Source organism: Thermobia domestica, chromosome 11 (genome assembly GCF_964235325.1).
Source record: "Thermobia domestica chromosome 11, izTheDome1.hap1.1, whole genome shotgun sequence".
Classification (NCBI taxonomy): domain Eukaryota; kingdom Metazoa; phylum Arthropoda; class Insecta; order Zygentoma; family Lepismatidae; genus Thermobia; species Thermobia domestica.
The window spans coordinates 212,171,280-212,315,458 of NC_137464.1; the positions used below are offsets into that span (position 1 = coordinate 212,171,280).

Consider the following 144,179-nt stretch of genomic DNA (forward strand, 5'->3'; position numbering starts at 1 on the left):
CATCATATCGGCATTATTCTCTTATAGTTCTTTGCACTCTCAGAATTACATTTGACTGTTGTTTTGCCGTAAAATGTTTCGTACTAGTTATACAGGGTGTCTATTAAAATTTCAAAATCAAATTTTGTGAATTTTCGTGTTTTTTTTTTTTTTTTTTGTGTGTTTTTTTTTAACCAATTCGGCGAATTAGGCCGAATTTTCATACATGCGATAGAAGCATACTTTGGTTGCGATTTGGTAGCGTCTAAAGCCAACCATAGACATTTTTGGTGGTGAATTTTGACGTTTTATAGAACAAAATTTTCCGGTTTGCACTTATATTTGTAGAAAAAAAATCGTGACCCAAAAGCTAAATTTCGTGACTTTTTCTTGACTTTCATGACCGTTTTCTGATTTCGTGACTTTTTCGTGACTTTCGTGACCAATAGATACCCTGTTATACTACTGTACATCTTTCAGTACATTGCCTCTTTAACAGTTTTCAATTACATCAAACAGAAAAGTTAACAATAAATAACACAATGCTGCATATTATTTCAAATTTCTAGGATTTTTATTTGTACATACATTTCGTCATATCTTAGAGAATAAAGCATTAAAAAGTACTGTTCTTAAATATTCAACGTATTTTTAAATGTATATGCACCGTAATTTTTCTATTGTTTCGAAATACTCCGTTTTCCATACAGATGTCTTTCGTTTGTAACCACATTGTTTATTACATATATATGACAACAAACTGTTCTAAGAAATAGCTTAATATTTATAAAATATTACATTAGATTTTAAAAACAGCTAAACTAACTAAACAACAAAACAAATTTACATACAGAACTTAAGCTAACAAAGAAATAAGTGGGGCTTATTTTTGGTATAAAACACATATAAATTAAACAAAAGGATTCTCATAATATATTAAAGTATCATTATACGAAAATATATCAACAATAGAGAAACATAATTACAAAAGTTGGGAAATCAGCTCATTACATTTGAGACTGGATATAATGAAAACGTTGGTACTTTAATTTTAGGAAAGTTAATACAAACAATGCTGGAACGTACAAGTAGGATCTCCACTAGCTGAGTGGATAGATTCGAATTGTTAGCGTGGTTCTGTGTATTGGCCTGGGTTCGATCTCTGGTGGTTAATATGTAGTTGGGTACAATGATAAACTTGAGATTAAAATCTTATACAGTTTCGGTGTTGAAAAACTTTCCCCGCAAGTAACTAATCAATTTTAAAAAATGCATACTAAAAATAAGAATGGTTCAAAAAATGGAAGTAATTTTTCTTTTTTGTTAACGCTGAATACTTCAATAATAACTTCTGCTAAGAATAGCTGTCATTCCTTTACTCAATGTGATTTTAATTCTTAAATATATATATATTTAGCTCTACAACTCAGTTGCCTACCGAATTGTTAGCGTTCGCACCTTTCATGATGCAAGGTACCCATGTTCAATTTCTGATACCAAGTAATATGGTTCGGATCCAAAGGTAAATTATAGGAAAACATTTCAGACAGCTAAAAAAGCGATGTTAAATCTAAACTATCTAATAACTTCTGTTACCTGTATGAAAACATATTACTTTGTGTATACAAGGTAATCAAAAAATACGGTGAATGTAATTGCACGGTGCCATCTATCGATGTTGCATCCATTTCAACTCGTGAGCCCGGTAGCCTAAACCTCTAGTACAGTCAATATCGAGTTTGAACAAGTTGTGACATGTTAGTTGGCTTCCAGAGGCAGAAGAGTGAGGACGAGTTAAGAGTGTCTGTCGCGCGCCAACATTAAGTTTTGTTCTTAGCTGCAAAAAAGTGGCAAAGAAGCTCACGAAATGTCGAAATCAGTGTATGGCGATGAAGCGGTGGTATTGAGACTATTTACAAGTGGTATGAGCAATTCAAAAGCGGCAAGGAGTCGGTTGAAAACGAGTAACGATCGACAGGTCCTTCGACGTCAAAAACAGATGAAAACGTGCAAAAAGTGGCACAAATGATTTGTTCAAACAGGTGAATGACTATTCGAGAGTTTTCCGGGGAACTAAACTTCTCGTATGGGTCCGTGAAAAGCCACCACAAAAACGTGCCGTGCTACACCTTACTTTCCATCTGCGAGTTTTTGAAAAAAAAAATATTTCTGTCTGTCCACATTCGCTGTAGTCTCCAGATACGAGCGTATAGCACTATACAACTTCTGGCTCTTCTTAAAAATTAAAACAGTGCTTACAGGAAACCTTTTCGACTCCATTCCTGATATTGAGAGGGCCACGACAGAGCAGCCGAACGCCCTTTCGAAAGAAGTTTTCCAGAAATGCTTCCAGTCATGGATTCAACGTTCGGATAAGTGCATCGCTAGCCAAGGACAGCATTTTGAAGGAGATTAAATCAAATTCCATGTAAACTTATTACTTTGTTTCTAATAATGATCCACCGTACTTTTCGATTACCCCTCGTAGTTTAGTAAAGACGCATATCGTAGAACCAAAATTTCACTATCGACCTGTCCAATGCTGGATTGATCGTATATTATAGAACAGACCATGCTGCTTACGTAACTTTAATATTTAATAGTTTTTACGGTCACTTTTGATTCCATTTACTTTACTTATGCTTCATATATGATATGATCTATAAAGATCATGCTATTAACGTGTTCAGTGCGCAAGGGAATCAAGTCCACTTTTTGGTCATTATGAACTCCTTTCAGAGCATAAAAAACAGGTCTTAACATTTCCATGTACTCAAGCGTACCGTACAAACTCGCTTTCCTCACAACTTTGATGATTGGATTTAATTCCTTTGTGCTCTGAACGCTCCAATTACTGTCGGCCAATTTAGTGCAAACTATTTTTCTACTCCAAATCAACAATAAGTAACATTTCAACAATGAAACTAACATTCATTTCTTGCCTTCACTTCACAGTATTCGGTTTGTAATTCACAGTATCTGAAGTCAAGATGACCATCTCTGAAGCCCGTCTGGGTCTGAGTCCTAATGGCTTTGCGAACAATTATAGTTTCCGCAAATAACCATGCTTAACTGTTTAAAACTACTATTAAAATAATGATAATAATAAAAAATCCTATTTACACTTAACCTGATTTTCTGGCATACACATAATCTTCGACTTCGTCTTTTGAATCTCTACTGGTGATACTAAACTAACGAGTTGAATTTGGATACTTATTCGAATAACACAAAATTGCCTAAAATTAATTAATACTTTCTAGTAGCTCAGATGGCACACAAAAAATTCCTTTGCATCTATCTCTCCGCTAGACAAACATATTTTCAATGCTTTATCAGCTTTCAAATGATACTACTATTATTAATAGTACAATAAAACAGAATATTACAAAATGTTATATTACCGACATACTTATTGCTCATATCTATCGGATTATGGGAGACAATGTATGGACGGAATGTGTGGACGGACGTAATCACAGGGTCATGTGTTGCTCATTAGTACACATACTTTGGTTTCTCGTTTCCCGAACTATTCGTAGAGAAATGGTTCTTACTTAAAGTGACCATATGAAATTACATGAATTTTACACATAACATAGTTAAATCGAATACATCATTTCATTTACACTAAATGGGAAACATAAATAAACCTATTTATGCAAATTATTTTCTCAGATTTTGAAAAATCTTTTGAGACATTAATACAATTTCTACCAAAATCTGAATCAAATAGTAAGCATCAATAGATTATGTCTCCCATAATTCGCTTGACGTGTTGAAAATGTATACAGCTAATGCAAAATTTCGTAGTGAAATGTCTTTCATTCTATCGCTCTTAAATTAATAGTCGAACTTTGTTTTGAAAATTAACTCATTTCTGTTGTAATTTTCTAAATGTTATTGCATATCAATGGAGTTCGGTTGTATCAGAATCTTACAATAAAAGAAACAAGTACACTAAAAATATAGTGACTGCAGCTAGGCTCTTTTAGCAGGGAAACAAATGAACATCTTTCTTGATATCTGCAGAATACATTTGTTACTTACTATATTTTTGAAGACAGCAAATACTGTATTATGGAACAAATTATCACCGGAGCATATGATATGGCAACTCTGACAGAATATAATGCCATACTTAGTTTTAAAAAATTGTAAATACATGTATGTACATAATTCCATTTTCTAGTGGATTTTGAATTAACAATGATAGTGTGCAATCACAACTTCGTAATCTACAGAAATATTTGTAAGATAGAATCTATCAAATTTACAACAGATGGAAACACGCTAACATACAGCAGGAGGACTGCATATTCTAAGCTCGAAGATTTTTTGATCAAGATGAAGGCAACAGCAGTTGTCGAAACCGTTAACTGATTACTATAACATAAGCCTGCGAAGATTTTACGGCATGAAATATGTTAAGACGCACAAATCAAATCTAATGCTCTTATTACAAAACCATTAGATGTTTCGTCCTATCACATACAGACTTTGTACAATCGATGTATTTATTATAGAACGTAGCTGTATTAGAAATACTGCTTTCTTCGGAATTTGTTAGAACGATATTTTAAATGCTTAAACATTTCATATTGTACTTTTCCTGTAAGATAGTTCTTTATGAAAGAGTATCTCTACCTCTTCGACCATTCAGATCGAGACCTTGAAAACTATTGCGTTATCTGCTTCATAACGTATCAAAGACAAGAGATGGTGCGTACGCCTACTTGAGTGTGCATTCTGTTGCTGTGACTTTATGAACATGTCAAGCTTCACTAATATCAGAAGATGGTTGCACTACCCATTAATTACCCCTCAGAATGTCCCGTTATCACTCTTACATATTAACTTAGGAATAACAAAGCAAACTGTCGAAGTAGTAATAAAGATGGCCTTTGTTTTCACTATCTAATTCAAGCATTTCTCTTATTTGTCCAATGCAAAGATTAAGGATTAATTTTTGATGATCCCATGTTTCGCAAGCTCACGAAAGATTCTGCGTTCAAAAAATACCGTAAGAGATCTGGAGCTTCAGGCATGGGACTTGTTTATCGATGTTGTCAACAACTTTTGGGGAATGTCACACATGATCGATAGAACAGCTTGTGAAAGTTATACTCCAAGGAAATCCCTGGAGAAGAATGTCATGAGTTTGAAATTACACTTCCTCCGCTCTTGCCTTGACTATTATCCATAAAACTTAGATACACTGACTGAAGAACAGGGAAGACGTTTTACCAAAATATTAAAGAGACGAAACAAAGTACGGGACGCGTCCGTGATGGCGTATTACTCTTGACGCCTAATACGAGCTAACCAGCGTGAAGACCACAAACGCAAACCGACACGTTTATAGCTAAACAACGGAGCAGATAATTTGTATTTGATGAGTTTCACACAATTTCAAGCTTCTTTGAATGTTTTATACCTGTTTCATTTTGTTATTGATAGTCAGTATTGCACATGATAATGTCAGATACTGAATATTTTTTTTAGAATTCAGTAAGTCATTAAATATTTCGTCTGCACATTTCAGAAAATCGTTACATGATATGCAAAACATGGTTGGTATATTTGAAGACATCCACTGGCGCGCAAATCCCGGGGGAAGGGGGGATGAGGGGGAAACGTTCCCTTCAATCTTGGAACTGAGGGACTGTCCTTCCAATAATCTGGTTTTATTTATTTATTTTTTTTTTTGGGGGGGGGGGAGAAGAAATGTGATGATTTCTGTCCGATTGCCACAGAGAAAAGTGAGATGAAATTGATGTCCCTTGCTGTATAATATACAACAGGTTCACCTCAAAAATCAGATTCATTTATCGTAATATGAGTATCATATCCCCTCCCCCCTCAGAATAAGCCTCAAATCTGCCCTCTTTCCAATGTTGAAGACAACTTTGATCCTCTCATTCTCCTCAGCATTGATTTTTTAACTTTGTCAATATTTTGAACATCGCTTAAAATAATTATGGGAACGGTCGTACGCCCCCCCCCCCCTCTCTAATGTTGAAGACCGATTTGCGCCGTTGAAATCAGCACACCGAAATTAGATAAAGACGCCTGTTTTACGTTATGCCGTACAACAAACGTTTCAATTCGCAGGCCTGTGTAACTAGACGAATTAGGTAAGTTAAACCTTTCCCTTATTTTAATGTTATTAAAAATGCGTCAATTGCACATTTTCTCTCATACGCATTTCTCTATCATTTGTCGATATTCCTTAACAATAATAATATAAATAAAATATAGCACCTATGAGACAATACAAATATTGTATAAAATGTAATTGATATATTATTCAAACAGCATAACTTTATTGTTTTCGCTACTCATGATATAAATACAAGATAATATTATGTGAAATTTCAAACAAAAGTAATACATTTACATCCAAAATATGTTAGAGATATTAAAATGTACAAATTAATGGGTTTATATGCGATATTATAACTAGAACTACACAATACTGAATGAAATTTGAGATCATAGTTATTAACCTTTTTTTTCTTCTTGTTTTTTAAATAAAGTTCTTTGTCTTGTCACAAACTATATGCGATTCCATCTCGTTCCAAGAGAACATCGTCATTATACTTCTTTCAAGATTGTATAACAAAATATTTTTTATATATACGCAATATATATATTTAAGCATAACAAAATTAAAGTGTGTGTGGACGGATGTAATCACAGGGTCATGTGTTACTCATTAGTACACGTACTTTGGTTTCTCGTTTCCCGAACTATTCGTCGACAAATGGTCCTTACTTAAGGTGTTCATATGAAATTACATAAATTTTTCGCATAACACGTATCATAGTTAAATCGAATACATGATTTCATTTACACTAAAACTACGATTTGAAAGTACTGTACTCAATTACAGCAAATACCCCAAATACTGGAAAATAGAACAAATTTTACACAAGCATTTAACAAAATAACTATTAAGCATCCATTAAAAAAAAAAAAAAAAAAAATCCATACTTACGATTAAGCGGTAGAGAGCACACTGAATACTCAGATTTATTGTTTATACTTTATATATGCGTATTGCTCTCGTAATCTACTATATATACAAAAATACCAGGCAAAATTCTATTCATATATTGAAGTACAACACTGAAAAATATTTAAAGTGAATAGAGAAATCAACTTGAATTAACAATGACATGGGTTGTGCAAAACCTGATAAATATTGCTACAAGGTACATATAGTCAAGTAAAAGTTTATACAGAGTGAGTGAACTTTAAAAGTTCATAGTTCCACTACTATAGGACCGCTCGTAGTCCGGTCAAGACATCACTGAGGAACTAGTATGTGAACTATCCAAATATCCATCTTTCAGCACCTCCGGTACTTGCACAATCATTTTTAGAGAGGGTGTTAGGGAGTACTTAATAACTCTCCACCTACCTTTCTCAAAATTGGTGAGCAAATACTGGAGCATTCTTAAACATGGATATTTGGATAGTTTACATGCCAGTTCCTCAGTGATGTCTTGACCTGATTACGATAGGTCTCATAGTAGTGGAGCTAGAACTTTTGAAGTTCACATATTTCACGTTTTCGGTACCTATAACTCCGAAACTACTTACTTTTGAGTACAGGTCCATACGATTTTTTTTTTTTTCTTATTTTGATGTCTATCCCCAAAATACTGTGGCTCATTTTTGTAACACCCCCTATAATTTGTATAGAAATAGGTATCAACATTTCATTTTACATGAAGATTTAAAATGGCACTTAAAGTTTCTGCAATGTATTCTTTATTGTATGAACATTATCAGATATTAATTATAGTTGAAATTATGGCAGAATGCTTAACTTTATTAATTTAGAAACTACATGTTCGAACAGCAATACAAACAGTCCTGTTTGTTCAAAAAATAAAAAAATAAAAAAAAATATGGCTGCCTGCCGCACTTCGAAAAGCCCTCTACTTACATCCACACAGAAATTTGTACCGAACCAAGGCATATTTTCTTGATCTCTTTTAAATCTTTATTGTAGGTCTCATTAATAAAATATCGTTACCACGATTCTGAGTAGACAGTCGTTAGAAATGAGGCGAGTAGCCAGGTATAAAAAAAAAAATAAAATAAAATAAAATTAAAAAAGTTACCTCTTATAATAATCCCCATTAATGTTTTGGAGATATTACACAACTGTCTTGTCTTCCTCGAACTTACGTGTGAAAGTAGTTACTACAATATTTTAGGAAGTATGTTACGACCCGCTCTTTTTGTAAGTTTTTTCTTTCTTTTTGTATTGTATATGTTTCCTTGTTGAGTTTTCTTTCATAGCAGCCATTTTTCTAAGTTAATATGTTTAGATTTTCAAAATTACAAATGAAGACAGCAGGAAGACTATCACAAACAAGTGTATAATATTTAAAAAATGTTAACGGAAATCCTAAGATACGTACTGTTGACATTCATTCTATGCTTTTAATAAGAAATTAGGGAATTATTTTCAAATGTCGCTTCCTGTCCAAATATTGGATACTTTGTTATCATCACTATCCTGGATAAAACTGCCTGAATTTTTAATATACTGTACAAATAAATAACGGCGTTCTATCTCTCTCGGGGACGTCGCACTTTTCCATACTTGTGAAGGTTTTGAAAAAGTTTCACAGCTCGCACATTGCTTGCCACAAGTGATACATCGTTTTGAAGGTATTGTAATGTTCTTTTAGTATACAGAAGATTATTGTTGCCAGAGGACGACAAAAAAACACGTAATCCTCTTAAACCACGTTAAATTTCAAGTTTCAAGTTTCTTGTCCAAATAATTTGTGCGAAAAATATGTTTCTGTACTGCTCTAATTTAAAAAAAAAAAAAATCATTAAAAAACCACGTCATTAAATTCAGACTAAGATAAGTATGAGTGCAATAAGAATCGTAACATACTTTTCACTTCCTTTCCTATCAATACATACATTTATCACTTTTTGTTTTTCATTAAAATTTTTACAATATATCAATATACTATAACATGAGTCTCCAGAGGTTAATTACGATGATACATATGGAATATATCTTACGAATTATAAGAATCTCTTATGAACTATAATGAAAAAAAAAAGGGGGGAAACAGATGTTTATTCTACAGTCCCTGTAAGCTTACTTAACGAGGCAGTTGCCCCTTCATCCTATCTTTGAGTGCCGCTGATCATGAGTATGATACCTAATCCACAACCTAATTACCTATGAAGATACTTGTTTGTATCTTTTACAACACTGCCTTGTCAAACATACTAAATTACGAAAGAGAGTTTAAAACACAAAATATCTAGTTAATTCTTTGTGTTAAGCTGCAAAATATTTTGATCTGAATTTTTATAAAACTCTAACCTCTGTAAGGTCTGATTAATTGCATTATCATGAATTATATATAAAGTTAATGGCACTTCGGCGATAATCTTCCCGAATATATTACGAGTGGACGGATTAAATTGTAAAAGTTAAAAATAAAATATAATAATTTGCCATCATTATTTTTTTTTTATGTGAAAATGAACATAAAAGTATATCTACACTGAAAAGAAAGGAAAAAAAAAAAAAAAAAACTATAAGACATTTAAAGATCAGTCTCTATACACATACACATTAAAATTGATATGCATTGTGTAACGCAAAATATGCAACACATCAAATGAATAGAAAATAAAATCGGTGTACATCAACAATGTGCTGGTAGTACACTTTTAGTTTATTGTACTATTAAACTATTGAACACAAAAATATATTATACTACGTTTATATTATACTGGAAAAGCTCGTCCATTCATATGCGATGTGGGATATGTATTTTCCTCAGGCACCTCCTCAGCTATCTCCTCACCACTTTCCTCTTCAGCCTCATCTTTGTTAGCTTCATTACCCGTCGCACTGTTCCCTCTAGCGCTTCGGATGATGGGAAGATCGAGAGCCTTCGACACTGCTTCTATCGTTGACATATTAATGAAATACGCGAGATTTACGTTGGGAATTCGAGTCTTCATCTCTTCCATTAGTTGATAAGCAACTTTGTAGTTCTTCTGGCGGACAAAATGTTCCACCATAAACCCGTACACATCTCCTTGTCTCACAGCACTCTCCAGATTCTTCGTCTCTAAAAGCTGTCGTAACTGACTAATTGCTTCTTCTGGACTACTGTCGTACAGGCTGGAGAATACAGAAAAGCAAATTAGTTATATGAGAAGTAGAGAAATCTACAAATTTATCTTTGCATTACATCATTTGTTCAAGGAAAATTTCGAAAAACTGAAAATTACGACTGGATCGAGAATCGCACACGATTCTCCAATCACTGTATCGGTGCGCTAACAATATTCAACAAAGTCCCCTCCAGAGATCTAATCTAGACACTGCTGTTCAAGCAGAACGGAAGTTGTAGTACAGTCTACATGCTATGAATGGCTGAACATCAAACTCAAGAATAGAAATGTGCTCTGGTCAAATAGTGGGTTTGTTAGTAGTGGTTACAGCATCGGCACGGTTCACCGGAGAACCGGATTTCATATCCCTTCCAGTCACACTTTTTCACAGCTTGGATTTTCATTACTGTAAATTACTTTAAAAAAAAAAAAAAAAAAGTAATACAAGTATATATAGGGTGTCTAACCTCTTAGGTCAAATTTATACAGATGTTAGATGAGTCCACTATAAATATTTTGAAACAGGGAACTTAAGGTCTGATACGCCTATTTCAAGCGCCATGCCATCTTGAATAAGTAAGAAGTTGTAGTAATTATTATGTTATCGTGTTTTATTTTGTATAACATTATCGATATTGTTTGTTAGATTCCTTACATTCGATTGCTCATAACGCACGACGGGCTGCGTAATTTTTCATATTAGAAACAACCGTATCTCAACGATCAGTGTTAGGAGGCGAAACAATACACAATCGAATTCTGTTTGAACAGTGATTCTTATTTAGCGTGTTAAGTGTGTTCCTGGTGATCGAAAATGAAGAATTACACTTCACACGAACTTGAAGACATGCATTTAATGTATGATGTAATAGCTTGTAGTGCTCGATGAACAGACGACCGCTCGATGAGAGTGCGGTTGTAGTACAGACAAAAGTTTCCGAATATGCGTGAACCGAATTGGAAGACATTTTTCAATAGATAGGAACTTAAGAGAGAATAAGTCTTCCAAGCCTACAAGAGGTGCCCAGGGTACTAGACGAAGAACTGTTGGCATACCAGAGTTTGGAGATGGTACTGAATAATGCTGAAGTTTCTCCACCAACAAGCACCCACAAAATTACCCGTTACATGGGCACTTTGAAAGAGTGTATAGCGCGTACTGAGAGACCCCTCCTCCTTATCACACACAACGAATGCAAGAAATGGAACCAAATGATTTCGCACCCACAGTTGAGTTATGTTAATGATTTATCCAGCAATGTGATATTGTACCAAACTTTCTCATGAATAAGAAATTTTCAATAGCCCATGATGGCATTTTCAATAGCTGTAATAGCCTTCTGTGAAGCAATGAACATCAAATGCCATCCGCTTGTCTAGTCATCAGTAACGATTCTGTATCAACTTGTGGGATGGGATTGTACATGATCAACAAACAGGACTAATTTCTTGCCGCCCAACATGAATATACTGCTCAATTTGATGGAGAAGTATCACTGGATTTCTGCGAGAGGATGTAGGTGCAACATGACGGCGCAACTGCCCACTTCAATGTTGCTCTTCGCCATCACTTAGATACTAACTTCGCTAATCGATTGGATGGAAGAAGAGGTCCTATCCGTGGCCAGTGCGCATCTCCTCTCATTTTGTATTTCTTCTTTAGGGACACATCAAGTCTCTAGTATATGAAACGCCAATAGAATCTGAGGAGGATCTACCTGTCTACTTGGTTGCGTAACAGACACCGGGGATGTTTGAGAGAGTGCAGTGTTGTGCTACATTTATCGAAGTTGATGTTCGTTACTTTCAACAGTTACTGTGAGTTGTTTGTATGGACAGTGAAGCATTGTTTTATTTGTAATAAAAATTAAACCATCACATCTAACGTTTTGCAAAATAAAGCAAGTTACATCGACACGATAAACAAAATAACTGCAGCAACTTCTTATTTGTTCCAAATAAGTGTCATTTGCAATGGGCGTTTCCAACCTTATGTTCCCCATCTCAAAATCTTTATAGTGAATCTCTCTATCAGCTGGGTACATTTGACTCAAGAGGTTAGGGACACCATGTTTAGATCAGCTTCAGAAATACCTAACACTTACACTTTCAGAAACTTGAATCTAGATCTCATGACATTTACCCGACAAGCTGAAGATTGGATTTAGCGTTCCCACCTGTCTCTTACCTTTACCTTTTATTAATGGAGAAAGTAACACCAATGTAGAACATATAAAAAGAGTGTTATGGTGGAAAGGGAATAAGAATTGGAAGCTTATGTGAAACAGCATCAGAATTACGGTCCGAATCAGATTAAGACACACTAAATTTTGTTAAGATATTCCTGATATTATATCTCTGCACTGCTGTAATTATGTAATTCTTCAAATAATTTAATAACCACCTTCTAAAATTGACTTTTCTTTCCTTCTTACTACGATAGTCATATATAGTAAGAATATACTAAAATTACAAAAAAAAAAAAAAAAAAAAAAAAAAACGAAATTGACATGAGAAACACTTCAAAACAATTTCAAACAACTGATTGTAGTAAGAAAGCTTGAACACTTCAAACTATAATAGCGTACTGATTTACTGAAAATGCATTATACCTTTTCCGTGGAACTTTCGGATATCGTCTCTGCAGACAACGAAAAATAGTTAGCTTGATGATCATTACATTGAAAGCTGCTAAGTGTTTTGTTTTGCATGTTTTACCCATGCTCATACACGAGTTTTACTCCTCAGACTTATGACAACAAAAACCTTGCAAACAAGATGATTTAATTTAATTTTGAGTTTAGTGGTCCTTTTAGCAACGAAGCTATATGAGACGTTGACTACAGCTTAACCTATGAGCTTTCGCAGGTATCGAACCCGGGTTTCCCATACCAAAGGCGTGTACGCTAACCGTTTAGCCACGAGGGAGCTTATCTTGCAACAACAGGATGTTGTAAATTCAAATTAAATTCATGACATTGAGAAAAATTAGGAAAACTTAAACAAAGGAAAAAGCAAAGGAAAGTAGGAAAGGCAAAATAGTTATCAAGCAACAAAATGTTCCTTAAAATTAACAAGCGATATTATCTAAACATAGTCGTTCTTCCATTTCTCATCTCTTGTCGCTGGTTGAAAGGAGTATTTGTCGCAAATAACATCTGTGTTTTAAATCAAAACCCACCAGCTTTTTATTTCTTTTGTTCCCCAACCTACTTTCTGTGAGCACCTTGAAACAGACGCTTGTAATGCGATATGCGATGTAACTCAGTACTTCCCAAGTTTGTACTGAAAGATAGATGACAAGATGCCAGATGTAAGCTAACTATACAGAGATAAGAGAGAATATATAGCAGAACAACTATACACGCAGAATATCGAATATTTGGATCTAAAGTATGTACCTTCGAAGGTCAACAAATTGTTTCACAAGCTGCAATCGATTGTTGAGATTCTCCAATTTCTGCTGATGATCATTGGCACCTTTTCCTGCTAATCGCGACAAACAGCGATTCGCTTCCATCAAGGCACCGAGTGCCTTCTCATAATTCTGGAATTCATCAATTTCCACCTGAAAAAGATATAAAATCAATGTCAATTCAAATATTTAATGATCTATCCTGATAGTAATTTAAATTAACTATATGAATCAAAACTACGCAGTTATTCAATGGATGGACAGATTTCATTTTTCCCAATACCACAAGATGATACAATTTGCAATGTATTTAAATTTTACTATCCAAAACAAAAGAAAAAAAAGATCTTCATACTAGCTTTATTCTATAGTGCTTCTAGATTTACGTATTCAAATTTGTTATTTATTTACTTCTCTGTCCAATACATTAGGAATGATGTTTTAGGTTTTACGCAGACGTGCCCATGACATAAAAAAATCAGTTTAGGAATTCTCTTTTGATATAAATTCTAATCGTAGTCCAGTTTTTGTTGTGATTGGTTAAATCATAATTGATGTACGAAGTGAAACAGTACACATTCACTGAAATCAATCCCCAATCGTCTTCGTTTGTATGTGATGGTGCAATTCCAATTTTGAACATGAGAATATACGAAAGCGTATCTTATTTTTCGTTCATATTTCGTTTTATTTTATTCTACCAATCAGTAAAGCAGCGACAGCGCAATGACGCTTCACGAGTATGTTTCATCCAGACCACGAATAACATGAAAGCTGCGTGATTTGTTCCTTCTTTTAAACTCCACACGTAACAACAAGAGTGCAGCTGCCATAATATTATACCTGAATCGAGGCTTACTTTTAACCTGTCATGATATTTTCTCCAATCTTTTGCTTACCGAGCCTATTCCACAAGGTAAGGCAGTTGGTAACGAGCCAATATTTTCTTTTTTAATTAGAAAAATGCAGATTTCATGTAATTATTTAAATTGTTCTTAGCTTTCAGGTCTTAATTGCCCTAGACACGTAAAAAAAAGAAGAAAAAAAAGCAATACACAATGATTTGGAAAATGTCTTGACATACGCACATTGAAACAAACGGCGGGAAAGGCGAGGGTAGGATTGCCCTCCAAGTATTCTCTATTTTTTCTTGGTCCGCCCTGGGTTATAATTTAACCATCACTGCTTTAAAGGCTACAATCCTAGCTACACATTCTACAGTTCAATTATGCACTCAATGCTAATTTGAATAGAATCAGTCTTCATGTAAATCACACCGTACAATGATAACAACTGCATATAATACATGAATTAATGGTTATTTATTTCAGTGCTAGATGTCTCAGCCTTCACTATAGTTAGGATGTGAAGAATTTATTTTCACCGGAGTAGATGGCGATATTTCCATTATTTCGCAGATTAATGAATTTTAAACACAATAACTTATATTGACGTACTAATGAACTATAACAACAAACTGTACAAGGTAATTCCTCACATCAAATTTAAAAAAAAAAAAAAAGTGTTCATATGGACCTGTAGGGAAAAGTGAATAGTTTCAGAGCTAGGGCTGTCCAAAGGTGCAAATGCGACATTGTAACAAGCGCTATTTTGAACACGAGAAACCGTGAAGTGGTGGTCTATATTAGCGTAAAGGAAGTCACACATACCGTCAATAAAAACGTCATATTTCAGCAAAGTGCAAAGTTGTGTACAAGGAATTTCCTACATACTTCACAGACATGCTCTGTACATAATTCTCAGATATGCTCTGAACTAAAGATACGTCCAAAATAGGTAAAAGGTAAGCCTTGAAGCAGTGAATACGTAATGCGTCGGTGGGAATTCAGAAGTGTTAGGTGAACCGCCAATACCACAGTTCCTTGTGTTCGGAATAACGCGCGCCGCGATGCATCGTTTCACGGTATACTTTTTTTTTTAATTACATGTATAAACGTGAAATAATACATTGCAGCATGCGTTATTCTGAACACAATAAACCATAGAGCTGGCGGTTCCTAACACTTCCAACTTCCTGCAACCGCATTATGTATTCACTGCTGTCAAGGCTTACCTTTTTGCCTACTTTGGACCCATTTTCAATTCAAAGCATATGTGAGAATCCTGTAGGAAGCAGGTCTAGGAGTTATGTTCTGTGGGGAATCCTTTGTGCACACATTGAACATTGCCGAAACATGCATTTTTAAATGGGTATGTTGATTTCCCTTACACTGATATGGACCGTCACTCTACGGTTTCTTCAGTTCGAAATAACGCTTGTTGCAATGTAGTAGCTGCTCGCTTTTTTACTGAAACCATACACTTTTCCCCACAGGCCCATATGAACATTTTATTTTATTTTTATTTTCATTTGAGGTATCAGTTCTTACAGTATGTCGGTATAGTTCAGTAACACCCTATATATATTGGAATGTAATTTTCAAAAACACATCAATGTATATTAAAATAAAGTAAGGAGAGAGTGAAGTAGTAACGAATGACTTTTAAGAAGCACTTGGTTTATTTTTTGTTTCTTTACCAGAAGAGGGAATATAATGTAATTTTCAAAAACATATCAATGTATATTAAAAATCTTCTGTAATTAAAAATAAAACAAACAGGCTGTTTCTTTATTTCTAATTACAAAAGGTTTTTAATGTATACATTGATGTGTTTTTGAAAATTACATTACAATATATAAATATATATATATATATATATATATATATATATATAGAGAGAGAGAGAGAGAGAGAGAGAGAGAGAGAGAGTTCTAAAAATGGCGCTATATATATTTGCATACCTTTCGGGTCCTCGTCTGGAGACCCGAATTGTACTATGTGGCAACGTCGCAAGAACCATAGAGTAAATCTACCAATCAAATAGTTACATCGATCCTTCCCAGATGGCAGTTAAAGTCGATATAGATAGATACTAGCATCAACTATTAGTGTAGCAATCGATTTAACTACATGATGTACTCGAAAAGCAATGCTAATGGTTCCAAGTTAATCTGCAACGTTGCCACATTGTGAAATTTTGATTCTCCATAGCGGCTGAAGAATGCCCTAAAGGGCATAACACCAAATAACATTTTTGCTTTACATTAGGTAGAATGATTCTTATTTTTCGACTTCCGAGTTCTTTTGAGTCTCACCTCTAAAATGGTTCCATATCAGTCCAAAGTAAGCCCATGAGAAAAACTGCTCAATTGAATAATATTAAAGGTGCCCTAAGCGGCCTTAACTTTTGAATGCATTTACAGTATACAATATGACGCAAAGGTACCTTGTAAATATGGAATGGTTAAAGGGAGTGACGCCATATCTTCGACAGAAATAATGGAGGTAGAACCACATCTATTACTGTATAGTACTATCATGGAATCCTGGATTCAGTTTTTTTAAATAATAATAATAATAATAATAATAATAATAATAATAATAATAATAATAATAATAATAATAATAATAATAATAATAATAATATTATTATGAACGGGGGTTATCTGTCATACTATTTTGGGGCAGTTTTCACAAAAACACACATCTGACCTATTGCTTACTCATCTCTAATCATTTAATAATTATTACCTTCATAATATATGTTTATTCACTTACAATTGTATTTCCAAACTTGCCTCATATTGTATATTGTAAATTGATTCAAGACTTAAGATCGCTTGCTCTGATGTGGAAACATTGTAGAAGATGAGACTCAAAAAACTCGAAAATCAAGGGACACTTCTCAATGGTACACCCATATGGAAATTTACGGCAAAAGTGTACCATCCAGAAGTGTCCCTTACTGTGCAATATACATAAATTGTAAATATATGTATAAATAACAAGCCATCTATGAGCCAAATGAAGTAAATAACAACATCATTACATTATCTTCAGTTTTGTATATTTAAAACCTAACGAATACGTCATACGTATTGTTGAAATTCCACGCAAATTTGTAGGACAAAGAAATTAAATTTTGATATGCACAAACACCGAAATGGTTTCATCCTTAAGTAAGATACACCTACTCACAATGAAAATTGGTGTACAAACTAAAACTTATCACAAACATATTCATGCTAAATCTGGGCAAAACTCAAGACTGCAATTTCTGTTCTTCTTCAGTATGTTTCTAAAATGATATAAAATGAAGACGAAATAGTTCTGTTTAATGATCTCTTGTTTAATTATATAGTTTATTTATAAAATCTAGTTCTATCTTTGTCAAGAAATATTTTAATAACTAAAAGGACAGAAAAACTCTTTTATTATAAAAAAATCTAATCACTCAATAATTGGGATAAAAGTAGTATCCATCCATCTTAAGCAAATATTTGAAGATCAACTTGTTCCTTCACAAATGACGTCTGATGGCAGTACTTTCTGACAAATCAGAAGATAAAGAAAAAGTCAAAACAACAGTGAAGTTTCCAACATTGCGAACAAGAAAATAAATTAAATATCTAAGAACGATAATTTAAATAGAAAGTGAGGAAGTACTTGCAAAACTTATTTAAATTCAATAAAACATGTTCAATAAATACTGAGTAAATATAAAATATTAGAACTACCTACTGAATTACGTAGGGATACCAACAGTAACCTACAAATTATACAGACTACATTCTTACCTGTGCACAAGCCTCATAGAAACCAGCTAACAAGTCCCTCGCCTGACCCTTACTATAGAATGAAATTATATTCTTCATTACTTCAGGATTGTTTCTCCAATCTAAGGACTGTAGATAGTTGCCTGCCAAAATGTAGATCTCTCGCTGTCTTGATACAGTAGCAAATCTAACTATCTTCTCGGTATCTCCAGATTTAAGCAAAGCTTTCATTGCATTAATCTATAGGGAAAAAAAATTTAATTGTAATAAAGTTCATTCGAAGAAAGAGAAAACCTGCAAAGTGTGAATGTTCTTATACTTTAAAGAGTGGCTCCAGAAGCTAAGCAAAATAAAATTACTCGAGAAAGAATTACATCTTTCCCTTTCCAAACTTTAAAACCAATTTAATATTAGCGCTTTTGTTAACACTGTGAGAGAATAGTCACCGGTACGATCAGGACATAAAGGTTTAATTTTTCACGTTCATACTGTAATACGAGGGCTAGCTAGAAAGAACTCACGTTCTGGAATAAGAAGACAAGTGAAAATATACATTTTTTTTATTATATACGTTTTTAAGCAATACTCTTACACTACTTTGCAACATAGTCGCCGTAGAAGTTTAGGCACTTATAGCGAGGAACACGCTTAAAATTCACTGTCATGAAAAGTTTCCGCCTGTGACTTCAACCATTCCTGTACGCCAGCCTGAGGGTCCGCGTCATCATCAAAGCGCTGCGTTGCTAACCAGGTCTTCATGTGGGGAAACAAGTGGTGGTCACTTAATGCAATATTGGGCTATATGGTGTATAGTCGAAAACCTCCCAGTGAAAGGCCTATCAGAGTTCCTGAGTTCGCTTGGCCGAGTGCAGGCGGGGGTTGTTATGAAACAGCTAGATTTTTGCACTCGATTTTCCTCGGCGTTTGTTTTGAATTGCTCTTTGCAACTTCTGTAATGTTTCACAATATTTTTCAAACAGAAATTGTTGCACTACATTCCAAAAAGTCGACTAGCACTATATCTTTCCTATACCAAAACTAGTAGACATTGATTACAAGCATTTTTTTTTTCTTCACTCAACGGACTGTTTTCCGCTTCACAATTAGTGTACTCAACAGAAGTATCGTCCCCAGTAATGAAATGATCAATAAAGGAATCGCTGTCTTTGTTATAGGCCTCAAGGAATATCAAGGCGACTGCCATCCGCTGAGTTTTGTGTACCTCTGTCAAATTTTTTGAAACCCATCTTCCACAAAGCTTATGGTGGCCTAACTTTTGGGTCACAACTTCAAGCAATAAGCTCCGTAAAATTTGCAGAAACTTAAACACGAGCTCTGTTATGGTAAAACGGCGATCTTTACAAATTTTGTCATTGACTTCTACAACCAGTTCATCTGTCACAATGCTCGGTCGCCCACTTTGGACTTGACTTCATCGTGAACGTTTCCGGGGACATCTTTAAATATGAGGCACCAACTTCTCATTCCACTTTCACTCATTGCATCTTTACCGTAAACTTCACACAGTTGTCGATGAATGTCAATCGATTTAGTGCTTTTCGGCAACAAATGTTGTATGACAACACAACTTCACTTCACAAGTGGTGGGATTTTCAATCGGAGCACTCATGATAACGATTTATTACAGGATAACTTTTTCGTGACCTTTTCTTTACCAAACCATAAAATTTCACATTCTCAAGAGAAAATGTGGGTGAGAATTAGGCCGCATTTTCATGTGATAGAAGCTTGCTTTGCTTGCGATTTGGTAGCATCTAAAGCCGACCATACACATTTTTGGTGATGAATTTTGACGTTTTACAGAACAAAATTTTCCAGTCTATGCTTATGTTTGTACAGATTAAAAAATAAAAAAATAAAAAAAATAAAAAAATAAAATAAAAAAAAATAAATTTTGTGACTTTTCTTGAATTTCATGACCGTTTTCTGATTTCGTGACTTTTTCATGACTTTCGTGACCGATAGACACTCTGTATTATGAACAAAGCAGAAGTAGTTCACATTTGGATGCGCACTGCAGGTGGAAGTCCCTCCACAAAATGGCGGCGCTCGCCCCTCTAGCGGCAACCCGCCGAAACATGACTTTTTGGATAGCCTTATATTTTTATTTACAGTACATTTATGTACACATTTACACATAATGAACACGGAAAACGAAAAATTTTAGTCATGTTTCAGCGCTCAGTTTACGCTCATTTATGCAAATCATAAATTATTAAACTTTATGTATTATTACTGATTGCATATCTATATTTCTCGGCCATGTAACCGACATGAAAACGTTTTTCTTCTATACAGTGACACTCAGGCTCAGTGGTAAAGAGTGTTCACTTCTGGAACGAAGAGTACCTAGTTCGATTCCATGCCATGAGTTTATGGTAGACAGCATGTGTTTGTGAGTTTTCGCAAGTTTCTTTCGTTTCCTTCCACATTCTCATTTCCCAAATTATTTCATTACCTTCATTAATTATCCGTCTCCTTTAGTCTACAGAGCTTAACCGTGGGAAGTGAAATTGAAAGAATTCATTCCACTTTTCGTTTATGTTTTCTTAAACACTTGTTCGTGAATAACCAATTGAATTATTCTTATATATTTTATATTGTATGTGCCAGACTGAAAATTTAAACAGTGAATACAATGCTACAATGTTTGTTGTACACAAACCACTTGCGATATATAACAACTTACCTTATTTCCTGCCTGTGTGTATTTGATTGTAGCTAGCTGATAATTCCCTTGAGCAAATGCACACTCCGCCACCTTCTCAAGCACTCGGATTCTTGCTGCATCATCACCCTCTCCTTTTGGAATTGTTAATCGCTCAGCTAATTCTTCAGTTATAGGAATGTTGTGCTCCACGCATAAGTCCAAAGCTTCAAAGTACTGAAATTCAGTGTATTAAAAAGCACGAATTACATATCAATTAAAAATTAAGAGGATTTTTTATGCATGAACATGCATTTATATACGCTTATTTTAAAAAAAAAAAAAAAAAAAAAAGAGAGAGAGAGAGAGAAACAGCACAGTTGTCGTAACTTTCCGATTTACGTAGACCATCTAAAGAAAGACGAAAATGAACTAATACATCACTTACACAATATGCAAGCATACTTTCAGTAGAGAAGATTACTCTTCTTTCTTTCTTTCCTTTAATTTACATCAACTTTACACTATAGATATAAATATAAATATAGACGTAGAAATACAGCGTAAAGTGTAAACAACATTTTAATATTAATTGTTAAACGAAATGTAAGGTATCTTCTTTCTTGAGAGAAACTTACTTCTGGGTTTTCAGTCTATCAAGCCAGTGAATGGCTGAGTGCCAACCTCAAAAATGGAAGTGTGTCACTACTCAGAAAACAGACAAGGCAGCGTAGTAGTTGGCATGGTAAGCCGAACACCTGAGTTCGACCCTGGTTCATTCCCACTTTTCACATTTTGAATGATTATTGTAATAATAGTTGCAAACACTGAATATCTAACCGCCTCATCCAATCTAAGTGATCAAGATCGACGATTAACAATTGAAATATTGAAGAATTTAAATTTAGTCACACACAGAAAATATAAAGAGATAAGATTGTTTTATTGTTTTCCACATCCTTAATACGCATAACAAAGACCTGGTTATATCAAATTTGCTCTGCATCTCAGGAATCTTTAATCATGATGCTGTTATCAAATGACGAATACAAAACTTGAGAGAGAAAGAGAGAAAATTGGAACAATGAATCATGAAATGAAAATTGAAAATAGAGAAAACATACCAAGGTAATTACACAGACAGACAGACATATATAAAAAAGAACGCTATACGAGTTTTTGCTAAAGTTTAATCAAGGGAAGAAAAGAAGCAGAAAGAAAAGTTAAATTACAGAATTACGAAAAGTAACTGTGAGGTCCCCAGTTGAAGGTAAAGAGAGTTTAGTGATCGAAGATAGAACTAAGGGGGCGGGTGGGTTTGTAAAAATACAGAAAAGGGAAGAAATCCTCTTCTGCACTCTTACTGACCCATCCGGCCAATTTGTTTTATTTTTCGCTAGTTAACTTTCTCTACCTTGAGCCTGGCTCACGTGACCTGCATTCCAAGATGGCGCCACCCATTTGGATGCTTCACTGATCTGATATTTATTCTACTATTTAATCTTTCTTTTTACTTTTCCTCTCCGTATCTGATAAAGCATTTGAAGTATACTTTTCTTTAATGTGTGTGATAACCCGTTTATAATGTACTTTTTAGTGAGTATAATTATATATATATGAATCTCGTACCTTCTTTCCAACAGCTAAAAGATCTACTGCCTTATCATATTGTTGGTTCTCCATGAAGAATTTAGCACATCGATGAGCTAACGCTGGATCTGATTTGGAGTCTAAATCAACTGCTATGTATTGCAGTGCATTATACTGTTGAGTCCTACGAAAAATAACAAGATACGAAATATGTTATATTAATGTGGACACAAATATTTTATCAATATAGATTTAAAATTGTTTTAAAAAGTTTCTAATTCCTACATAATACACATCATCGCACTGAATTTAGTAACAACAGCACTGTCGTGTTATCTTCAGGCAGATACAAGGGTTGGATTTTTAGTAATGGCAACACTGCTATACATATACTCGGGAACAAAGCAATCCATTATAATTCATACCAGTGGTAGGTTAGATGCCGACCCTCCCTTAAAGCACATGAACTCGCCTGTCCTCCCCTCGATACGCGTGCAGCACCAGCAGTTAGAAGGCAGTTCTGAGTGTGTGCTCGTGGACTACAGTCATGCTGCGTGAGTGCTCGCGGAATACAGTCATGTTTACGAACCAAGATCAGAGGAGCTGGTTGAAAATTGAATGCGCTAGAGGTAGGAATGCAAAACAGTGCTACGAAGTACTGCAAGATGTTTGCGGTGCAAGTGCATTACCATACCGTACAGTAGCAAGGTGGGCCAAAGCCTTTAATGACGGACGACAAAATGTCACAGACATGCCTCGCTCCGGCCATCCTCCTGTAAGTGAAGAAGATGTGCAAAACATGAACGCGTTAGTGCTAGCGGATCTGAACGCCACGATTCGTCAATTGGCCAACGACATAGGACTAGTGCATTCGACTGTGCTGAAAATTCTGAAGAAGAGCCTGGAATTGCGTAAAATCACCTCAAGGTGGGTTTCACATGATCTGACTGAACAGCACAAGTGGCTGCGATATGATGCAGCTCGAATACACTTGCAGCGATATCAACGTGAGGGTGAGGCCTTCTTACGGCGGATCATTGCTTTTGATGAGACCTGGGCCAGAGCGTATGAACCACAGCTGAAACGGCAATCAAAATGGCGGCGTCATCCTGAGTCACCGAGAAAATCAACAGTTCGGAATACCCCAACCAATGTGAAAGTTATGCTCATCATTGCATACTACTGGGATGGTGTAATCATAAACAATACCGTCCCCCAAGGACCAGGGTTTGCCCAAGTGGGCCCAGTACGAAAAACCCGGTGGTTTTTTTCGGGTTGGACCCACTTGAAAAAACCCACTTTAAAACCCACCTGGGTTTTTGACCTATTTGTTAGTATATTATTGGTACAACTAAGGTGATCACATTGTAAGTGATTTTTATCAGATTTTAGACTTTCCGTGGGCGAATTAGATGCTTTCACGTTAAGGTATACAACAACATTTAACATAAGACCTTTATACAGTTCTGAATGCACTAAATGAATTTAAAAAAAAAAAAAAACTTACCTTAGCTTGAGATAGATATGGAACAAATTAATGTATGGATTATGCTTATAGCCTTTTGAAGTAAAATAAGCAATTTTGTACTTTAGAAAATATTTTCCGTGAATAGTGTGCCCGTCGACTCGGCGACACCGACGGACGTTATCACTCATACGTTTGACGGGTTTACGGTCATAGGTGCCGGTACTAATAGTACATATGTAAATACATTAGTAAAACTATTAGTATTATTTATTACCTTTGATGTAAAACACAAGTTTTTTCAACTAAAATTTGGTTGAACAATAACAGTTTAGTTCAGTCATTTGTTGCTACTCTTCAAATAAGCATTCTGTAGAATCAACACCAGCAATAGCGTAAAAATTCTTGTCAAATTTAACAAGCTTAATGCTCGGGGTTCCGAAGACTATGTAACGCTTACTATTTCAAGTGCTGAGTTCAAATTTTCGTACTAGTGGAAGTTTTGATGTACACGCCGTGAAAGAAGTGCTCGGGAAATTCCCGAATTAAGCGCAGAAGGATCGGAAATGAATACTTCAACAACAAAACTTTATTTTACGCTTAAGCCTGCTATACGTCTTGTTTTTGGGCCTCGAGTGTCCCGTATTTTAACTCCGTTCCATTTCTGCTATCAATATTAGCTTATTCGAAAAATGAAAAACAAAAAAATTCTGACATTGGCTGGGAATCCTGTAATTAGTGAACGAACAGAACGCTGTTGTGTAACAGTCTCGAGGAAGTTATTACACCACCCTGTTCAACTTGATAGCGAGCGAAATTTGCAATGCTACTTTTTCCATTGAACTTGATGGAAACTCGGATACTCTCTGGATGATGATGATGATGATGTAGTAAGACATTTTGAAACACTTTTTAATTTCATACAACATGAATTGTATCTTTGTTTTAAATTAATAGACCCCTTTTGGTATTTATATTTGGCGAACGTCAGTAGGTTCCGTCTCATATAGCCTCGCTGCTGAAAGGGACGTTAAACACAAAATCAACTTGACTCGTTTGTTTGCCTCTACCACACACACTACAGGGTACAACTTTCGGCCTTTTAAGTTAAAATTTTCAGAGTACAAGCACGAGACACTCTAAATTTCCTGTATAGATTTTGGCGGCATACCAACGTAAAATATCAAAATGGCGGCCATTTTGTCAAAACAGCGAGTATCTACGCTACGAAGCGCTATTTTCAGTCTTTTAAGTTGAAATTTTGACGGTGGAAGTACAAGATATGCTAAATTTGCTGTGTAGATTTTCTCGGCGGTCGAATGTAAAATTTCAAAATGGCGGCCATTTTCTCAAAACGGCAGTGAGTAGAAACTTGTTGCAAGTTGTGACAATGACAATATTGAAATATAAGTCACAAATATAAATCACATTTTAACACTTTTACACCAAAGGCATTGAAATATTTCGAAAAAACCCGAAAAAACCCAATTAAACCTGAAAATACCCGAAAAAACCCATATGGGCCCAGGTGGGTTGGGCTTTTTCAAAAAAGCTCGGGTTTTTTCAAACCCTGCCAAGGACACACTGTTAGTGCAGAGTACTACTGCAATTTTTTGCAAAACAATCTGCGAGCAGCTGTATGACGAAAACGACGCCATTTCCTGAAGAACCCACCCATCATTCTGCATGACAATGCAAGGGCACATTCAGCAGGTGCGGTCACTGATTTATTGCATCGTTGGGGCTGGGAAGTGCTGTATCACCCTCCCTATTCATCAGATTTAAGTCCCTGTGACTACGACCTCTTCCCGAAGATGAAGGAATTACTTCGTGGAACACGCTTCCGACAGCTGATGATCTCCTCCGGGCGACCGATCGCTTCATCCGCACTATCCAGAGATTAGACATTGCCAACAGCATCCAGCGGCTTCTACATCGCTAGGAACGCGTGATTCACATTGCTGGTGATTGTAAAACTTCGAACCTTTAAGTACTCTACTTCTTAAGATATGCCGTTGTTGCCATTACTAACTATCCAACCATTGTATATTCAGACTAATGTCTTCAATATACACGGTGTTTCAAAAAGAATGACCTGATTTTAAAAGTTCATATGTATTGATAAAAACATATTTCAAAAATCGGATAAATTGCAAAATACTCACAAAATCTTTAAGTTTTAGCTATGCTATTACGAATGCTCTATATGTCCATCAGCAGCAGCACGAACAACAACAATAGCCGAACTGTTTCCACTATTTCATCGGTGGTGGAAGGCCGACCTGGACTCTTACCTTTGCACAAGTATCCTGTCTCCTCAAATTGACAATACCAACGACTAATGAATTGGATGCAGGCGGATCAATACCAAAACGCCAACGAAAAGCACGCTGGACCGAAATCACTGACTCAGTCTTTGTAAACTGCAGTACACAAAACGCCCTCTTTTGAGCAGACGCCATCTTACATCTGGTTGACTACAAACTGAGAAGACGCATTGACTGACATCTAACGGCGATTTTTTAAACTCTAGGCCATGCACATTCAAAAAACACTCATTTCCTTGCTGGCATATCCCATGTTTCGTAATTATTACCGTCCAAATTCAGGTCATTCTTTTTGAAACATGATGTACTAAGATATTCACATAATTGGAAGCCAAAATTTTCGATGGAATCTAGTTATTTATTCCTCTATTATTCTACAGTTTTTAACAACAACTTTACACGCGACAACACTAAGAATTCATAAATAACATATGGCGGCACACTAAGGATGATTTCAATGGTTCTGCTCTTTATAATTTTTTCATTATATTACAGTCCCTTTCCTTTATTTAATGTAGTTCAAGATAAAAATTGGAAAATTTTGTAAATATAGACGCAACTTGCAGAATGTATAATAAAAAACAGTCAAGATATAATTCTGAATATACCTTCCCGGCAAAGCCTCCAGTAACATGGAAAGGAAACAAAGTATTGTATTGTATTACAACTAATACAAGCCAAATTATTTTATTATTCGAATAGTTAACTGTTGCTGCCAAAATAAGGTTGTTGCATGAATGATACGATAAAATCATTTTAAAAAAATAAAATAAAATACAAAAACAAACCTGAACGCCAAATCTAGAGCTTTATGTAACATTCCAGCCCGATGATACAGAATGACAGCTTTGTCTGGAGATGGATTATCTCCAAGTTCAAAATACCGTGCGGCTTCAAGTTGCTCTTGTGACCCAGCTAATAGAGCTAAGTTCCATAATTGTTCATCCAAACCGTGTTCCTACAAATTGAAAGTAAGAGTATGATAATTATTCAGAAAACATACCTAGATTCTTATAAGCCGTCATATTATTTAAGTCTTATTTTAAGATGCAAAGGATCAGAAAAAAAAGTTTTTCTACGATTTCTGTGCATTGAATTCTTTTGTTTCTTTTCCAAAGTATCAATTTAAATTAAGAACTAACACGAAAAAATTTAATTACTATAGTCTGAAGAAATAAATAAAAAAGTATTGCATTTTCAAAAATCAAGAATTAGAGGACACAAAGAAATGTTAGTGATTGTTAATATTAATAATAAAATCAGTCATTCCTAAGGAAAGAATAATAGGCAACGGACCACCGCACTAAACTTTCTCGCTCCAATTTCTTAAACTAAACCATGATATGCTGCAGCATTTATTTATGAAATAAAAACAAAATTATGTTTCCGGAAAACTTCGAAGAAAACGCACCCCAAGAATAAACTACTCATTTGTATTTTTTTCAGATTATGAATGTACGAATGAAATATTTATTTATGAAAAGTGAACAATATCGCTTTAGCTTTTTTTATTTTTATTTATTTATTTATTTTATTATTATGAAAATTGACAGAAAACAACTCACCTCTAAGAATAAGCTATACCTTGCGATTTTTTTTCAGGACAAATGAGTTATGCTATAATTTCACGTTAATTTTATGAAATACGAACAAAATCGCCTAAATCATTTTAGAGTAAATTGCCCAAAAACCTTAAATTGACATAGTGTTTTCTTCAGAGAACTGTATACCTTAAATTCTGTCATTTTTAAAATACATATTTTTGTTTTATTGAAAGATGATTGACTTTGGTCGTGGTATATAGAAGGTCGTTTATGATAACGAACTCGATAGCTAAGTAGCAGCACGCATGAGCACTCCAGAGAAGTTAATGAGGGTAGTTCGAAAGTGTTGTGTGTTGTCTTTCAAGAACGACGGCTGTTGTGTGGGATCCGAATATTACGGCTTTTTGGCAGGGCTATATTTCTGCCCTTTCCAAAATTATTTATAATTACAGCTGAATAAATGAACAGTGCATAACAAAAGGATTCTGTGTGTCAAAGAAAGAGATCAACGCTGTGTTGAATCGCAGTAAATTGCTGTTGCTGGGCCCTCCAATATTGGGCATCGTAGATATCAAAGGCCCTGGCGTCCCCACAATATGGTGCAAAAAGTCTGTTCCTTGGTGCTACGTAAGAACCTACCGTCTCAGAAAACAAAAGGAAGAGTAGTACAAAGTTTCGCCGCGATAGTAAATTGCATAAATCCATAGGATTTACACATGGTAAAGAAGAACATAAAAGTCGATTTTATATACTCCGTATCTCACATTTCATGGAGAGGAAGACGAACAGTAAAAGTTATGCGTACTTCATCTTGTAAGAGACAGGTGCACGTTTGTAGTGACTCTCAACGAGGCATGAATGAAAAATGAAATGAAATCTTTTGAGTTTTACGTCCCACGGTTATGCCGGTTAGGCTAAAGGAGACAGTGATGATGAGAAATGAAGGAAAATGGTGGAATGAAGAAAGTGGGAGGAAACGGGAGAACCCCGAGGAAACCCACGCACACGGTGTTTGTCCACCACAAAGTTCACTTGGCGGTGACTGGGATCGAACCCGGAACCCCAAGCACCAGAGGTGAACGCTCTACCACTGAGCCACCGCGGCCCCTTCTATTGGACGAGGCCTTAGTGTATCTATCGGAATGTGATATAAAAGAAGCCATCTTCTACCGTCCCCGTGATTCCAGAGCTCGTTCTGACAGGGTACGTGAATGTGAGAAAAGTTTTCCAAGCAGTTGGTTGTAACTGGTATAATGATAAACTTACACTGTACAAAGAGGAAAGAAGACTAAAATCAATGCATCTTATTGCAGATGAACATTTTGGATGCACTACAACGCCATGATATTCCATCCCTACATGGCAAGTACACATTTCGCGTTGTCGTTTACCACGCCAAGGCACACAATAATACGGCGAAATCAATAGTGACATACATGAAGCGAATAGCACGTGAATAGGAAATAAGAATAGGATACTCCACTGATGTATCCCCCATGGATTTTTGTGAGTTTCCATTGTTGAAACAAGACACTGTCGGCAGCCGGTCGTTGGAAAATTTATCAAGAGGAACAGAACAGATTTGATCAAACTATGCTTCAACTCAAGTCTCCTTCATTTTCTACAGTGTACACTGAGATTCAGGACGAGGGCTAATGATAGGTCTTGCACATCAAGCACAATTGCTGATGGCGTCGTGGTACTCCTTAAGCTGGTAATGATGCAAAATTCGTTGCCATAAAGCTGAAATGACCTTCTGTGTGCTGTGGGTCATTTGCGTACTTACAAGATTTTTGGCCATTATATTACAGAATACATCATTTTATATTCCACAATACGTCATTTGTTAAGAATCCCAACTTTACAGAAAAAAGTCATACTCTGTATAGTTTTGAATTATGGCAATATATTAATTTTTATAAACATACGGTATTTTGCCAGGAAATGAAACCCACCCCACCTACTAGTGTTAAAAAAAAAATAACTTCAATTTTAATGTAGGACGTATTGCGGGATACAGAACGACTTACAAGTATATTACACTTACCTTACAAATTCTAATGGCATTTCCAAACGCTTGTGCTCGAGTGAAGAAATGAATAGCTTCCTTGATATTATCCATATTTTCATACTGTCGAGCTAAATGATGACACGCCGCTCTATCACCTGTTTCGTTGGCTATTTTGGCAGCAACTTCATAATTTTCACAATAGCAATGAACACGCACAAGGGAGAGGTAATCCTGAGCCATATTATAATACAGTAAAGCTGTTTCCATTTCTCCTGTGCTCTCCATATACTGAGCCCACCATTTCTGCAAAGTTCTGGAATATAACAATATTTATATATGAAAAGACATGAAACGAAGACATTATCAAAGACAAAAAATAAAATACTTCGAAGAAAAGTGAAATTCAGTCAAATCAAGGAGACGTTATTCCCAAATATAATAAGTGGATAAATTCTGTTTGCAAGGTTTTTTCAAGTAATTCCCACTGTAATTGTTATTTTAACCATTAATCATTCTTGTGCTTTTACCTTAAATAACAAATGAAGCAAAAGCAGTTAAAATCACTTTTCTTTATTCTTTGAAACTGTACATTATTAATATTTCTACATCTACGTTTGTTACGAATGTTAATTAATGCTAAAGGAAACAGAATATTATTACTTACTTTACAATAGTGTTAGGAACTCAAACATATGACCTAGTCAATATTTGAAGTCTCAAACCTAGGTCATAGCTGTGAAAACTGATTCCCTAGCATTTTTAAAACAATTACTTTGCAAAACTTAAGCTTTGATATTTGTAAAAATAATAAAACGAATACACAATTCACATAAATCACACAGCTTTAACGTCACGTTTCAAATACCAGTTACTAATACACATCATAAATTAAATGGGGTTCACAAATAAAGCCCAGTGGTCATAAGTGATCTGAATTACTAATATTCGTAAATATTAGGAAAAAATGACAGACCTTCAATTTTGGGAGCCAAACCTATAAGCCAGATTGCAGCAAGGTATCTCTATTTAATCGTCATTGGATAATTTTCCGTCCCGAAAGTCAGCAGTAAATTTTACACTGCTTACTAAGATACTCGAGGATTGGGGTATGTGATCTTGGTTCAAAAGGATTTTGGAACAAAGAAACCCTTGTGTAGTCATACGAAAATTATAATCATGGTATCCACAAGAAAAAAGTTTTCAGACTCTTAATAGGAGACACTCCTCCGTTGATCTGTTGTGTCATCTTCAGTTAAGCAGTATTAAAGGTTTACGTATTTACAACAACAGATTAATACTTGCTTAATTGTGTACCACATTTCTTAATTAGTTAATGATTGCTGCAAGGAACACATATTGAGTAATTTGAAGCTCATCTAGTATTTCTTATGCCAAAAGCTGATTAGGATTAGGAATTAGATTTCTGGACTGTCGGCATCTATGGCCATGTCAACCCGTCACGTGTGAGGGATGACGTCCTTCGGCAATTAACACTATTCCAGGAAAGGAAAAGAAGAAAGTATTGGGAGAGGAAGAAAGCGGCCTGGGACCTGTATGTTAGATATCATCTGGGCATTTGCCTGGTGTGGAAAAAAAAATCACTCAGGATGTCTGGCCTGAAAAAGTGTTTGCACTTTTTCGATCGAGTGTCCCCACCGGGAATCGAACCCAGGACCGCTCGCACCAAAGATGAAAGCGTTAGCGATTACGCTACGCGGGTCCACGTGCCAAAAACTGAATAAATCTTCGGGGCCCGCAGTGACTCAGTGCTAGAGCGTTCACCTCTGGTGCTTGGCGTCCCGAGTTCGATCCCAGCCCCCGCCAAGTGAACTTTGTGGTGGACAAACACCGTATGCGTGGGTTTTCTCGGGGTTCTCCCGTTTCCTCCTACTTTCTTCATTCCACCATTTCATTCATTACTCATCATCACAGTCTCCTTTAGCCTAACCGGCATAACTGTGGGACGTAAAACTCAAAGATTTCATTTCATTTTTGAATAAATCTTCAAAGATGTATTTCGAATATGTATCATACTTCTTCCTCAGGACCACAAAAGTTGCGTCAATTGCATATGAAGACGAAGTTTTAATATCAGAACTATAAAGAAAGATAACTTAGGTAATGGAATGCCATACTAATAAATTTCATCCATAAAAAACAAAGTCATATTTCGATTTATTATCCTTCTAAATACTTTCTTCTTTTACTATATTCAGAAATCATCATGCCAAATCTGTTTACTGGAGGTCACACTTCTCCTATGGGAAAAGACAGACTCTTCCTATTCAATCATTGTGGACTAGCAAGCGTGAAAGCGTATCGCATGCAATCGAAGCGCCAACCAAGTATAAACTGATTGGTTAAGGATCTCTTTTACTGTGGAGGATATGCGACCTCCAATGAATAGATTTGGCTTATTCACGTTTCGCCATCATATGTGGTTCTTCTCGAAGAAGAAGAAGAAGAAGAAGTAGTAGTAGTAGTAGTAGTAGTAGTAGTAGTAGTAGTAGTAGTAGTAGTAGTAGTAGTAGTAGTAGTAGTAGTAGTAGTAGTAGTAGTAGTAGTAGTAGTAGTAGTAGTAGTAGTAGTAGTAGTAGTAGTAGTAGTAGTAGTAGTAGTAGTAGTAGTAGTAGTAGTAGTAGTAGTAGTAGTAGTAGTAGTAGTAGTAGTAGTAGTAGTAGTAGTAGTAGTAGTAGTAGTAGTAGTAGTAGTAGTAGTAGTAGTAGTAGTAGTAGTAGTAGTAGTAGTAGTAGTAGTAGTAGTAGTAGAAGAAGAAGAAGAAGAAGAAGAAGAAGGAGGAGGAGGAGGAAGAAGAGAAGCACAGCACAGGGTGTCTGAAGATGAAATATCAGAAAGGAAGACTGCACCTACCAGTCGGTTCGGCACCCATTACCTCTAGGACATACTCGTTACAAGTAAAACTAATACTTATGTATGTAAAAGTAGTATAATTTGTATGTGTGTGTATACAAGTATATACTTACTTGTCTTTTGTTTTCACTATGTAATTCTCCAACATATTTGGATCATCAAACAGCATTCTGGGTATTTCAAATCTATGAGTTTCTGACTTTTCGTACATTTGAATGGCACCATTTATATCGGCTGAAATAAAAACAAGGAATAATTTCTTTATAAACTGCAAGCTCATTGACAAAAAATGACACAGAGAAGGAACATTCCTTCCTTTACAAAGATCAAAAACATTCCTAAAAACAGATTCAGAATTATGCTACTTTTTATCAAAGTCAATTAAGTAAAACAATGTAGAAAGAAGCAAGAAGATGGAACTTACATGTCGTACGACTATCATTATTTAAAGACTCGCTGTAAAAAACACTTGAACTGCACCCTTCTGCAGTGTGGAGCTGAAAACAGCAGATAATGGTGGTTCATTATTAATTTCCATATGGTTTCCAGAAGTATCGAAAGACTGCCATCCATCGAACCACTGAAACGCCACAGAAAATGAAATTTGGATTGTTCTTTTCAAATGTATATTGGATACATGGGTACGTAGTGTTATACAACATGTGGGCCTCTAAAATTCAACATTCTTTGTTTTCTGTTTTATTGGTTATATAGTTTCATCTGATTCGTGGGTGGAAGCTTTTGTTCCGACGGACTTGGAATCTGATACAGATGTATTATATAATACTTTGCAAGATCTCCTCTTGCTGGCGACCAGATTATGGGCTGGTGCCATCTATTTTCTTTATGAAGATTGCGAGATGTCATCTTTACAATATTTTTGATGCGCACCTATTCCAATTTCATTTTCTATGGCGTTTCAGTGGTTCGATGGGCTGCAGTCTTTCGATACTTCTGGAAACCATATGGGAATTAATAATGAACCACCATTATCTGCTGTTTTCAGCTCCACACTGCAGAAGGGTACAGTTCAGAATGGCAACCCAACCAGGATCATATTGGAGCTGAACCCACCTAATTGGGAGTCAAATAGAATATAGTGGTACTGGTACAAAATGTTTATGTCTACGAATCAGAAACTAAGTAAAATTTTGCAGCATTTAACGGACGTCGGGAAAAGAAGAAGGTTATGGGAGCCCGAAGGGTTCAATTTTATGCGTTGTGCAAAGATAATGCAAAACCAAAATATGAATAAAGACGGTCAAAAAGATATATGTGGTAGTGATGTGAAAAAGAAAATAAATGAACTAAGTCATAGTAAAGCGATACCGTCTATAAGTAAAGCAGGTGTACAGATACCAACGACAATCATAATGAGAAATACGGAAGAAACTAATGAATTATGCAATATAAAAGGTGATAAAGAAAATAACTTGAGTATAAATGATGACAGTGAAGTTACAAAGCAGGATTTATTGAATATGATATTATGTAGTATTGAGGAATTTAGTCTGTTTTTCCAGTCGGAGACGGAAAATCTATGTAAATATATGGAAGATGTGAAACTGGAATTGAAAAGTGAAATAAAGCACGTAGTTACTACATTGAAATCTGGCACTCAGGAAACTAACACGGAAACGAATAGTGACGTAGAAGATACAAATGAGAAAATAGTTGATGGTAGATCAAATGAAGTAACTAACAGAAGAAACAAATGCTAATCGCGAAAAAGCAAACAATGCTGTGATTAAGTCCAAAGAGAACGCAATTGTTGATGCTTTGAAGGAAAGTGATGTTATGGATGATGACGAAGAACTTAAATTAAATGACGATTTTAAAGATAAAGATGTTGATGGTGAATCAAAGAAGAATACATTTGGGAAACCACAGGTGGAAAGTGCTGATAAACCAAATCTACAAAGTGCTGACGAAAAACAAACAGAGAGTAAATATGAATTAGAAGTGGAGGAAGTAAATGAATTAAAGGAAGAACCAAAAAGTCAAGATTTTGAAAACGGATATGTTACTGAAAGGGAGACTGGTAATGAAGAATCTCCGGAATTAGATGGTTTGGATGAAACCAAGAGAAATGAAAGTAACCTGGAGTATACAGAAGCAGACAAATACGGGACAATAGAAAACGAGAAAGACACCGACATCAATGCTAACCTAAAAAGTGTGAATCCTTACAATACGCAATCACGTGAAAATGTTCATTTCAAAAGGTGTAAGAAAAAATTGCAATAAAGAAAAAGAAGAGAAAGAAATCCAAAATGAAAAGATATTTGATGAACAGGCAAAAGAAGAAGCCACAGTCGATAAGATGTTCAAAGAGAAAGAAAACTAGAACACAACTCATAGAGAATTTTCGGAAAAAAAAAAGAAGAGAAAAACCCAAAAACAACTATGCAACCTGAAGAAAAAGAGGAAGAGAAGAAAGAAAATTTGACTGAACAAGAGATGGAAACACCATAGGAGGAAAGGCAATAAAGTGGAAAAAGAAATACGTGGAAGACAGCGGAAAAGAAAGAAACAGACATATAATGAAAAGATGTGGAACAGAAGAAGCTGGAGAAGAAAGAGACGGAAAAAGACAAAATCGACAAATGGATGGTGTTTCATTGTGTGTTTTGCAATTTATTATTCCATTTCCTTAATTTCCTGTTCCTCTACACATCTTTTAAGCCACCGGGAAAGTAACTGGCCACTCTACCCAACTCTATTACCTTAGTGGCTCCATTAATTACGTTATGTGAACAGGCTAGAACTTGCCGCCGGACAGAACACTTAGATTAAAGAGAAGTACCGTTTAAACAGCATATGTTTGGTATTCGTATTATAAATTTCGCAGGACCCACTGTTTCACAGATTAGTGAATGCCGATTTGTAACGCACTATGGGCTACAAGAAAGAATACATATATATATAAACTTTGAGGCCATTTTCTCCCCCCTCCTTTCTTGCTGTTCGCTTCAATGTGCATAGGCCATACATTTTCTTGATATGGTCTTGTTTTATGTGTCTAGGTCAAGTATATGATACCTGCACTTTTCTAAAAATCGGCTTGGTATAAAATGACTTTTCCTTGCAGAATAGGATCGCTAATCAAATGGTTGAAGAAAATATTTTGACAGTTAAAAGTTAAGTCTCGTTTCAGGTATCTTATAATGGCCAGCTACACTCTTCCTGTTATGTATGGTTTAAAAAAGGAACAAATCACAGTTTTGATTTTTGCACGCGGGCCAGATGAAACATATTCGCGGGCGCCCATTTGGCCTTCAATGTTATACATCATGCAGAACAAACCGTTACTAGATAACAAGTACAATGATTTATTTTCGAAGACGGTACAAATAACTTACTAGCATGTTCGTATGGCTGAAAGTTTTCCCAAAATTTATTCATTTATTTAATATAAATAAAACAAAGAGTTTGTGTGTCTGTCTGTGTGCGGTCTGGGGACTAGACGGATGGACCGAAGTTACCAAATTTTGGTAACGGTTCCCTTGGTCCAGGCAACTTCCAAATTCAGCCCATTCGGCTGTGGGCCGGAGGTCACGGGGGAGGAGAAGCGTTTATCGTGGGTTGACTTCCAAATACAGCCCCCCTCGGCTGGTGGCCAGAGGCTTTTTTTTTTTTAAAAAAAATTCGAACCAGAGGGTCTCAAGGGGCGTTTACGAGGATATGTAAAAGTAGTAGAAAATGACCGATATTTTTTTCTTTCGTTGTTCAGTTTGTTTACATAGATATTTTATCTGACCCATGCGAAGAATGGGTATTTCAGTTATATATACAGATAAATACATCATTGAAGAAGATTGAGGATTTTCAAACAAAATCTTAGTGGTTCAATGCTGTAATATAATAAATGTCTCAGATGGTGTTATACACATCACATGAAATTGGTACCAGTTTTATTTTCCTTTCCTTGTCCTTGTTTCTTTCTCATTTACTTTCTCCATAATTTCAACTTTATACCCTTAAAATTATCTTCTATAACTGACTTGAAAATGGCTGAAGGGCAAATTGCGAAAACAACAAAACAGGTATTTTAAAAACACTACGCATTTCGGTTACTAATTTCTTGTCCACTGTACTGTTAAATATTTTGCATTTGTTATTGCACGTACTGTAGGACTGGGAAGAAAATGTTGATGTGGTATTGCTCATAGCAACAAGCTTACTTGGAAAACAAAATACAACTTTGATAATCAATTTCCAGATTTTAGTGCACGGCTTTCAACATAACATTGTATATTCTGTTATTACTAGTTACGTAGTTCCGTTAATTTGCTACGTGTGTATAAATTTACGTTATTAACATGTATATGGTACATAATATATATATGAACGATCTATTCGATTTTTAACGCCTTCATAAAAACAAAACTTTGCCATGGAGTTGCACTCTACTGTATATACAAATATCTTATATACGGTATGTTTATTCAAAAAGAAAAGAACCTTACTTTTTGATTCTAGATGTCTGGCATAATTATAGAAAGTATTCCTCAAATGAATTCGATCATGAGCTTGTGCCACTTCTATAGCTTTTTCCCATTGTCCAGAATCTTGGTAAAATTTATTTAAAAGATCGTATCTTTTACAATTTTTATACAATTTTTCTGCTTCATCCTGTAATAAGAGAAAGAAAAGAACTCACTACCGAATAGGCTTTACATAAATTTCACAAAATAGCATTATCAATACACAATATAGAATGCACAGTGACTTACCTTCCTTGAAGTTTTTCATTATGATTCACACACATTTTTTCCCCGCTTTTTTAGATATGAATTTCTTAAATTTTAGTGAATAGAAAAGGAAGACAAATGAGTAACGTCAGAAATTGGCAATTTAGTTGTATTGAAAAGAAGAAGAGAATCTTGGGATATTGGCTGAGAAGAAACTTAACTAGAGGTACGTGTCACAGACGGTATGGCGATAGGAAAGAGAGGAAGAGCGAAAAAGGCTACAGCTGATGGACGGTATCAAAACAGAGAAATCGTAGGTGAAGACGAAGAGATTAGCTGAAGACCGTGGAGCATGAAAGCTTCTCAGTTGCAGTAAGTGACTTGCCAATAATTACAGAATACCTATGATGATGATGATATACTGTAGATGTAATACAATATTTCCAAACAGGTGATTTTCGATTGCACTACAGACAACTATAAGAAGCTATATGTATTTCATTGATTCAACTTCAGTGGCATACATTAGAAATAATGGTACTACTAGTAGATCGTAGTATACCATTCGTTTAACAAGCAGGATATTAATTTAAGATTTCCCTCAAGTCCAATAAGTAGGTTTTCTGAACTTTTCCAAGATCGTTCCTTACATACTAGTAATGTTTCGAAACAAGTTGTTAGAAAAACAACACTGATACAATTATTTTTTTTAAAAAAAAAAGAAAGAAAAGTTAACGTGCTGTCACTTGATAGATATACATTCAGGCTTCGCTATCTACAGAACAGACCAAGAGAAAATGATCTCAAATTGAAGATGAACTTAAATTTTAAATTAACAAATATATGAGTACATAATAATGCTAAAAGGAATAAGAGAAAATCATTCATTGTGAGAGAGGTCTTCTTACGAGTACTGTATCTAGTAATTAGCTCTCCCTCGTGGTCTAGTGGTTAGCGCGCACACCTTTCGTGTACAGTACCAGATTCGACTCCCGGCTAAAGAAGTTAAATGCATTACTGTGATTGGAATCCCACATTAAATTGTAAGTCTATGTCTTACATAGCCTCGGTGCTAAAAAGGAACGCTAAACTTCAAAACACACAAACACAAATAATATATCTAACAATTAATGTTAGTGCTGTTCCAGATCCGTGAGTATACTGCGTAAAATTAGTTCTTACCAGAAGTCCTAGTTGCACAGCCAACATTGCAATTTGGGCATCCAACTCTTTTTCTTTGGCAGCTTCTCGAAGTAATCTCGCCCCTCGAGCATGTTTCATGTTCCCAAGACACACTGACGCTACATCTAAACGCTTCGTTTTCACACACATTTTTGCCATGTTCTCCCAAACAGTTCCACTGCAGATAGAAAGTAATGGATTAGAAGTTATTCATCCCAACTTAGTTTTTCAGTTAGTCCTTAATTAAAATGGAAAACATTCACCATGTTTAATTGAATTTCAGTTTGATAATATTGAAATCACAATTATTTTTAACAGGTTTCAGCAGATTCACCGTTCTTTTCAAGACAACGGAAAGTGAAAGACAGTATCAACATTTGAAATTGGTATCTGTCTAGTGTCTAGAAAAGTAGTATGAAATACCATAGTAGTGAATATTTCTGATAAGTTGCTTGTTTCAGTTGCTGTATGACTACATAATTGATAGGCGATAAAATTACGTAGTGTAAGCTTCTTCATGGCTAACAATTAAGTTTTCGGTCTTTGTTGCGGGAGTCCAGGTTCGACTCCTAAAATATGTTTCAGATTTCACATGAAGTTGAAGATACACGTCTCAACATCTCAGTGCTAAAAGAGTGATATTATATTCCAAACTAGAAAGAAAACAAGTTTACAATGAGTTAAAGATAAATAAAAACTGAATTACGTATACTATTTTAGTTTATATTTCCTAAATACTAGTATGGTAAGAGATCCAAACTTCGAAATTCTTTTTTTTCGTTATTTTCAAAATTGTTAAGAAAAAAAGGCGTATCCACAGTGACTTTCTTTTAATAATAATAATAATAATAATAATAATAATAATAATAATAATAATAATAATAATAATAATAATAATAATAATAATAATAAACAGAAGTTTTAAATAAGTTTAAGCAATATTAATAAGAAAAATGAATTTCCAAGGAAAATATGTAAAATTACCAATACCTAGGTAGAGAAAATTTTAATTTTTTGAAAATATGAGCCATTTAACTTTAAAATAATACGTTACGAATTTCTGATACAAATTTTAAAAACTTAGGATCGCAATAATTCAGAGTACTGCGTACCTAGAAACTCAAAGAATGAGCAGTGAGTGACTGGATCAGAAATCAATCCCAGATCTCCGACTTACAGTATCGTTGCCTAACCACTACGCAACTCAAGATGCTTTCTGGCCAGATATACGTATATTGTCAGTCTTGGAGTTGTTACTTTGTTCTCATTTACTATCTAATACTGCATACCTATTTCAATTACTTTTAATCTAATTTATAATAGTTCCAGATAAAGCATTAGTTTTAGTTGCTTTAATAAAAACTAAGACTCATTTTTCTCTCTCACTATTTACGGAAATCATAACTTCTAGACACGTACATGTACACAAGAAACTGCTAGTGCTGTCACAGATTAAGCTACTTTGAACTTCTCAGCCTTTTCCCAGTCGATTTCAAAGTTTCCGTATTTAACCAGATGTTTCTAATTTTATCCCAAAATTTATTAATTACGTCTTGCGCTGTTCATATAACCATACTGTTCACATATATAATCCTAATACTTATCCTAGCTTGCACTTTTAGTTGTTATTGCGGGTTTTTATTATTATTATTATTATTATTATTATTATTATTATTATTATTATTATTATTATTATTATTATTATTATTATTACACAACACTGAATTTCCTCGCCTAAGGTAGGAAAGACGTACTGTCGATTCCATTATCTTTCTTTTCTCTTGGAAGTAAGATTGCTTAGAGACAGAGCGCTTACTTTCGGTACGAAGGGTCCCTGTTTCGATCCCAAGCCATATGAGTTTGTGGTGAACAACCTCGTGTCGTGAGTTTTCTCCGCTTCTCCATATTTTAATTTCACAAATTATTTCATAATTGCTTCACTTTCATTGTTCATCCGTCTCTAGTCTACAGAGCATAATCGTAAGATGTAAAACCACAGATTTCATTTCATTTTTCTTCTACTTCCTTTCTCTTCTGCTTGCCTGAACAAAAATTGTTATAGTGTAACGCATACTGTTCTATATTGTTTACTTGTGTGAAAAAAAGTATTTTATTTTAGTGAAATTTTCTAGGATAGTACATTCTTTGTTCCACAGAAAATGTCAAATTTATATTAGCCAATACGGAGAACCAACCACACCGTATCTATCTTCATTGCTCCACAAATATAGGGTGCGGCAGTGAGTCGGGCGATTTTAAAAACGTTATTACGAGGAAATGAAATGTATTTGAGTGTAACGAATTGGAATACAAACTAAACATGAAAGTATTTATTTATTTGTGAATTTAAATCACAGAACAGAAAACAATGTTGCAAAAAAAAAAAAAAATGTATTGTACTACAAAAGAAACTTATCCAAAGACAGAGTTTTCTTGTCTGTATGTCAATTCCAGAACTGAAATTTTGCATTCACGAAGAAGTTAGAATTCTCTTATATATGCTGCAAAGTAAAGGGTGTCCAGCGGAATGGCGGTCATCTACAAGAAGTCATTTTCGGGCAGTTACGTTTTCAGTTAAACTTTTTTTTTTTTTTTTTTTTTTTTAAATTGTGATTTAAACTCAAAAGTAACTAAATGCTTTGATGTCTAGTTTGTATTCCAACTTGTTACACCCAAATAAATTTCATCATTTCCTCGTAATAACGTTTCTAAAATCGCCCGATTCACTGCCGCACCCTGTATGATCATATGAAACTGGTAAACAACTTATCGACGTTGCCGGCTTAATATGTTTTATCCCAGGAACTGGAATTTTGTATAGTGGCCTCAGTCTATAGACAGCCACTTGCTCACAAAGGGATGCCGCCCCCGTGTGAGGTTTCTTTCCATACTGTCTTCTTTCGTTTTTCGCTCCTGAGGTTTCTTTCCATATTGTCTTGTTTGATTTTTCGCTCCCTTGAAAAGTAACTGACAGGCAATAAACTGAACCGAAATTGTTGACAAATCTTTGTCAATGATCCTTTTTCTTTGACACAATCTCCCTCTCCACACACTGTTAGAGACATGGATGGAAGAGAAAGAGAGGGAGAGAGGTAAAGGGGAGAGGAAAAGGGAGACACTACGTATGGCAACGTTTAGTTTTTTCTTCTTCCGAAGGAACCACAAACTTTATGATGGCTTCTTTGTGCTAAATTCAAAGTCTCGCGACTGGCTATCGTCTGAGCGTGCCTTCTATACTAATCAATCAATCAACCCAATAATTTTTGGAATATTAAAGGAATAATCTACATATTCTGTGTCACTCCCCTTTTTCCAGATTTGCATACTTCTTGTTAAAATTATTACCATCGCTTCATAGAAGTTTTCAAGGGCTTCTCTCCTTCAAAATCTAAAAACACCCTTGACTAGCCTTAAGCACTCCAAAATGCCAAGCAGTTGGGTACCCCTACATTATAGTGAAATCTAAGTTAATTAGCACTACAGTTCTACTTCTAAGCTGTATGAAGACTGACCTTTTAATCATCTTAATGGCTTTAAAAGCTTCATCCATATTCCCAACGCTAAGGTAATAACTAAAATTGATCATTGCGTCTCTCGTCGTTTTATCCGTTGCTTCAAGACCTTCGAAGTCTTTCATGAGAACCTGCTCAACCAATCGAGATGTAGTACCCTAGAAAATTTAATAAAAACAATAAACATAAAACAATAAAAACTTAATTTAAAAAATACACAATTTAATAATAATAATTTCATTTTTCACGTTTTTAACCTGTTATGTACTCGCATGACCACTGGTTTTATATTTCAAATTGTAGGTGCTATTAATTTACTGTTATTATTCTCTATCCACGGGCGTCTCTGGCCGGGGGGACACGTCCCCCCCAATATTTTGAAGTACAAAATATTCAATATTTTATTCTAATTGAATTATTTACTAACGATAGAATAACATATAAATAATAATATTTTTTTATTTGGAATATAATATTCAGGCTGTGAAACGATTATAACAGAGTTCTTGATATACCTCAGGGGATCCGTGAAGGTAAGCAGAAGGGTAAAAATGGAATCGAAGTGGACTAGAAAGTACCATTTAAATCAATTTCTTTGATGTCCCCCCCCCCCCAAATTTTACATGCCAGAGACGCCAGTGCTCCTATCCCTGAATATCTTTCAAGGAAATATAACTTTCGCGTTTCGCATGGCTTCTAATGTAGAGTCATCTAATGACAATAGTTGTAAGTTTTAATTATTTTTTCAGCGCCTACGAAATAAATAGTATTATTCTTACCTCTCTACTTTCATACTTATATTTTACCCTATCAATATTTACACTAGAAACACAGTTTTATCTGTTATGCTTTTGATTGAGTAGATTTAAGTACCAACCCATCATTCACTTTATGGAATTAACAATAAGCAACAGCGGAATTCGACCCTCTTCCTCGACCCTTCCCAACAAATTATTCACCTATGCCCTTTCGGTAAAAATACGAATACTAAAAGAAAGCTCTTGTAAGAAAATTATTCTTAAGTAGTACATACATACCTTCTCTGCTAGAGTCGGTTTCTTTAATAAAATATAGTATGGAATTTGCACAGCGAGAAGTCTGCAATATGATGCTGGGAGAGGAAATGAATCTTGAACGATTATACCACTTTCAGCAGATGCAAATAACGTGACTAAAATTACTTCTGGCTAGAAGAAAGAAAAACAAAATACGATGTAACTTTTTTTTTTTCAATACATTCAGTATATCGGTATTCATAAACACAAGAGTATACTAATACTCAAAGGAATGACGGAATACATATAAACTATTTTAAAAAAGAACTGTATTTCTTAACTCAAGCATTCAGAAAATTTGTACGTTTATTGGTTGTAAATTGCATACAAACTGTACAATGACAGTTTTCTATGTATTGGTAATGTGCTTTTAAGTTTTGGTGCCACACGGTTTCAATCGTTAGTTAGTGCATATTGTATGTAAATATATCTATCTGCCTTTTATCACGAAACTTGAGAAATGAAAAGAACATCAAAGCAACTTTGAAGATTGATTTCCTGCTAAGGGTTGTCAGGATTAATCAAATGAAAGACTTCTTCACGATGCCATTTGTTTAGCAGCGAAACTTCTCCACCACACTAATGAAAGAGTAATACTCTGAAACTGTGCACAAGTATTGCGCGTTGCGGGATTCTAGTAAGGAGTACTGTTCTTTTTAAATTAATGTGTACTGTTCACAATTATTTGAAGTTAATAGCAGTCTTATTATTAATATTATCAAGACTTGTTTTCATTAACTTGTGCCGTAAAAAATTATCAGTATTAGATGACTTATGGTTTTAATGACACATTCTAAATATAATTGACAACTTTTCGTATTTGTTAACAAACCATAAAAAGTTCAATATCTTAAAACTTATAGTAAACTATCTTAGAAATATCTACCGAATATTTTCCAATTCCTGAACAAATTTCCTTAGCTGTTTTTCTCTTTTTAAAATTTAATAATACAAATTTAGTAAAACATTCTTCATGAACATCGTCAAAGTGGTTGTCAGCCTCCTAGGGTGTCTGTACTTCCCTCTTATTGTGGATTATAGAAGAAAAATCTCGTCCAGTTCTTTACCGGGAGGTAATGTACCTAAGATCGGTGACACATTCCCGCGCTGGATGCCGATGATGATACGTTGGAAAAGGAATGCGGTAGCTCGGGGATCACTAGTTTTGAACGCTACTCGATGACCAACTTCATTAATGAAATTAGATCCTTCGTGACCCCAAGACCCACTAGTTTCTATTGCTACTGTTACAAACCAATATTTGTCCAATAGGTTTCTGTATTTTAGTCTTTTGTCTGATTCTCTGTGAGCGGCGACGAGACCTGCCTGAATTGAAGAATGGGGTATGTTGGAAGGAGCAAATGTATCGGAACATGTGAAATTCCAGACTAGTGCTTTTCCGTTTTTCCACGGTACCAAGGTCACGCCGTCAGGCCTTTTACAATCAGAGCGGCAACAACCATTTGGTTCTTTTATTGAAGGAACTCCCGCTGATACGAGGGCTCTACAAATGATGTCGTTCACATTATGATGTCAAGATTTTCTTCCCGCACTTTTTTTTTTTTTTTTTTTTTTTTTTTTTTTTTTTTTTTTTTTTTTTTTTTTTTTTTTTTTTTATACATGAAAGACCATGTAATCCCTTATCATCAACATATGCGTTGCAAGCAGGACAGTAATGAGGCTCACAAATATTAGCACCTAAGCGCAGATCTGTAGCAATACGAAAGCTCTCATTAGAAAGGTGTAGGCCGAGTGTGTGAGAAGGTAGGGCTTGAAGCCATGCTCCGTTTTTGAAGGAGGACAGAAGTGTTTCCCTCTTATATATCCAAAATGCATAACGCGAATCAAGTTTATATCATTTCCAATGTTGTTATTTTACTTCACGCCCTTATGCAGTGCGGTTATAAGGAATTTCACATGAGTGACTTACTCTGCCACTACTCAGATTTGTATCCAAAGAATTGTATCAGCAGGGAGTTTGCACTTTCGGACACAATTCAAAAGCGAACTATGTATTTATTAAAGCAATACACAAAAATGTACCGAAAGTATTACTGTTACCTTACCAACAACATTCTTGTTCTTCTTTTTCTTTTATTATTATTATTATTATTATTATTATTATTATTATTATTATTAAACTTAGTTGGTATACAGGTCTTGCTGAACATCAACCCTAGATATACTTAAGGAAATAATATTCTATCAAAGTTTTTTTATGTTTATACATTTCGCTAAACGCTCTAAGATGTTCTTCGAAAATATTTTCCTGTAACGGCGAGTCTTAATAAATGAACTGGTACGAGCACAACTTTCTATAAATTAAAGATAATCAGATTCATAACTAGTCAATGAAAGCTGTGATCTAATTAGCCGATTTTCCACTAGTGTCAAAAAAGATTTCATCAATGTCACGCCATATCCGAATGTTGCATATACTAACTTTCATTAAATAAGCTAATTACAGCACTTCTTACCTTGTCTGCAACCTGATTTGATCGCGAATTAGGAAATTTCTGCTTGACTAGTTTCGCTGATTCTTTGGATTGTGGTAGAAGCTTTGCTTCGCATACCAGAAGTTTAGGTTCTTCTGGATCCCAGTAGTGTGACAACACAAAACGACCTGCTACCTCTTGGGCTGAGTACGATTGTGCTCTGTTGGAATAAACGAAAAGTATATAACAATACACCGCTAAATACAATTAAAAACTGCATATGTTAGGAGCTGCATGTTCCACTGAACCAAATTTGTTAAATTATGGGGTTAAATTTTACAACTGAACAACAACTTTCTGGTAACTTATTTTGTGCTTATTTATATTTCTTCCCGACAACCGTTTCGCTAATTATATTCTATTAATTAATATACAGTCTTATATTAACATATTATATCTCACTATACATAAGAAAGTAACGAATATCGTTGTTGTAAAAAATAAATATACTGACAGTTTAACGTATACTCCTTGTAACGCTTAAATTTTCCCATAATGTTAATTTAATGTAGATATTTTATTTTATATTTATATCTAGTATGAATCATAAAATTTTAAATAAATTTTGAAGAAAAGAAAAAAAATCCTATTCATGATGTTTTCCTTTTAGGCCATAATTATTGGTTCGTCTATACCCAACTGAACAGATGCCCGAAGAGTAGTGTGGCCCTCACCACCATTCGCGCGCCAATCCAATGCAGTACAAAACAACCACAATGGCTTAAAAGGATTAACTCAAATTATGACCAGACAAGTTTTGTTTCTAAAATTATCGAACGTTTATTGCATCTGACTATTAAAAAAAATGTTGTGTCATTAATTCCAAGATCTTGCTGAAGCGACACCCAGCATCGAAACCTTTAAGCCTTACTTAAATGAAGACTATCATTAATCTTATTTATAGTACTTCAACTTGAAGACAATATTAATCAATCAACTGTATGTACAAATATGTACTGTTTTCGATTTGACCAAATAAAAATTTAAATATTTGTATCTTTTATTGCAATTTCATATTCTTTAAATAACAACAATACTCCTTCATCTCTTAAGGAGTCATTTTCAAGAACGGATAACAAGATTACTTTAAGAAATTGAAAAAGGAAGATAACTCGTTGTTACCACTAACCATAGTATACAGTTTACAGTTGAGGTTAACTCCATATCTCACCAGGCGTGCCCATACTTATAATCTCCAATCAATAAACACACAACACAAAGAAAAATGTTACTATTATTTTTCCTATAATTCAGCATATTCGAAATACTGAATACATTCCCTTTACGGAGGGCAAAGGCTTGATATCTATATCTCATTTCATTTAACAATATTCATTTAGTTATCCGCAAGACCGTGCATGACATTAATAACAAAGCAATACAAAAACTACCTAAATAATCTAATCTAACCTAACCTATAACTATCCTACTCCTATCTCATCTAGTACGAATATTGAAACCACATTTCATATTTAAGAGGGCGGATAACTTACACACATTATATATATATATATATATATATATATATATATATATATATATATATTCACACCATACGAAATTCACACAATAATAAAAGAAATCAGACACATAAATAAATTGCACGCTGGAGTTGCCTCAACATCTATTTACGCTATCAGGAATAACAAATTTATTTTTTTCAATAGTTTCTCGAAAGTATGCAAATGAGGTTTTGATTATGCAGCATAATTCAATTTCTGTGGAATTTTGAATTTATATGTTAACAGTATCACAACAACAACGCTCATGAAAGAAAAAAAAATCCTAACTTAAAGTGACTATGGAATTAGTACCGTCAACAGTATTAATATATATATATATATCAAATAACATGCTTTTAAGATGTCAACATCAGGACGATGTGCAGAGCTTTCACTATTTGGTCTCATAGCAGCAACTAATTATAAGACTCGAAGTTCATGACTATTAGATTTTGTCATTACTCATTTCCTTCCCCTCTAAAGACCGTCTGAGCTTGTGTGACTTAGCGATACGCTTAACAACTCTTCATCATCATCACATACATAATGGAGAAATGATTATTGTCCCTGATTAACAATTTTGAATTTAGTCATCAAAACAATGTCACTGATACCCCAAAGTCACTAATACTCCAAAGGGTTTACCCAAAGTCACTAATACTCCAAAGGGTTTAAAGAGAATTTCTCATGCAACTTCTAGAGGTCAACAAAATGGAGGATACGGTCACTAACCTGTATCCTGAGATGCTCACACAGTACTAAAATTTACCACCTGGTTGACTGTCTGGTTGGTTCCAATATTACCTGAGCATCCTCCTTGTTTTCAAATTACCTTGAATAGCACCAAGGAAAACATCTTGGACGGCTTCCATCTCTTTTAATCAACCTCCAGTTGAATTGCCATGTTAAAGGTAGGCCGTCCCCAGAAGAAACCTTTTTCGTCACAATTAATATCTCACAAGAGCCCTATTTTGCCTAATTATGTGCCAGGTTGGCCAAATTTCAGGTTTTGACAGGTTTTACGGTCCAAAATTTCCTTTTAGATGCACATTTCCTTTTTATATTTTAGCAGGGCTCTTGGGCTCTTTTCCTGTTATATTGTATATAGGATCTTCTGTCCACCTCACACACCCCCTCTTGACAACACTAGATTTAACTATAATAAGTATTGATATTTAATTTTTATGGCTCGTAAAATATAAAATCAGTTTTAACAAAAAGAAAAGAGAATTTATTTATTTATTTCCGCATATTCCATTATTCTTTTTCTTCTATATTGAGTATTTAATGTGGCTATTCCCACTTTGAGACATAACAACATGGCAGACATTTGTTTACATCTCAGAAAGACGCACAATTCGTGCAAGGTCAGGCTTCAAAACCGCAGAACAGGTAAGCTACCATGAAACACATTAAGGTGTTCGTACTTTTATAAGAATAATGGCAATTATGCTAAATATAATTTGAATCTCTATAAATATAAACAACAAATTCTATCTTTCTTCCGGTCAAACATTAGGCCTAAAATTATGTAAACAAAAATAACCTATAACGTTTTTTCGTACATTAATGCCGAAGAACTTTTGGATTTACAACAATTTCATTATTATTGACTACAATCGCAACAATAAATAATTTATCTCATTTTATCGTAGTACAATTCCGTAGTATTAATAATATAAACATAGCGAGTGCAAAGCACATAATCTGAGTTGTCATGCTACATTACTTACGTTATGTAGCTATCAATGTCATATTGTCGGTACTGATTTACAATATGCTAGTCAGCAGTAATACATATTATAATAAAAATAACCTACCGATAAAATGTACAAGGAATACTGTAATATAGAATTTTATCTAATGTTACCGGTAGTGAAAAACATACCGTAACATCCTAAGGAAGCTAGCAGTATGAATAGAAAAAGTGATCGTCGGAAACAATTGTAAATTACAATGAACACGACGTCATTGTGTGTTCAGCGATCCTTTCCTCCTTTTCTTTTTAAAAAAAAAGAAAAAAGTAAAAATAAATTCACTAATTGTCGCGGAATTAACAATAAATATCTTTTAAAAAATGGATAAAAAAAGAGAAAAAGGTATAACAGATCACTTCTTTGAAACAAGGAACGCTTTGTATCAAAGAACATTCAAATAATTCAGTAATGAAGTTTGTGGTAACTTTAAATAGACAAGAATGGGGGGGAAAAAAATAAAAAGAAATTAAAAATTATAAGTTTTCACTATTTATTGAAGGCATCACATATAGAAGACGAGTTTTCTGCCAACTTACATATCTTGTATAAAGGGTAAACAAATACATAATTTAGAATACACACGTGCCCAAAGCCGTTGTTAATTAATGTAACTTCTGCACTCATTAAAAAAAATTCATTCAAGAACAACCTTATTAGTTTGAGTTTATAAACATCTTTGTTCGCTTTTATTTTGTGCTGTTATTTGTAAATATGTGTTAATTTTATTCCACGTATTTCTCACGTAATGGGTGGAAGTTTTTCGTGAATTTTTAAAGGTATCAAGTGAGTTTCATTTTATTATTCTTTAGCCTCCTAAGTGCTTCAGTATTAATATGTGAACTTTTTGTTGTTAATTTAAACTATTTGTTATCCAAATGACATAAAGAAAGGAAAAAAAAAAGCTAAGTGATATTTTAAGATGTATGAGCAAATTGGAAAGTTTCATAGCGTGCTACACCATCATTTCACGAGTACAAATCAGCAATTGACAAAGTGTATTTTCACTGCTCTTCTTCACTGAGTCCATTTGTTTGTATTTCATTGGTGTTTTTATTTCGTTTGTTCTTATTTTTATTCTCCGTGAACAAGGCTCCAGGAATAAGCTGAAAGCTTAGAAGTGCAAGCAATTGTCAGAAATCAAAATCTAAAATATGTGAGATGATTATAAGCAATTTAGAAGTTGGAAAACCTAACAGTGATTTTTTGACCTAAAACGGTTATCATTTTTGACAATTTACCAAATTATTTGTTCAACATATTACATGAATTCTTAAATGAAGAGACATTCGGTTTCTTTTTGGATTTTACAAATCTTGAAGTTATATTAGTGCCTTGTTTACGTACGGAGAGGAAGCTAAATTAACGTAGTAGTCTATATCAAATAACTGAACTTGTATAACACCTTATAAATTTAACATACTAACCTTATGTGTTCCAGAGTGATGATGAGAATATTTATTCTTGAACTTCTCAGCAATATTTTTGGCGTAAATCTCGAACGCCTTTCATTGGAATGTTGTAAGTTAAATTTTCACCGAATTAATTATTCACATTTTTATATAGCATTTCAGTAGCATTCGTTAATATATTACAATTCTTCAAACAGTAACAAGAGGTAAGTAGCTTATATCCCTAAGATCTGTCATGTTATTTCAGGAGATTCATGATCCTCTTACGCCACTCAGACATGGTTCTGAAGTATTACAAATCATAATAATAATACTATGAATGACACTCAAAAACACCAAGTCCAAAATATCTTCTCAAGTTGTTTTAAACTTCGCCTACTTTGGGGTTCGTCTGTGATACGTACTGTTTATGATTTGTATTTGAGTCGCTCAGATGCCAAACCGATTAACTCCATCAAACGAGATTTTTCAGTACTGAGCATTTTAGTAACTTGGATACAATGTATTTAAATGAGACTGATCAGAACGTTTACGCATTTTAGTGGCAAATTATTAAACTATAGAGTTAATCAATTTTGCCTCTGAAAAGAATGTATCTTTTCCAAGTCAAAAATGTGTAGAACTAAAGAGTTAATCGGTTTGGCTTCTGAACGCCTCATTTGATTCTTTGTAAGGCATGACGTCATAATTTAGAACAGGTCTTACCAGTGACTTTTCTAACTTTCGGTATTTTATTTATTTATTTATTTATTTATTTTTAAAGAATCAACTCATACTTCTTAATGGAATAAACTCATACTTTTAAATAAAGTACAGTATAAAATCAAGTCTTTACCTCTCAGTTACTACGACATCATGAGATTCCCTAGAGCTAACAGAAACTGCTGAATTCGGCGGGACTTTAAGTTCCTCTTCATCAAGTTTTCCTGAAGCAAAATTGAAGTACATGATCGTGTCTGTTTCTATATCCCATAAAAACAACTTCGGATCCGGAAGTAAATTTGCCTGGAAAACGAAACAAAAGTCAAAATCGAAATTAGCACATAAAGCAAATTATAAATGTTCATTATGATAGGAAGGTGAAGTTCAGAAAAATAAAATTAAAAAAAAAGAAAAAGAAAAAGAAAATAAAAAAAACTCGCCTGTAAGCTTTCTGATCTTTCAATTATGATTCTATATGTCAGCTCATGTGATTACCCACCATTCAGGGGCGGTGGAATAATACTAGAAAAAAAGATATTGGCGAGTAGTGTCCATATTCCTTTTACCTTGTCCTCCACCGTTCCTGAATGATGATTTATGTCATAAGCTGAACCATGCAGGATTTTACAGTTTTACTTGGAACTCTGAAAGGTTTAATCAACAGCTTTTCCTTTCCATATGGTAAACGCATTTGTTGAAAACAGTTACACTTCCTTGTTCGGTAACACGATAAAAATTTACATTCTATTATGCCTATCACAGAATACATTAAGGACACAATCATTACACAAAATAATCTCACTGCCCTCTGTAATACATATTTGTACACTTTCTATATTTCGGCTGTAGTCTGTAATCTTATTCTATGTTCAAAAAGCAGAAAGTATCACAAGAAACAAGATACTTTTACCCTTGTCAGTAACGATATGTGCTTCTTAATAAGCACACATCACTGAGAGGGATAAGAATAATCTACTTTTCGAAATGTAACATGACTACTTTCTTTTCTTTTTTATCCTTTTCTTGGAGAATACCCAAAATAAGGTCAGGTACGATTTAGTTTATATAATTAGCTTACTAGAGAAGGAAAAAAAAATACCTTATACAGGTCTTACTAACTTCAGACTGAATTAAAAAAAGGAATAATACTATATTTAAAGTGGGATTCGAACCCACGACTACGCACACAGAAAGCATACACTTTGGCCGTGAAGGGGCACCTATAACACTTCTGAAAGATAACTAAACAGTACACCAGTACGTTCTTTTACTTACAAATAAATGATAGTTTAACACATTACATTATATGTAGGTAGTTTCCTTACATAATATCCACTAACCTGAGCTACTGTTATTGAAACCTTCGTCCCAGTGCAATTACTGCCGGCATGTATTACCTCACCAAAATCTGAGATAACATCTGTAAGATTCTTTGGATTTGAGTGTGGTTTGGCTTCACTGCAATAAAAAGTGAAAGCAACAACATAATATAAAAATATGTTATAAGCTCAATTATAGATTTAAATTTTCCAAATAATAAACTAAACAAAACTAAAATGCCTCAATCAGATGGCATACATTCAACTACGTGATGTGTGATTAACACATTCACTTTCGACTTATTTCTGGCTTTCTATATGGGAGTTTACTTCTCAACTGCTTAATTTATTTGAAATTTGATTTTAAGTAAGATATCCCACGATTATGCCCCCTTAGGTTAAAGAAAACGGATGATTCATGGAAGTGAATTATTATGTAATTAAATTTTTGTGCTTTTACCGGAAATCGAACCTGGGACCGTGCGCACCTAAAACACAAGCGCTAACCATTAGATCAGTGAGGAGAGCTGTTTAATTTTTTGTTGCTCTATTCAGATGAACTGTGAAACCATTTTACACTGAAAGTAATTAGTGAAACATCGACCAAAACCCACATATATTTAGGATAACATCTCCGTCTCTGCTTGCTGGGTTGACAAAAAAACATTAACTATGGTAGTCGAGAGCAAGGTGTGAAGTCCTGAGATCTCTCAATTACGAAGCAAGAGCGCTAACTCTCGCTCACTTACTCTCGTTCGTTAAGCATCCGAGAAATTCAAGTAGCTCCCCAACTGCCTCACGATTCTATTTAACACCCAAATTTCTTACTCTACTGCAAATCAAACGGAAGGCTGCGGTGGCTAGTGGGAAAGCACTCACTTCTGGTGCGTGTAATCCCTGGCTCGATTTCAATTCGTGCCAAGTGAGATTCGTGGTGAAAAAGAAACACTATGTGCATGGGTTTTCTCGGGATATTCTCGTTTCCTCCTATTTTATTCATTCCACCATTCCATCATCATCACCATCTCCCTTGGCCTCGGAGCATAACGTAAGACGTTTAAGTTTAAAAAAAGAAAGAAAGAAAGGAAAAAGAAAATAATATCCGAACAATTCACAAGTAAACATATTGTCGTACATCGGTATAACTTTTTTTTTTTAATTTCAAAATTCAAGTAGATTGATACAGTGAATCATTGATAAATTAAAAATAACATAAAAGGTAAAAGTAAAGATACATCTCCCTTCCATTCGAGACAAGCCAATGAGGTACACGAGCAATATGGAGGTAAGGCTTCACATTTATTCAACTTCAGCACGTGCAGTAGGTATGATGTTATCAGCACTACGAAAATGAAATGAAATCTTTGAGTTTTACGTCCCACGGTTATGCCGGTTAGGCTAAAGGAGACGGTGATGATGAAGAACGAATGAAATGGTGGAATGAAGAAAGTGGGAGGAAACGGGAGAACCCCGAGAAAACCCACCACAAAGTTCACGTGGCGGGGGCTGGGATCGAACCCGGGACCCCAAGCACCAGAGGTGAACGCTCTACCACTGAGCCACCGCGGCCCTATCAGCACTACGTTCCGACTGGATTTACCCTCCAGGTACACATTTTATAGAGGGCTGGACGAACCTTTGAATCGCATTGTAATGGAGATAGATAGAGAAATAAACCCTGAGGATCGAACCTGGTCGGTAGGCAGATGCCTTACCGACCTTGCCACCAGCCTCTACTAATACGAGTACAAAACTGTCGGTTTAAAAAAAGAAGAAGAAGAAAAAGGAAACTACATCTATGATAAAGCAATCACTGGATCTTAGAAATAACGTTACTTACTACATAAATGGAAATCACTGTGACAATTTATAACCTGACACATCTTTATACTAGCAATGTTTTCTGCACTTCTGGAACATGCATATTAAGGGCGTTTAAGATCTTGCCTCTGCTTGCGTTCTTTTGAGCTCTTCACTAATATTAATCCCAGTTCTTACAATTTTAGTGAATAACTTCAAGACAATCAAGAATATACAAAATGTAAAATGAGGTGACGCACGAAAACACACAAAAATAATTAATTCTCGTAAAATGCACTAATCAACTCACGAAACAATACTCTTAATGATTCAGATTCATGTACAGAGTACGCCAATAACAATAACATTAGCTATGCACTTACATGTCACTTTATTTCTTGAAGATGACATCAGAAAAATGTGCCTCATCTCACCATACACATTATGATGCAAGTATGTTTTAGAAATTCACTGGAATGTTCAGTTTATTACGTCTTGAGGAACGCCAGTAAGACTTTCTTTAACCCTCAGTTTCAGTTCAATGATGTTTGCTGGACATGAACTATATTCTTTACTTTCGAGATGTCCCCATAGATTTGCCACAGAGAGAAATCATACACACTGATTTCTGGGGATCTCCGAGGCCATAGAATGTCATCGCTCTGTAACACGACGGGTAGCCGCTCAAAGTATATATAAATAAGCTTGATATATGAGCACTGTCCTCAAGCACAGTTTAGTGACTCGGCGGAGTCATGAAACGTACCCAGACACAAGTAGAAAATAACAGATTGCAAAAAGGTAAAAGTAATGAGCAAGGTTGTTGAAACATTATTACGGATAAAAGGCATCTGCTAGGACTTAGTTTAATTAACACAAAGGTTTCAGGAAAAGCTTCCAGGAAGCTTTAGGCTACATAAATAGTCTTTTGTAATTAAAAAAATATAATAAAATAATTAAAAGTTGTTGATGAAGTAAATCCAAATGTCGGCCCATGGAATCGAACCAGGATCCTCAGACGTAGAATATCGTTACAGTTCTTAACAAATGCTCTCACAGCGAGTACACGTTCCGCACAACTTCAATGCTTCATTATTACTAAATGGCAAAGTCTTTTCAATGTTGTCATCGGTACCAAACAAATGCCGGCCATTCACTGTTGCTAATTCTAGATTCAAAATTTCCCGTTTCCCAGCACCACCCTTTGCAAAATGGTATTACATAACCAATAACTCTTTTCAAACTTCTACTTATTATTGGCCAAAACTTTGTGCATAGTTTAAGCGTCATAATTGTTGGACATCAAAATTTATACGGTATGCGAACGGTCTTTAAAATAATTATTAGTTCACACAATACCACTTTACAGATACTACAGTATATCCGTAAAGTTGCATAACCCAAAGTTTGATTGCGTATATCTTTAGAACCAAAAACGATAGACCTGAGACTTGAAACAAATGTAAACGTGTTCTATGTAGATATTTTCGAGATCATGACCAATGTTGGAATTTGTAACGTTTTTGTGTAGTAACGAAAGGAAGTACCGAAAGTGTAAAATAATTTTAAAAAATGTACAAAATGAAGAAAATCAACATTTATCCATTGAAAATGTGACAAAGTTGATGCAGTATTGCCATGTAAAAAGGACATTTAATGCAAGTCCTTTTTTTTTTTTTTTTTTTTTATACAGAAACGTGGCTCCTGCCAACACTTTGTCGTAAAATTGCTGCAACAGGTGTGTTTTAGGTTAATTAATGATAAGCAATGAGAACTTGCACATAATTGATAACCTGAGTTTTTATGCAAAAATTTGCTATAAGAAATTACCTACAGCTGGCAAGGTTGGAATCTTCGTCAAAGTGTTCGAAGTGGCTGCATTACAGCAAATATTCGAAGTGGCTGCCGCGTTCTTGTAAGCACAAATTTACACGCTTCACCATGTTTCTTGACACCTTTTTAAGAGTGTTCCTCGTGATTGATTGAATTTCTGTTTCAATGTTTTTCTTCAGTTACTCAATGATCCTGGAGTTATTCCTGTACATCACATTTTTTATTTATCGACACACCTCACAGCAAACATTAAAACTCTCAATACAACGACGTTCGCCAGATCACTGTTAATCTGCCTCCACTGCGTGTCACTGATCCAAGGATTTCAGAGTTGCCAGCTGTAGGTGAGTATTTTTTTATCGCAAATTTTTGCATAAAAACTCAGGTTCTCAATTATGTGCAATTTCTCATTGCTAGGTACGAAACTTTTTCGCAACATTTTTGATATTTTGTAGCATTAATTATCACAATTTTCGCATTTAGTTTTTAAATGTAACACAAGTTCATTTTTATTAATATGGTACTTGTAAACAGTATATTTTTGGTACGTAAGGTATAAAAATGAGGATATACCTTAACTAGGTGCACATTTTAGCTAATGTATTCACTGAAATATAGAAATTAATGCAAAATTTTAAACACTTCCTCTAACCTCATCTTTAGTTAAAGGATAACATGCAGTAAGACATTACCAATTCTTCTTTTAAGTTTGTTCTCCTGTCAGTAACAATCATATTATACTTGGAAAAGAATCTCTCACAGCATCAACACTCGAGACTGGCAACCATATTGAACGTAACGAGCTGACTGCAAATGACCTGTGGTTAATTTTAAACTGTTTAACAATGACACGATGTCAAATTTCTTATCCTCACTTTTGAGAATTTTAATAACTTTACTTTTAAATTCACCGTAAACAACCAACAGATTATGAAGATTTTCACCACAAAACACAGTCAACGCTTTAAACAACAGTTCAGTTTTGCTGATGTCTACATCTTTATGAAGAGAAACAGTTTCTGGATCAAATACCTCGCAAAGATTTCGTAAACTCTCCACACAGAATTGTCGTCACTTGCTTGAGTGTAATTTTGCAGTTTCATCAATACCTTTGACACGCAGTTTTCAACTTTACTTCAACTTCAGCCTGGTGAAAAGCACCATCCTTTTTAATTAACTCTGCAACAGCACACCCAAATTTTCCTGCTTGAGCTAACTCTAATTTATTTTGCAAGTTTTCGTTTTCCCGACAATAATGTGAGCATAAGGGTCCCGGCTATCCTTAGTGACGCATAAAGAGGCGTTGAAAATCCCAGAAAGTGACATCACGCCATGCAAGTTTACGGATTTTATGGAGAATTTAATTTAGCGTCGTGCACATTTTCGGTAAAATGAAACAATTCTTAAGTTAAATAATATTGGAAATGCGCTTTTTAGTTATTATTAGCAATAATTAGCAAGAATTTCACTTTTTTGATTTTATTCGCATTTATCACAAGTAATGCCGAATTTCATAAAAATTCGCGATAATATAAACGTGATTTCTGGCTCTGTAACGAGAAGTTTGAGGTTTCCTGAAACATATACGCGTTTTCTTGACGTTTCGCACATATCGCATTTGCGAAAAAGTTTCGTATCTACTCATTGCTTATCATTAATTAACCTAAAACACACCGGTTGCAGTAATTTTACAAGTGTTGGCAGGGTCCGCGTTTCTGTCAAAAAACACCTATTTTACGGACTTGCATTAAAAAAGCCTTTTTTACATGGCAACACTGCATCAACTTTGTCACATTTTCGCACCAATCGAAAAATATTGATGCATACTACACATATACACAGGGATTTACCCATAGGAAATCAGTTTTTGCAACTGAATATTGATTTTCTTTATTTTGTACATTTTTTATTTTACACTTTCGGTACTTTCTTTCGTTACTACGCAAAAACGTTACAAATTCCAACATTGGTCATGAGCCCGAAAATATCTACATAGAACACGCTTACATTTGTTTCGAGTCTTAGGTCTTTACCGTTTTTGGTTCAAAAGATATACGCAAACTTTGGGTTATGTAACTTTACGGACACACTGTACATGATTCACTTTCTATTTTTTTGATATTCTTCGTTGTCTTTTAAGTTATTCACCTAAGTTCAAAAAAGTGGGACTAAGCTTAATGAAGACCCTTAACTTTATTTATATTTTTATGCTTAAAAATCTGTTTGCATCAAATAATATAATGAAAACTAACGAAATAAAACTTAAAGCAAGACGAAAATGCAGATCTGGGCAGTTACCACACAGCTTTTCAATCCATTCTTTCACAGCTATCATAAGGTATCCAAATGCTTACCGTCTTGACAGGTCCCAAAGTTTAATAATTCCAAATTCCGTGGCAACAGTCAAATATGATGCACACAAATCCATACAAATTGGTCTTCCTTCACTTTCAAGAAAATTCAACGTTTGTTTGATTGTTCCTTGAAACGTTCGTACTTGTATTTTATCGCCTTCAATTATAAACAAACTATGTTCATGCATTACAACTTTTTCACAATCGCACTGAAAAGTTCCTGCAAAAGAAAATAAGGACAATCCTTTTTACTTACAATGTGCACTACTAAAACAATTACAATTCATTTTACTTACTATGTGCACTACTAAAACACACACACAAAAGTACAAAGCTCAATAATGTATTAGTATGAGTTAGTTCTAATTCAAAATACTTAAGTGATATAGCGTAAAGATTGTTATTTTCGTCTTGCATCACGCCACGACTGGATATTGGTGCTACCTAATACGTCAACAATCACCCCTGCAGAGCTGGAATTCCCCCACCTTCCTGTTCCAGAATACAGAACCCACCAAACCTTCTGTGTAAATATCCTTAAAATTCTTTTTCTACTCTTCCACGTTCCTCAGAAAGAGACGGGAAGACATTTATATTATCATTCTGTAAGCAAAGCGGTTTCTTCTTCTGTCTATAATGCCCTACTTCATTCCGTTTCCAATACACTTATCTTTAACTTAGAGAATGTAACGCTTATCTTTAACTTGGAGAATGCATTGGCGTCCAAATTGGAAGTGAGTGCACTACTTCGTTTTTCGAACAGCAATTTATCGGTAAATGCCCGAGGCAGTGATGAAAATTTTCCGGAAATTTTTGAAACAGAAAAGTTTCCAGAAAATTTTCCGGAAAATTTTCCGATTCATAAAAATATACTCATCTTATTCCTACATCGTTGTTTAGCCGTGATGTGAGGTGGAAAATTTTCTTCTATATTTTTCTGGAAAATTTTCCGTTCTTAACAAATATTAGTGATCAAGTAACAATTCCTCAGTATTCATAAAATCGATTGAATTCATGTATAGAAATGTTAAAAGTGTAAGATCATTTAAAGAATCTTAAAATTTTCATGGCTCAGAAAATTTTCCGTACTATGTAGGAACATGGGAAACAACTTTTCATGAATCGAGAAATTGTCTATCCTGTACAGTGATGAAAATTTTCCAGAAAATTTTGAAACGGAAAATTTTCCGATTCATAAAAGCATACTCCATTTATTCCTACATCGTTGTTTAGCCGTGATGTGAGGTGAAAAATTTTCAATTTTTCCGGAAAATTTTCGATTCTTAACAAATGTCAGTGATCAAGTAACAGTTCCTCAGTATTCATAAAATTGATTGAAATCATGTATAAAAATGTTAAAAAGTGAAAGATCATTTAAAGAATCTGAAAATTTTCATGGCTCAGAAAATTTTCCGTACTATGTAGGAACAAATGAAACAGTTTTTCATGAATTGAAATATTTCTGTCTTGTATGGAAAAATTGAAGAATTTTTATGAGTCGGAAAATTTTCATCATTTTAAAGCAAAAAGTAAAACAACTTTTTGTGAATCGAAAAATTTTATTTCTCTGTAGAAACAAGCGAAATGATTTTTTATAGATCGGAAAATTTTCATCACGATGTAGAAACAAGTGGAAAAAACTTTTCATAGTCCGGAGAATTTTGGATATTATGTATAGTGATCTTTGGTGGAAACTTTTCCACTATATTTAACTGCACATTCAGCTATAAAATTCAATTCCTGTACAGGAAAGTTAGACAGCAACAAATTATCATTTTCCAATTACCTTTCGGAAACCAGAAAATTTTCTCGATTTTTGGGTAGTCAAAAATTTACAGTAGGCACTTAACATTATATATACTTATTTATAAATGTTGCAGTATGTAAATCTATAAAAGTAGTAAAGGTATGAAAAAGCCGTCTTATGCGTATTAAACTGACGAAATGTAATATTGTAAGATCAAAGGTGGATTCTGAGGGAAGAACGCATTGAAGTTTTTGAAACATTCTTGAAATGAAGAATCGTTAGATTTTCACTTCTTGAAACTTTTTACGACAATATTTATTACCAATAAATTTTACGGCTGAACAACGATGTAGGAATAAATAAGTGGAGTATGTTTTTATGAATCGGAAAATATTCATGACTTTTAACAGATTGAAATTTTAAATAATAGAATGGGATATATGTACTCTACAAACTCGATGTATGTTCTCTGCACTTTGCATACACACACACACACACACAGAGAGAGAGAGAGAGAGAGAGAGAGAAAGAGACAGAGAAGTTGAATTGAGTTGATTTTTAGTTTAACGTTCCTTTCAGCAGCGAGACTATATAAGACGGGACCAACTAATTAACGTGGAATACGAACTACATGAGCTCCTGCTGAGAATCGAAGCCAGGTCTTACATGCCAAAGGCGCGTATGCTAACCGCTTAGCAATGAAGGAGCTCGCAGAAGAAGAGAGAGTAGAAACACTGTGTAAAATTTTACTTCCCAACTTGAAATATTAGAAAATTTTCCGTTTCCTGAAAGCTAATTGGAAAATAATAATTTGTTGCTGACTAACTTTCCTTTACAGAAATTCAATTTTGTAGCTCTATATGCAGTTAAATATAGTGGAAAATTTTCCACCTAACATCACTATACATAATATCCAAAATTCTCCGGATTATGAAAAGTTTCTTCCACTTGTTTCTACATCGTGATGAAAATTTTCCGATCTATGAAAATTCCTTTCACTTGTTTCTACAGAGCAATAAAACTTTCCGATTCACAAAAAGTTTTACTTTTTGCTTCAAAATAATGAAAATTTTCCGACTCATAAAAAGTTCTTCAATTTTTCCATAAGAGAAAATATTTCGATTTATGAAAAACTGTTTTATTTGTTCTTACATAGTACTGAAAATTGTCTGAGCCATGAAAAGTTTCAGATTCTTTAAACGAACTTTCACTTTTTAACATTTCTATACATGAATTCAACCAATTTTATGATTGCTGAGGAATTGTTACTTGATTACTGATATTTTTTAGAACGGAAAATTTTCCGGAAAAATATAGCGGAAAATTTTCTACCTCACATCACTAGCCCGAGGGGTATGGTGAAAATGCAGTATCGTGTCATGCTTTCGCAATGTTTGAGAACGTACAGATATTAACGAGGCTTATCGCAAGGAAAGACCATAATATTCAACAAAACCTGAGATTGTTGCTCGCGTGAATAAATTCATTCTTGCAAACAGACGTGTAACAGTAGACGAAATCTCAAATGAAGTGGATATTTCACATACAAGTGTGCATACGATTATTGCCGAACATCTTTAATTCCATAAAATTTGTGCGTAACGGGAAGCATTTTGACAGTGCTTATGCATTTTTGAGTTATCAATAGGAAAGAAATGAGTTTTGGACACAATGTGATAGACGACGAGACTTAAGTTTATGATTTCTCACCTGAAATGAAATGAATCGTAGTTCCCTCGAGTGAACACACTCCACTCCCCCGAATCGAAAAAAAAAAAAAAAAAAGGCCGAATACTTCCGTTTGTGGAGATGATGCTCAGGTGAATGTTTTCGATAGAGAAGATGTGGTGCGGAGGATGCTACAATTAATGAATCGTCTTATTGTGAAACCTTTAAAAGATTGCGAAAATCACTTAAAGTTCGACGACAAAGTAAATTTTCGAAAGATGTTGAGCTCCTGAATGACAATGCGAGACCGCAAGTGGCTAAACTAACGAGCGATCTTCTGCGTAAGTTTTAGTGGGAAGTGTAAGATCATATACCTTACATCCCTTACAGCCCAAATCTTTCACCTTGTGATTTCTGTTATCGGTCCCATGAAAAAACTTTCAACGCGACGATGTAACTCGAATGACGAGGTGAAAGCCGTAACCCAACAGTGAGTACGGGATGTTGGACTGGAATTCTTCGCAGAAGAAATACAAAAACCTGTGAAACGCCTCAGGAAATGTTTAAATAAGAAAAGGAACTTCTGTATGGAACTTTTGTGCAAATAGAAGTATTGTAAACATTCGCTCCTGTATTGTTTTCTCAAGCAGTGCAAAGAACTAACATTTTGACTGATCTTATTATAATAATAATAATAATAATAATAATAATAATAATAATAATAATAATAATAATAATAATAATAATAATAATAATAATAATAATAATAATAGTAATAATAATAATAATAATAATAATAATAATAATAATAATAATAATAATAATAATACAGAACAAATGTGAAATTAAACTTGCTAAAGATAATCAGAAAATGTTTAAAAGGTACTGATTTTCGCAAAAATGCAAATTACGAGTTGTGATCAAAAAAATACGGTGAATAATTTTATTAGAAACAAAGTAATAAGCTTATATGAAACTTGATCTAATCTTCTTCCAAGCACTGTCCTTGGCTAGCAATGTACTTATCCCAACGTTAAATACATGACTGGAAACATTTCTGGAAAGCTTCGTTTGGAAGGGCGTTCAGCTACTCTGTCGTAGCCCTCTCAATGTCAGGAATAGTGTCAAAACGTTTTCCTTTAAGCACGGTTTTAACATTTGGGAAGAGCCATACGTCGCATAGAGCGCAGCGCATGTGAACAGGCAGGAACATTTTTTCCGGCCAAAATCTCGTGGATCAAAAGCAAGTGTGACAGGGAGCGTTTTCGTGGTGAAAAAGGAAGCCATTGCTCATTTAATCGGCGGCTAAAGTGCTTTTCACGAACCCATACAAGATGTTTAGTTCTTCGGAAATCTCTCAAATAGTCATTCGCCTGTCTGAACAAGTCATTTATCAGGGTGTCTACTAAAATTCCAAAATGAAATTTCGTGACTTTTTCGTGACCTTTTCTTTCCCAAACCATAAAATTTAGTCACATTCTCAAGAGCTAATTTGGGTGCTAGTTGAGCCGAATTTTTATGCATGCGATAAAAGCGTGCTTTGCTCGCGATTTGGTAGCATCTGAAGACGACCATAGCCATTTTTGGTGGTGAGTTTTGACGTTTTATAGAACAAAATTTTCCAGTCTATACTTATATTTGTACAGATAAAAAAAAAAAAAAAAAATCGTGACCCAAAAGCTAAATTTCTTGACTTTCATGACCGTTTTCTGATTTCGTGACTTTTTCATGACTTTCGTGACTTTCGTGACCGATAGACGCCCTGTTAGAGCAAAACTTAATGTTCGCGCGACAGACACTGTTAACACGTCCTCACTCTTCTGCCTCTGGTGGGAAGCCAACTAACATGTCACAACTCGTTCGAAGTCGACATGGTTCAACCTCAACAGTGACTGTATCAAAGGTTTAGGCTACCAGGCTTACTAGTTGAAATGGATACAGCACTGATAGATGGCATTGTGTAATTACATTCACCGTCTTTTTTGACCACACCTTAAGTCCTGTTATAACAATGACGCCCAAAAAACAAATGCAATGCTTGAAACTCATTACTAACATCATTTTATCTTACAATATTACAATAAGAGGATGAAGCAAAATCATACACGAATTTTCTGTCTAGCGAAATTGTCACAACTATAATGAAGTTTGTACCGCATTTCCTTTCTTTCTTTTTACTAACCTGCTATTCTCATGTGATTAGTATCTGCAACAACTTCATATACTAAGATGTGTTTCCCGTTCCATAGAACAATGTGATCAACAGCGACGAATACACCTTTTATCTGGATATCCGTTTTCAGTTCCATGTGATTTGATGACGCGAATATATCTACAGAAAGCTGCGTTGGAGACACTTGGACGGCTGATACCTGAAATTCAAAATTAATAGAAACGAAAATTATAAAATACACAATACTGTGACTCCATTCTGAAGTTAAAAAAAAAAGGAGCTATACGTGAGGTTGTGCCATTGCGGTAATGTATAGAGTAAGCTAATGAGAACCAACTTTTAATTAATGTGTTTTTAATCTAATTAAGAGTAAGACGTTGAATTTATGAGTGTATGTGTTTTTAGAGAACTGACTGGTACATGGGAATGAAGTATTACAATGACTTGTGCATACAATGAAAATAATGTATGTGTAGTTTGACAGGCTAAGGTTTAAAGCTTGCATCTTCACGATGTCGGTCTATTTAATCATTTCTAGTAGCGATATAGTTTGCTACAACTCTACTAGTAATTGTCAGCTAGGCTAACTTAGCGTATTGAGGAAACCACTAGTTAATGAAGAGACATTAAGTCAGCAATTGACTTGTGATCTTTTCTAGCTTTTGCAACAAGAATAGTATGAATTCACTATTCGTTTTTTTTCTTCTTCTTCTTTCTTTCGCTCGTTTCTGTCATTTTGGATTTTAACATAAGGCTACATATAAAAAAATCAATGCTGGAGTTGTTTAGCCTGTTTAACAATTAGCTGACAATTTTTGCGTATGACGTCGAGATTTTAGAATCCAGTGTTATGGAATATAATTTATGAAGACTAAAATGTCTACAGATGCATTTACGCAAAGAAAGAATTTTTGTTATATAAGTGACAACAGCGTCTAACAAATTATCTACTCATAAGTTACATGAAAATAACTTACCACAAATTTTAGGACAAATTTTCAGACAGAAAAATACTTTCTTCACAATGATAGTAGTAGTAATAATAATAATAAAATGAAGATTAAAATATTATTGATCTATGACAGTATATAAGCAGAAAGAAGAAAAAATACTGATGGCGGAAACCAGTCATACATTTTCACTTTTGAAATCGATTATCACCCAACTAAAACGATATGGACTGTACTACAGTTTAATTATTATTCTTGAACAATCAATTGACCACATATTAATGAACATTCGGGAAACGACACCTATTCTTTCATGTTATCACTCCCCAACCGTTGATACCCTTTCTTTCAACAACTATCTCAAAACATTTTCTTCTTACCACTCTCCAACGGTTGATACCCCTTCTTCCAACAACTATCTCAAAACATTTTCTTCTTACCACTCTCCAACGGTTGATACCCCTTCTTCCAACAACTATCTCAAAACATTTTCTTCTTACCACTCTCCAACGGTTGATACCCCTTCTTTCAACAACTATCTCAAAACATTTTCTTCTTACCACTCTCCAACGGTTGATACCCCTTCTTCCAACAACTATCTCAAAACATTTTCTTCTTACCACTCTCCAACGGTTGATACCCCTTCTTTCAACAACTATCTCAAAACATTTTCTTCTTACCACTCTCCAACGGTTGATACCCCTTCTTTCAACAACTATCTAAAAACATTTTCTTTTTACCACTCTCCAACGGTTGATACCACTTCTTTCAACAACTATCTCAAGATGTTTTTGTTACCACTCTCCAACCGTTGATACCCCTTCTTTCAACAACTATCTCAAAACATTTTCTTCTTACCACTCTCCAACGGTTGATACCCTTTCTTTCAACAACTATCTCAAAACATTTTCTTCTTACCACTCTCCAACGGTTGATACCCCTTCTTTCAACAACTATCTCAAAACATTTTCTTCTTACCACTCTCCAACGGTTGATACCCCTTCTTTCAACAACTATCTCAAAAAATTTTCTTCTTACCACTCTCCAACGGTTGATACCCTTTCTTTCAACAACTATCTCAAAACATTTTCTTCTTACCACTCTCCAACGGTTGATACCCCTTCTTTCAACAACTATCTCAAAACATTTTCTTCTTACCACTCTCCAACGGTTGATACCCCTTTTTTCAACAACTATCTCAAAACATTTTCTTTTTACCACTCTCCAACGGTTGATACCCCTTCTTTCAACAACTATCTCAAGATGTTTTTGTTACCACTCTCCAACCGTTGATACCCCTTCTTTCAACAACTATCTCAAAACATTTTCTTCTTACCACTCTCCAACGGTTGATACCCCTTCTTTCAACAACTATCTCAAAACATTTTCTTCTTACCACTCTCCAACGGTTGATACCCCTTCTTTCAACAACTATCTCAAAACATTTTCTTCTTACCACTCTCCAACGGTTGATACCCTTTCTTTCAACAACTATCTCAAAACATTTTCTTCTTACCACTCTCCAACGGTTGATACCCTTTCTTTCAACAACTATCTCAAAACATTTTCTTCTTACCACTCTCCAACGGTTGATACCCCTTCTTTCAACAACTATCTCAAAACATTTTCTTCTTACCACTCTCCAACGGTTGATACCCCTTCTTTCAACAACTATCTCAAAACATTTTCTTCTTACCACTCTCCAACGGTTGATACCCTTTCTTTCAACAACTATCTCAAAACATTTTCTTCTTACCACTCTCCAACGGTTGATACCCCTTCTTTCAACAACTATCTCAAAACATTTTCTTCTTACCACTCTCCAACGGTTGATACCCTTTCTTTCAACAACTATCTCAAAACATTTTCTTCTTACCACTCTCCAACGGTTGATACCCCTTCTTTCAACAACTATCTCAAAACATTTTCTTCTTACCACTCTCCAACGGTTGATACCCCTTCTTTCAACAACTATCTCAAGATGTTTTTGTTACCACTCTCCAACCGTTGATACCCCTTCTTTCAACAACTATCTCAAAACATTTTCTTCTTACCACTCTCCAACGGTTGATACCCCTTCTTTCAACAACTATCTCAAAACATTTTCTTTTTACCACTCTCCAACGGTTGATACCCCTTCTTTCAACAACTATCTCAAAACATTTTCTTCTTACCACTCTCCAACGGTTGATACCCTTTCTTTCAACAACTATCTCAAAACATTTTCTTCTTACCACTCTCCAACGGTTGATACCCTTTCTTTCAACAACTATCTCAAAACATTTTCTTCTTACCACTCTCCAACGGTTGATACCCCTTCTTTCAACAACTATCTCAAAACATTTTCTTCTTACCACTCTCCAACGGTTGATACCCCTTCTTTCAACAACTATCTCAAAACATTTTCTTCTTACCACTCTCCAACGGTTGATACCCTTTCTTTCAACAACTATCTCAAAACATTTTCTTCTTACCACTCTCCAACGGTTGATACCCCTTCTTTCAACAACTATCTCAAAACATTTTCTTCTTACCACTCTCCAACGGTTGATACCCTTTCTTTCAACAACTATCTCAAAACATTTTCTTCTTACCACTCTCCAACGGTTGATACCCCTTCTTTCAACAACTATCTCAAAACATTTTCTTCTTACCACTCTCCAACGGTTGATACCCTTTCTTTCAACAACTATCTCAAAACATTTTCTTCTTACCACTCTCCAACGGTTGATACCCCTTCTTTCAACAACTATCTCAAAACATTTTCTTCTTACCACTCTCCAACGGTTGATACCCTTTCTTTCAACAACTATCTCAAAACATTTTCTTCTTACCACTCTCCAACGGTTGATACCCCTTCTTTCAACAACTATCTCAAAACATTTTCTTCTTACCACTCTCCAACGGTTGATACCCCTTCTTTCAACAACTATCTCAAGATGTTTTTGTTACCACTCTCCAACCGTTGATACCCCTTCTTTCAACAACTATCTCAAAACATTTTCTTCTTACCACTCTCCAACGGTTGATACCCCTTCTTTCAACAACTATCTCAAAACATTTTCTTTTTACCACTCTCCAACGGTTGATACCCCTTCTTTCAACAACTATCTCAAAACATTTTCTTCTTACCACTCTCCAACGGTTGATACCCTTTCTTTCAACAACTATCTCAAAACATTTTCTTCTTACCACTCTCCAACGGTTGATACCCTTTCTTTCAACAACTATCTCAAAACATTTTCTTCTTACCACTCTCCAACGGTTGATACCCCTTCTTTCAACAACTATCTCAAAACATTTTCTTCTTACCACTCTCCAACGGTTGATACCCCTTCTTTCAACAACTATCTCAAAACATTTTCTTCTTACCACTCTCCAACGGTTGATACCCTTTCTTTCAACAACTATCTCAAAACATTTTCTTCTTACCACTCTCCAACGGTTGATACCCCTTCTTTCAACAACTATCTCAAAACATTTTCTTCTTACCACTCTCCAACGGTTGATACCCTTTCTTTCAACAACTATCTCAAAACATTTTCTTCTTACCACTCTCCAACGGTTGATACCCCTTCTTTCAACAACTATCTCAAAACATTTTCTTCTTACCACTCTCCAACGGTTGATACCCCTTCTTTCAACAACTATCTCAAGATGTTTTTGTTACCACTCTCCAACCGTTGATACCCCTTCTTTCAACAACTATCTCAAAACATTTTCTTCTTACCACTCTCCAACGGTTGATACCCCTTCTTTCAACAACTATCTCAAAACATTTTCTTTTTACCACTCTCCAACGGTTGATACCCCTTCTTTCAACAACTATCTCAAGATGTTTTTGTTACCACTCTCCAACCGTTGATACCCCTTCTTTCAACAACTATCTCAAAACATTTTCTTCTTACCACTCTCTAACGGTTGATACCTTCTTTCAACAACTATCTCCTCATTTTCTCGTTACCACTCTCCAACCGTTGATACCCCTTCTTTCAAAAACTATTTCAAGATTTTCTTGTTCAGGGTGTCTACTAAAATTCCAAAATGAAATTTCGTGACTTTTTCGTGACCTTTTCTTTACCAAGTCATAAAATTTCCTAATATTTTCAATGCGAATTAGGCCGAATTTTCATCCATGCGATAGAAACGTACTTTGCTTGCGATTTGGTAGCGTCTAAAGCTGACGATAGACATTTTTAGTATTGAACTTTGACGGTTTTATAGAACAAAATATTTCAATCTGTACTTACATTTGTACAGTTTAAAAAAAAAAAAACGTGATCCAAAAGCTAAATTTCGTGACTTTCATGACCGTTTTCTAATTTCGTGACATTCGTGACTTTCGTGACCGATAGACTCGCCAATCGTTGATACCTTTTTTTTCAACAACTATCTCAAGATTTTCTCGTTACCACTCTCCAACCTGAGATCCTCCTTTTCTCAACGACCATTTCAAGATCCTCTCGTTAGGACTCTGTGACCGAGTAAGGAAACAAGAAACCCGAAACTGTAACATTTCTCAATGCAAACTTTTTTACTCAATACTAGTTCAGCCTCTATTCCCCCAAAGAAACTGATTACCTTATACTCACCACCCTTTTCCTGAGCCACCCTAAAATAATTTATCGAAGGGCCCTCCAACCTACAAATTTTCAAAGGAGAACTGGTATTTTGAAAGATCCAGCACCTCCACCTAAGAAACGCCAGAAATCCAGATATTGATTGCTAATATAACTCAATATATATTTTAAGAGTATGGAGTTTTATTAGCAACCTTGATTTTCCAAAGCTACAATGAATAATTTACAGATATTGAACTTGTTCCACAAGCGTTTGAACGTACATATTCATGCGCGTTCCTATGCATCTCGATGTAATGCATATATGTAGGAGGAAATGAGAACGAGGCAAGTCAGGTAACTTGGACAGAGTGATACACCGAACGTTGTAATTTCATGTTATTGCCGAATTTTTCACAGCAATATCAGAATTGCAGACACCATATTAAAATGGCTATAATATTTATGTTAGGTCATTCTCCTATCAAGAATGAATATATATATAATGGTTTAAAAAATTTTTAATATTTGTAATTAGAAATCAATTCTGATACTGTTTTGTGCAAAATGCTGACGATACATCAAGATTATTGCTAAGGAGAATATTTGCATACATCTGGAAAATAAAAACTAAAACCAATGAAACTAACTACTGAGAACAAGGAATATTTTTGTAAGTGCACTACAGACAAAGGATGTAATTTTCTTCAGCCCCTACATAAAAAAATTAAAACAGACGTTACTTCGAAAATACATTACAGGAATTTTAAAATATCTCCTGATACTGATAGTACTAACATGTGGAGAACCTTTGGTATAACATGTATTAACTCTTTTTGTTCCTCGTAAAAGGATTCAAAATAATAGTTTTTTTTTTTTTTTTGTTTTTTTTTTTTTGTTTTTAGGAATGTCATTAGGTGAGTATTTTTAAATCTTGAAATGTGTATTCCACACGCTCAATCGTTCTGAAACTAGTTATGACAAGCTACTAAACATAGATATAGGACACAGCAAAGATGAGTTCAATCGTAAATATGTGTTCTTTGTATGCCATAATGTGTTTAGTTTTGTTTGATTAAATTGCTGTGTCAGTGTATCTAATACACAAAACTCACTTAATCACAAAACGGTAAGAAATTTCAGGTCGCCCGGATGTCAACGGCAAGTACATTTAAGTTCGACGATAGGCCTGTCCTTTACTTTATTCATTAAACGCAAAATAGTGACCAATCTTTCTAATTTGATTACTGGATTCACAACTGAAATTTCGTGCCCGTCATAAAAGACATAATGAAATCACTTACCTGATCTTTGCAGTGTGCACATATAACTTGTTCTTTAAGGATATAAATATCTCTAACGGTGTTGATGGCAACCATTTTTTGTACAGTACCCCATTGAATCTGTTTGATTGCACCATTAATGGAAGAAAGCGGCTGAAGAGTCCAACTTTCTTCTAACTCAGCTGAATCACTGAGTGAATCATTCTGTTTCCACATCGCTACAGTTCCCAAATTTGTACCTCCACAAAGAATACCTGAAACACACAAATGCAAGGAATTAATATTTAAAATTTTATTTTATAAGATTGTTCAAATCCCTCGCACACATTTACCTTACGAATCTGAACTCTTTTTCAAAATATCAGTGGCACTTGTGCTTGTTAGTTAAACAATATCTAAATAAGTTTTACACTATCATAGTCAGAAATGTAGCTTGCAAATTGCTATGGAATCTCCGTTTAAACCTGTAAGATATGGGGAAGCCATCTCTCAAACTGAGACCTTATGGGGTTTCAATGTCCGTAACATTTGAATTCTCAACTAGTCAATGCTCTTTTCTTGCAGCATGTAGATCTGAGTTCGATTTCAGGCGACAATCTAAGTATTAGCACGCACGGTATAAATGTAAAACTAAAAGCAACAAACATAAGATAGCTAGAACTAGTCAACCAGTTTGATGATCGCGCGGTATCTCAGTCGTAGAGCGCTCACTTCTGATGCGAAAGGCTCCTGGTTCGATCCCAGTCTATGTGAGTTTATGATGGACAATATCAAGTCCGTGGGTTTTCTCGGGGTTGTCCCATTTTCTCCTATCTTCTCATTACACCAATTCTTTTATCATCATTCACTTGCATTATTCATCTGAGTTCTTTACTTAAAACGGTATAACTGTGAAACATTTAATTAGAAACTTAAACTTCAGTCAACCAGTTAAACAAGAAAATATCAGTAAATTGAAAATAAAACACCTCAGTGCAATTGTTACAATAGTAAAACCACGAGTAATTTTCAAAAATTGAAAAGAAAAATATGTATGAATTCTGTGATTCACTCAATTACAATGCAAACGAGGCCTTTGAGATAGAACACCATAACTCCTATAACACTACAAATGTAACTGAAGTTTATTCAATACCCATCACTCTGCGGAAATGTAAAAACAAATCTTTTGGTTATTCAATATATAAACTTCATAAAGTATATTACCTAGGTATATCTATAATATTAAATACGTACGTCTAAAAATAAATGCTTTTTAAGAAACGAAAATACTAACCTTTCTGTTTTGTGAAATCAAGGCACGTAAATAATTCGGTGGTCCCTTGATTACTTCGTCCTTCCATGTTTAATAAATAATTATCACCTGTATCCAAATTCCAACAACGAACTGAAAGTTCACCTGTGCTTATTGCCAACACACCTGGACCTGCCCAAATCATATTTGCATCCTGAGAACGGCCATTTAACTTCACCTAAAACAAACAGAAACAGTATAAATTTACAGTTTAACTTTCTTAGATCTAAAAAGTTTCTACTCTAGGTCACTTTCTACTGAGTTGGTATATTTGATGAATACATATATAATGACATAATGCATTTTTCACTATGATAAACTTAATGCTATATAAGGCGTCGCAACAGTCTGTAGTCGTTGACCGGCATGCAGAATCAAAAAATAAAATAAAATAAAATAAAATAAAATAATAATAATAATAATAATAATAATAATAATAATAATAATAATAATAATAATAAGTAAATAAATAAATAAATAAATAAATAAATAAAATAAAATAAAAATAATGAATGGCACTCTCGGGTATGCAGAATCAAAGAACGATATAATGGATATAATGAATAACACTCTTCGGTATGCAGAATCAAAGGAGATATAATGAATGGCACTCGCCGGTATGTAGAATCAAAGAACGATATAATGAACGAGACTCTCCGATATGCAGAATCAAAGAGCAATATAATGAATGGCACTCTCTGGTATGCAAAATCAAAGAACGATATAATGAATTAGGGTGTCTACTAAAATTCCAAAATGAAATTTCGTGACCTTTTATTTGCCAAACCATAAAATTTCGTAACATTCACAAGAGTGAATTTGTGTGGAATTAGATCGAATTTTCGCGCATACGATAGAAGTGTGCTTTACTTGCGATTTGGTAGCGTCTAAAACTAACCATAGGCATTTTTGTGCTAAATTTTGACGTTTTATAGAACAAAACTTTCCAGTCAGTACTTATATTTGTAGAGATAAAAAAAATCGTGATCCAAAAGCTAAATTTCATGACTTTTTCTTGACTTTCATGACCGTTTTCTGATTTCATGACTTTCGTGACCGATAGACATCATGTGAATGGGACTCTCCGATATGCAGAATCAAAGAACGATATAATGAATGATACTCTCCGGTATGCAGAATCAAAGAACGATACAATGAATGGCACCCTCCGTATGCTGAAAATGAAATCTTTAAGTTTTACGTCCCACGGTTATGCCGGCTAGGCTAAAGGAGACGGTAATGATGAGAAATGCATGAAAGGGTGGAATGAAGGAAGTGGGAGAAAACGGGAGAATCCCGAGAAAACCCACGCACACGGTGTTTGTCCACCACAAAGTTAACAGCTTGAGCGGGGATGGAACCAGGGACCCCACACACCAGATGTGAACACTCTACCACTGAGCCACCGCGGCCCAAGTATGCTGAATCAAAGGACAATATAATGAATGCTCTCTGGCAGAATGCCACTCTTTGATTTCTTGCAACAGGCATTTTCAACTCGATACTATGTGACGTCACAATTTGCTGCTCTTCTTTTCAGTATACCACACTAAGAGAACAAGGAACAAAGAGAAACTACGGTGTTGAGAAAGAGCAATAGTGGCAGGCAAACAACATCGACAGCATATTGGATGGTTTTACAGGCATGCTGCTCATCGATTCACGACTACTTGTACACTGTCAACATTTATTTATTCCATTTTTCTTCCTCATCCTCTCCTTATCTTTGCTCTACATATTTCTCTTTTTCTCTGGCTGTAAAAGCATGATCTTACGCCATGCATCAGCCACTTAGAATGACTGAATTATAGTGTCAAGAAGCCGTAATCCTTGATAGAAGTAATCTTGAATGAACTAACAAATAGTTGCAGCAAACATTTGGTTGGCGATAGGAGTTAAAATTTTCAGTTAATACCTAAGTGTGTAATAAAAAAAAGAGACAAACCATGCGCAATGCTTCAGTGTTCGTCACTAGTGGACACCAGTTTGCTTTACTTCAAACTTGATTTGTACCATCGACTGTGTAACGGACCAAAATTTCCGTTACAGAAGTTTTGACATTCTAATAAATAATCTTTGTTATCTCTTAAAATTTACTAATTCTGTGAAGAGAAAAAGAATTTGAATATTATTTGTTTAGTTCCAAAGATGATTTATATCCAGAAAGGCTATAAATCTGTACTATTTTAGGGGAGATTTTGATTATTTTAACATTTAAAAATTATATCTACTATTGAATCTTTTTCCTTAAAATTATTAATATCTATATATAGTTGATTATCATAACATTGTACAATATAATTATGTTCCTAACTATTGTAAACATATGTATGATGTTATGCTTAGGCAGTAACTTGTCAGAAGAAAAGAAAGAAATATATAGATACTGTTGTTGATTCAAGATAAAGAAAATATGGAAGTTTGTAAATCTTGTTAGTTAGTTATCGACGACTTGTTTTGAGATTATTGTGATATGGATCTGAAAATGCATATGAGCGAGGGGTCCCCTCAACTGTTTCCCTGTTATCTCACCTCATAATGTAATCATCGTCTCCTTCTTCTGATAGATATATATATGTGTGTGCAGGCGTTTCATCTGTGGAACTAGCTTAATAAAATGCATATCAGGAAATTAAGCGTTGATGTCGAAGCTGTTATTCTTTTGATTAGTCTAATCCAGAAGTAGTGTATGTGTCTATATGTTTTATAACATGTACTGAATGGTTGAATGATGTATATATGTTTGAGAGTCGACTAGTGATACAACATATGGATTCTCCGTACAAAATGATATATTAAGTTCGAGCCGATGAGATGCCAAACTAAATAGAATGAAAGGTGTTAAATCCAATGTATTTCAATAATCAATCTGTTGACCTTGTCACTATACTCACCTTCCGTACATGTGAAAAGTTATTATACGACTACACACTTCCAGACCGATTTATTTTATGCTGACGTCGACCTGCTTTGTTTAACGAAAACGCCTTGTACTACGAATATAGTATATCGTCACTACAGTTAGGGATTCCACTCTAAGACGAACTTGGTGAAGCGATATCCTGAACCTTTTTACTAGATGTAACAAATTCTCTACATATGTTGAAGTAAGAATGTTGAGAATAAGTTATAACTGGATCTATGTGTTCAGAACAAGAGGGTAATTTCGAGTTTGTGTTGCGGAATTTCCGCTGGATAGTTATAACCGACCGACATTCATAAAAGTTAAGTACACAAAATATCTTCTCACTGCCGTTTGCCGCCATCTTAGCGCACTGTGCCGCAAGAAAAGAAATGCACAACTACTGCACATCATACACACCTGCATAACAAAAAGCTATAAGAATTTCATGATCTATTGGTGCAACTATATATTCCTATCTTCAGTGTACTGTGCCTAGCAGGCCACTGAAAGCCCAACAAAAATTCTGAATAGCCCAGATAACACAATCAGATAACTGTTAAAATCATAAATTAAAATATCTTACGTCATAAATAAACTAGTCTTCATGTCGTGAAACAAGAAAGAACAAGTGACGATGTTAATAACATTCAGTTATTAAAATTGTCAGATACGTGTAAATGAACAATGATTATGTAATGGAATATGTAAAATATCCTTCTACGTCGGTGGATGTGTTAAGACCTGAGCCAAATGTTATAATTCGTTCTAGGAATCAGTATGTGTTAATTCGATTATATAGTGTACCCCTATGAATAAGTATAAAAATGTATGTTCCTAATTAAAAGTAATTGTTTATTTGTAGGCAAGTAAGAGAAATATTTTGTGGTAGTTTCTACAAAGGATCTACACTTTCCTGTTCACAAACAAACTGCAGTGACTGCTTTGAATTGTTACATCACATGCCCTACTCACTGGTGTAGATCTAAATGATTTGTCCTTATTCCCCAACCCGAAAGATCATTTACGTAATGTTAAGATCTGATTCTGATAATGATCGTTATGCTAATCTTGAATCTTGTAGTTAAGAATATTTACATAGTAGTAGAAAAATGTACTTTAATGTTGCAGACCCAATCATCCAACCACGTAACAGTTTAGATAATCACGTTTAAAAGTAAATGTAAAGTCAGAGTTTTATTGGTGTTCTTGTGCCTTCGCTTAGACAATTACTGATTTGATTCTCCCTTTAAAAATAATTATGATTACTATTATTAGAATTATCTACATACCTTCGTCATTTCTGTTAAGTTTCCATCACTGTCAACTTGAAACTGGCCAACATTAAGTCCTTCAGTCAAAATAACTAAACAGTCCTTTGTTTCATGAAAAAGTAACTTTTTAATAACACCATCTGTGTTAAGCACTTCTGTACAGTTCCCATGTTCATTAACATAATATATACAGCCTGAAATAAGAAAAAGAACATTTATGAGAATTTCTTCATAAAAACAGCAATTTATTGTTATTGACTTGAATTACCGTGTGGTAACTACAAGAAATTACTGATTTTATATCGCACCAATTCCCCTATAGACTTAATTCAATAATATTTAGAGAATGGAAGAAAGATAAAAAAAAGAGAGAGAGAGAGAGAGAGAGAGAGAGAAAGAGAGACCTACTGGAGTCTACCTACAATAGGAGTTGTGGTACAATCTATGTGATCTAAGTACCTGGGCATCAACATAAGATGGACTGAATGTATGGTTATCCAGACCGCGGAATCGATTTTCGGTCCAGTCATGCACTTTTATTCATTCATTTTATATTATTGAAGTCTTCTTCCTTCTCTTCGTCTTTTCACACATGTGTGGTCAAAGTTTCTGTTGAGATTTCTTCATAAAGCCCTGTCCCGGAATTCTTTCCTTGTTAAATCTTTCTTCCTTAAGTTATTCTTAACCATATCCATCCATTTCCTTCTTGGTCTCACTCTACCTCTATTTTTATTCACTTACATTGCCATCACTCTTCTGACCACATAGTCGTTTGTTCTTCTTATTAGATGACCATATCATTGCAATCGTCTTTCTTGGATGTTCTTATTTATCACCATAACCTTGGTTATTCCCTTTACTCTCTCATTCTTTAATTTGTTTTCTCTTGTTTTCCCACACATCTAGGGCAGCATTCCCATTTCGGTAACATTCAATATTTTTTTCTGGGATTTCCTTGTTGGCCATGTTTCTGCACCGTATATCATTACTGGCCTAACCCTTTTTCATAAATCACTTCTTTATTCTTTACCGTGATTCTGCGGTTACATGGAACTCAATATACTTTCTTCCAATTTCGCCATCCCTCTTGCATTTTATGTTATTTCCATTCCAAATCACCATTCTTGGCAACGGATGAGCCTAAATATTAAGTTTTTCACTTCATTCAATTACTCTCCTTGTAACTACTTTTCCATTGAACTGATGATACTGCGGTTTCTTTCCATTAATTTTTAGATCTCTATCTTCCAAAGACTTCCTCCAACTCTATTTCTTTTCAACTTCTTCCCTATTTGTACTACAAAGTACTATATCATCGGCAAACATCATACACCAGAGACCTTCATCCCTTACATCTTGAGTTATATCATCCATGATAACATAGAAGAGGTATTCGAGAGTTTATTCTGTGCTGAGACAAAACAGATCAATCAACATGTGTATCTCTCTTTCTTTCAAATTCTAAGTGTTGTTCTAACTTGAATGATGTACTATTATTTTAGATTGTTGAAATCTTGTACTTGATTGTTGTTCATTTCCCTCATTCAACGTGTGATAAAATATTCAAAGGAATACTCTAGTTTCTTTAGAAGTCATCCTTGCATCGCCACTGCACTATATCCGCTTGTACACTAATCGAATCTACGACTAAAAATAATGGACATTCTTTTACTTGACTTCGATCCGACGTTTTGTTCATTAGTTATGGCTGTTTATACATTTTTTCCGAGAAAGTTCCGGGTGTTATACCCAGGTTGGTGTATATTTTTCGTTTTATTTCAGTGTCAGGAATCACCTCCCGAAATTTGTTATATTAAGTTACACCCTGTATATATACGGGAGCCATTGTATGTATTAAAATCACCAATTTTATTTAGTAACGTAAGTAGCTAAACCGTGGAAACGTCTTTACTAGAGATACACTTTTACTTCTTGTAATAAATTTTTGTCAAACAAAATGAAGCTGAATATATACCAGTATATAGCTATATTTTAGAAATACAATAGGCACTGATTATTCGCACACTGCTCTAAAACATACAGGAACAATCAAATGTGTAAGTAAAGAGCTTAAAAATCTTGAATTGTTAAAACTGCGCTATAATGTGATACTTCGCAGGCCGCCTTTTATAAGGGCGCACTGTACCATCCACAGATTCTTTACTAACAGCCACTATATGAATTTACTATACAGAACTGGTATACAGAAGAATAATAAAACTATTTATAAATAATATTATGTTTCGCAGGGCGCTCTAATAGCAGGGCGCACTGTACCCTTCACGGGTTCTTTATCAACAGTAACAATATGTATTTATTGTACAGAACTGTGCAATGCAGAAGAATAAAGTTTATCTTTGATGTAGTTTCGCAAGGGTGCCTTATGTAAAGAGCGCACTGTACTTATCACGGGTTCTTTACCAATAAAAATTGAAGAATTTATTATAAAAAACTTGTACCTTTATTCATAATGTGATCATTCGGAGGGCGCACCGGGACATGTCCCGGTGGGCCAGCACGGGCCTGGTTACATAGAATATATTGGAAAAAGGAAGAACTACAGAAGCGGTTCGTGAGGAAAGTCACACTGTAAAAATTAAAGTTTATCCGCTTAAAAGTAAGAGATGAAAACTATTTCCGTGTAATAATTGTAATATAACAATTAATATATTAGATAACCGTTATTTTCTTACTTTCAGGCAATAAAACTAACTTTTTAACCATGCGACTTCCCTCACGAACCGCCTCTGGAAAAGGATTCATTTTCTTTCAACCCAGCTGTCAGAGTTTTCTCCTCTATCAATAGCTTTATAATACCTATATGAGAAAATACAAGTACAAGACAAATCTAAGATAAAATACATGGTCCGGCAAAAAGACCTCCCGTATTTGGAGAGGGCTCCCTGTGAGTTATGGTGGGGATATGTCAGCGGAGAGGATATCGATCGATAGCGGTATACGTGCCATCTTCAGTAATCGCAATGGCGTGGCGCGGCGAGCATCGTGGGTTTGTTGTGGAGGAGTATATTCGTTATGGTGGTTCTGTGATTACTACTCAGCGGACATTTCGCATTACTCTGAGAAAAAATTCGCCTGGCCGACCTCTGATCGTAACAACACCGAGAAATATAGCGCGTCGATCCAGCAATCTCCAAAGCGTTGTTACTAGAATCACAGAACCAACACTATAAATATACGCCTCTACAACAAATGCATGATGCTCACCGCGCCACACCATTGCGAGGATTGAAAATGGCACGTATACTGCTATCGATCGATACCCTTTCCGCCGCAATATCCCCACCACAACTCACAGAGCGCCTTTTCCAAATACGGGAGGTCTTTTTATCGTACCCTGTATATAGTAGTAATTATATTTTAATTTTCTTCGTTAGAATATAAATATAAATTTTCCTAACTTTCTGATGATGATAGTAAGCGACCATCATTATAAAGGATACAAAGATGAGAAAATGATCCAATTTTGTAAAGCATGGGAGCTATTTCTCATCAGCAGCCACTCGAACTACACCTTTAGCGAAAAACATACCAGCCACTGGCTATAACAATTTTACCAAATGTAAACTCTTGTTCACAACCAACGTACGAAACTGAACACAAAGTCTAGTTTCTAATCCAGTACTGATAACTGCACTCTCCTTGCTAGTCTATTTTCTAGAGCGCGCGTCTTTGATACACAAGATCTTGGGTTTGACTCTCTGTAGGAGATCATATTGACAACATTAATGTAGTTCGGATTCCACTTGAAAATGTACCCGTCTCACATAATCTGGGATGCTAAGAAAAGACATTAAACTTCTAAAAACAAAGGCTAAATCTGAACAAACAAACAATCTAAAGCCACCCAAATCAAAAAAGAAAACACTAATGTGTGAACTCTTCTTGAAATCTTAAAGCCAAAAAAGTTAAGTTAGAATTATGTGGCGAATAGTAAAAAGATAAGAATTATACAATGTTTTGAATTCTACACAGTATGTACTCAGAAAAAAATGTAATATGCAACGTTGAAATAATTGGAAAAATAATTTCCCTCCTCCAATGAAATTACAAGTACTCGTTTTCTTTTCTATATAATTACACAACTTACTGAAAAGGACATAACAAAAATTGGCACGACTCTTACTTACCTGAGATTGAACCAACAAAGAAACATAAATTTTCTGAATGTTCAGGTTGAAAGGATAATCTTTGACTCGCAGTTTTTGGTCTCCATGAACTAAACAAATCTAGAGCCTTCTCATCACCCGCAACAGCAGCTCTCGCTAGCCCACTAAGATAAATAAAAAGCACGTGGTGAAACAAGAACAGCGACACACACACAAAAAACAGTTTTTTGTTCATAACACTTATGACGTTTGAAATATTAACAATTACCATGAATTCTCTACTTGCCATAGATAATAACATCTCATGTTATAGATATACAGATACAACACGAATAATCAAGGAATTCGTTTAAAAGGTACAGAACATATAATACTACGTTTTGTGCCACTCCTAGATTTTTAAAGCTATTTATTTATTTATTTATTTATTTATTTTTTAATAACGGTATTACATTATATTTTGTGGAAGAAACATCGCCAGCCATAACACTCACACGAACACACAAGTAAAATAATCAACAACAAAGGTACCAAACAACGCTATGGATTTGCAAAATAATACAAATTTGTAGCATTAATCTGAATTTTTAACTGATTAGTATTGGCACTCAAAAACAGAAACTGAAATCGTTAAAAAGACTCAAGTGCAACTTACAAAAATACACAAAACACAAAAACAAGTAAATTATCTTACCTATACATGATTTCTCCATCCCTTTGTTTTCTCAAGTAAAGAAAAACCAATTATTTTTTTTAAAATTCTATGATTATTAAACAACTTTTACAATTTAAACTAATATATTCACATCGTTCCCCTTACTCGCTTCTGGATCAGACTTTTAATATATCTAAAAACACTACAGTTGAAAGCATCGGGCAGATAAGCGATACGCAGCACATAACAACTCAGTTAAAAAGTGCTTCTTACGCAGGTTCCTTTCAGTGTACAGGCTGCCAGATTTGTACGCATCATGGATTCTAAATAGAGTCATATCAACACGAAATAGTTCGTACAGTTGATATATTATTTTAAAATTTTACAATTGACAACAATGTGGCCTTATCAACAAACGTGTGGAGAGTTGATTACAAGATAGCGACGATTAAGGAAAATGAACACTGTGTTTTATCGTTTGATGAATCTAGAACTGTGTGTTGCACTGTGCAGAGTTCCAAGAAGCTTACATACATTTCTAGATAACAGAAACACTGAAACTTTAAAGGAACTGGAAGTGTGAAACATAGAAGTGGTTGAATCGATGAGGGCAAGACTGCTCAAGAGTATTAAAATATCAGTCAGAAAAGTTGTAAGATTATGAATATGTTAGTACAAGGTAAATGTAGAGGTTGTAATTTTAAGTTGAGTAAGTGCCGTCATGGATTGGTAACATCCTAACTTGCAATGATCATCATATACAATTAGCACACAACGCTTCATCACTCACGCATATTTGTTGTCATATATTATTATTATCATTTATCATGAATAATTCTATGCAACTTCGTATTATATCCTTTCTATAACAAATTGCTTAACTTTTACCATAACGTCATATATTACGTATCATCAACATTTATCATACTCTATCAAAACAGAATCCATCGTCAAATCAAGTAAAAACCTCCATTCTAAACCACACAATCGGCAATTATTTTCCGACGAAGCAATCGCATACTTTTTTTTTTTTTTTTTTTTTTTTTTTTTTTTTTTTTTTTTTTTTTTTTTTTTTTTTTTTTTACATTTATCGGTTCTTTTCTTTTCTTGTACAAATTCTATCAACTGCTTCTTTAAAGTTTTGACTGCTAACTCCAATGTCTTGGAAAGGAAGGAGAACGTTGTTGGGTATTGAAGTATTTGGGTAAATCAGGGTTGGCGAAGATTGACTTGTTTTTATTCCAGATACATTGCCGATAAAATATGATAAAAATATATATATTTACTTACTGTTACGAAGAATTGCATCATGTCTAGTGATACTAAGATAAGGTGCCAAGTATATATAATGTGGTTTGTGAATTGTCAGGGCACAGAAAAATAAATACGTTACAAGTAAAGGAATTTACTGTATTGTATATAGTACTATTTCAATAGTATTTTACCGTTACAATTAGTTAGTGTTAATCATGATCTACGGCTCTGAATAACCATAAACATCCTATTATTCAAGTTATCAGTATGTATAATGCGTAAACAACTTAGAACTAAACCATGTAGGTAAAAAAAGTTTCAAGAGTTAAGAGTCTTCATCCCGGCGAAATTAAAATACCGCTAATTTTACAGTAATTATGTGATATCTTCAAATAGATAAAAGATAATCGAAATGTGGAACAAGAGCGCCCTAGACAATATTATTTTACATGAGAAACCGTTATCACGACTCACTTATCTGCTTTCGATTTCGAGCCATTTTGAAAATCGGCATTTATTTTCGCGTTTCTAAACAGCTGAAAACGGAAATCCGCTAGGTGACTTGTGTTAACGGTACCTCACGCAAAATAATATTGTCTAGGGCGCTCTTGTTCCATATTTCAATTATCTTTTATCTATTTGAAGATATAACATAATTACTGTAAAATTAGCGGTATTTTAATTTCGCCGGGATGAAGACTCTTAAGTAATAAATATTACATTTGTATGAAAATTCACAGTTGATGCCTAATTAGATACAATATGATGCTACTGTTTAGCTGTTTTCAGATCCGATTCCTTTTCATTTATCAGATGAAGCAAACACACACAATTGTAAACTTAGAGGACAAAAGCATCCACATAAATTTGAAACATACGGATGAGGCAGCCCCATGATTAATATAATGCGTGATTTTCACGGAATACTTAATACAATCATTACCCTTCGAAAAAAGACACTGTCACTGGGAATATGTATTTGCAACTGTTGAAAACATTTTCTCCAGAATTAAACAGACCAGGTATTTATATATACACAATGTTATCTGCATTCAACAAGATCTAGTGTCCTCTTTGCCTTTCAGATGAGACGCTATCTGGATCAGCAATTTGGTGAGATAGATTAATCACAGGAGGATCAATTTCCCGGCTTGCAACGTCTCCCAAAATGAAGCCCTGTGACTTATGTTATTGGGGATACGTGAGTTGTATGTACTGTGTGTGCTGAAAGTAAGTATGTGCTGAGAAGATTCAGATGTGCAAGACCTAAAAAGATTTGTCTGCTTGCAGTTTAAAATCTCTTTTGACGCTGAAGCCACAGAAGCTTCTACATGGAATCTGAACCATATGGGCTTCCATCGTATTTCCCGTGCCGATGGAGTATACAACTACATAGCTATTAAGGAGCTCTGTATGATATCGAAGAAATAAATCTTTATATTTATTCAGAACATTCCAAATGGAGATCATAAATTTGCAATTCGGGGTTCTGGAAACGAATGCATGGGGTATTTCAACATCAATGGAGCACAGTTGGAACCCCGGCATATCGTCGTCAAAACATCAAATAGTTCGACTCTGGAATTCAAGACGCTTACAAATCTGACCCGTTTCAAATAAACATAGTTAGTCAATGTTCTTCATTCACGTCAAATGTTTTTACGACATAAATTTAAATGGTAAATTACTTGACAACAAAAAATTGAAAAGAATCGAGCTTTTCTAATGTAAATGGTTCACAAAATCGTGATTCTATTCGTTATCAGCAATATTTGAAACTTATGAGAACCAATGAATACTCTGAACACATACAAATTAACACGATATTCAATTGGAACGACAGAAACATCCAGGCAACACTTACTATTTTAGAAATAAAAGTAAATGAAAACAACTTATTCAATCTTCAAATCTAATTTATTTACATTATTTAAGTAGATTTTTCTTGTTATTTAGTTTTACGACCATTTAATTTAAAACGGCAAACAGATTCGCTTCATAATATAATAAAAACTGAATATTTGGAAATCAGTAAAATCAAAGCAAAAAAAAAAAAAAAAGAAAGAAAAAGAAAAGAAAAAAAAGAAAAATCCAAATGTTAATGTAATTAATAACAGAAAATATCACCACTAGCCAAAAATTGAAGCCAGAGGAGAGATTCCGTGCTTGTTATCATTACCAAATAGTAACATCATGCAATATGAAAGAAGCTATTTATTTCAAGGAAAACCAAACTAGAATGCATAAAAGATAGAAAGAAAAAAACCGAAGTAGATTCAAATGCACCTATCTACAAACTTTGTCCATAAGTACTACTGGGTTAAGTTGTAGAGTAACATAACGCAAACTGTAGAATACGAAACAGTAAAATCAATAGTAATTTACTTATAAATATTAATATAGTATTATAGTAATTACCTGATATCAAAACCTGGCAGTTTTTGTGTTCGTCGAAACGCAATATGACTAAGAGGATCTTTCAGATCATGGTGGAAAATGGTTTGTAGCATTCCTCTTGCGTCTACTTTCCAACCAACCAAAGAGCCTGACTGTAAACACAATGAAAATAATAATAATAATAATACACAAGTATTCAAATGGAAATTCACATCTAGTAAAGGAAATGAAACATCGAAATTCGAAATATACTTTTTCAGTAGTGTATTAAAGTGTATTGCCAGTTTATTAAATACATTAGGGTGGTGGGAAATACCCTATAATGTGAGGGCTGGTCTTACATGAGGGATGATCCGTACACCTGTCAACTATAACAGATTCAATCTCTGGTCGTGGTTCGGAACCCACGTTAATAGTAGGCCCTGTCCCTCATAACCTTCATGTTGCATAAAGACGAAAAACAAAAATTTAAACTCTCTTTACATTGCAGAAATCAATACTGAAATTGGTAAATCAACCTGAAGCAATCTCTTAAAAATATTATCATTATTTAAGCTTATTAAAAGAGAGGTACACTGAAAAATTTCAAAATGCTGGTGGGAGACTGATTTTAAAAAATGGAGGCAGCAATTGGTCATAATATATACTGTTGTCCAATTTCTGTATCTTTTTCATAATATATATATATATATATATAATGAAAAACAAATACATAATAAAAAAGAAATTAAATTCAGAGAAGGAAAGTATGCAGTTAGTTACTCCTACAGAAATATAGAGGATGATTGGGAATTAACTCCCTATTGAAAATTGTTTATAACTGTTTTAATACTTAACCAATTTTCATGAAACAAAAAGCATTTTGTGCCTTACAACGATAGAATTTATTACATGGTATCTCACTTATGTCATTGAAGGTATCAGTGATGGACCATGATGCAACGTCTAACCCTGCGTCTGCGGGCTCAGCTGGCATCCTGGTTCGAAGTATAACAGTTCGTGGTACAAGTACAGAGCTGGTGGTGAATCGTGGAAGGGCGTTATGGTCGGCAGATGCAGAGACCATAAGGAATTGCCATTGGAAGCTAATGGACACAGGTTCTGTAGCAGATATTAGGAGACGTGATATTCCTTCAACATCTAGGACGGAGGAAAATGTGCAAGTGGTTCAGAAAATATTCACTCCAAGATTTCAGAAATCACAAAGACAGGCAATTCGCGAAAGTGGTTTAACCCGACACACAATTCGGACTGTTTTGAAGGCAGAGATGAATTTTCGTCCATGGAAATTACTGCCAAGTTCTTTACAAACGTACCGCTGGAGTATCTGCAGAATTTTGTCGCAAACATCCCCAACTGTTTACGAAAACTGGTAGATAATGGTGGTGCTTGTGTGGAATTCTAGCAATGCACAACAATTCTACCATTGTAAGGAACAAGATGCTTTTTTTGTTTCATGAAAACTCGTTAACTATTAGAAAAGGTTATGGACAATTTTCAGCAGGGAATTAATTCCCATCCACCTTATATAAAGATAGGAATTCAACGATGAAAAAAAAAAAAAAAAAAAAAAAAACACCAGTGTGGATAAATTTAGCTAGAATTAAAACACACCTCACTCAGAAATCGATTACGAAAATACGAACTTCAATTTTAGGCCGCACAAGCCTTTTTCTTTATAATCTTTCGCACGGTATCTTTTTATAAGCCTATTATAACTCTGGTATTTTTAACCACCTGATGAAGCCTTATATCATGAAACTTTTTGTCTTCAAAAGGTATTCTTTATATATTTTTTTATATTAAATACTATTATTTAAAGCAACTCTCAGATAACTATAATATTTGGTCTAGGAATTAATTCGTGCGGGTGGACAAGAGATGGCGCAACGAACGGAGCGTCCCACAGTTCCGTGTATCCACACATGTGTTGCAAACCCCTGTCATCGCGTATCGTTCGTAGTATAGGGCAGTGGATTAAAGCGTCAACAACACCAGTTTGTAGTTAAGTGAACATGGCGCAATTTGTGCCTGATAAAGTGTTTTTGCGGGGTGTCCTGCTGCATTACTTTAACATGCAGAAAAGTGCGACTGAAAGTCATCGTATTTTGGTGGAAGTGTATGGTGACCATGCTCTAGCTGAGCGAACGTGTCAGAAGTGGTTTGCACGGTTTAGAAGTGGCGATTTCGGCTTGGCAGACCAAGAGCGAGCTGGACAGCCAAACAAATTTCAAGACGAAGAATTGACAGCATTGCTTGAGCAGGATTCGTGTCAAACGCAGGAACAACTTGCAGCAGCATTAGGCGTTGATCAAACAACAGTCTCCAAACGCTTGAAAGCCATGGGAATGATTCAAAAGATGTCACATTGGGTTCCACATGAATTGAAAGACAGAGACGTTGAAAGACGAAAAACCATTTGCGAATTGCTGCTTCAACGACAGAGCAGAAAGAGGTTTCTGCATCGAATTATTACGGGTGATGAGAAGTGGATCCATTACGAGAACCCTAAACGAAAAAAGGCCTGGGTGAAACCAGGTGAACCAGGTCCATCACAACCAAAACGAGATATTCACTGTGCAAAGGTTATGCTGTGCATATGGTGGGATATGAAAGGTGTGGTGTACTATGAGCTGCTGCAACCGGGTGAAACTATGAATGGAGAACGTTATCGACGACAATTAATGCGTTTGAAGCAAGCTCTGGCCAGAACACGACCAGAATGGGAGAACAGACATGATAAACTTATTGTTCAACATGATAACGCTCGCCCACATGTCGCAAAACCGGTCAAAACCTATTTAGAAAATGTCGGATGGGAAGTTTTACCCCACCCGCCGTATTCACCAGACGTTGCTCCTTCGGACTACTACTTGTTCGATTGCATGAACAACGATTTGATTGGACAGCGGTTTACTTCTTCAGAAGATATCGAAACATGGGTCTCTGACTGGATCGCTTCCAAGGATGAGGACTTCTTTCGCCACGGAATCCGTACATTGCCTGACATATGGGCGAAAGTGGTGGCTAACGATGGACAATATTTTTCTTAAGGTATTTATGTATTTTGTGTTTGTACTACAGCTTCAATGTGTGCGTACCAACCGCACGAATTAATTCCTAGACCAAATATATATAATCGTAATTCAGTTAATATTGCAATCAAGAAAACGTGATCTAAAATATTTCACTAAAAGATAACAGAAAAGTCTATTTAGTACCATTTTCTGTCTCATTCTCTCTCTCTCTCTTCAGTACAACAGGCAAAAAATTTAAAAGCTAAAAAAATACTTTGAAAACATACTGCATCCGTAGATATGAGTCGTGCTCCCTGAGCACTCCACTGCAGCAGTGTAATAGGTGATGTATGTAGGGACTGAACGTCCTGAAAATTTTCCTCGTCTTCTGACCATATCCGTAACTCTCCATTCTCCCACCCAACAGCTAGAAGCTTCTTCACAGGATGCCATGCTAATGACGTCACTTGGGCTGTCGGATGGAAAGGGAAGTTCACACCTTCCAACACATCCGCCTGAAAATTAGACGTTGGATATGAAACGTATTTAAGTGTTAAAAAAAAAAAAAAAAAGGCTCGAAGTTGTTTTCGACCTTAGACACAAATGATTTGTCCCCTCAATCTCATAACCTTCACACACAACCTTTAGTAACATCGTCTAGATCTTCCTCTATTCCATATTTACATCTATTAAGCGTTCGAATGTTTGAAAGTAGAAAATATCAGCTTAATAAATACAGCATAAGGAAACATACATTAACAGTTATATGCAAATATGCGAAATACGAAATATATAACATAAAGACAATCTGAAAATACATTAATTAACCATTAATGGCTCACATTTTCACTTCTAAAATTTATTCCTAACGTTTGCTTCACTCTTGACAGATGGGAAAGGTATTACTGCGATCTCAGATAAACTATACTTGTACGTTATCTTTTATACATATAAAAATAAATAATGAAATGTGTATATATGTGTGCATTTCAGCGTAATTCTGGAATGCCTGGAACAATTTTAAGCACACTTGGTACACATGTTACTTATAGTCTGGAAAAAAACACTGTTGGGGTAAGACACCCCCCAGGACACCTAGGAGTGACAAAAAATGGTCCAGAACGACTGATATTAGTGTTTAATGAACAGTTTTAGTTTTCGGAGTCGCTTAGATAAATGGTGATAAATAGTAACCGTTGTAGTTTAAGGCAGTTTAATCTCTCGGGAGGGGTGTGTGTGAAATGGTGACGTAAAAATATTAGTGTAGAATTACAATATTAGTGTAGAATACTTAGTTTCAGCAACGCTAAATTAATTGATGGCAGTCCTGATGCGTTTAGGTCCAAGTTCAGCCCTCAATGGGGACAAGACCCCCTTAAAACAATCTATGTTAGCGTCAAGTCCATGGATTTTTAGGTTGCTTGCACAAAAGTAACACTACAGATTCAATTTAAGTTCAAATTCAGGCACAATGAAAACCCTACAGGAAGAGGAGGGGGGGGGGGTTGAACTTGTAAAATGTAAAAATAACTGAAAGTAACCAATATTAGTATCGAATGCATAGTTTTCGGAGTGTATAAGTTTACTAATGAAGTGTAATACCCCGCAATTCCATACTTGTTAAATATGGAATAAATATAATGTTAAGAGATTTGAATTGTGTAATCTTTATATAAAAACATAAGTCCTGACTGACTAACTGATCAATGCCTAGACCAATCTGCTTAAACTAGAAACTTTAAATCTCGACAATACATACAATTTGTGACGTAAAGTAATACTAAGGAAGGATTTTTGAAAATTTGATGTGGAAGAAGGGAAATTGGGGTTGAAATTATTATTATAAGATGTCAATATCTCGGGGTTCCTTACGGTTAGAGTTGGTGTTTCAGCGTCTTTTGATACTTGACCCAGAAGGGGAGAAAAAGATGTTGGAGTTGCAATTGTTATAATGAGATTAATTTCTTAAAGTTAGAGACATGAAATTTCGTATTTGTACTTTTCATTTAAAATAATTAAACGCGTGTTCCAGCATTTTTAGATGTTCGACCTAAAATAGAATAAAAGGGGAGAAGATATTTCACTACAATATCCATTCGAGGCGTTGGAATTTTATGAGAGACTTACAATTCAGACGAAATCTATAGAAAAGGTACAGAAGGAAGAGCGCGAAATACTACCTGCAATAACATGACTAATTACCCTATTGTTTGCAGCGCCAGCAGTAGGGTAGTCACAAGAAGAGGTTGTTTGACACATTATCTTATGCATTCGTAGCTATGGAAGATAGATAGAATTCTGATTAAGAAGTATTAGGATATTAAAATTAAATAACCGTATTTCCAATACATGGATTATGCTTAACAATTTAATAGTGTTACCAATTGAAACTAAGGTTGTACATACAGTATACGATACATAAGAATTAATTATTAATTAAAATTTAACGCCTCTTTTCCAGTACTGGAGCCATACGAGACGAGGTTACTGCTTAAAATGGTATCCCAACCACTACATGAACTTGTATTATTCGAGGTTTACACCGCGTAGAAATTACGATGACGCATACGGAAAGCACAGTCGTTAATCACTGGGCAGTGAAGTGAAATTCGGGCAAAAAGAGATCACGGCAAACACACCGCAAGTTTCAAATTACTCACCTAAAATTTTTCTCAATCAATTTTTGTTTCAACATTTCAGGCGTGACACTCGGACACTCATCTTGAGGGGCATCATTGGCTTAAATCCTTTTTCACGTCACGATCCCCTACACTTTTTTTTTTCTAAAGAGCCGTACAAAAAATATTACGTAATATTATTCAATTACCACTGTTGAGACAGAAAAAACCTATGTGAAGATCGTGTTGTGAAAAGGACTTAAGCAATTGTGTGCTCCTCAAGATAAGAATGTGTCCGAGTGTCACACTCGAAATATAAGAAGAAAAATTGATTGAGGAATATTCGTATGCAAGTAATTTGAAATGTTACAATGTGTTTTACATGTTCAATAAGTAATTACACCACAAATTATTAAATAATACGGGAAATGATCGCAGGATGGAAACCCCACGATATAATCCAAACCATATGACAATAGTTCTAAGATGCAAAATGTAACATTCTACAGATCACAGCTCTACCAGTAAGACCACCGTAACATTCTATATTTAGGCGCTGTGACGCGCACCAAACAATATAAATAAGAAGATAATAAAGTACTGTAATTTGTGGACTTTTTAAATCTATTTTGGCCACTAAAAATTGAGGTACGTAAATATACAGAATGTTATCAACTAAATTCATAACAATCATAATGAATGTAAAGTATAAAGACTGAGCTGAGACTTGTTACACATAGTATTTTTTAACCTCTTAAACAATAATCCTAACGTACGATATTTCTTTTATCACAATAAATGCATCTCTTACATTCACTTGTCCCGAGCGCAGATATTATGACTATACACAACTGAGCAATGCGCTGCTCATTATTCGATCGAATTTGCGCTTATTTTAAAGTTTTATTCCCAGCATGCTTTCGAAAATCTTCACTTACTACCGGTATGCCATACCGGTTGAACTGAATTGAATTTATTCCTTTTGTATGAATTTACAGATATGAGGAATGTCTTCAGGTAAGTGTAACATGCATAATTTGTACAAAAGGAAAAGAAAAAAATATATATGAGTAATATTTAAGTAAAGTTACCTTGTCATGAGATTTATGTACTCCTCAATCGTATAACAAGAATTTTCTAATAAAAATTATTTTAACTTTTGTCTAAACTTTTTCATATTTTCTTCATGTTTTATATCAACAGGTAACATATTGTACAACACCATATATTGCTGATCGGTGATTATACAAATGAAAATCATTCTTATTTCGTGTATTATGATTATGTACATCCTTATTTATGAAAGTTGATGAATGTTCTCTTAAATACAAAAAGAGATGATACAAATATAAACTATCCAGTGGGTAGTATATTAATTTCCTTAAACAAATGCCTACAAAAGTAATTCAGTTTCTTACCACAAAGTATTCATATGACTTTCTTCTGAATTTTTAACACATTGAGTCTCTGGCTTGAATTTTCCCAGAACATGATACCATATTGTAATACTGAGTTAAAACAAGAATGGTACAAGGTTTTGACTAATTTTAAATTTACCTTCTTTCTAATAATTCTTAGTGCATAATGTATTTTATTTAATTCATTAACAACTGACTCTATATGGAACTCCTATGTTAAGTTATGATCTATAGTAGGACCTTAAAATAAACAAGTGTTGCATAATTAATTTTCATGTTGATTCGGGCTCAATTCAATAACTACCCATAGATAAGATCAAAAGACAGGTAAGACCGTATTTAAGGAAGGAAAATTCATACTATATTGAAAAAAAGTGCGTAACAAAAATTATGTTCAATATAATCCCTGAAAATTAAAGTGCGCAAAATACAAAGGGTGTTCAAAAAGTTTTGCACAGTGGTCTCTAAGTTTTTTTATTTGTTGCAGGAGGGGAATAAAACTGTTTGTGAACATACTTGGAACATTTTGCTATAAGTTGGTATATAAAACTATTTTCCTTTATTTACAGGTGAGCCATAATGGACCGTGAAGTAGATGTCAGGTTGCGACAACGGTCCGTTATGGAGTTCCTCTTCAAGACCGGCGATGACTCTGCCACATCGATTCACAGGAAGTTGCTCCCTGTTTATGGGGAGGACACATTGGATCGCAGCAGTATCCAGCGGTGGTTGCAGAGGTTTAAAGAAGGTGATTTCTCTCTACTGGACAATCCACGATGCGGCAGACCATCGATGGTAGTGAGTAATGTGAATAAGGAGACCATTAATCAAATCATCCAAAATGACAGATGTGTAACGACACAACAGCTTGCTGAAATGACTGGTTTGTCATTGGGTAGTGTGGTATCAGTGGTACAGTCACTAGGGTACAAAAAAAAAAGTGCACGTTGGGTGCCTAGATTATTGACAAGAGAAATGAAAAAGATGAGGAAGGATGTGTGCGAGGGTCTCATGACGACCTTTACTGAAGAGTGGAAACAGTGTTTTGACGGCGCCATTACCCAGGATGAAACATGGTTGTTTTTGTCCGAACCTGAGAGCAAAACACGTCTGGGGCCTACCTGCGCGGTAAAACATTTGATAGTGAGAAAGACCTTATATTTCCTGTGTCAAGCGATGGTGTAAAAGTCAATCCCCAGAATTTTACCAAAGTGCATTTACATCATGGAAAGAACGTTGGACCAGATGAGTCACAGCTGAAGGAGGCTACATTGAGTATGCTCAGTGTATAGCTAAACTTTCCAAGTATGTTCACAAAAAATTTAATTTCCCTCCTGCAACAAATAGAAAAAATAGAGACCACTGTGCAAAACTTTTTGAACACCCTTTGTACGCAGTGGTTCAAATTACTGGAGCAAATCTGCTACATACATATTTAATTCGCATCCTCCAATACACAAAATAAGAAACTAATAATTAATTTTCACCTACCTCTTCGGTAAATAATGTTACATAGCCTCCTTTGTCTTCGCTATAAGAAGCCACAGCCAAGATTGGAAACTGACTATGCCATGCCAAGTCAACATGAATGGATCCTGTATGGGGGACTTGGACTTTGTAGTCAAAGTACAGGGCCATTCCTATAGGATAAGCATTAATAAATATCTGTTTTCTTAGCATTATTGAAATAAATATTAACTAACTACTGCCATTGCTAATAACAAATATACATGTTAAAATAATACAAAATTCTTTTTAGAAGCATAGCAAAATTATAATTTAGTAAAATAAATTGTTCAGATATATAAAACTTATTAATATATTATTAATATATAAAACTTCGTTTTCTCAACATTGCTAATTTAGAATTGCAATTCTTATTCTATTGCTTTGACTAGAATCACACAATTAAAGCTAATGCATCATGAACACTGTAAACCGCCGTACGAGATATCCAATAAATTAACTTAACTTGACCTAACTTGAACTGGTTACGTCTTCATCAATCTATTCGATTCTACAGTGCTATTTTCCGCAACAACACTGTGAGAAGTAAGCTCGAAACACGAATTTTGAATGTTCTATAGCGTTTTTACGTTAGTTGTTAGATTGGAATTTAACATTTTTTTTAAAGCGCACAGGCTATGTAAGACATGGAACTACACTTCAACGTGGACACCGAACCGTATGAACTTCCACCGACAATGAACCCGGGTCTTCCATGCCAAAGTTCCATAGGCTAATCATATAGCCACGAAGGAACTCAGCACTTATACGCTTTATTAACTAAACCAATTAACCAGGGTCTATCATTTTGTAGTATCTACCTAGAAAGGTTACAAGAACTCATTACACAAATATAGTAACCGAAACAACAAATGTTTAATACTGAAGTCACTCCGAAAGAAATGAATAAAAAATTCTTTACGACAAACTATAATACAGGCTAAAGGTACATAAATCATGAAACGAGTTAAGTTTCATCAAACCCCGCTGCGATATCTCAAAATCTGCAAAATTTACCGGGAAGAATTCGTGAATGTGGGTGTTGTAGAGTGTGATAGAATGAGAAAAGGGTGGAAATTAATGTTTATTTATGAATATTGACGGATCTATTTTGCCACGCGGAAGGTTATCCCATTACGGAGGGAGCATATTGAGAAAATGTCGAACATCTGTGCAGGCTGTGACCTCACAGTGTTTAATCTTATGCAGTTAAATACCAACAATGACGAAAATCTGCGTCGATTGGCTTCTAACCAATCAGGTTTTGAGGTGGGTTCATGACAAGATTCTGCCGGGCATTGAATGTTTTAAGATGTCAGTAATGTCACTGTCAACTGGACGTGCAAACAATGGGGTGTAGCTAGTGTTGGACTCACCAAGTTGAGGGCCCTTGTCGCAGGTCTTTAAAGACCCCAGACATATATATATATATATAACGAGAGAGAAACGTAAGACGTCAGTTGCAAATCATGATTATGTATATATGTTGGGTAGTATATATGAACGGCGTGCGCGTGAGACAACAGGTGAAAGCGAATAAGCGCAAGGGGTCATTACGGACTAGACGGGGCCTTTGCTATGTACCAAGTTTTATTGATACATTGGGCCGTACTAATGTGAGCAAGGGGGGCCCGAGAAGACTTCTTTCGGAAAGACGAGCTTAGGGCTTCGCAACCCTTTTGGTAGGAAGACTCAAGAAAACATTTGCGATCCCGAAAATTCGACCAAAACCTACAGGTCCTGCGCCTCGTGATCTCTGCAGAGCCCCTCGGGCCCTTGGCGATTGCCAAGTAGCTAACGTAGCTAGTCCGGCACTGGGTGTAGCCAAATGCGAAATGAATTATAAAGGTATCCAGGAGAGTTCTGTTGCTTTTTCACCCACGACCTTTAAACATCAATATGTCACCTAAGACGTATCTGAAAGATCAAAAATAGTTCCCATCAGCATCGACGACCTTCTGCCAACGTTTTGGAAGGCCATGTATTCCATCGCGGTAGAACCTGGTGGGCAGTGAAACAAAGAATGTATCAAGTGGATATTGACCTCTACTAAGAATTTGAACTGGCGTCCTCTAAGGTGACTGTCCAAGGAAAGGAACAGGTGATAGTTGGACGGTGCAATGTCCAGCGAGTATTGCAGATGCAACAGTGTTTCCCACCCAACGCGTAGAATGGTATCTCGAGTCATCCTAGCCACATGAAGCTTAGCGTTGTCCTGTAACAGGAGGGCCCCTTTGCGATTCAGAAGTGCTGGCTCGGATCATTCCACGTCACTTCAGCCAAGATTTGTCTCATTTGACACCCATCTGTCTCATAATGGAATGAAATTACATGTACTTATGTAGTTTGTGATGCTGAATCCAAAACTGCAAACCGTTTGAAAATCAGCCCATTGGCTTTGGACTTATGGACATTTGAAATTGAAGCCTGTAACGTGAGAAATAGTAGTCGCAAGAGTGAAAGGCATATTGAAAAAAAAAAAAAAAGTGTAACTTTCTTCAAAGTTAACGTAGAAATATGAACTTTATTTTGTTTGTTTCCTCTATTGTGTAAATGTACTTCATAGATACATAAAAGTTATTCTCGTAACGGTAGAAGAAAAAGAGAACATCACTAATAAGTTTAAAAAAACTGCAGATAAAAAACGCCTAACATTGTAACTGCAAGAACTCATCAGCCCCTATCTGAATTTTCATTAAATTTTCTGTGAAAAACCGTAGCAACATTCCCATTCAATAGTAAACCAGTTGAGAATGCTCCAACAGCACTGCCAGAATGAACTTAAAAAGAATGGAGAGATGGAGCGGGAAGGAAAACTGTGATTATTCCTAGATGTAAAAGTAAATCTTTTTGCCCGCACCTTGTTCTGTCGCAAAATATCATCTCTCTATGACTTACAGTTCCCGATATATGGCTCCTCAAATCTCCAGAAATTCGAACTTTTTTGGCCAATATCTGGGGGAACGGTGGTCAGTTGGCCGCCAGTTGATCCAGTGGCCATCGGTTACTATTTGCTACCAAAATATTCACCATCCTCTTAGGTGTTGATCAACACCAATATAATCTCTCTATGACTTACGGTTCCCGAGATATGGCTCCTTAAATCTCTGGAAATCGGCCATATTTTGGCCAATATCTCGGGAACGGTAAGAGTGACGCGAAAAATTTAAACACTTGCTCAGATAATTTTTGATGCTGTATCGAATGCAGGCTTCAATTTAAAAAAAAAAAAAAAAAAAAAAAAAAAAAAAAAAAAAAAAGCAAATAATAGAGAATTTAGTAACGAACTTTTTAAGTTCGTTGAAAAGGGCGATAGGCAATTCATAAGAACCATAATAATAATAATAATAATAATAATAATAATAATAATAATAATAATAATAATAATAATAATAATAATAATAATAATAATAATAATAATAAATTTGTGATGAGTTGAAAATATGGCACATGGTGCTAGGCCAGAATTATCCTATAACTGGTAATAGCAAAAGCATCCTATAAATACCTCCTCAAGGAATTGGCAATATTATATTTGGTGACTTAGTTCTTTGTCTTCTAAGCTCCCTCATGGCTAAGCCGTTAGCGTACACGCCTTTGGCTCGGGACACCCTGGTTCCATTCCCGGCGGTAGCTCATGTGGTTCGGATTCCACGTTAATCAGTAGGTCCCGTCTCATATAGCCTCGCTGCTGAAAGGGACGTTAAACTCAACTCTTTGTCTTCCTTCTTTATCTGATTGAACACAACGTTCTTAGATTTTATGTAACATTCAAAATTAACTGTTGTCTGGAACATTCGAGTATAACGTTTATCAGGAGTTCTGTAGATAGAATGTGTATTTACCTTGTCTGGAATTATCTAGAATTTTCTTCCTTTGTCTTGAACATTCTAGAATGCTCGTCCTTGGTCGAGAATGTTCTTTGTTGGTAATGCAGACTTAATTAAAACTACCACTGAAAAAATGACCCAAGCTTATTCACATGCATACATAGCAAAGCAGCAATCTCGTTACCTAAAATCTACAAAGGAGTGTCTACCAGACAATGAAGCATTAATACTGATGGACTTCAGTGAAAATTATTCATTTGTCTTTCAAGATGAAGCCCAGGGATTCTACTGAAGTAATGGCTTTTGCACACTGCATGCCTGTGTTCTTTATTTCAAACTAGATGGGGTTCTGCAACACAGGAATTTTTGTATTTTAAGTGATGATTTAGATTACGATATCCCACTGGTATATGCAATACAGCAACTTTTGAAAAGTTTCATAAAAGGTAACATCCTACAAATGACAGAAATTCAGTATTTTACTGAGGTTGTGCATCACAGTGTAAGCACTGTAAATCCTTCTTGAATTCGTGTCATCATGAAGCCGATTTTCAATTAAAAGCCCGGTGGTCATGTTTTTGCAACGAGCTATGGCAAGTCACTCTGTGATGGTACTCGTGGTACTACAAAGCGAACTGTAACTAAAGCAAGCCTTCAGGAAACTGTCAGTGGACACATCATAAATGTACAAGCAATGCACAGCTGCTGCAGAGGTGGCATTCGGTTTTATATTGTAGTAAAAGAAGACATGCACTCTATTCAACAATAATTAGCAGACAGGTTTTTGGCTGCGAAGACAGTCCCAGGTACGAGAAGTTTCCATTATTTCCAGCCAACTGGACGACTGGAGATCAGTGCCAAATTCGTGAGTGTGGACAAGGAATTCTGTCTCTCAACTAGATTTTCAAGGGATGGGTCAGTAACTCCAATACCACGCAAAACATTACCAGTAATCAGAGTACATAACTATGTAGCGTGCAGGTACAACAACAAGTGGTACATTGGGCCGATGTGTTCTCAGAAGGAGATGATGCTATGTTCATGCACCCTCATGGCCCTTCTGCATAATTTTATTGGCCAAAGAACGCAGCCACTTGTTTGGTGCATTTCACGAATGTTCTCTGTCCAGTAGATGTAACTACGGCCACAGGACCAATATATAAACTCTCAGATATTTCAAGCAATTTAGTGAGAACAAAGGGAAGTACATACGCAAAAGTAAATTTTCCACTGTGCATAGTTTAATAGTATTGTTATTTCTTTAGTTTACGCCAATATTATTTTCATACCTTGGTACTTCACATATCACAAGCTCTGAAATAAAACATTCAACTCATCACATATTTATTTTTTTACGGTTCTTATTAATTTTTATTCTTGTATATCGTATGTGTTGGTAGTAAATATAGATTTAGAAAGAAATCCCGGCCGGGTAAATTAATTATTACAGTACATATAATCTATATTTATTCTTGTCTTTAATATAATTTTGTTTATGTAGCTTAATTGTTAACTAACAGCAGTTTTCCTTCTTTCCGAAACAGGATTTTTTTTTAACAGCTCACTTAGGAGAGAGCCAGAAACGAACACTAATCTTGCTTTTTTTTATTTTTTCGTTAATTTTAAAATATTTTAAACCAAGTGTCTGGCTAGTGACCGTTGGTTGTAATTCCCATATAAGAGCAGGAGAATGATAGGTGAGGGAGGATTCCAACTCGGCCGTCTAAAGAGGTAGATGGTTAGGGTTCTGTCCAAAAGGGGACAGAATCTATTTTCTGGAATTCTTACTTTTCTCGGTCGAAGAGGCGGCTGGAGAGCGATACGGTGCAGCAAGAGGGTTGTATCGCCGGGATGCAACCAATATAGTTGTGGCATATCCTCAGATCACGACTCTTTTAAGAGGAAGAGAGTCTGGGGGCTATGGAGATTGTTGGTCTGTAAACTGAACCACACAGCAAGAGGGTTGTGTGAAGGGGATGCGAATTAAGTCGCTGAACCGTTTTTATCTTTTACTGGTTTTTTGGACCACGTCACTTCTTTAGAGGGAGGAGAGGCTAGGGGTTCAAGCACTGATTGACGCCTCACTAAGGAGGCGAAATTAGACTAATCTGATGCTTTCGTTAAAATCGCGATTCTTTAGTATTCTTCTGTCATTTTTTTGAGGGGGGGGGGGGATATGCGCGATAAATGGCTCTCTCCTTAAAAGGGCTGTATTCATTATTTCCAGATAAATGATCCGAATCATCTCTTCTCTTAGTATGAATAAAGATTTGCTACAGGATCCATCTTTGGGCGTTTTTCTTTCTTTTTTTTATCTTCCCATAAAGGTTATTAGAACTTTTTGTTGTTGTTGTTGTTGTTGTTTATGGTGTGTTTGAAGCTTTGTTTAAATCCGATGCATCTAAACCAATCTCAGTACATTGCGTAGAGAGAGAGATACTTTGGGGGCCTGGTTTCATTTATTTTATGTTTATTCAGCTATGCTATTCCTCCTGGGTGCACACAGATGCTAAATGAGCCTGTTTTACTCTGTGGATGCAAGTTCGGTTCTCGGGATGTTTCAATTAAACGAGGAATGGTGAATAGTGTTTGGGGGACGAACTTGGAGATAGCAAGGAGTAGTATACTCGTTAATTTAGGTCGAATAGCTGCCTATTACATTCCAAAAACTCATTTTCTTTTTTTTTATATATTCGACTGTCTGACTATTCGTAATCCTTGTAAATTTTTTTGAAAGTGTAGAACAAAAGAGAAAAGTTTAAGCTGGTCCAGCCTGTTGTACGACAGTGTATGAAGCATAGAATTTTTAATTAAGTGTTACATACTTGATCTACAAATGATGTTTATTTACAACATTGTGCGTATGAAGGTGTTTATGTTTGAACGCCACAATAATAACGATGCAATCATCTCACTTCGAGACGACATAATCGTTCTGATTGCTATTGTTTTAAGATTCCGTTCCAAACCTGGCCCTGCAATTTAGATATTTGCTTATTTACGTGAAATTAGCAATACAATTGTAGGAATTTGAAAAGTAGTGTTATTCTAATTTCGTATGAAATATTTTGCGTGATTTTTTTTTAACGGGATGACGTTTAGTTCGTTCACTGTGACCTCGTTTCTGCTGACAGTACAATTTATGTAGTTGAAATAATTTACGAAATTATTTGCTAACAATAATATCCCATACGTGAATGGCTTAAGTATTCCCTTCTTTTCGACGTAGTAACCTGAACTAAGTTATATCAGTTGCGGTAATGTTAGAGCTTGGAAGATCTTGCAGCTATCATTCTGTTTGAGCATTCATGGGAAATAGTGAGAGAATTAATTTGTTTGGCCAAATTGCCTGAAGAAGCCTTGAATGTAAATTTAGAGAAATTGAGAGATGTTGCATCTGTAATGGACACCTTTGCCCGCTCGCGAAGTTAGTTATATTAAGGTGCTTCAAAATCTTTCTTCAGAGAGCCCAGTCAGGCTCTGCCCTCATCGTTGCCACTCTCATTGAAAGTTCAGCCATTCATTAAGTTAAGCGAATTGTAAGCTTAAAATTGTACATGATATATATATATATATATATATATATATATATATATATATATTTTACTACTGAAAATTAATATTGCAACTTATGAAATGTGTAACATTTCAATGTCAGCAGGCCTAACTAACTCTATCCACCCCTCTTTAGTGAACTAAACTGTCAAAATTCTGTAATCCCTTTCAAAAGTGGTTAATGCGCTTGTATTTAGTGAATTATTGGTTTGGGTCATGCTTCCGGGGCTTTTGATTAAATTATTATGTTATAAATTCAGAAAGAAGGGAAACTTAACTACAGAACTAAATTGTAATTTAGTCTTATTAAATATGGACAGAACTTCTAATCAGGGGCGGATCCAGGACGGACATCTGGGAGGGGAGGCGGTGGTTTGTAATACTGCTACTTAGAGCTACTTTTAAGAGCTCCAAACTCTGGGATGGGTTTTATTTATATATAAAATTAAAAAAAAAAAAAGTGTCCTCTTCTGGAGGGCGGTCGCCCCCCCCCCCTACTTCTAATTAAAGAATTCTGGCTGATTAATTGAAAATCGCATTTCGAAATTAAGCAGCTAATAGGCTAACAGAAATCTATTATTGAAAACTGTATGCTGTGTGAAGGTTATATACCAAATTTTGTTCAGTTTTAAAATGTGTGTTATACAATGTGTGCTAGAGCTATCGTTCAAAGTAAAATTACAAAGACTCCAACTAATTCCAAAGAAAGAAGAAAAAGTAATAGAGTTTACTCCCCATACTGAAAGATGAGTTCTGTTGTTATTGATTGTATAACAATAATGTTCAGTCAATTTATAATTTTATTTATTTATTTGTGTAACTATCATTAAATACTTAGCACAATTAGTAAGTATTGTTCTTAGTTTTAGATTTGAAATAGTATAAACTACAATGGTGAATTTTGATGTCGAGTAAAGACGTGTCTTGAATTGTTTGTATTGTATTAAAGAGAAAACAACTCGTGACGCATCAAGTAGGCAAAAGATCCTGAAAATTGTATTGGGCTAGAATTAGTTTCGACATATTTTCTTTCTTTCCTCGTTACTATTCTTTTTATATTTTGTTTTTGTGTTTGTTTTCTTAGTACCATTTTATTAAGTGTTAGTAGTAACTATCCGTTACGTAATTTTTTTGATAGTTTTCTAGTAGTTGGATAGTCTGGTATCAGTTCCGTACTCAGAGGTGTATCAAACTTAGTTTCTCCTACCTACAATAGAGGATTTTCTTAAACTTTTCGTTCCTTCTTTTTCTCTTATCGTAATATCACAAACGTGCTCAATTGTCAGTGGAAAAGAGTAAAGTGTTATGGGAAGGGAGTGTAAAAGGTAATCATAGAAGTGTCGCGAAGCTGTGTTTTGTATGCCATATAAAGTGTTTTCTGCACTATCCTGGTTTATACGTATACCCACCGTCACCGACGCGCCTGCTTCTTAAGGGTGCATCCTTGCTGCGCTCCTGCCTGTTATATTGCATTCATGTTTGTTAGTGGTCTCCTACCACAAGTTAGTTGGTGTTTTCAAGTTGGTTTCTGTTTTATACTCAACACTCCTAAAGCCAATTTGCACCCTGTTATAAAACACCTACCTGTACCTTAAGGAATATTTTCTAAGGCAGTATCCCTATATTTTGTGCTAAGAAAAGATAGTATTTCATGAATGTCAGTTTGTCCTTCAAAAATAGGATAGCACTGCACCAAACATAACCTGACCTATCAGTCAAACCTGGCAATCCCACCCAGCAGACGAAATGTAATATTTGATCAGTTACTTCTGTTCATTAGTTGGTGGGGTTTGACGAAACAAATGCCCATGAAACTGCAAGGAGAAGTTTCTGGTGCAAGTGCAAATATAAACTTGAACCTATAAGAATATGCACAACATCTTTAACGGCAAACTGTCAAATACTGAAATACTGAGTGCAAGTGAAGAAAAATTTGTATTTAATGTTTGAAAATTTAAGACCTGTGCATAAAAGTCGTAACTTCAGAAGAAAGAAAGACATTTCTAAGGGAACAAAACAGGCAAGGAGGCAAGGTCCTAGAACACAGGTCCTCCTTCCTATTTGGCTGTAATAAAGACAGATAACAACGTGGCCTGTGAGATTCTAACTCGCCTTCACTCGCTAACGCTCGCGCGGCATTACTATGTGAATAAACTTCAGTACAGAAAGGAACCAATCTAGCTAGTAACCTATATGGGGGACCTGGATTCTAGAACCTTTCCGACATAATACTTAGATAAAAATAATAAAATGTACTATTTAATTATTCATAGGAAAAGCAATTCACAAAATATGTGAACTCCAATAGTATACATGGCCGTCCTCAAGCTGCTCAGTAACTCTAAGCAGCGCCTGCCTCTACCCCTTCGGCATCTTGCCCTGTTCAACTTTCCTACCTCTGCTTCCTCAGGTACCTAAAGTACACAGGTAATTAACAAACGAATAGAATAGCTCATGAATACCCAGGTAAAATAGAAATCCGGTTATAGAATATGAATTTTTACGGCAATACGGAGTTGAGTTATGCAAAGGCAATACAAGCATAGTAATCTTGTGGTACCTCTTATTATAGACATGGACTTTCAAAGCATCTGTATCTCGTCAAGACTTACTAAAACACATCTCTTTACTCTTTTCCCAGAATTAACTTACTTGAACTGACAGTGTAACTTCCGCTGATGACATTCCTTTACACCGGGTACAATGCTGAGTAGATCGTTACTGCACCAACATAACACAATCAGAAACCCAAAGAGCAAAGTAGTAAACACGAGAATTAATTATAAAAGTTAATTATGAATCACTGAATTCAAAAACCATTGGGAACTTGTTTACAAACAAAATCTATACAATGTTTACATTGTAACCAAGAAAGTATTTCTTCTTCGTCTTCTTCTTTCTCAAAAGATAAGGATAAATCAGGCTTCTTCTTCTTTTGAAAACTGGTAATGGTTTTTAAATGAGTGCCTCGAACATACATTTCTATAAGCTACAAGTGTAAAGTTGTGAAATTTATACCGCACATGAAGGATTTTTGAAATTAAAACTAAACTGTCCACGTGTTAGTTGTCCATTTGTATGGGTGCTATAACGACTCAACTCGAAATTTCCCAGTGTAGCTTTGCTATATGTTCTTTCAAATAATTATACTATTCAAATTTTACACTATTGAAATGTACAGGAAGAAAAAATGTGGAGTGAAATCTTGCCCTTACTAAATTCAATATTAAAGACCGCATTAGCTGGACCTCATTTCATAAAGGATTTGCGATAAAATCTGTGTTAATTTGCGGTAATCGACATAGAAGTTAAAAGATTGATTTCTCCATATTTTGCGTTGCAATACTCTCCTTTTACTTACTTTTTTTTTTATTTTTCATTATTTTTATTTATTTTTTTTTTTTTACCAAGGCTGGTTCGAAAAGTGTCCTGCATCGCAGCCGTGTTCTATAATGTTTTGCGTCAACGCCACACAAAATTTGCACTTTAATTTACAATAAACGGCATGACAATCATCGTTGATTTTTGCACGTTATGGTGATACGCTCTCCATTTTTTTTTTGAAGATTGGTATGGAGTAAGGCCCTTAGTTTTCGCAGTATGCGCAGATTGCAACGAAAAGCAAAAAAGCCAAGGGGTAATTAATCACTATGAAGTTAATCGCAAACCAAAAAGCAAATATTGAGTTGCATTGACGCAAACCGCTGTTGAATGAGGTCCGAAGTTTTATTTATGTTGAATCTGTTTTCAGTGTTTTATTCAGATATGTTAGGCTAGCAAAATGCCCCTTCCCCCCAAACAAAAGGTGTAAAATCTCCGCGTACCATACCTCTATAGCGTATTATATTTTTACGTACAGTTTATGTTTTCTATTTTTCGAGATAGACCGCTTTATTCAGAGTCGTTTTGACTTATGATTAACGTCATATTACTACAGGAAACATGTTAGTCGAACTCTTTAATATGGCACTAATCAGGCGTCAGAATGACTCTGTATAAGGCCCAGAGATTTTTGCAAAACGTAACACTTTTTTCTGCAGAAGTACGCAGATGAAATTATTGGAGATTATCAGGGCGGATTTAGACGAAATCGATCAACTATCGACCAAATATTTACCATTCGCCAAATACTCGAAAAGAAGTAGGAATACAATACCCCGGTACATCAACTATTTATTGATTTTAGAAAGGCTTACGACTCGGTTAGGAGAGAAACATTATACAACGTTCTTACAGAGCTTGGAATACCGAGAAAGCTAATTAGATTAATTAAGATATGTTTAAGTGAATCCCAAAGTAAAGTCCGGGTAGGAAAATTCTTGTCCACGAGGTTCCACGTCGAAAATGGCCTGAAACAAGGGGATGCGTTGTCGCCTTTATTATTTAACTTTGTGCTGGAATACGCCATAAGGAAAATCAAAGATAGCAACCAGGGCCTAGAGTTGAACGGCATTCACCAGGTTATGGCATATGCTGATGATGTAAATTTAATAGGGGATGATAGGAAAACGGTAGAAATAAATGCAGAGATATTATTAAACGCTTGCAGGGACATGGGTTTAGAAGTAAATGCAGAGAAAACTAAATACATGGAAGTGCGTCGGGACCGTAATACGGCAAATTGTGGAGGCGTTAAAATATTAAATAATACTTTTGATAAAGTGGATACTTTCAAATATTTAGGATCAATATTAACAGAGGAAAATCATATTCACGAAGAAATTAAATGTCGACTAAAAGCAGGGAATTCGTGTTACTATTCGGTTCAAAATCTCTTGTCGTCGCGAATTCTGTCGAGGAATTTGAAGCTTAAAATATATAAAACGATAATCATGCCTGTTGTTCTGTATGGTTGCGAAACATGGTCGCTTACTCTGAGGGAAGAACATAGACTGAAAGTATTTGAGAACAGGATCCTGAGAAGAATATTCGGACCCAAGAGGAACGAGAATGGGGAATGGCGGAAGCTTCATAACGAGGAACTACATAGTTTATACGGTTTACCCAACATTGTTAGGGTCGTCAAGTCTAGGAGGCTTGGGTGGGCAGGTCATGTAGCTAGAATGGAAGAAAGTAGAAACGCTTTCAAAGTCTTGACTGGTAGACCCATAGGAAAACGACCATTAGGAAGACCTAGGCGCAGATGGGAGGATAATATTAAGATGGATCTCGCAGAGATAGGAATACAAAGTAGAAACTGGATCCAATTAGCTAAGGATAGAAGTCAGTAGAGAGCTTTTGTGAACGCGGCACTGAACCTCCGGGTTCCATAGGCCATAGAGTTAGTTAGTTAGTTAACACTTTTTTCTTCATAGTATCGTTTCAATATTTTCTATTTACTCTTGTGACGCTAAGGCAGGGGTGCAAATAACCACTCGATCGGGGCGAGTGTTTCATCGTTGCGGGCGAGTATTTAATATCATTCAGATGGTAAGTAAATTATTTCTATTGTGGAATATGGGCTAGTGGCTTTTTTCTTGGGCTAGTAAAATGTTGCTTATTTGCATCCCTGCGCTAAGGGTATGGTTGAGAAAAATATTCTAGTGTGTAGTATGCAGTGTGCAGAAGCACGAAGGAAAGGTAGAAGGCAAAAATGTTTTGCTGTGGTACGTTTTTGATTTGCGAGGTGTAATGCTCAGAGTGTTTGTATTTTTCCATTGGTGTTCCTTGCAGTGTACGAAATTTAATCAAGTAAAGTATTGACGTAAGGGAGACGAAAACACATATGGTATTTGCCACTAAAGCAGTGGAACACCAAGGGAGGATTCTCGATTTAACTTATTCGCTTACCACTGGTTTGGAAGTGGCAGATAGACCACTTCCAAAAAGTCCAGGTAGTACGTTCATATCGAAAGGTTTCAGAAACTGAAACAGAAGTACAGGCAAAACTCTTAAAGTCAACATTAAAAAAAAAAAAAAAAAAAAAAAAAGAACAAAGCGAATCTGATAGAAAATATCTTACTAGTAATTTGGCAGGTAAAGATAATGAAGGTGAAATTTATTAGGTTATTCCATAAATAACGCGGTTTTCTTATTTGCATGGACAAACAATCGAAAAGAGAGGGGATAAACTACCTTCAGCAATTTGGGATAAAACCAGGTAGTATATTGATCTTGTTGTTCTTCTTAACGGGACCCAGCACTAGTCCTAAACGGCACAAGACCTAAAAATCATTTCGCGGCACAAGTCCTAAACGGCAAAGACTTAAACGGCACAAGTCCTAAAAATAATTTCGCGGCACACGTCCTAAACGGCATAAGTCCGAAATGGCACGAGGCCTAAACGGCACTGGACCTAAAAATCTCTTATGGCGCTACCATCGCGTCTGTGTCAAGAATACTGTCAATGTATTAGTCAAAGTTTTAGATATACTGTTTCATATTACAGAACCAGATTCTAGCTTAGTTCTTACAAGTAATTTGTATAAATACATATTTTACCGTTCTGAAATAAAAAAAAGTAAATAAATAAAGCCTACTGTTCTTTCTTGCTGTTTGCATGATAGTATTTGTGTGGTGACAAAATATTAACTACCTATCAAATGTGACTCCCAGATTTTTCATGTCTGTTTTATTATTATTATTATTATTATTATTATTATTATTATTATTATTATTATTATTATTATTATTATTATTATTATTATTATTATTATTATTATTATTATTTCCAATTCTTATTAGTTACATAATGTTGTGTTTTAGTTATATACGTCATAAATTTTGCTTTCTTTGTGTTGATTTGAAGTAAATTATTTTTACACATAATATTTATCATTATTCAACTCTGTCCGTAGCAAATAGTTGTCATTTACTTGTTACCATTATTAACAATAGTTTTGGTATTACTAACATCGCTATTACCGTTGGAATTAACTAATAATAATAATAATAATAATAATAATAATAATAATAATAATAATAATAATAATAATAATAATAATAATATATTTCAAATATGCTACATTTTTGAGACCTGGGCCTTGGTTGTACGTGAAGTTAAAATCAAAGGTTATGTCACGAACGGCAAATGATGGTTTAACACCCAAACAAACTCTTGGCGGCCCAATAATTACAGCAAATTAATAGTCCCTAATGTTTACAATACAATGTGAAAGAAACACTTAAAAAAAATAAACTACATCAACATGTGAAAATAATAATTAAAGAACCAACTTAATCATCTACTTTTAATTGGACGAACCCAGACCTAAAGGAAAAGAGTTCTCTGTCCAAATCTCATAAACAGTGGGACATTTTAATATTATACAAATTGAACCTCCTTCCCCAAGGGCGCCCATCGAGGGGGCAAGGTGGGGCGCTTGCCCCCTAGAAGAAATTGTACTTTAGAATATCGAAAACCCAATAGAATTTTTACATTAGTTACAGCAAAATTTGAAACTATATTTGAAACGTCGCTTATACTTGCCTCCCTTGGAAACTACATGGGCGCCCTTGAATACATTTCACAAATGTTGAACGTGTTTTCCGTGGCGGGAGGAAGGATTCAAAGATAATTGCTTTTTTTTTTTTTTAATTATTCGTTGTGCCGCTTGTAACCCCCCTCCTATGTTGTTGCAGCGTGGCATATTCGATTTTCACAAACACTGTCGAAATGAATGATTTGACAAGAACTGTAAATAGCGAAACAATAACATCTTCAAACAGTAAACACTACTTTTAATAAAGGCCGACAGTTTGGCGCCGCGGTGTCGATTCTAAGAAATCCAAAGTAAGTGCTGCATATACTGTTACCCTTCCATTACCGCTTTAAAAGAGTAACATATATGCGTAAAATCCAATAACACTCATTGCCTGGGAAAAGTTCGCAAATAACATGGCCCGCTGAAAAACAATACTATCTTCCTCTCTACTCTTTCTTCTACACGTCAGGTCTCCATTTGTCGATTCAGCTTCCCTAGTACTATGAAACTATCTTCTTCCATGAAAGAATGGAAAAAGATGACGCAATTGACGCTACTTTACAAGAATATAAACAAAAAAATGTCAGTAGAAAACACGTTATAAAATTTACTTTCTGAAGCTCGCTTTACACTCCCTTGAATGTGGCGGCCCCGGGCAGTTGCCCGATCCTGTATGGAATGAAAAAATCTCATTATTTTGGGAAGGACAGAAAGAGGCAAAATCCCCCACAGTCCTGAACTTACACTGTTTTCTTTGCAACTCAACATTGAAGACCTAGACTATTTAGTGGAGTCAAGGAACACCAAATGGTATTATGACTCCACCTTCAAAAACAAATATAATGTAAATAGCATAGCCGATATAGTTTAGATAAGTCGTGTTTGCAGATGAAGCAAGATGGCTTCTTTTGACTGATTGAACAGTAGTGTCTTGCGGTATGTTTGAAAATGTGATTAATTGGTACTTTATAACAAAATATAATGAGAAAATAAAAACAGATTGCAAAAGCAACGTTTATCTGCTAAACAAGTGTTTAGAATTGTTTGGAAATGGTTACTGCTGATTAAGTGATTATCAAAAGATGGTAACAGGTAGTGTGCTGCCATCTACTGTCCACATAAACATAAGCCAAATTTGGTGGTACAATTAGAAAATCACTGTTTTATATTGCTAATTTAACAGAATTTCGGGAAGTAGGCAAAATATTATCAACTAAGGGTGCCTCCACCACAACAAAAGGAAAAAATCACATTTGATCGTCCTATCAACATTCATATCTACGAAGTGTATTTCAATCTCGGACCGAGTAATTACGTATAGGGGTCGGTTATGGACTTTTGGGTTTCGGGTAGATCAAATCAACGATGAATTTCGAAAAAGTACTTATTGAGGCTTAACAAAAATTAAAAATGTATTATTATGCAAAAATTTTTGGGGTACCCCAATGGGGTACGGAGGTACCATGGTGTGCCTAATTTTTGAATTTTTAAATATTTTGAAACATTTGTCTTCGAATTGTTTTAAAGAACGTTACAAATACCAGTTAATCTAAAACCACAACTCGCTACACCTCATGGGCACCGAAATACGGGCAAATAAATAGTGATACCATAGATGTGTGGGGTTTGCGTACTAGATGGTACAATTTCGTAAAACAAATTACTGAGGCCAAATAACAACCTCAAAAGAAGTTCAAATTCAAAACAAACAAACACACCTCTGGGGTTTAGGGGGTACCATAGGGGTCGCAAAACATACATTTCTAAGCGTTACCAAAATATGTCTTAACAACGTTTTTAGGAACATCATATGTGTGTTTACCGAAAACCCCAAGTCGCTACACCTAATGGTTACCGAAATATGGACAAATAAAAAGCGGTACCAAAGATTTGTGGGGTTCGCGTGCTACAAGATAAACTTTGAAAAATTAATTGAGATAATTAGAAGAATACTCACAACCCATAACAATCATACACTCCTATCGGGTTTTACGCCACCATGGGTACTTCAGTTTTCAATTCTTTTCAGGTAGGTTAAACACGACACACAGATCTGTCCAAAACTGAAAACTGCATGTCAATATCTAATAAACTTACGGAAATATTAGGAATTAAATATTTGATGACGCCATAAATAGAGATTCCTATGGATATGGACTTTTGGGTCTCTGCTATAAGGAGCAGAAATTTCACAAAACTAATATATGTACACTCATGTAAAATTATTGTCGCATGTCTATAAATATGTTGATGTAGGAATATAATTTGATAACGAATTCGCCCGGTATTTCTTATAATGTTAGTATGTGTATAATCGGCAAAGACATGTATGTAGCAAATTTCGTGTCAAAAGAGCAGTAAATAAGAATAATAAAACGAAAATAAAATTTTCTTGTCCATTTAGCAACATTTTGTTTTACTCATTCTAATTTTCGTATTTATAATTCTTTTCTTATGAAATTTACCACAAATATACATTTCCCGATTATACACATAGTATCAACATTAAAAGTACCCTGCAAAATCATTATCAAATTTTATTCTTACAAGAAGACAGTTATAGATATGCGGCAATCATTTTGGACATGAGTGTACATTAACAAACAATCTAACAGACGTTCTGTAGTAAACTATGATAGTAACCCTATGGGTTATGTGAGAACCCCACTACAGTTTCTACCGAATGTCAATATCTAAAAATGCAACCGAGATTTTAAGAATTGTATTTTTGATGACGTCAAAAATATAGAGATTCCTATGGATATAGACTTTTGGGTTTCTGCTATAAGGAGCAGAAATTTCACAAAACTAATATAAGTACATTAATAGACAAACTAACAGATGTTCTGCTGTAAAATATTATGGTAACCCTCAAGGACGCCTATCAGGGGGGCAAGGTGGGGCGCTCGCCCTACCACCCTTTAGAGGAAATTGTGCTTCGGAAGATCGAAAACCCAATAGATATTTTAGAATAGTTACCGCAAAATTTGAGACTACATTTGAAATGTCGCTTATACTTGCCCCCCTTGAAAACCACAACATGGGCGCCTTTGTTCTTCCCTCTTAAAATTTGCAATTTTCAAGACGCTAAAACATACATTTTATTACTTTTAGTTAAAAGTTGAAATACTGAATTTCACTCATCCAGCTTAAGCAAATCAATCTTTTACTTTATAAATATTTTCTAAATAATGTTGACTTCAAGCATTAAAGAAAGTGCACCCTTTGTTCTTTCCCTTTTATGTGTTGAATTTCCAGGGTTTTTTTGTTTGCTTGTTTGTTTTACAGTGGAACGTTTATAAATATATCAAGTTTCATTTTAATAGCTTCAGAGATTTGCGAGAAATACGCTACTCTTTAAAAAAAAAAAAAAAAAAAAAAAAAAAAAACTCACCCTTTTTAGGATACGTATTTCCCAAAATTCTTTATTATACACTTCTTTCGTGAGAAAATGATTTTTTTTTTTTTTAATTAAAATTTAACGACTCTACTTGTAGTTCATGAACAGTTTCCGATTTCTTATTCATACATTTCCCATAAGCTGTAGTTTTAAATTCACACACTGTCACAAGACCCAGGTTTCAAAAAGGTAACAAACTGAAAATATAATATAATAATAATAATAATAATAATAATAATAATAATAATAATAATAATAATAATAATAATAATAATAATAATAATAATAATAATAATAAATGTATTTATGTACGTGTGTTATATGTATGTATTTATTGTCTTATTGAAGCTTTCGTAAGTTGGAAATATACTTTTGATTTACTTTTAATATAAAAAAGCCTGTTCCCCTAGAAAAGTTTGCAGGCTGTATCCCTAAATGACTATGTATTGATTTCTTCAAATATATTGTGTTGCGCATTACATTAGTAATTTAGCGTTATTTGTTGATTTCTCTTGCTTATACATATCAACTCTATCAAAACACACTGTGAAATATAGTAACTGTCTACGTTTTTAATGTATATAGTCGGTATTTAATGTTCACTTGTGAAATATCTAGTGAACTTTTGCCCTAACTAAGCAAACTTTGGTGGGCTTTTGTCCTACCTTTGGAAAGTTAGTGGGCTTTTGTCCTGTTCTTAATAAAACATACTCCCCAGAGTATATATTGCAATTCTGAATGCTTGCTTGGTTTCAGAAAAGTCTGGTAAAATATGCTGTTTAAACATTTTTATTAAATTCTTTTTTTATAAATTTGTTATGGGATTATTGTATCTCCATTTGAAAGAAAAGAATTTTCTTAATCAATTATATAATTAATTCTTAGAATGAAATAAGTTATATGGCGTAATTCATGTATAACTGCAGAACAGATAATAATTTTAGTAGTACAAATATATCTGTTACCGTTGGAATTAGCTAAGTTCGTAACATTATTGCCAACTAGTTACTGCATCGTTGCAATTTCGTGTGGTTGTGGCGAATTTCAGAATTAAAGCAGGTGAATGAAAAAGGCACAAGGCTTAAACGGTACAAGTCCTAAACGGCATAAAACCTAAACGTCACAAGACCTAAAAATCATTTCGTGGCACTAGTCCTAAACGGCACAAGACCTAAAAATCTTTTCGCGGCACAAGACCTAAACAACACTAGTCCTAAAAGGCACAAGACCTAAAAGTTAGGACTAGTGCCTATGTTTTTAGGACTTATGCCGTTTAGGTCTTATGCCGTTTAGGACTTATGGATGTTACCCCTTCTTAATACATATCGTGAAGTGTGTAGTTCAATAGAACAGTTATTTTTTTCAAAGTGATAACGTATCATATTCGGCATATTTTCTTAGGCCTACAAGTTTAGTAAAGGCTACAACGGAAAGTGTGAGGAATATTCATGAAATATATGAGTATTGAGCAATAAGCGTAAGCATTGTAAATCTCAGATAGTTCAGTGAGGATTATCGTCCAAAACAAAACCAAGCTTATTTCTGCACAAATGACCTAAGAGGTGCCAAGAGTCTATCTCGGAAATCTAAGGTGTTATAGAGCAAATAAAAGGAGTTTGATTTTTTTAAAGACAACCTTATATTGTAAAACTGCCCGCATCATAATTTCTTTCTACACTTACGTTTAAAAAAAGTCATTCTTGCTATAAAAATTTTACTTATAGTACCCATGATTGAAGTGGGTGAGTTTGATAGAGTATATTATGCTCTCCTAATTTTCCTACTAATTTCTATAGTAGTTATTGAACCTCCTCACTGTGTGCAATATTTAATTATTCCAAATAGAGATTCGGTCTCATGGAACCGACATGTCTACTCTGTTTCGGTACTTTAATAGAAGGCAGTAACTTCCGATCTTGTTGAGACTTCCCCATTAGAAGGGACCGACGCGGCCCCTCCGAAGGGTTTTGTGCTAACAGTCCAGTAACATTGCATTTTATTTATTTTTTCGTCTACAAAAGTATATGGTGGCCGATTAAAACACACACACACACAAAATTCACTGCGGCGCTCAACGTGTTAAGGATGATTTGTTAACAGATTTGTTTTATACTGTAACAGCTAGTGTATTGGCTTTGACTTTCAGTTCTCATTTCATGAAATATAATTTAAATCACGGAGACCACATTGCTACTATATATAATAGTTTATGCATACAAATACACTATTTTTCTATCACATCATGCTCATGTTTTAAGTTTGAAATGTATATATATATATATATTGAAAAGTGTTTGAAAAAAATTCAAGCGACATTTTATAAAGGTAAGCAAGAAAGTTCTGTCGCATTTTGTGGACGTCTGTGTTCCATTGTCCCTTACATAGTGAGATGAATGCAAATGAAGATATGGTGAAGGTCTGTTGTTGGTGTGGGTATATCCAACATACTACCTTGTTGTGGTAGTTCAGTTAAACCATGAACTTGCGTAAGGACAGAGTGAACATGAGACCTCCACAGAAAGTCATAAGGACGTGTATGCTGTACGAGTTCAAACGGGTTAAACGCCCCTGCAGCGGGGCAGAAGATATGCCAGGCCTTTGGTGACAGTCGTGACTGTGCGGACATTGCAGCGGTGGTTTAACAAGTTTAAGGACGGTGACGAAACACTTCAAGACGCACCACGTACCGGAAGACCAACACATGTCCAAAATCAAGATCTTCAGGCAGCAATTGAGGCGAACAGTAGCTAGACATGCAAGGAACTGGGACTACAATTCAGTGTGAGTGGCGAAACCATTCGGCAGCACCTCCATCAACTTGGGAAGCACTACAAGTTGGGGCGATGGGCCCCACATGATATGACTCCGGGCCAGAAGGCAACATGATCTGACACCTGTTTCTTTTTTTTTTTTCTGTCTCGTTTGAGGAAGGAGCTATTTCTGGACAGGGTGTTGACATGTGATGAGAAGTGGGTCCTGTACGAAGCTCCACGGCGCCGTCATCATTGGTTAGCATCCCATGAACCGGTTCCAAAATAGCCGAAACCAGCACTGCACCCTGCACCAGAAGGTCCTGCAATGTGTTTGGTGGACTGCTCGCGGCATCGTGCATCGGAAATTGATACCAGCTGATACCAACATCAATGCAACTGTGTACTGTCAGCAGTTGCGCCGTATTCAAGAAAAACTGAAACCTCTGGAGCCAACACTTCTGAATCGCAAAGGAGTCCTCCTGTTACAGAACAACGCTAAGCCACACATGGCTAGGATGGCCCGGGACCAGTGCCGGATCTATAAACCGCGAGTCCCCGCGGCGCAGGGAGGCGAACCCTAAGGGGCCCAAAGGGCTTTTACAAGTCTCCCTGCACCTTGACTGTAAATACTAATTTTTAAACACTTGAAAAATAATTATATTTTCACAATAGTTTAATTACTTTATCCAAGTAATGAGGTTCCAGGACTGACAACGACGCACGATATGTCTCTTCCTTTCGAGTGGTTAGTATTAGAGAGTAACCAACCTCTCTAGTACTATCTATTAACTGCAACCTTCTCCTTCCATGCTCTCTTCTTGTTGTTGTTAGGAAAATTGGCGTTAATTTAATTTTTACACTTTCTATCCTTCTTCTTTAGTGTTTGATCTTTTGATACCGGAGGAGGTAGTGGAGCATCAACAGTGAAGTGAAAATATATCAAGCTATGTTTGCACGTTATTATTTTGCTGACATTTGGTTTGTCTTGCAAACACTTATTATCGTAATAACCTCAAATTTACTCAATAATAATCTCATTACAAGTGATGCGAGACTTCGCTTTCATTCTAGGCACTGAAAGTTTGATGGGTTCTAATTGCAATACTCCCTGAAAATCAATCTGCGAGTACTGATGTATTTGATCCTAAACTTAAGACCAAAAATTTACGTGAAGTTATAACTGAAACTGTCCCTAAAATCTTGAATCTGTGATTGAAGATGCTAATACTACGTCCACAAAAGATTCAAATTCTGATTTTATTGCCTATTTGCTGAAGCAAGACAATCCAACAGATAAAGGTCATCATGAAAATGTTAATTTGTCTGACAATATTAAGTATTTTATTGTCAAGTCTGGATCCTGTCAACCAAATGGTCCATTTCCGAAAAATGAGAAAAATACAGTAGAGGATTTTCCTCTGAGTATTACAAAATAATTACAATAGCAGGGCAGTCATTGCAGGTAAAATAGCTGAATTATTCAAAGAAATTGGATTATGCATATTGCTTGCCATGTTGGTTATTCTCTGGTGGTGAAAGTAAAAGTGGATGGACAACAGGGATCAGAGACTGGCAAGGGTTATCATAAATAAATAAATAAATAAAGCAGCACAGGAAATCTTAAAATCACATTTCAGCATGTTCGATTTTTGATAAGTGAAACGTGTATGAAACCATTGACGAATATGGAGAAAATGAAGAGTGAAAGGAAATTTGAAGCAATGTTTTGGGCCCAGGTTCTGACGAGACGTTTCGATATTACACTCACATTAGAAAAAAAAAAAAAAAAAAATTAGCATTTAGACACAGTAAGCACCATGATGGAAGCTACGACAGAAATTATTTGCCTGTCGTATAGTAGTTAGCTAAATATGATCATACAATGGAACGGGCGATCAGTCTACCCAAAGGCTAGATTAAGTATCTCAGCCATGACATGTAAAATCAAATCATTCAATTCTATCTTCAAACTTAGAATCTAATTTGTTGAAGGAAATTAAAAGGAATCCTAAGTGCCCTCCGATTATCACCTGTTCCATTCCTTGAACAATCATTTTAGAGGACCACAGTTCAAATCCCTAGTAGAAGTGCAAAATGCACTTGATACCTTGTTCGCTTCACGGCCCACTAAGTTCTACCTCGATGGAATCCATGTCCTTCCAGAACGTTGGCAGAAGATCGTCAATGCTAATGGGGACTATGTTTGATCTTCCAGGTACGTCTTAGGTGACATATCGATGTTTAAAGGTAGTGAGTGAAAAAGCAACAGAACTTTCTTGGTTACCTTTATATATAAACGTTTTGCATTTATTTTTAAACTAGCCTGAATTCCCTGTCTACAGCGTCGCACTTCTTATATCCCTAACATTACTCTAATCTTAAGGGATTTCGAGATATGGCATCTTATTTTAAGAATTACAACCCCTACCATTTTCCATCTTTTTACTTCCCTTATAAGGGAAATATCAAAATATGCTGAAACAAGTCTTCAATTATTTTAAATGAAAAATCTAAATACTAAATTTCATGTCTCTAAACTTAAGATATTCCGAGATATGGACGTCTTATTATAATAATTGTAATTTGTATCCTTTTTCTTTGTCATCCCCTTTTCTTTCCTTCTAGTCAAATACCAAAAAAAGAAAAGAAAAGAAAAAAAGAAAAAGAAAAAGAAAGAACGCTTAAAAGACATGTCTAATTATTTTAAATGGGAAGCCCATATACCAAATTTCATATCTCGAACATTCAGAGATATAGATATTTTAGGATAGTAGTTACAGCCTGTTTTGCTCTTCCCCGTCGAATTTCCAAAAATTATTTATTAGTGTGAGCTTACATCACAAACCCTATGTTCTGTTTAAATTTCAGATTTCTAGTTTAAGCGGTTTGGCCTGGGTATTGATCAGTCAGTCAAGGACTTTTTTTATATAGAGAGAAAGATTTAAATATTAAATCCATATTTTAGTGAAAATCTCTATTCTATAGAAGAGGTGAAAACGATACGGGAGTATTTTTCGTCACGAACAAGTGAGTTTTTGAAGATGGGCATTGAAAACCCACGTTGTAGAAAATGAAGGGAAACATATTTTATATTAAAACGAATTTTGATTATCCTAATTTTTACAAATACAAGAAGTATTTTTTAAATGCATTATTTATGTGGTAACCCAACCACTCCATATTTCGACGTTGCACACAAAATACGGAAAACAGAAAAAAAATTCAAATTTTAAGATTAGTGTGCTTCATGTTCAAAAATGAATTTCTGCATATAACGATGTATGAGCTCATTAGCCTTGTGGCATAGTTGGATCATAGTGGTCAAATAGGGAGTTTATTGCCCAGTCGCTGGAACAGGTTAGACTTTCATTAATGTACTTTAACGTAGGCTACAGTGTTTCTTTCAAAAAAAAAAAAAATGTTAAGGGGGCACATTATTTTCACACGGTACCATTCTATTTATAATTATATTATAGACGTATTATTTTGGTCTCCCCCGGGGGGCACTCTCACACGGGAAGGTCCCACAAGTTGAGGCTCAAATCTGATTGCTACATAATATATCTGATGAGAAATGAAAATGAGCAAAACTTAAGGTGCTATGGACCAGAAGGATAGGAGCTACGGGGCTTCAAAATTTGAATATCCAAAAAATTATATCATGGAGATACACACCTTTAAAATAAATATCTCGATAACCGTTAAAGCAATCAAAACAAAAGTTGCACAATATAATGAGAACAAAATGCCCTATCGAAAACCACAGTGTTGCCATAGGTGAAGCTGTGTTGCCAACTCAGCATAAACCTTTTGTTTGAAATAGCACCATAAATACAAGTATGCACAGATTTAAAATGCAATATTATCACTAAACATAACAGTGAAGTGTAGTGGTACAGCGTTGCACACTGCTGGAGCTACGTGCTGAAAATGTACAATGGAGTAGTCTGATAAAAAATATGTGGCAACAGATGGTAATAAAGGAATCTGGGTCTCATACTATGAATTTAGTTCAAACGCATAACACTGATAGTATAACATAGCAAAATGTCAGCAGTGCCACAAACTATTAATGAATTTGAAAAACGAAATTGAGTGATGCCATTTTTACGTCCTGTGTCAGCTCCGAAGCTATATAAAACGGGACCTATAGTGTAAAGTGGGATCCGAACCAGTATGAAAGAGAAAGATAATGAAATGTAAGGTGAAACGTACAACAAAAATATATGGGAAGCGGGATTGGAACCCGCGATCACTAATAAGTCGGTGGCCTCGTCTTCTAGACCATACGACTATCCCGGCCGACTAAAAACGAAATGAGGTAGTAATAAAATAATTATATTTCCAATGTAAATATGGTAATATTACAGTGTACAGTAACAATCATATGATGGTAGGAGAGGAAGTAAAAGAATATGTCACTTAACGAAAGACATGAACCAAGAAAGTACTCGATTAAATCTCTATAATCTGGAAAAACAGTTTACAGAATTAGAAAACACGTGTTTCTTTCCCCGTGTGTAACATTTTGTTTTCACGAGTTGTCTGTTTATTCACCGGGGCTACGGAAATATAATGCAGATCTCTAACTTTTTTTTCTAATGTATTCCTTTACCTTCTGTTGCCACATATCAGATTTCTCCATTGTGCATTTTCAGCACATGCAGCTCCAATAGTGTGCAACACTGTACCACTTCACATCACTGTTATTTGTAGTGATAATAGTGCATTTTAAATGTGTACATTTGTATATGGTGCTATTTCAAACAAAATATTTTTATGTTGAGTTGGCAACACTGCTTCACTTTTAGCACTGTTGTGGTTTTCAATAGGGCATTTTCTTTTCATTACATTATGCAACTTTTGTTTTGATTGTTTTAACGTTTTTCATGATATTTACTTTAAATATATAGGCCTATATCTCCATGATATAATTTTTTGGATTCAAATTTTGAAGAACCAGAACTCCTATCTTTCTGGTCCATAGCACCTTAAATTTTGCGCATTTTCATTTCTCTCTATTAGATGTGCTATGTGGCAATCAGCTTTCAGTGACAATTTGTGGAACCTTCCCATGTAAGAGCTCCGGGGGGCAGTGCCTCCCCCAAAAAATGTCTGGAAGAAACAATGTCTACGTAGGTACATATTTTACAGGTAAGAACACAATAGGCCTATACTTCGATTATTTAGATCTACACCCTGGTCTGTTAAAATATTATTACAAATTTGTTATGTAAATTTTACAAATATATAGATCTGTATAGTAAATTTAAAACTAAGAATTATAATTTTTCGACAATTCTTTCGAGTAGTGTATCTAAACATAACCTGTATGCATATCGCATAAAATGTCATGGACTAGAGCAACTATGTTTTCATACAAGTAACTCTATACGTGTAAACATTCCTACATCGTACAGAAATACTTCGTCGGTGGAAATTAGTATGGTACACGGTCGTCTTTAATATGTACAAACTCATCTTAACCCTAGTATAGCCCTTGTAATGGTTTGACACTGGTAACATTACACTTGTAAACGTAAAATACCAATACTGGTTTCATACGTTGTGCAGAAGTGCTATGACAGTGCAAATTAATTTCATATGCATTCACTCATTTTAACCGTAAAATTACCATTTTTCGATGTAAATGTTACAAGTAATGTTGGTCAAAACATGTAGAAATCTTCAGTTTCAAATTTGTATTCCTCAATTATATAAATGCTGCATGTCTATAGGATTGCCTCAAATAAATCTGGTATCTCTTCATATTTACACTTAGTCCAATTTGAACCAAAGATATGCTCAAAACACTAGACTTATATTTACTTACCTTGTTATAGTAGATTTCATGTCGAAATACGCAGCTGTTATCTACTAACAAGACACTAAACCACTATAGATCACGTTAGGTCAAGTTGTAAAAGAGCACCTTCACGATATCCACTTTACATGCCAGCAGCATCTAAATGCAAGACTTCCGAGCAGAAAGAAGCTTACACCATTGTCTACTGAACGTTATCCGTTCCCATAATTTCCATGCTGTGAGAAAATGCTTTGATTAATGTAGCAAGAGTGGTGGCGTCTGTAGATCGTTGCTAATTACTCACACGCCTTTCCCGCGTAGCGGAGAACAACACGCCTATTAATCAGTCCTACTTCTGTACTCCATGCTAAAGGAAAGGCGATGTGAAGACGGCTAATACAAAAGATAACAAAATTAAGCTACTTTCTGCGTGATATATCTCTTTTGTTCTCGTCGCGAGGACAATGCAGGAAATGATTCGTTTATGAAATTTTAACTTTGGAAGTTCATGAGTGATAAAATTCATGACATTTAATTGTTGGTGGTATTGCTACTTTTATATACTGTAATTTCTCTGCTATTATTCGTTCTAAAGAACAATCTTTTTCTTTTTTCTTTTTTTAATGACCAGATACCTTTATGGTACAGTCTGTGTAGAAAGTTTTTACTCACCTACATAATTTTATGAATTTATAACTTTACGGTGAACTTAACCTTTCCTTGAACATTTTATGGGGGGAATCTATAAAGATGTACAAAAATCCTTGAATTATATGAATTTGAACGCTTGAACTTGGACCCTTGACGAAATTCCTTGTATCTTTATATTTACTTAATTAAAAGCAGTCATTGACACACTTTAAATCTAATTGCTAAGGAGATAAGTAAAATTCTTACTTCATTGATTGCGTCTGTAAGGATTTTCTGTACGGTTTCAGCCATTTATTCTGTGACCCTGTGGATTTTAGTGTATGATTATAGCGCGCCACAGATGACTTGATCGACGAAAAATATGCCAACTAAAACAGTGTTGCAAAGGACCCCGCTCAGAGCTTAGGGAAATCTGGTTTCCATTTAAATTGGCTGGTATTGCAGTATGTTATGTATTTTGGTCCCCTGATGAACAGTCACAATAGGTACGAAGCCAGAAAACCCCACGTTTTTGAGATATCCGCTGATTATTATCGTCACTTAAAGGGGTACATTCCATCGTAAACTGAAAATAATAATTAGGTCGACATTTTATCTATGAAGTATGAACGAGCCTTAGTAAGGTATACTAGGGTTTGTGGGGTCGCTGATTCCCAATCCCAGGTCAGTTAACTTACATTACATCGGGTTCAAGGTCATTTGAAGGTCAAATGGAGAAGAAACGTTACAAAGATGTGAACACAAAGTACGTAAATGTTTTTTAGTTGCTAGATTCGATTATGTCATTTTCTTGACCCGACAAGATCAGTTCAAGGTCATTGCAGGGTCCTTTCAAGGTCAAACTTGAAAAACCATCTGAAAAATCTGAAGAAGTCGTAGATAGGTGAATAGGGCAGTGGTGGATCTAGTAGGTAAAAACTGGGGGCAGCCAGAACCCAGACTGACAGGTATATCACAAGTTTACTATAAACTTTAAACATTATATAAATAATAGCTTTAATTATGCTTATCACTAAAACACTGGGGGGCCCAGGCCCCCCGGCCCCGGGTTAGATCCGCCACTGATTTAGGGTAGTTGATTACGAATCCGAGGACGGTGCTAATCGAATTTACCATTAATATTGTCCATTTAGTTTTCCAATCAGTCATTTACAGTGTCTTCTTCAAAAAGATTTGTTCTGCATCTCACATCTCATCATTCTTGAACTTCAACCTCCAGTATTTCATCGTTGCTCACATTACGATTTCCAACATCTTATATGTATTCCAGTAAACCTCGACTAGGGTATTTGATTTGTTGTTGATTCGAGCCCATCCTAAAAAAAATCATAGGACACTGGCTACATGTGCACAACCTAATGTCCTAGCACCGGACTTAGGTCTACAAGTGAGATCCCCAAATTATACTCTAATATCGGACCATCTTCTACTTCCATGGCCGGCAATCCGCCATCATTCACTGCAAAACGTATAAAAAGCTGATATCGAGTAGTCTTTCTAAATCTTGAAAAGATTCTAAAACGGCCTGAACGGCCAATTATCCACTTTCGACAGGTGTTTTTTCATAAACGAGTGCTACCAAGATGAAAAACAGATCTGTTCTATATAGTGAGCATTCCCCTACTAAAAGACTAAAATCATTCGTCCCAGGCCCATAACCAGAGAGGGTCTAGAGGGGTCTGGCCCACCTAAACTTATTGTGGCGCCTCCAGACCTCGATACAAAATGCAATTATTAATACGAAAACCACAATTTAGACATTTGTAAGAGAATTTTTAATGACTTATCCCCCCTAACACATTCATGCCCCCCCCCCCCAACCTCTGTGGCTGGTTTCAGGCCTGGTTCGTTCCAGTGATAGAGTTCATTTTTGGGACTTTGTCCAACTTCTTTGCTATTTCGACTATTATGCATGATTATAATTTCTTGTAGCGAATTCCCTGTTTATAGTGTTCCGATGCAGTGACACACATTCTAAGAAGCCGAACACCGTATATACGAAGTAATCTTGTCTGGTCTTTCATATCCTGGATTTTAAGCGATAGCTTCCGAGAGTTTGTAATTTTTCCTGCAAATTAAGTAGCTAAAGTCAACGGCGCAAATCTGTCTTCAACATTGGAGGAGAGGGTAAGATCTTTCCCTTTTTTTTTTTTTTTTTTTAAGCGGTGTTCAAAATATTTATGAAGTTGAAACACATTGTTGTGGGAGATCAGGGGAGCAGAGTTGTCTTCAACATTGAGAGGTGGGCAGATTTGAGGCTTATTCTTGTGTGGGGGGGGGGGGAAGGAGGGTGAGACTCATATTACGGTAGATGAATCTGATTTCTGAGGTGAACCTGTTGCATATTATACAGCGAAGGACATCAATTTCATCTCACTTTCCTTTGTGGCAGTCGGACACAAATCATCACCTGTCTCCCCAAAAAACACATTTCAAAGCGGATCCTTGGGTCACAGTCCCTCCAGTTCTAAGATTGGGGGACATGTTTCTCTCATACCCCCGGGATTTGCGCAAGTGGCTAAAGTTCGAATAATGCAAATCAGGCATCGAAGTCTTGGCATATCTGGCATCTTGGATTCGTGTCTTTGTATTTACCAAGGATGTTATAAATAGAGGATCTGCCCATATATATATCTTCATCCTATTAAATCGGTGAAGCCAAAATGCAACCGAGCATCGGCACGTCTGATTGGCTACTGTCGTTTCTGCCATCGTCTGGTTGGCTACTTTCGTTTCCGCCATGATTGTTGACTCAAAACATTGCGATCCTATTGGGCGGAGTGGGCAGAGTAGGGGTGGCGAAACTGTGATGTATGGCTTCAAGATTTTGTTGTAAGGGCAGATTCTCTATTTTATAAGATCCTTGGTATTTACTGCTTCAATGTAATCGAATCCGCGATTGAACTTAACAGAGATGCTAAGTTTCATTTGACATGGAAAATATATTTTCTGAGCTAATGTTCGTGCTGGATGTTATCAGTACAATGTAATGAATGATGAAGTTATGTTCCAATTTGCATCTTCGCTCAACAAAATCTTGAAATGTGAACACGATACAGTGGATCCGATCTCAACTTAAACTATAGGTCCATATAATCTTGGCGGTGTAAAGAGACGCTGAATTTCAACCAATCAAATGTGAAAATTGTTCTTTAACTATTTTAACTCTTGAGATACAATCAGAACCACTGCAAACTTTCATCTTTGCTAAGTCACTGACAAACATGTCACAACATAGAAAGAGAGAGGGTAAATCGAATATGCTTATTTCGCATATCTCCTGTTTCGCAGAATTACTTAAAGCTATGCAACGTTGTCAAGTTTACCCATTCCTGTTTCGCAAAATTTCATAAAAAGTTTTGATAGGGCCAGTGGTAAAATTGAGGGGAACGCGGGGCACGCCGTCCCTCTGCTTCTGTGGCGTCCCCCACTTTCTGAAAAACTACAATGGGTAAAGATAGGCACAGGGAATGGCGTGACGTCATGCGCCCCCTACCTTTTCAGATCCACTTTTACCCCTGGATAGGACCACAATATTAGAAATATTTGGTGAAATGAACAAAAGATCAACATAAATCCAAAGAGGTGCGGCTCGTAATAGAGCCTTGTCGCACTAGTGTAATCGTGATTTACTGCAACAAAATCGAATTATAAATACACAGACACATAAATAAAAAATGCAATGAACAATAATGGCATGAACCTTACGTAATAAATTTAGTATATAGGTGAGGCTCTTAATATCACCTTGTCTTCACTGGATTGTAATTTCAACTATCCGAATGAATGCAATGAGATACTGCATTAAAGTATGAAATAAGGCCCACCTCGCAAAACCAAACGCCTCCACAATCAAGGGCGCCGATTTCTCCGTAAATTGGGGGGGGGGCATTCAGATGTAGAAGGTATATATATGAGGATTTTAAGACAAATTTCATTCAAATTATGCCAAATATTGTATATTCATGAATACAATAGGGAGACCCACATGAGCTTTGGGGAGCCCGGGGTCCCAGCCCCCCCAGGATCGGCACCCTTGTCCACAATCTTCTCCGAAAAGTTAAATTACCTGCTTCCAGCAGCCGCATTCTCGGACAGTGCTTGCTTCAAAAGTAGAATGAATCTGTATATATAGGGATGATTTATGTCTACTTCCTATTAAGCTTGAAACGCTAAACCTTGTTATGGTTCGTGCTTTTATCGCTGTTATCAAATTGGTTTCTTATTGCCATTAAACATTAATAAAATTAGTACAACGTAAGGAGTCAAATAACAATCCAATATAAAAAAAAAAAATTAAATATTGCTGTATTAACGGGTGGAAGGTTGCATTCAGGTCAACATAGGTGTCCGCCAAATAGTCTAGGAAAACTTGTGCATCTAGGATGTCGGGTGCATCGTCTTGTATGTATGGAAATGCATCAAAACTGTCTTCAAGAGAAGCGAGTGGAAGTGCATCTGCTCTCATAACCTATTTCTTCATATCATTATCAGCCTTGTGAAGTGGAGCCAATCCAATATCTTGTACTTTTCTCCATATGGATTGGGTATGAATTCACCAACAGAAGGCTCCTTTTCTACGTTATCGAGAGTATCGCAATAACCAGTGTTCAATTCAATATCATCTTCACTTGAACTACCGTTATCCCACTCTGAAACACTTCTTTGAAATAACTGGTATTTTTTTTTTTTTTTTTCGATTTCCCACGCTGCTTCCGTTGCTTTTAATTTTTTGCTGAAGTTTCTCGATGCGAGATTTTTCCGGTGTGTCTGTTAGAACAATACTTCTGCCCTTTCGGACAGTTTCAGTTTCATTCTTTGGAACATTAAATTAGGACACCCACTGGCGTCTCTGGCATGTAAAATTTAGGGGGGGAGGACATCAAAGAAAGTGATTTAAATGGTATTATCTAGTCCAGCCTGTTTATTATCTTCGATTCCATTTGTTACCTTTCTGCTTACCTTTACGGACCCCTAAGGTATATTAAGAACTCTGATATAATCGTTTCACAGCCTGAATATTATATTCTAAATAAATATAATAATAATTATTATCTATATGTTATTCCGTCGTTACTAAATAAATTAGATTAGAATAAAATATTATTTTTTTTTTGTATTTCAAAACATTGGGGGGGGTTCGAATCCCCTTGTCCCCCCTGCCAGAGACGCCCGTGAAGATACCTACGAAAATCAGCTGGGGAAAGAAAATTTTCAGGCTTTTCTCCTTGACACAGAGTTGAAATACTAGTTGAACTGGTACCTATGTTCTCATCGTTACTACTTTCTAATCCTGGTGTGAATGACATTAACTTCTGTAATCAGCGATTTGCGGATACCATTAGCACACATATTATCCATAGAGATGTTGGTTGTCAATCTCTCCTTGCTTGGAGACGATACGAAATCTGATTCACTAAAGATGTGTTTATTAAAAGGATAAATTCCTGTATTTGCAAACCCGACCATTTTTTCGGAGTAAGTGCTAGCGTGAGTGCTTCTCCTATGCTCTCTGCTACCTGGCAAATTGTCATAAGAATGCCTGAATTTCGCATCATCCAAGAGCCTACCGCTGAATTATAATATGCCACAACCACAACCACATCAAGGAGTTGTAATTTGTGACTACTTTGAAGAGGTAAGGTAAGTATGGTGACACCTGAATTTCTGGCAAGATCCAAAACTTCTAGAGAAATGACTTCTGGATGACTTCTAGAGAAATATGAAAGAAATAGATCAGCACTGTTGGTGTACCTTTTGAACTGTGAGAATGTGTAATGAAGTGGTCAAGTACTTGAGGGAATATTTCCAGAGACATCAAGCCAGAAGGAGTAGCCAGCCCCAAAGTACCCGGGGGTGCTCCATTTAACATGTGTGTTTTGAAATGTTTACGTGGGAAAATCATGACTGGCTTCAAGTTTTGCCTATTCAAGATTCGCCTAATATCTGCAAGCTATACAAACGTCAATCAAAGTGATGATAGAGAGTTAATTTTCTTATTAGGCGAAAGTTGAATTTTCTTTAAAAAAAAAAAAAACTTGGTCTAGCTCGCATACATTGGTAGCCCTGCACCTCATTAATAGTTAACATTTCCTCTTGAAACTATTTTCATGCTCTTATTAAATAGTCCAATATATAGGGAATAATTTTGACAAACCCAGCAAAAATTAGTAGCTTAATGAAACTTGCAGGATAGTTTCCTTTTATCAAGTTGGGGGGCGCGGTGGCTCAGTGGTAGAGCGTTCACCTCCAGTGCTTGAGGTTCCTGGTTCGATCCCAGCTCGCGCCGTGTGGACTTTGTGGTGGACAAACACCGTGCTCGTGGGTTTTCTCGGGGTTCTCCCGTTTCCTCCCACTTTCTTCACTCCTCCACCATTTCACTCATCTTTCATCATCACAGTCTCCTTTAGCCTAACCGGCATAAACGTGGGACGTAAAACTTAAAGATTTCATTTTCATTTTATCAAGTATAATAATACCCTGGAAGTCTCCGAACATCTCTCTTGAGCTTCATCCAATATGGCTGCAATTTCCAATTTGACCGTCACTGTCTAAAAAACAATCATTTTTCCTTGACTCACCTTAGGTTCAATTCTACGGTCTTGGAACTTATAAGAAAATATTTTGGAAGTAAAATTTTCTTTCGTTTGGTATACATGTAAAAGTTACAAATGATAGAGTAGGCTTGTATTGCTTAATCTTGTATCTGTGTTTCGTTTCTTTCAAGCCTACTTCCTTGATTTGCTTGTTTTTATACATATAATATTTATATAATTTAAAAAAACTTAAAAGAAAACATGTCAACATGCCATAATTAGAATTTATATGTACAAAATATGGTACATTTGACAGTGGTGCCCACCCCCCCTTATGTCCATGACGCACCCCCCCAACTGTCTATCCGTAAGTGTTCTTCCATGAAAAAATCTTCTTTTCGATTAATTTTACCCCCCCCCCTCATCAAACATATTTATATAGATTTTTACCCCCCCAAATATTTCAATGACGCACTTTGCGTCATAGCCCCCCCTTGTGGGCACCCCTGCATTTGAAAATAATGGGGTAATATGCGAAAATTTCTATAGCAAATAGTCCGAAGAGAAAGCGTTATTTAAGCAAAATTCAGTTTTTTATAAACTATAAAAGTATCTATAATACATAAAAGACACAAATTTTAACCGATCTCTGGTAAGGTGCACTGCTGGGACATAAGCGATACAATTGAGTTGGATCAGACCCACTGCTGCTTCAAATGAAAAAAAAAAAAGTTGTTGAAACGACGAGTAATATATATAATTATGAAGAGCGTTTCTATTTTAGTAATTTAGGTTTCATATAATAAACTCTGCTTCTTTCAGAACAGGAAAGTTACCTATTACACTGAAACATTAAAAAGAAAAAGAAAGAAGGAACTTCGAAAGATTCATAAAAGTTATGTATAATTCGAGGGTAATTCAACACTGAGATAACGCCAACATGTCTGAATAAAACGCCGACATGTGCAATCTCGAACATTACTAACATAATAATTGGATTAAGTACATGAGAGTATTACACTTGAAATACACAAGCTTCTGAAAAAAAAAAGTTTGGTGCTGGTGTGTCCAAACAAGTAATTGAGTAGTATTCTTCATTTTCTCCTCCGATCTCCAATCAATTGCTGGAATATCTTGCTCTAGCCAAGTTTTCTCCGATGGTACACCTTCAATACGTGTCGTCTGCTCGAACTTGCTCTTATAGGTAAAAACTGAGGAATCAGTGACGTGTGAAATAAATCTTCTTTATACGAAATATAGACACAAAGCCAGTGCGTTTTTATCATGCGATGCACACAAGTGTAATTGGAAATGTTATTTCGGATTCGAAGTACATTTGTTGAATATACTCACAACTTATTGCAATTAACTACTTCCCAAGTAATTTCTAACAAGTCTTCTTCCCTTTCTGGAACAGAGACAAAGTAGTGTCACTTCCTGAAAATTAATGTGAAAACAGTATCACATCACTCATACTTCCTCCTGTAATTTCATGTATTTATACATTTTGACTGGTCGATGAAATCCGCCTTCTTTATGAAAGAGTTTTAAAAAATCAGAAAACTACTCTTGAAAGAAACATACACAAGCCTACTCTATCATTTGTAACTTCATATCTACCTAACCTACAGAGATGTATTGTATATCAAACGAAAGGAAATTTTACTTCCAAAATATTTTCTTATAAGTTTCAAGACTGTAAAATTGAACGTAAGGTAAGAAATCAAGAAAAGCATCATTCTTCTATAAACGGAGGCGGCCAAATTAGGTATGGCAGCCATATTTGGTGAAGCTTAAAGCGCACTTCCAGGATATGCCTATACTTGATGGAAAAAAGCTGCCCTGCAAGTTTCATTAAATTACTAATTTTTTTTCGAGTTCAGTTCAGACTCCTACATACTGGACTAAAAAGTTTGCACTTAATTAAACTTTTCAAATATATATATTTAAAGTTAGAAACTATAAATTTTTGTGTCATTTCTTGTCAGTCCTACCAACATAATTTCGCATTAGGCAAATCTTAAAACGCGAATCTTGAATAGACGAAAGTTGAAGTCACCACTTGCTGAGACGATTGCGATTGCTGTTACGAGTTCACCCCTTTCTGCACTAAGGGTGAACATTTATTCACTTGTTTCTCACCTTTTTGCGCAATTATTTTTCGAGACTTCTGGAAGGTTGATACACCCGTTTTAGCTAGATTAAATATGCTAGACGCATTTCCTAGATCAGGGTGGCACTCATAAATTGTTTGCAGATTTTGAAAGAATTCGTTGACGTTCTTCTTTGTAAAGGATGTAACCTTTGATAACACACAAGATTCTGGTTGTCGAATACTTAGCAACGGATTTCAATGCAAGAAACCTCTCATCTATTCCAAGCCAGCACACTTGGATTTCTTCCACGAGTCTGGAACTGCTATATCATTTCTTACTGCCATTTCGAAAGTCAGTTCTCGCAAACCACGAGAAGTAAGTCCATAACACATTTTACTACATTGCATGACATATGTAGCTAGAGCCTTCTCTTGTTCATTAGAAAATATTTTTCGTACTTCGTAATTGGGTTCCATCCTGGCGTCTGGATTCAGCCTTTTATTTTTCACATAACGGAACAGGGTTTGACATGGAAGGCTCTTCTCTTTAGCAGCTTCTCGGAGAGAGTAGTTCTGGTGGATTACCAGAGCAACTGCTTCTTCCAAGGTCTTTTTTGGCTGTTTTTCCTATCTTTCTAGCGGTTCCATGTGGCCTCACTATGATTAATCTGCAAATATAAGAACAAGAAATAACTATGAGTAAAAATTACGCTTGTTTAAAATTTCAAACATTTTCACAGCTATAAGATCAAGCGTGTTGTATTAAATAATTTACTTTGCTTTATACATCTCAATTGTTAAATAGGTCTACAGCAGAGTTGGCGTGGGTCAATGAAAACTTGACCCATGATCCACTGACCCACGACCCACCGTGACCCATCACCCACCATGAACCTTTCTCATCCACTGTGACCTACTCTGACTCACCAAAATCCATCATCAACTCTGAATACGATCCACGGCCTCTTCTGTACTGACTAAAGAGTTTACACTTGTAATAATACAAGACTGTGAAATTGTCACTAATCGAAGTTTGAATTTTTAGTCAATCGCTCAAGCACAACTCTGTTACAATAACGGTGGATCTGACCTTTACGATATAATATGGTAAAGTGTTTGTCAGTGAGGAAATTGAAACAGTCCGAGGTGGGGGAAAATTAGTGTGTGCCTAAAATATACTTGTACTAAGAGAGTTACAAGCAAGTGTTAATTTCTGAACGCATTCCAAAAGAAACTTCTACTCGCAGGGAAATACCCCTGTACAATATGAAAAAGGTTATATGGTTTCTCAGTTCACAGTATTTTTCTCGCAAAAGACTTGAAAAATCAGTCTTCAATAGTGTATAAAGGTGCTCGGGTACCCTATGTGAGAGCATCTCCAAAGTGTGCTCATAATTGTAATTTGTGTAATCACTAAAACACAACGTTAAATTTAGGTTACAAATATGCATAATTGCAATTATTATGAATATTTATTCAAAGTAGTTTACCTAAAGCAAAGAAGAGACTTACTAAAAAATAGGTACAAAGTTGAATAACACAAATAAGCCATTAGTAATACAAGTATACATTTTCCATAACTCGTAATTTTCCACCTTAAAACAAATCTGAAATCGGGTTTATTTCCTGTTGGTAACTTTTTCGTGGTAAATCATCCGAAGCGGAATGATGTCCATCCTTCAGCCAAGAAATAACTAGCTCGTCTACTTTGGGCTTGTCTAGCGGTGGGCCATTAACATTGATGAACAACAAGTTAGACGATGTTTGAGCACTTAGTCTATTTTTAATATCAGTCATCTGTAAATTCATAAGGAGAAATCCCCATTCGCACTCTGTCGTGGAAATTGATAATACTTCTACCCGATTTCTGCAACTCCTCATCGACAATCTGCTTTAGTAAGACTATTCATGGCTTTGGATTAATTGTTTTAACAAAAGAGACACTGACCAAAGCTTAAAACTTTATTTTAAATTATAATTTGTAACTGTTTCGGATATCTAGCATATCCTTCTTCAGACACTATCGAAATTAATGAAAATACTGTTAAAGAATTTAAACTTTGTTATAACAACATTTATATATATATGTCTGTATTTTCATTAATCATTAATCATTTCATCTACCATTAATATAAATAGTAGAAAATACATATATTTACTCTTTATTGCATCCTTCAGTGTTTATATATCTTTTCAAAATTTTGGGGTAGACCCATGCTTACTTGTTAAAGCCGCCACTGATTATCACATCAACTTTCTATGCAAACAATAAATGTATAGCAAAAAACAACCAACATTATTATAAAAAGTAAAAATTGTCTGGAAGCGAAAAAGTGGTACACAGTGAAACGCGTCTCACTGTGTACCATTAGGTTCTGTCTCAGTGTGCACCATAGGATATGCAATCGAAAACTGGCTACCACCTCCTTTGCATTTCAATATTGCCCGATGATTACATCATATTTATCACAGAACCTAATGACAAATAGATAGACTTCGAAATACTTATTAACAATAAATTAATAAACATAATACACTGCCAAAACTATAAAAATAATAACTATGAGCATGCGAAAACAAATAATTACCTGTGACTTTTTTCTCACTGAAATGATCTGCCCGCCAGCAAAACAACACAATGGCTCCAATGTTTCTGAAATACTATGAGTGCCATGGGTGGCGATTAGGGGAGAAATCTCCCCCCCCCCCCACACACACACACTTTTTTGAAGTGACCCAAAAATGATTGTCGCATATGTAGTTAGGTATAACTGTTTTCTTTTAAGAATATAATTTGATAATGATTTTGCAGGGTACTTTTAATACTGATACTATGTGTATAATCGGATAATGCATATTTGTGGTATATTTCATAGGAAAAGAATTATAAATACGAAAATTAGAATGAGTAAAACAAAATGTTGCTAAATGGCCAAGAAAGTTTTATTTTAGTTTTATTGTTCTTACCTAGGTATTTACTGCTCTTTAGACATGAAATTTGCCACATACATGTCTTTGCCGATTATACACATACTAACATTATAAGAAATACCGGGCGAAATCGTAATCAAATTATACAGGGTGTATCAAAAAGATTCATCCACTTTGGCAAGTCTGTATTTCTGATACTAATAAAAATATACAAATAGTTTTTGTTTTGCATGACAGTGAAACTCAAAAAGTTTTTATTGCACCTGTTCATAGGTGTTCAATGTGCCCCCCGTGAGATGCACGGCATATGTCCATGCGGTATTCAAATTCGTTCCAAACTGCAGCTAGCATGTCTTCAGTTACAGCTTCCACAGCTGCCGTTATGCGATGACGCAGTTCATTCAATGTGCTTAGTAACGGAGGCACATAAACGGAGTCTTTTATAAACCCCCACAAGAAATAATTACATACAGTAAGGTCAGGTGACCTTGGAGGCCAGCAATGTAACGCTGTATCATTTGGTCCAGTGCGACCAATCCATCGTTGTGGAATCGTTCGATTTAAAAATTCCCGCATTTTCCCATGCCAGTGTGGCGGTGCTCCATCCTGTTGGTAGATTAAATCATTCGCATCAGTCTCCAACTGTGGGAAAAGATAGTACTCAAGCATATCAAGGTAGATTATCCTCGTCACAGTGTTCTCGGCAAAGAAAAATGGACCGTACACCTTTTTTCGGGAAACTGCACAAAACACATTAACTTTTGGCGAGTCCCTCTCATGTTGTACAACTTCATGTGGGTGTTCCGTTCCCCATATTCGCACATTATGGCGGTTCACATTTCCATTCAAATTGCATGTTGCCTTCGTCACTAAACACTAAGCGTTGAACAAAACTGTCGTCCTCTGCAATCCTGCCAAGAATGAAATGGCAGGACTCCATACGTCGTTCTTTGTCACCTTCACAAAGAACTTGCAGTAGCTGAATTCTGTATGGTTTCATGTGTAAACGACAACACAACACACGCCAGACGGACATCGAGGGCAAGTTGAGCTGTCGAGCTGCACGACGAATGGATTTCTGCGGACTGCGTGGAAAACATTGACGGACGCGCTCCACGTCTGCGTCGGCTACTCGAGGACATCCCGGTGATTTTCCCTTACACGAACAACCTGTTGTTCGGAATTGTTCATGCCATCGTCTAATACTCTGTGCAGTAGGAGGATCCACACCATACTTAGTACGAAAGTCACGCTGAACAGTTATCACTGACTTGCAAAACGTAGTACACAAAACGCTTTCTGTTGTCCAGATGCCATTTTAACCAGAACCGTAGTGGGCGTTCACTCAAGCACACTGCTGCTACCAGCGGAAACCATGTACAACTAGAGATGTTCCTCTTTCCAACAGTACGTTGTTCACTCACATCTCTGAAAAGACAGAATAGATATTATTGTTAAAACCGTATTATTCTTTTTGATAAACGCTGTATTCATACAACAACATATTTATAGACATGCGACAATAATTTTGGACATGAGTGTACTACTTGTTCATAGAACAAAAGTGCCATATAATATTTTCCGTTGCGTGAGCACATATTGGTTGTCTTCACGTAGAGTTAAGAAAGCTACAGGAATTGCGTTTTAATTGACAGAGAAAAAGGTCCAAAAAATTAACTATTGGAGTGCAACAACTCGAACACACTTTTATTTCCTCTTACAAGGGTTCGATATCTTAATCAGCCGCTTTGAAACTAATTGAGAGAATATTTCGCAAAAAAGAAGTCTTTCACCAGTTATTCTTTAATTGCACAAAATTAACTGTTCCTAAAATGTCTTTTGTTCTTTCTAATAGTAAGGAATACGATTAAAAAGAGAGTAATAAGAAACAACTATCTTTTCCATTAAGTTGTTGATTTTGAGCTTAACGTCCTTTCCAGCAGCGAGGCTATATGAACGGAACCTACTGATTAACGTGGAATCCAAACCACTTGAGCTCCCGCCGGGAATCGAACCCGGGTTTTCCATACATTTTCCATTGTTTTGCAGTGTAATATACGAGTGAAGTGATGTGTTTAGGGGTGTACGAGTGTATATACAATTAAATTTAGTGAATTCGACATAATTCTAGGTTTTAGGATTGTTTTGTATAACTGGACTGTGGAGTGATTCTAAGTTTGTTGTGTTTTGATGTGTTCCAAGAAAGTGAAAACTGCCCCTAATGACATGTTTCGGGAAGCTGCAGATGTATTTCTTTAAATGTCGTAGCATAAATGCTTGTAGTATTTACTGTCTTTCATTTTCTAAGAGTAATAACCTAGGCTGCATTTAATAGCATGTGTAGAATTAAAACTATAAGTTGTTCATTAATCTCAGTTTCAATATAACTTTTGCAAAATGAGCCTCATTATTCATTACTATGATTAATATTATCCTTTTTATTTTCTTGTTTTGCAAATTTGGTATTACATAATTTGGTCACGCAATTTTCCAGACAGAATTTTAAGATGTTCATGAGCAAGGAATCAAATCTCTTCTTACAACTTCGTTGTTTAAAAGTACAAAGGGCCAGTACCTACTTGCGTTGTGTGTGGGAGTGCGGTGGCCCAGTGGTAGAGCGTTCACCTCCGGTGCTTGAGGTCCCTGGTTCGATCCCGGCTCGCACCGTGTGGACTTTGTGGTGGACAAACACCGTGCTCGTGGGTTTTCCCGGGGTTCTCCCGTTTTCTCCCACTTTCTTCATTCCACCATTTCAGTCATTTCTTATCATCACTGTCTCCTTTAGCCTAACTGGCATAAGCGTGGGACGTAAAATTTAAAGATTTAATTTCATTTCTACTTGCGTTGTTCTTGTCAATTTACTTAATAAAATATGAACTACGATATACGATATTTTAATTGAAAAAATAGTATCCTATTATTTATACAACCTTTCGTCAAACAATGTGTTTAAAACAACCAGGGAAACTAACATTAATATACAACATTGATAACATTGATATTCATGTTTTGATCCCCCATTTTAACGTCCAATCGCCGCCACTGATGAGTGCCATATAGCGAAAAAAAAAAAACAATAGAAATAGTTCCAATGTTTCACTGTGTACTACCCTCCCATATATAGCTAGAAAAATAGACGTGGACAAATCTTAAATGTTCCATTGTCACTATCTTTTTGTTCCTTTCATTTTATGATGTGCTGATATACCAGCCATCTTGACTTTGAATTCATGAAATAATCTTTTGTTACAATTTGTATATGTGATTACAATATTACGATGGAATCAATTTCTCAACATCTAATACAAATATCAGCGTACTTCTGGTGCAGTACAGGCTTTCCACAAACGTATATGAGAAGCAAAATTTCTCTTGCTGCGAAACAGGAACACACGCATTGGATTATTTTTCTGTTCTTCGAAACATGGCAAAGCTGAGCGTGAAAAAAAACAGTTTGAACCCCTTTCCGCGAAACAAGAACACACGGTTTATTCCAGACCTGAAGACTGACGGTAGATCTTTAGTTCCTGAAATACAGAGTGTGACAATGAAGAAGAGACAAAGTGAATGCAAAAATCTTGACGTAAATGAAGAAACACTATGGTTTAATATAGTACACACTATGAAAAATACAGCATTATAATAATTTGTTAATGGTCAATATATTTTAATGCTTTTTTTTAAATGTCCATTATAACACTTTTAAGTAAATAAATTTCTTAATTTTCTGCCATCGAACACGCCAAATGGAGACAGAATGGATTCGATGTGAATCCACTCCAACAATCATTTGTAACGTCCGCCACTGAACAATTCGCCTATGTGTTGTTAACTTTCAAAGCGCTCAACAATACTGGACATACTGGAATGTATGCATATACGTATATATATACGTATATATATGCAAATGTATTATATGCAAATGTATATACGTATATATATACGTATATATATGCAAATGTATTACACCTACATTACAGAGTACATGTTTCCGCCTACGGAGGGGAAGTGATACGCTGTACAAGGTCAAACAAGTTTCAAGTACGCCCATTCACTTCACGCACTGAGAGTTACCACATGCATCAGTAACTACTTGGTACTACTTTAAAAAAAAATCGTGAGTGTTAAAATCATCGTGGATGTTTCTTTAAAAAAGTTCATTGTGGCCATTCACCTTAAAGCTTGAATTGAAAGTGTATTCAGTGAACATTATGAGCTTGATGTTATAGACAAAGCATGAAGTCTGTCTTGCAAACAATACGTAAATACTTCACAGATTTTTTTATAAAACAATCTCTTTGGAATTCAACACAAATATAGTTTACGTTCGAATCGTTAATTGGAACTCAGTAGCATCTCAATGCAGATAAAATTAACAACTTATGGTCTCTAAATAGATAATTTCTAAATAATTGTATGTACGCGAAAATAAATTAATTTGCTCATCATAGTTCGAAGTATACTCCCGTTTACGTATGTTGAGTGGCCGAAGTAAGCAAGTTTGAAGTCAAAGCTTAAGTCACTTCTGAGGTATTTCTTACAAGTACACTCATGTCCAAAATTATTGTTGCATATCTATAACTGTCTTCTTGTAACAATATAATTTGATAATGATTTTGGAGGGCACTTTTAATACTGATAGTATGTGTATAATCAGGAAATGTATATTTGTGGTGAATTTCATAGGAAAGGACTTATAAATACGAAAATTAGAATCAGTAAAATAAAATGTTGCTAAATGGACAAGGAAATTTATTTTCGTTATATTGTTCTTATTTACTGCTCTTTTGACATGAAATTTTCCACATGCATGTCTTTGCCGATTATACACATACTAACATTATAAAAAATACCGGGCGAATTCGTTATCAGATTATATTTCTACAACAACATATTTATAGACATGCGACAATAATTTTGGACATGAGTGTACATAGTAGATGCGTAAAGGAGTATGAGTGTCACTATTAGGGAAATACGAGAAGTGTTCAACAATTATTGTCTCTGACATAGAAGTGTCAGTTTTTCGCATAGTTTCCTCTCACTGTGATGCACTTCTCCCACCTATGTTCTAGAACAAGGTTTCGAACTAGTTTCGAACTACTAGTTATTCTATGTACTAGTTTCGAAAACTTAGTAGTTGTGCTAGAAGCCATTTTTCGACAGCCTGCATAACATGCTCATTGTTGGCAAACTTTGTCCTTCGCAGGTGCTGCTTAAGCTTGGGGAACAAGTGAAAGTTATTGGGGGCAAGATCTGGAGAGTAGGAAGAATGCTCAAGTACTTCAAACCTGGCATCAGCAATAACGGCGGCGGTAAGGTGACTTCTGTGAGCAGAAGCATTGTCCTGCAGCAGCAGCACTTTCTTGTGTAGCGTCCTTTTGCGTTTCTTCTTGATTGCCTCCCTAACTTTTGGAATCAATTGTGAATAATAGTCACTTGTAATTGTCTTTTGGCCCTGGAGATAATCAATTGAACAGTACGCACTTACTATCCCAAAAAATCGTGGCCATAAGCTCACAAGCGGGTGGCATTGTCTTCAATTTCTTGTAAGGTGCCGCTACCGCATACTCTCTTGCTTGGACTCTGGATCGTAATGGTGCACCTAGGTTTCATCTACTGTCACACATCTAACAAGGAAGTTTCCCGGATGTTTCTTAAAAACAAAATCAAATTTGTCTCTGAACAACGGACTCATTCACTCTTTTGATCAATAATTAATATTCGTGATACCCATAGCGCTGATATCTTGTGAACCTCCTAGTGTTGGTGCAAAATTGTGTCTATTGAACCGAATGACAAGCTAGTAACCTCAGCTAACCTCTACAAGTAAGTAGTCTGTCAGCCATTATCAGGTCGTAAACCATGATAATATTTTCTGATGTACACACTCTTACGGGCTTTCCTGCACCTGATGTATATGTTCACAGCTCTCCTTACCGCTTCTGAAGTCACGTAACCAGTTCTTGATGATTTGTTATGTAGGGACGCCACCACCTAATACATTCAACATGTCCTCATGAATCTTCTTGGATGTTAATACCTTCCTCTAGAGGTACTTAAATGACAGCTCTTTGTTCAGATTTGTCCATTTTCAAAATCGTCGCTCATCTTGACCCGAAAAATAAACCAGAACATTAACATTATACACTCGACATGCCTGAAACTTTGTCTTTAAACATTCAAAGGATACATTATACTGCATATATAATACAATTCATCTACTTCAGATAATGCCTTCTGTACCAGGGACAATAATTGCTGAACACTCCTCGTTACAAAGAACAATGAATACAATCTATTTCTTAGTTAACAATGCATTTTGGTACTATATACAGTTCATAAATAACGATTTCATCCAGGAAAATAAAAACTGTCGTTGGTAACAAATGGCATACTTCTTAGCGAAAAAAAAAAAAAAAAAAACGCATGAAGATTTACGCTCAACCATGTAATTTTGTTCAGCTCCATTAGCGTGTGGCCTGATGTATGCCTTACATGTAGGCAATATTTTAGTTAAAAAGAAGTTGAAATTTAAGTCAATGATACTATATACCAGAGGTGCACCTACAGGGGATCCAATGAATACGGACCCCCATCTTTCTAACTCAACATACATTTGTACACTTTCCATTAAAACCATACTTGTTGAACAGGGGGGTGATTTATGCAGCATGAAAATTTGATCTTACACTTTATTTGTACTCTTTCTCTTATATAAAAATAATCTAGTTCTATCATTTTTTTTCCATGAAAATATACCGGTACATGGAAGTATTTTACAATTACTTATCGTCTTTTCGGATGCAGAATAATACCCGTTGAATACTACAAAGACATAGTGGCTTGTAGTATTTGACCCGCCCCTCCTTCAAGTTTAAAACCCTCCCAACAAAAATTTCTGGGTGCAACATACTCTTTCGTCTTGCTAGTGTCATAATGACAAGCTTAATGAGTTCTTTTGAGTTGTATCAGTTTCAACTCAATAAGTAGGTTGTTTCTCGTACAGCGTTAATTTTGAAGTTCTCAAAACAAACTAGTTTTTCTCCATTTTCTCGAAAACTACGCATGAACTTTTAACACTGACGCATATCATTTTGTTCCGCTCAGTAAGATCTATCGATTTCTATATGCTCATCTTTGGACAATTTTTGTTTTCTATTAAATGCTAGTAATGTTGTAGAACTTCAAACTTTTATTCGATACATTTTATGTTTTTTTGTATAGGTAAATAAATCTATACTAAAGATCTAAAGGTTAGGAAAATCTCGCTTTTTTAAAAAAAAATAAAAACAACGAAGTTTTCGCACGGCTTTCTTGTCTGGGAAATTTTCAACTGTTTTTAAACATCTCAATTTTAATTAATTAAGAAATAACAATACATCCCACTTGTATGTTCCCATTATAACAAGGTAAGACATTTAATTGCTGTTCGTGCAGGGTTTTTCGTTCACAATCGAATAACATCAGCAATTAAACGGGTTGACTTTGTTTAATGATAGATTTTCTGTTATTATTAGCCTTCAGGATCGGTGATCTGATATTATTGTTTTAAATGTACATGCCCCAACGTGATAAGGATGACGATATAAAAGGCAATTTTTACGAAGAATTAGAACGCTATTTGACCAACGACGTTGAGGATACTTGGGTTCACATTAGGAATAGCAATCCAATTTCAGCAAAATAAAAATTGGGGCACGTGGAAATACATAACCATTGTTCGACCAGGAATGCACTAAATTAACGCATTAGGAAGGCAAAAAATACGCTGGCTACAAAATTCGAACGATATAACTTTACAAAATTTCGTTGACATCAGACGGAAAACACGATTTTTTGAAAGCTAAAATTAATAAACGTGAAGGTAATAATAAAAACAAAAATGTTCGGAACATGTATAAGGGCATCAACCAATTTAAGAGAGACTATCAACCTTGCGCTTATATACTAAAGAAAGTCAACGGAACAATTCTCATATAGGTAGCGTATTAAATAGATGGGAAGATATCTTTGAAAATTTACTCAATAACCAGCCAAAAACCAACATTAGTGGAGGATGGGAAATGCACACAGCAGAACCGTATATTTCAGAGCCTAACCGAACGGAAATAGAAATTGCTATAAAGAAATTAAAATAAAAAAAAAAAAACACGAATCTCCTGGTGTAGACGGAATTCCGGAGAAGAAACAAGGAGGAATTGGCACAAGAGTGGAAAGAATCAATCGTTGTCCCAATTCACAAAGAAGGCGATAAAGCTGACTGTAATAATTATCGAGGGATATTTCTTCTGTCAACATCCTATAAAATCCTCTTAAAAATTATTAACAAGATTGACTCTATATGCTTATGAAATTATTGGAGATTATCAGTGCAGATTTATACGAAATCGATCAACTATCGACTAGATATTTAAAATTCGATAAATATTCGGAAAGAAATGGAATACAAAACCACGGTACATCAATTAGTTTATTTATTAATTTTAGAAATCCTCACGACTCGGTTAGGAGGAAAATATTATACAACATTCTTACAGAATTTGAAATACCGAAATAGTTAGTAAGATTAATTAAGATGTGTTTAAGTGAATACCAAAACAAAGTTCGAGCAGGAAAATTCTTATCCAGGAGCTTTCAGGTGGAGAACGGAATGAAACAAGGAGATGCGTTCAACTTTGTTCTGAAGTACCTATAAGAAAAATCAAAGATAAGTAACCAGGGCCTAGAGCTGAATGGTATTCATCAGGTTATGATCTATACTGATTATGTAAATTTAATAGGAGATGATAGGAGGACAATAGAAAGAAACATAGAGGTGTTATTAAACGCTTGCAGGGACAATTTTTCTCTGATAAATTTTTGATAAACTTTTGATAAAATTTAATAAAATACTCCAGGAATTCTTCATCAATCTTGCGCCGCCTCTGCCCCACATCGAACTGTGCATTAATGGAATCTACGACTAAAAGTACTGGACTTTCTCTTTTACCCAACATTCTTTCATTGTGTTCTCAAGTTATGACTCTTCTTGCATTTTCCGACAAATTTTCGGCTGATCATAGCATCGGAAGGGTTCATTTGTGCACTTAGATTGGTCTATACCTCTTGTCTCATCTTGATGTCAGGAATCCCTTCCAAACGTTGGTATATATATATATATATATATATATATATATATATATATATATATATATATATATATATAGAGAGAGAGAGAGAGAGAGAGAGAGAGAGGTATATAGATAGATAAGTCGATAGATCTAATCGAGGTGATTGAGGTCAAATTCTCATGGGTAGTTATTGAGAAAAAAAATGGCCTCTAAAAAGTAGGAGGTTCATTGCCATACTGGAAGAAATTTGTGTACTATATACTATGTAGCAAAATACACTATTAACTACTACAGGGTTTTTCAACCTGGGGGTCGCAAGTGGGTTTTATGGGGGGTCACGAAAATAAGCGGAAAAGATGCATATAATTGGAATCTAATAGCGGGAAATATTTTTAAATATTTTGCAAATTTTGTTCTGATGGGCATATTTTTATTTTTATACATACTACTAACAAGGAGACTTACGGAAGTGTCACTCACCGATTTGAATGAAACTTTGCATACTTGTAGAACATCGAAAAATTAATCAACACATGGTGAAGATGGCAATGGTGAAGATTTAAGGGTAGAAACCACCCATTGAACGTTAGAGGTGGTTTCCAAGCATATACAGAAAAGAATAATTTAATATAGAAGAAAATATACTGTCAAGGGGGTTTTAGGACAGCTGATTCAGAATATGACGTCAAAATTACAAAATTCAAAATGGCGCATCCAATATAGTGTTTGCAATTACAAAATGTCTTCTGGTTTGAAGTTCTCTGTACTTGGTCAAGAACAATTATAGTTGGTAGGGGTTACTACGAGAAGGTTGCAGACCGATTTGAAATTCCTTTCTATTGATTTGAAACACTTTTATTTTAACGAAATGCTTCATTAAAGTGAGTCTCCACATCTCTCCCTATTCAGGGTGCTTATGTATGGTGAGCCCCCTCTCTTCTCGCTGTCAGAATTTCACATATCCTTAATTGTTGTAATTATGAATTTATTGAGGAAACAACTCTTCAGAGTAATGATATTTTGTAAAAAAAAAAAAAAGTGTGTGATGTATAAACATTGTTTACACAAAGCTCACCTTATTACAGCAATAACTATGGCAGCATAATCTTCTTCCAAATAACTGTTTTTGTATCATGCATATCTAATAAGATTTGCAATTCTGAGAGAAGAAAACTGATTATGAATCGGTAATTTGGAACTAAATTATATTATTAAGGAGATGTAAATTTATGTTATAGTTGTAGAGAACAATATCAGTAAAATGTCTCAAGAAGTTTTTCCATGGCCTAAAGACAAGCACATCAAGAGGCTGAATCCTACCAGTTGTTAGTGCAGAATGGTTTCTATTTTGAGGTACACTTTTGTTCGAGTACTATTTTAAGGTTGAAAAGTTGATGAATTGTGACCACTCCACGAAACTAATATCAAAATGGACTTTACATTAGACATTGGGAGAAAAACCTCTTGAAACCATGATCTCACAAGACCTGATGTTAATTTTCCCGAATTTGATGCTTTCACAAGGACATTTTCAGATTAAAAGAGGTTGTTTTGGACTATACGACCAAATGTTCCATTCTTTTCCTACAAAATAATTAACAACGGTGATAACAGAACACCATTTTCAGAAATTAAAGGTTGTATGGTGTAGCTGTAAGTCATAGAATTTATTGACTGTGCCACGCTTTCTACTCAGGGGCGTAAATAAGGGCCCCACAGACCCTGCATTGCGGGGGGCCTCAAGCCACCTGGGGGCCCCAAATTGTGAAGTGGAACGTACAGAAGGGGCCCCGCTCCACGCTGTCTGCTGGGAGGCCCCCAAGCCTTTAGTTACGCCACTGTTTCTACGGTTTGTGTCTCTGTAAACGCTATAATGAGAGGTGCAGAAACTCACTTTAATCAAGCATCCCATTAAAATGAGTACGGAAAGGGGTTTCAAATTGGTCTGCAACCTCCTCGCAATAATTTCTGCCAACTATAATTGTTCTTGGCTAACTGCAGAGAATTTCAAACCAGAAGACATTTTGTAATTGTAGGGACTTTTTTACCTGTTTGTGGACCGATAATGACGTAATTTTACCCATAATTCACCTGATTTTTCATTAAACAAACACAATTCATTTTTTATTTTCCCTGTTCATTTTTTATTAGTCCACAGAAACCCCTGTTTATTTTTTATCAGCCCACAGAAAGCCCTGTTTATTTTTTAACAGCCCTCAGAAGGCCCTGTTTATTTTTTAATAGTCCACAGAAAGCCCTGTTTATTTTTTATCAGTTAACAGAAAGCCCTGTTCATTTTTTAGCAGCCCTCAGAAGGCCGTGTTTATTTTTTATTAGTCTACAGAAAGCCCTGTTCATTTTTTATTAGTCCACAGAAAGCTCTATTTATTTTTAACAGCCCTCAGAAGGCCCTGTTCATTTTTTATTAGTTCTCAGAAAGCCCTGTTCATTTTTTAACAGCCCTCAGAAAGCACTGTTTGTTTTTATTTACCTTATGACGCGTGTAAGATGTTTTCGCTGGCGCCCGTACTGTCTGGTTATGCTGCGACTTTCCTTTATACTTTCCCCGCCCGTCCACTTTGTATATTACCGATTGTCCATTAACCGTACTGTATTGAACGTTAACTTTGCACTGGCGCCATTATTGTCGCGAGTTTTTTTGCCCGCCCTCTTTGTATATTTGCCGCTTGGTAGCCGTGGACGCTAATGGTATTTTCCTTTTATAGATACCGGCACACTTTGTATATTTATCCAATATTTTAACTTAAGTAAGAAGAGAAAGTTTACTTACCTTTGATGACACGCCCGCTATTTTGCTGTTTATTTCCTGGTTGCGGTTGGTGGTTCATTGATGTTGACAATCTTCTTTATGACGTAGAAGAACTTGTTGCGCGAACCGAAAGCAAACAAATATTGCGATACCGCCGTTGTATTTTCGGTTTTAGGTATATTTATAACCTCGGTT

At 35.3% G+C, this 144,179-nt stretch overlaps 1 protein-coding gene across 2 annotated transcripts; it reads right to left on the reverse strand.

The window, feature by feature from the left end:
* Positions 1 to 6,532: 6,532 nt before the first annotated feature.
* rempA (intraflagellar transport protein rempA) lies at positions 6,533 to 103,388 on the reverse strand. Of its 2 annotated transcripts, XM_081731575.1 has the most exons (26): positions 103,158 to 103,388; positions 93,106 to 93,254; positions 87,866 to 88,093; positions 84,583 to 84,713; positions 80,950 to 80,979; positions 80,277 to 80,419; positions 76,147 to 76,322; positions 71,935 to 72,130; positions 70,680 to 70,912; positions 63,876 to 64,065; positions 58,279 to 58,498; positions 52,313 to 52,430; positions 51,106 to 51,275; positions 45,585 to 45,762; positions 43,090 to 43,239; positions 42,053 to 42,210; positions 38,541 to 38,718; positions 37,134 to 37,299; positions 32,778 to 32,898; positions 29,830 to 30,106; positions 27,027 to 27,196; positions 22,486 to 22,630; positions 20,899 to 21,093; positions 18,210 to 18,428; positions 13,557 to 13,723; positions 6,533 to 10,162 (listed from the first exon to the last, which is right to left on the reverse strand). In XM_081731575.1, exons 2-26 carry the CDS (start codon positions 93,250 to 93,252, stop codon positions 9,760 to 9,762), a joined length of 4,509 nt encoding a protein of 1,502 aa, XP_081587701.1. In that variant the 5' UTR covers positions 93,253 to 93,254; positions 103,158 to 103,388; the 3' UTR covers positions 6,533 to 9,759. The 2 variants fall into 2 exon arrangements, with proteins under 2 accessions (XP_081587701.1, XP_081587703.1); XM_081731577.1 differs by lacking the exon at positions 80,950 to 80,979.
* Positions 103,389 to 144,179: the final 40,791 nt, after the last annotated feature.

Excerpts from the sequence above, each read along its gene's own strand:
- rempA (XM_081731575.1), bottom strand. The coding sequence starts at position 93,252 with ATGGCCCTGTACTTTGACTACAAAGTCCAAGTCCCCCATACAGGATCC. Across the intron at positions 64,066-70,679 it reads GTGCACACTGCAAAGATCAG|GTATCAGCCGTCCAAGTGTC; the intron begins GTAAGTGATTTC and ends TTTGAATTTCAG. Across the intron at positions 52,431-58,278 it reads CTTTGGGACCTGTCAAGACG|TGAAGCCAAACCACACTCAA; the intron begins GTAAGCATTTGG and ends TTTTTATTGCAG.